Genomic DNA, 125,942 nt, shown 5'->3' on the forward strand with positions numbered 1-125,942 from the left:
CCTTAGATATCTTTCAACAGAAAGAAGGCTTCTCAGAAGCTGTATGTAATGTATATATACTATATATAGTAATATATATATAGTATGTTTTTGATTGAGAAAAAGGCAAATTCAATTATGGAACAAAAAACACTAAGATATACACTTGTGTACAGACTCTTAATGGTAGCAAAAAGGCAAACTCAAAATTGGTGTCGGAAATATAATTCAGTTGAACCTGAAGTGCCCATACTGGTGCAACGCCTACGAAAATGCGTGAAAAGCCGCAGGTAACTGCTAGTAATTAATAAATAAATTATATAATATTCTCTACTCTTATTCCATTGGTTTATATCCAATACTTGGTTCTATTGGTTTATAATATGTACATCTTCTTGATATTTATATTAAATATAAATACTCGCCTAAATTGGATCCAACTATGAGAAATCACACGTATGTAAAACTATTATAAATTAGATAGCTACCTTGGTTGAATTTCTGTGCCTTAAAAACAAACTTAAGAAACTTGTAAGAGATTACCAAATAATACCTGGCGGTTTTGGCACAAATAGCCCACATGGTCCTGGTCAGCTAACACTTCGTACATGAGGCTAGTGTCCGAGCTGGCACACACTCGTTGTACACAGATGTGCAGGTGACACACAGTGGCTGGCGCGGCAGAACTCACTGCCCTTGGTGGGCTCTACCCTGGCTTCTACCACAAACAGTGTCTGCAACAGACAACCAGCACATCGGTCATGTGATAAGCTATGAAACTATACATAAAGTAGGTATGGTGAGAAGTTTTTACTCTAGATGCCTGTGATGTTGAAACAACGCAAAAAGTCTTTTGGGCTTCTTCGTCACCGACTTGTTTTTGAATCTTTTCAGGACGGACATGGACTCTAGATTTCAGGAGTCAAGTCTGTGACACCGTCAAATTTCAGATGCTGTACTAAGAGGAAGGTGAAAAGTTGAACTCAACATTCGTAAAGTGATCGTGCCACCACTCATTTATGTACTGTTGTTTCCAGAGCACTTATAATAACCTTATTCCTAGCAAAACTTCTGTTATATACCTTATAATTGATAATGTCGAAGGGACACCTGTACGTGACGAAGGTCTGGAGAGATGAAGTGGTCGGTACTGTATGGAAAACTCTGTGTGTATAGTCGGTGTGCTGGGCGAGTCATCTGGTTGTAACTCCCACATCAGCGCGACTCGCTTCTCAGCGTTGACAACCTGACAACCACAAAACTTGTCAGAGATCCATCGTTGAAGATCAGAGTAAATTTTACTACCTTAAGATTACCTGCTAACACATAGATTATACTAACCTTTACTTTGCCGGGCTTTCATTAAAAATCAGGTGTATCACAGGTTTACTGGTATGTTATTCTACCACGCACTCTATTTAAAAGCGTTGCTTCAAAATAAAAATATACCCTTTTAGTGCCAAGTCAGTACAACCCAGCCTACACCTAGACATAAAAAAAACAGTAAATCTATCCGAGAATGTCACCGCTGTCCGTGGAAAGTGTGCAGAGGAACCCGAGGCAGTCAATTCCTTGCCGTGCACAAGAACTCGGCCTTTCGCAAACTTCAACTTGGCGAATTTTGGGTCTGGATTTAGGCCTGCATCTGTACAAAATCCAGAATTTCAAAGTTTATGGCCATAGACAACAAGTTTGTTCGCCAAGCAGGCTTTGGAGCGTTTGGAAGAGGACCCTAATTTTGGCCGAAAAATTATCTTCAGCGATGAAGCACATTTCTGAGATGAATGGCTATGTTAACAGACATAAGTGCCGTATATGGGACAACGCCAACCCACATGAGGTTCACCAGGTAGCGATGCATCCACAAAAAGTTACTGTTTGATGCGTGTTTTAGGCTGGCGGTGGTGATTAGTCCATATTTTTTTTAAAACAATATTGGTGAGGGGCCATCACTGCCAACGGCGAACGCTACAGAACGATGATAACGGATTTCTTTTGGCCGAAATTGAACGATATGAACGTTAAACGACATGTGGTTTCAGCACGACAGCTCTACGTGCCAACACAGCGAACGACACCAATGAACATTTTGCGCATGAACGATTTGAGGGTATGGTTATCTCTTGCAGAGGTAATGTGAATTGGTAACCAAGATTGTGCGATTTTGACGCCCCTAGACTTTTTTATGGGGTTTTCTGAAGTCGCAGGTCTATGCCGATAGGCCTCAATCAACCGATAAAACTTAAGATCAACATAACCCAATGCCATCGCTCAAATTCAAACAGGATTTATGCGGCAGAGTAATTAAAAAATTGGACCACTCGAATCCGTACCATTGTGAGAAACCGCGGTGGACATTTGAACGATGTCATATTCCATACATAATGGCATACATGGGCTTTTCATATGGAAAAATAAATTTCGTTAATAGATCATACATAGCGTGTTTTATTTTATCTCAACATCTACGCGCGCCCAAAATGAAAAACCCTTTAGAAACAATCATATTACCTTTATTTAATATTACATTATTTTATTTATATTAAGTTATAGAAACACATTATCAACACACATCTCTTCAACCTGTTGTTGTGTTTTCAATCAATTACAGAGCATTGGACATATAAATATGAATAGTGGTATGAATATTAGGATAAAAAAAAATCATGTGATATTACTAAAAAAAAACTATTTTAAAATTGTGCATATTACAAAACAGTACAGTTTTACTAACTAATTGTGACCAAACTCTATTCGTCTTATGAAATCTTCGAATTGACCAAAAATCATCACAAATAATGTATAAAAGAGCAGGAACTCAGCAAAATCAAGTCTAATTTACTGCGAGATGAATATACTGTGACAAGTGTAATCAAAATCTCGCCCCTACGTTGTGGCGGAACGTGAATCACTTGTACGTTTTAATGCTGCTATGCAGTGTCTATTACAGTTTAGTGTCAGTAATTCTGCCAGTTCATACATACTTGATTAAATCTATCAATTTTAAAAACATCTAGTTTTCTTTAACCGTTTGAGATATTTGAACTTTCTCTGTTTTTGTAATTACTGCCTATTTTCACAATAAAAACTCAAACTAACAGTAAAAATTTTCTATTTTGATACTTTTTCTAGTTAACTTAACTAACATCTCAAAAACATAATTATTTTTATTGATATGTTTTCTAACTTACATGAATAATTCAGAGATTGTATGATAAACGAATATAACACAATAATGTCACTCTCTTCTCTCTATAACCGTCCATTGTCTTTGTAATTATGAACGAGACGGTATCACATACAAAAATTCAACGAGTAAAATGTAATTATCAGGCATAGTTGGAGCCACTCTGTGACATGATATGTAAAAATGTCATAAAAAATAAGGTACAGCTTGAAAATGTCATATTTTTACACAATAAGTCGCCTTCAACAACATTAAGAGACAAGTGTTTGTAACTGACCAGGTGCTGGCCAGACACAGGATTGTGGGAGACCAGCTGGACAGGACACGTCGAGGTGGCGACCAGCTGCGGCTCCTGCAGTCTCAGTGGCTGAGGGCTCAGCCCCACCACCGAAATGTGGAATAAACTTGTGCAGGAAGGCAGTGTGTAAGCGCGACGTTGTCAAGAACGGTGGCTGGAACTGCAGCAGCAAACGGCTTCTCTTCTTCCGCCCAAGGACACCTCATCCCGATCTGGCGATATTGTGGCACTTCAGTATAAATATTGTGGCACTACAGTATAATATTGGTGGCACTACGGTATAATATTGTGGCAATACGGTATAATATTGTGGCAATACTGTATATAATATTGTGGCAATACGGTATAATATTGTGGCAATACGGATAATAATTGTGGCAATACGGTATAATATTGTGGGCAATACGGTATAATATTGTGGCACTACAGTATAATATTGTGACAATACAGTATAATATTGTGGCAATACAGTATAAAAGTTCAAACTTTTATCTTTGCTCATCGTAAATTTTGAATAAATGAACAATTTAAAAAAGAAAAAAAACAAAGTATACTGAAAATTATTGTGACTTTTTTTTAGTCTAATTATTGCAATATCATCATGACACAATTTTCATATGACGTAAGTTTAGCAAAAAACTCTTAGGTTATTCATCATAGCCCAAAAACATTTGTAGACCTAAAAAGAAAATGTTTCCCCAGACAACAAAAACTAATCCCTGTGAAAAGTAAATACTAATACCATTTAAACATGACCCCCATATTCATCATTTTGTCCACTTACTATTAAAATATGGATAAGAAAATATGGATACATGTTAAAAAAAAACAAATTTTTGAAGAAGATTTTTCGAGAGTGACTTTACAATTGTTTTGGGATGATGGGTGTTTGCTTGGTATTTTGTAGGAGAGGATACTTAAATTCCTAACAGTGTCTACACATATATATTAACTCTTCTACTAGTAACCCCAAACATTACTACTCAGTAATAAATACTTTAATAGCTTCTTCATATTTTGATTCAGGGAGATGGCTGGACTAGATGAGATCTCATCAAAAATTCTAAAATATTGTTCTGAAGAACTAACTAAGTGTAATAAACAAATCATTCCACAAAGGTTCATTTTCTAATGAATTAAAACTAGATAAAATCCATTCTAAATACAAAAAAAGGCCCAAAGAGTGACCTCACTGACTACAGACCAATTCCTCTTACTGTTTTTTTTTTTTTTTTTTTTCGAAAGATAATAGAAAAGTTTTGCTCTCTAAACTTTTATGCTAATTTGTACATACCATACTGACAGATACACAACATTGATTTGGAAGAGCCAAATCTACAGCAAACAGCATTGGTCAGCTTTACAGAAAAAAATTAACCAGTTTGAAGAAGCTTGAATTATTCAACTTGTTGGAATGTCAAAATTGTTATTTACATTTAGAAAGTTTGTTATCAGGCGTTTCTTCTTTTATTTGTTTATTTTATTCATTGTATGTTTACACAGTGTACTTGAGAAAGTTGCAATTACAACGAAATATTGTACAGTAAATTATTTTGGTTTTCTTTTAAAACTGCTCTAAGAGAATATTTATTAAAAAATATATACTTGTTTTATTACAGGCTGGCTAAAGACCACACAGCAAGTACAGGATAATAGTTACAAATCATCGTTAAAGCAAATGGTTATGAATATGTTACAATGTCAATATGTAGCTTGTATTTCAGATTAACAGTTACATACCACATGTTCTATAGGAGAGCCGTCTCGAGTGGGGGGTAGCTGAGCGAACACAATGATCGGCAACTCCAAGGTCTTGAAAGGAGCTGCGGCAGGGAGAGCAATGTCCAGCTGTCGGCTGGGAGCGTCGGACTCAGTCAGTTGCAGTGTCAGGCCCATCGTTGTGTGTGCAGTCGCAGCACTGAGTTCTAATCACAGAAAAGTAATGATTACTGAGTTCTAATCACAGAAAAGTAATGATTTACTGTGTTCTAATCACAGAAAAGTAATGATTACTGAGTTCTAAATCACAGAAAAGTAATGATTACTGAGTTTCTAATCACAGAAAAGTAATGATTACTGTGTTCTAATCACAGAAAAGTAATGATTACTGAGTTCTAATCACAGAAAAGTAATGATTACTGAGTTCTAATCACAGAAAAGTAATGATTACTGTGTTCTAATCACAGAAAAGTAATGATTACTGAGTTCTAATCACAGAAAAGTAATGATTACTGAGTTCTAATCACAGAAAAGTAATGATTACTGTGTTCTAATCACAGAAAAAGTAATGATTACTGAGTTCTAATCACAGAAAAGTAATGATTACTGTGTTCTAATCACAGAAAAGTAATGATTACTGAGTTCTAATCACAGAAAAGTAATGATTACTGAGGTCTAATCACAGAAAAGTATTGATTACTGCGTTCTAACACATTCTGACTAACAAATTTAAATTGCACCATAAAAAGGCTAAAATTTTAAACCAGACCTCAATTAATATAAATTTCCATAAATTATGTACAATGATTTGTGTTTACTCTTTCACGGTTCTTAATCTTGAACACCTAACTTCCGAGTAGCTTGAAACCATGCTCAATTATAATCACCCTCGTTCTTCAAATTACAAAATATTGGATGATGAAAATATTAGTTCTGATGATGAAAGTGACATCGGCAAATAAAGTGCAAATATTTCTTTGTCAGATTTGTTGTAACACTTTGTTTAGTAAATACGTTTATATATGTTATAATATTTCTGTTCACTACAAAACTGTGTATATTTTTTACAATTACAGTATCTTACTATCTCAAGTCATGTGAAAGTTACATCAAGTGAAACTTAGAAACAAAAACATTCACTATACACATTTTTCAATTTATTTACAAATAAAAAGACAATACTCTAGTACGTGCATATTTGTTATTATTTTACATTTTTCTCTGGTTTCTAACAAAATAATTTATATATAACGCTTATTACTTAGCATTTTAGCACATATTTTTGTTTAAATATTCAAAAAATATGCTGTGCAAAGACAAAAACCATTGTATCATTCTGGGAGTTTCTTATCAGTCGGAGGGTTGATGACAACAATGACAGATGTAGTACGTCTGACACTAACCTGGGATATGTGACGACTGCCCGTGTGTATGTTGATGACAAGTGTCTGAGCCAGTCCTGCCAACAGATCTTGCTCTCCCTTGATAAGTCTGGTAGTGATGGGCATATCCACCACCTGGTACTTGAGCCTCGGCTTGATACACTCCGACAAGAACTCTAACCCTGGCAGTCCCACACACAGCTGACTCAGCTTGTAACTCCCAGGCTCTTCAGTCTAGAACAACGTTCTCATCAATATCCCCGACAGATAATACAGAGAATTGAATCATAGCTATTTCCAAAAATATTTACATACGTGCAGTATTTAAAATAAGATAGAACTTCTTAAGAAAAACGTAAACAAAATGTAGCAACAAATCCACAATAAGTAATTATAAATCTAGTTACTATAGGTTTGATGGAATTAAATGATGTAACTGATTGGACATTAATTTACTATCAAATTTAAATTACATTATTACTATACTAGTTAAATATTTACATAACAAATATTATACACATAAATTTAAAGTGGCCTTAGAAATAAGTCTACATAGGCAGAAAAGCCTGTGCATAGGCTCGAGTTGCTTCCCTGGAGATTTTGGACGGATTGAATCTCGTGATTAATTATCATATTACATCAAACACATACACATGGGTGTGCGCATGCCAAAAAAACCGTATTTAGATATTACGGTGTTGAAATTCATTTAGTGTAAATACTATAATTAGTTTAAAGAAAAGATTTGAAGAGGTGAAAAAAATCACAGAGAGAATAACTTAATTCAAAATCATTACGATTTGGAAGGCACAAAGGTGACCACAGAATTGTTAATTTCCATCTGCCGACAAGTAACAGTGAAGATTCTCTTAACCTTTCCAGCGTTATTGACGCGGATCCGCAGAGGGCCACTACAAGCTCAAAACGTCATTGCCGTGGATCCGCGTTTTTGCATTCTTTATTTTCTTACTGCTATGTTAGTTGAATATTTTGCTGCTAGATGGTTTCTAGTAGTCATGCGACATACAGACGGGTGCCCCGCCTCGAATTCTGTTACATTGGGAGTGGCAGTTGCTTCTAATTGGCCAAACACTGTCTAGCGGGTGTGGCCCCGTGCCTTTCACAAAGTCATTGACGGGAGCTCCCGTCAAGGCATCTAGCCAGTTAGTTAGTGGGAAGCGTCCGGTACACGCAATATGTATTTTGGTTATCGCTAATTTTCTGTTGTGTCCTATTCTTTTTAAAGTAAATTATTCGTATTATATACAGCAGTTTCCAGTATTTATTTAGTGTTTTTTACCATTATTCGTGTGAATGGCGAATCCAGACGATTCAGAATTTGAAGATTCGGTAATTTTGAGCAATTACTTGGTCAACCCCAAACTTTTTCATATTTTACTACGGTCCATAAGGATGTTATTAGAAAGCAAGAAACATAATTCAAGCCCCGCAAGGCTGTCCTACAAGTTGCCGAGCGATAAGAAGGTTCAAAGTCCACGCGATAACAGTGGCTTGCGGGAGACGCGCGGAATGCCAGTTGTGACAGCTCGCCACCAAATAAACACTCTTTGTCTACTTTTGTATTTTTCTAATTTTATTGGTTTGTAATATAGTATATGTTTATCTATAAAACTGTGTTTCATTCCCATACTAACTGAATAAATAAAAAAATATTGGTGACAACTACACTGCTATTCTACGATATTCTCAAAAGTTAAAAATTAGCCTAGGAAATCCAAAAAGGGCTAAACAAATTTTATTCACCGTTAAATAAACTCTATTTTGACATACAGAAAGGAAAAAAAAATTAACTTTACACATTGGAAATTTTAAAAAATTGTAACTTTATCAAAGATCAGGTCTAATTTTTCATGACGCTTAAAGGGTTAATATGTAGCCAGCAAACTTTATAGTTACTAAAATGTATAATGAAGAAATAGTTACGGTAGTATTTTATGTCTGTTAACAATTTCTCCGCAAAAGCCTCTGTAATTTATTTTTAAAATTAATCTAATCACTATTTTATTGAATAAAGATGAGGTTCAATCTTTGGGGTTCTATACTCTGATAATACACTGTTATGTTGTGCTGTAGCTGTCCTACACTAATCAAAGTTCCAGGTATTTGTATAATCAGTCAGATAGATAGACAAAAAAATACTCAAATGGTCCAAGAATAAAAACACTGATAATGCAGTGAAAATAAAGGAAATAGAGGTGCAGATAAGCAATCTTTGCAATCAGAGAGCACAGATGTATCAATTATCTACAGATAAAGTTCAATGTCAATAAACCTAGGCAAGTCACTCTTATCTACTGTCTAAGGGCAATATTGTTGTTCTTATCTAATCTCTCTTCTAGAAATTAATGAAAAAGTAATACGAAAAATGTAAAAATCTTTGTTTTCTGGTGAAGAAATATAATAGCTTGCTACAGACAATTACATAAAATACAGAACTAGTAATTTATATAAAAAAGTTCCTCTAAAAATTGTTTTAAACACTTAAAACCAGGAGATAAACTCGTTCACGAGCATCAGAATCAGAATCAGAAACATCTTTATTCATATTAATACACATGGTGTACATAAGAATGGTGTTAATCCAATATAATACTATAATGATAACATTATTAACATTAACATCATTGTTAACAATAGTAACAGGTCACAATTCATTATATAATACAATAGTTTCATACTAAAATTATTAAAATTACAAATGAAAATTTAAAAATTAAAATTAAAGAAAAAAAATGTAATAAAACCGGTTTTATCCATGTTTTCACCATGGATTTCAAAAAATTCAGAAAACGAATACAGGGGAAGGTTAGTTAAATATTTTTTTTAGTTTAACATTGAATAAATTATTATTTTCCAGTAATTTTATGTAGTTTGGCAACAAGTTGAAGAATTTAGCTCCCATGTATTTTGGTTTTTTTACAAAAAAATTCCAAATTATGTCGGATGACTGCCATATTATTTCTATTTCTTGTATTATATGAGTGGTTTTCACCACATATTTCAATATCATTTATTCGATTTTTCACTGACAGTATAGTGTCATACATGTATGCACTATAGACAGTCATGATTTCTAATTGAGAAAAGTGGTTTTTTACGGATTCATTCCATTGTAAGCCGAGCATAATACGAATTGCCTTTTTTTGTACAGTTAGGATTGAATTTAAATTTCTAATTGAAGTTGATCCATATAGGGCAATACCAAAAACAATATGTGAATGAATATGAGAAAAGTATACTGACTTCAAAGTATTGTTTGTACATAATTTTGATATTCTTCGAAGAGCATAAAGGACCAGAACCCATTTTTGAAAGTACATTGTCTATGTGTTTATTCCATGACAATTAGCCATCCAATGTTAATCCCAGAAATTTTACCTCCTCGACTTTTGCTATAGAAATTTGATCCATCCGGAACTCACTTCCCACTTACTTGTTACTGCCAAGGTGACATCCAAGACTAATGTGGTATATAATATCCAAGAATAAATTATAGCCGATGATTATTTAATAAGACATTGACTCTTCGAATAAGTATGTTACCCCAGTTCAAAACTTATTTTCTATGGATGATGTAAGAGGGTTTCGGTGTAAAGTGAAGAACTTAGTAAACACTTAGTAGTGAAAATATATATTTTACTACGCAATATTGCCACTACATTCTTTTTTTTTGATAACTCAGAATAAAACAGTTTATGACTGTAATGTTTTCAAATTTAACACATTGGAGTCTGGCTCGCTATTTGCTGTTTTTATAACCCGGTCTGCATAAATTAATTGGTTTTCACATTTTGTTTTTAGAAAACTGTTAAATATTATGTAGAAGATATTATATTTTCTTTAAAGTTCTATCTTTCCTCTTTAAAATGATATGTAAAAATTTCAAAACTTACATTTTTTGAAGAAAAATAAAAACTCCCGCATGTCTTGTGTTACTTGAAAACTAATTTTTGAATAAATAAAACAAGTAATTTCAATTTTTTTAAGGCATTTACTATATACATATTTACAAATAATTATTTTAATTGCCAAAAAATTTCAAATGCTAAAAAAATGATTGTTGTCGTAGACAGACTGACGACGCGCCAGGCCACGTCAGTGGATAAACAAAAGCCTCAAGCGGGTATGACGTAGTAGCGCCTAGCGGAATTGTTCTAAACTAACCTTTAACGCTGGCTTTCTAATGCAGCAGACGGCACTCGAATATCACTCGAGCAACTCCGTATATCAATCGGCAAAGCTGTGCTCGAGTCACGCTCGAGCGCCGGCCGGGGGTTTAAACAATGGCGCTCGCGTCTGGCTCGAGCGTAGACTCGAATGTGTTAATATGATTATGCAGAATAAGTTTATAAAATATATCAAACTTTTTTTAGTGGTAAAATTATTTTTCAATTTTGTTCATAAAAACTGGGTAATAACAAAATATGTATTAAAATTTTTCACATGGTAAAAGAATTATTTTTATTACTAAAATATATGTTTTAATAAAAAATAGACTTATTGCCCTTCAATTCGGTTCCCATAAAAACTAATAAACGAACATTTTTTTTTGAACACCATCATATTTCCATTTTAGCCTGGTCTTTTCAGGTCACCTGTCCCGTCAAAAAAACAGTGAAATATTCATACCACAAAACCAGTTATTAGATTAAAATACAATGTCAATAATGATGAATTGAACCGTTTATTTCAGAAACCCGTCAACAGACATTTTTAACAAAAGCCATTTTATTACAGATTCTCATTTCCATTCTGTAAACACACATTTTAGTGCAGAAACACGTCAAGCGATATGCCCCTTACTGTGTTTGATTTCAAAATTAATATTGCGTTTTAGTGCAGAAACCCGTCAAGCGTGGTCACTTGACAGGTTTCTGCAGTAAATTTCATTTTCATGGTGTGGCAGCACTGGGACACGTCACTCTTTCAGCTCACCCTCTGTTATTGTTTACTTCTACAAAACAGTGGCATTCAGTCTTCAGTGGTTGTTCAACTTGATGTTTTGTTTAGAGTTAATGTTTTGTTTTATTAGTTTTTAAAAGATTTTGTGAGTTTTATTTCGTACTGTGTTTTTGTAGGCTATTAATAGGTCTTATTAAATAGTGGGACTTTAAAAATGCAAAGTGAAAGTTCTGATGATGAACCTGTGGTTAAAAGGAAACGTGGTGTTGTCAATGAAGACAAGTATAAACGTAATGTTATACGGAAAGCAAGAACAAAAGGCGATTGTTACACAAATTACAAAGGTAACGTTGTACCAGACAAATCTATTCCTGTAGAACTTATTTGCAAATGCCCACGAAAGTGTATTTCTTTTATTGATGCTGAAATAAAAAGTCAGGTTTGGGAATGTTTTTATTCTCTGAGTACTAAAAATGAACAAGACGTGTACTTACAAACACTAATAGAAGCTAAGGAAGTAAAGCGTAGAGTAAAAAAAACAAACTAATCCAAATTGTTTCCAATGCTGATTTAGAAGGAACTCCAGACTCACACACTAAAAATAAATCTTTTGTATATAATATCAAAATCAATGGTATTATAACACCAGTTTGTAAAAATATTTTTTTACAAATACACGGAGTTTCTCGTGATCGAGTAGCAAGGCTAACTAACCTGTTAGTTAAAAATGAAATACCAATCGATTTGAGAGGCAAAAAATCGTAGTGGAAACGCAATCGATGGCAAATTGTGTGTTGCTATCCATGAACACATTTCTCTATTTGAGGTCAGGGAAACTACTCACTATGGAACCAAGAAAAAGCAATATTTGGATGCAACGTTAAATGTGTCTAAAATGTATGAAATGTTTCAGACCACTCATCCAGATCTTAAGGATTCAGTTAAATATAGTTTTTATTACAAATATTTTAAAGAAAACTTTAACTTGTCATTTGGGCGGCCACAGGTCGATGTCTGTAGCCAGTGTGAAAACTACAAAGCAAAACTTCGAGATCAAGAGCTGAGCGACAATGTCAAGCGCAGCGTGATTGCAGAACAAATTGTTCATAAGCGCAGGGCAAAAAAGTTTTTCTTAAAACAACAGGAAATGTCGCAAAATAAGGACGATGATACAGTTGTCATTTGCATAGATTACATGCAGAACCTTCCTCTCCCTCATTTACCAGTTCAAGAGGTTTTCTATATGCGACAGCTGTGGGTTAATGTTTTCTGCGTTCACGACATGAAAACAAATAGAGCAAAAATGTATATGTACCATGAGGGGGAGGCTAATAAGTCGCCTGATGAGGTGTGTTCAATGTTACTACACTACCTTCAAATGGAAGTATTTCCACTTGGAAAGAAAAAATATTGTCCTTTTTAGCGATGGCCCCTCAGGTCAAAATAAAAACCACTGTGTGGTGCGGTTTTTAATGAACCTGTGTGATTCAGGGACTGGTTGAGACGATTTCACACTATTTTCCTGTGAGAGGCCACTCATTTTTAGCCTGTGATCGGGACTTTGGTAACATAAAACGGGTTGTGCGTAGAGCTGACCGAGTATACACGCCCGAGCCAATATGCTGAGATGATCCTTAAAGCAAGCAAAACTGGCCGTTTTTGATGTTATCCAAGTAAGAAGTGACATGATCTTTTCTTTTAGCAGTTGGTGGCCAAAACATTACAAAAAGACTGTTAGCTCTGACGAAACAAGTGGAAGAGGTGTTCCAAGAAATGAAAAAATACCTTTTAAGGTGTTCTACATACAAAGAATTCAACTACAACAAGGCGGAACGAGGAAAGGTTGTGGTCAAGGAGTTCATTGATGGCTTTACCTCCTCAACATTTACCTTCAAGAAGTACAACACTGTTCCCGAACTCCCAACGGAGCAAGCATATCCATTTGGAAAGGTACCCATTAACATAAAAAAAATCAATGACATTGTTAAACTGAGAAAGTACACATCTGGGTACGAAGCCTTTTACAACAGTATCGTACAGTGGCCTACATCAGAAGCTGAATGCAACGTAGATAGAGAGTATGACGATTAGATTAAATACATGTACTTTACACTAAGTAAAATAAATGTAGTTGATTGATGTGATTTATCTTCTTTCTATTACCATTCTGACCTAAAAACCCCTTTTTAAAATAAAAAACAAAACTTTATTGCAGAAACCCGTCAAGTGAAAAAATTTTATAATTTTTTAAAAATGTTATTACAAAATTTAAAACTTTACTAAAAACTGTATTTGTTTTAGAAAGGTATGAAGTATTATTTAAAAAAATGTGAAGCATATATCTATGATATTAGGCGAGATAAAAAAGTTTTTCTTCGTTTACCGAAAATCCTAAAAACTGCACTTGACGGGTTTCTGAAATAAACGGTTCAATTGTAAGATGTGTACATAAATAACTAATGTTTATTGTGACCCATTGGACTCTGTAGAAATCTAGATAAATGACCCACCTTAGCTCTAAGGGTAACTGTGTTCTTGCCCGGCACTGAGCACCACGTTTGCTGTTCTCAGAGAGTTTGTGTAGTCTGCTCGGGCAATTGTAACCACTTTAGTTGGCCGCAATTGGCTGTCCTGTCGCCTGTTGGTAAACGCACATTTATCAATTGGCGCACTCCTATTTTATATTTAAGTCAACATTCTCTATATTTATTCTTGTACAGTTAGTTACAGCTTATTAAACAGAAACAGAAACAAACAGAAACAGAAATCTTTATTTGCTATCATCAAGATAGAAACAGGCGTCATGTAGGCTACATTATATATAGAAAAGTCTATTTGCTTGCCAATTGCCATGGTCTCTCTCTCCAGGTTAAAAATTCATTTACACTGTAGAAGGGTCTATCTGCCAGCCAAGATTTCAATTTCCTCCTAAAAACTTCCAGCTCCAAGACCCTCAAGGATGCGGGTAAGGCATTGTAGAATTTTGCACCTGCGTAAGAAGGTTTTGATTCAAAGAGCTTCAAGCGATGGACCGGCAGGTTGAAGTCAGTTCCATGTCTGGTGCAGTGTGTGTGAACATCCTGATGTCGCTTATTTATTCCCAGGAGACAAGCTAGTGTTGTAGACTGGAAGATATATATATTTACAACGGTTAATAACTTCAGATGTTTAAAGACTGGCCGGCAACTATCTTGTATTTTCATTCCTTTTATGGTTCGGATGGCTCTCTTCTGTAAAATTAGAACTCGTTGTAAGTTATGTGCAGAGGTTCCACCCCATACCGAAACTCCATAGTATATGAGGCTCTCAAAAAGGGCATGGTAGGCTGTTAAAGCTGCCTCCTCTGTGCTGACAGATAATGTTCTTTTTAATGGCGAAGACAGTTGTGGACAGCCTTTAAACTGTGATTAAAACTAATTTTAAAAAAACTAACTAATCTACAGTAAACCTAAACAATGTAGTCAAACTGGCACTGAATTTCAACTTAGGGCAAGTACATAAATAAGCGATAAGTAAAAAAATTATGTATCTTCTCACAACAGCAATTGTTTTATACATTTTCAAATTGAATATTGTTATGAGAACCACAAGATTACCTGAAAGGTGCACAGGAAATGATCTCAAAATGTGGTTTTCATGGATAAATGATGATGCAACAAAGTATTTTATGCAATACTCATAGAGAAATAGACAAAAATTGCAACAGTTCACTTTTGGGTTTTCTTTAAGTAATAATTACTTTCATTGAACCAACAAACAACAAGGAAAGCGATGAAATAAATTATTTTAAACTCTAGCCTTATTGTATTTGTTGTATAAAAGTAATTAAAATATATTCAGTATTAATTAATCAATTAATTTAATACTATACTCCGACGCTCCTCTAAACTGGATATTAAAGCATTGTGAAAACTTTCAAAGAATGCCCATATCCGTGTATACGGACATTCACGTTAAAGATTCTACCCCAATAATTTATTTAGATATTATACATTTTTTTTGTATATAAACAATCAGAATGAACTAAATTACAAGAAAACAATAGTTATAGCAATTTTGTAAGAATAATTAAATTTTTAGATTAAAACTTTAGTGTACAACACTAAAAAGTAAACATGTAACTTTCTATAAAAAAAACAACATAAACTTTTACATATAGCGCAGCTATGACTAAAATCACTGACTATTTTTGGATCTCTTCAGATAAACAGGATTCCAGATTTCAAGGATTTCAGATGCTCCACGTAAGAGGAAGAGAGCTAAACTCAACATTCACATAATTTTACAGTTTTTAAAATATTAATCAAAACATTTTATGTTTGTATTTAGTTTAATTTTCTCTTTCAGTTGATATTATATTTTATAGTGGAATAATTTTTCAAAGTGCTTTTTCTCATTTGAAAAAAAATATATATAATATATATATATATCATCATCATCATCCGACGTTTTCCGTTATCACGGGTCGTCGTACACAGCCTCCTCCACTTTTGTTTGTCATTCCAGGTCTCCACTTCCTCCACCTGTATTTTCTGTAGTCCCCTTTTCTCCATGTCTTTCCACACTTGGTCCTCCCATCTTCCTCTCGGTCTTCTTCTTGGTCTTCTTCCTCTTTCCTCCTTCTCCAGTGCTATTCTAGGCATTCTATTATCTCCCATCCTCTTCACATGCCCCATCCACTGTATTCTTCTTCTTTCCATTGTCTCTTGCTGTGAAACTACCTTCAATCTTTCTCTGGTTATTTCGTTCCTTATTCTATCTCTTCTTGTAGTCTTCTCTATCCCCCTTAAAAATCTCATTTCTGCTGCTTGCAATCTGCTTAAATCATTTTTAGTCCACGTCCACGTCTCTGCTCCATATAATAAAATTGGTTGGAAATAAGATTTATACATCAATACTTTTGATTCTTTCCCAATGTTCCAACTCCACACAATCTTCTTCACCATATTGAAAAACTTTCCACTCTTCCGTATTCTGTTTCCTATCTCTTCTCTTATTGTGTCCCTAACTGTTATGATACTTCCTAAATAACAGAATTCCTTCACCTTTTCAAGTCTTTTTCCTTCAACTAACACTTCTTTGTTATTTCCTTCCCTTCTCTCTACTTTCATTACTTTTGAGGAATTTCCACAAAATGATCAGTTTCTTTTGTGGAAATATTTTTTAAGTGCTATTTTGTACACAAAAACTAGAAAAATGTTCAAAAACTTCTTTCATAAGTACCATTTGTGTTTTTTTTTTATATAATAAATTAGCAGTATATGCATGTTTTATGTGTTTTAATCACACAATTAATCTGAAAAGAAAGTAAAGAAAGATTAAGAACCTATCTAAAACAATTTTGATTTTGTGGGTGTTTTAGTAAAATGATACACAATCGCTGAATAGGCTTGGCATTGTTTAGCAGTACCTTGAGTAAAATCTCCGACATTTTTCTAACAAACCTCTTTTATTATGTTCCGGCACTAATAGGGTTAAACGAATATTGACCACCACAACATGGACAAAAATGTTAACCCTATGAGTGCCACGGGTATTTTCCGAAGGCATATGCCTCCTAAAATGCCACGCTGTTTTTTCGCATATTTGTAAGCTTTTGGGAAAAAAATTGTTGTAAAATAACTACCAAACAGATTTCCATCATTTTGTTGTTGTTTTTTTTTTTTCTTATTAAATGCAGAATATGATACATATCGTTACAAATAAAATTTTATTTATAAAAATATAAAAATTTCAGTATTTATTTTATACAAAAAGTTTTTTACTTTTGTATAAAAAGTTAGGTTTCGACCTAATTTGAGTGTATACAGTATTTTTTAAGATTTTTTTTTTATACCATGATAAAGGCCATATAATTCTAAATGAAACCCATGTGTAATATCTTATTCTAGAATTTTAAAAACATGGCATTATATATATTAAATAAATGCTGCCCGGTACTGACATTTTATAAACTGTACTTAATTTGTCAGAGTTTAGAAATTACTTAGTAATGATGTAGTTTTCCCAATAAATCTAATAAAACATCAATATAACTGAAATAAATATGGTTAGTAAACGTAGAAATAAATACTTGCTAACATATTTACATACAAGTTTACATTTACTAAATAATAATCCTAATAATATTTACACTGAAAATTAACATTTTTCGCTTGGACACAACTCAAATCACTACATTACTTTTGTAAAGAAATACAGTAAAAATACTGTATAAGTTACTATTTTATTTCTTATTTACTCAAATGCTTGGTTATCGGCACATAAACAACAAGAAAGGCCGTTACGCAACACGGTACTCAAATCCGCTACGTCGCGTGACTGGAAGACAGAATCATCGCACAAATACTTTGGTATTATCACAGCCCCACTATTTTTGGACGAGTTTTCCTTATCAGAGATCAAAATAAACTTCATTATACATTCCTTCTTCTATAATGAATCGAAAAATACTCGATTAGTCATACTTCTCATCTCCAAATAGACACACGAATGGCCTGACATTTTCGAATAATGAAATGTTGTTCTTAGAGTTTTTGATTTCATTGATTGTCATAATAACTTGTAAATTCCAAAATAGGTTAAATAAAGTCAGTTGTTTTTAATACTGACTCGTCCAAAAATAGTGGCTTCTTGATAAATACTCAAATAACATAAAGTTTCACAGATAAAATATTAGAGAAACAACATAAAACTTGTATTTATTGATAGTTTGGAACCTATTGAATACAGCTGTCTGGTTATTGTACCAAAATAATCTTGTACTATATAAAATATTCGAACTACGAAACGTCAAAATTGGCGACGCTATGGCACTTTATGCACTTTTCGGACTGTCAAAATTAGCGACGCTGTGGCACTCAGAGGGTTAATAATATTGTAATTAGCTTTTTATACAAACACAAAGTTTATATTATTTACTTAAATTAAAATACACTAACATTTAATCAGCTGATTGGTTACTCAATTTTATCAGCTGATTGGTTACTCAATTTAATCAGCTGATTGGTTACTCAATTTAATCAGCTGATTGGTTACTCAATTTAATCAGCTGATTGGTTACTCAATTTAATCAGCTGATTGGTTACTCAATTTAATCAGCTGATTGGTTACTCAATTTAATCAGCTGATTGGTTACTCAATTTAAGAATAACTGCATGAGTAGCATGTGTTTTAAGTAATCAGCTCTTTTAAACTTTCAAAATCTACTTTCCAAAATGAATTTTGGCTTCAGACAGACAAACTAGATAGACGTCAACTCATGATATCTTAATGATACATTATATCATTGTGAATGAATTTAGAATTAAGAATTCAAAAACAAAAATTGATATCAATAAATAATAAAAATGAAGATTCAGTAAGTTTAAGATACAACTTCGATACATCACCATTGAAAACATATATTTTATACTAATGGTTTTATATCGAGTTATAAAATCTTAAAAGAAAAGGCTTACATAGATGACACAAACAATGATAGAATACAGCATAATGATATGAACTCACCTTAAACATACCGTCTTGTGGAATTTGCTGGCAACATTAGCCTGAGCGAGGCTCCGGTCTTGTTTATAATCAAACCTTTCGACCAGAGGAGCCTTCAAAGATGTCATCTTCAGCTCTTCAAAATCTACCCTAAAAACAAAAAAATTCATAAGAAGTAGACCTGCAAAACTAATGATTTCAATAAACTTAAATTTAAAAATGTTTAGAGGTTTTTGAGTGGTACGCTGGTTTCAAGGCTGGCAGAACTTCAATTAAAGATGATCATCATTCAGGACAGCTTTCCACAAGCAAAACAGATGAAATTGTTGGAAAAATTGGTTGCATCTGCCTTTGACAGCAACGAAAACAGCGACGTGTTGATGTGTGGAGTGAACTCAAAGAGATATCTGAAAGTGACCCCACATTCATATCTAGGATCATAACGGTGATGAAAGTTGGTTTATAGTTATGATCCAGAAACAAAACAGCAGTCATCAGTACGGAAAAGTTAACAATCACCAAGATCGAAAAAAAGCTAGACAAGTAAGAAGTTGCAAACAAAAACAATACTTGTGGTTGTTTTTGACATTAAAAGGTATTGTCCATTGTGCGTACATGCCACCTGGTGTTACAATGAACTCTGATTATTATTATGGCGTTTTGAGGTGTTTGAGGGAAAATGTGCGTCGTAAAGGGGCTGATTTGTGGAAAGACAAAAAAATGGCTATTGCATCACGACAACCCTTCAGCTCATGCTTCCATGAAAAACAACACAGTTTTTGGCCAAAAACAACATGGATGTTTTACATCCTGCTTATTCGCCAGATTTAGCTCCTTGTTGGTTTTTCTCTCTTCCAAAAAATGGAAATGCATATGGAAGGTAACAGTTTTGAAGACGAAAAAAAACGCACGAAGTTCTCGACAGCTATCTGGAAAAGCTGTTTTTTTGACACTCTCCAATCATGGAAAAAAAAAATGCTGGGTTTGTTGTATCAACTCAAATGGTGCTTATTTCGAAGGGGATAACAGTCAATAAGATAAAAATTAGTAAACCTCTTGCGGGAATTTTCTAATACCACCCGGGGGTCGTATAGCACTATAGGTAGCGGTAGGCGTAGACTGATAACACCTCGTATATCACTATAGATGGTGGTAGGCGTAGACTGATAAACACCTCGTATATCACTATAGATGGCGGTAGGTGTAGACTGATAACACCTAGTATAGCACTATAGATGGTGGTACGCTTAGACTTATAACACCTAGTATAGCACTATAGATGAATGAATGAATGAATGAATGAATGAATGTTTATTCCATCAACTGTACATGAAATACACAAATGACAATAGTAAAGAACTAAACAGAATTGTTTTGAAAACAATAGTTTACTAATTATCTAGCTAAGATATTACTTAAATAATTAATAAGGAATAAGCCTGCATGGGCATTCAGCCTGTGCGCAGGCTTCAGTTGATCGTCCGCCACGATAACTTAACATGAATCTTAACTTGATATCTTTAATAGCATTTAATAAATAGAATGTGCTAGAATTTTTAACATAAAATTTATAATTTAAAATAAAATAAAAAGAACACGATTTAATATGAGAACTGGCTTGTTTACGTTTAGTAAAAAAGTAATTCAGTGTTAGTTTATCTATGATAATGCAACGGCGTCATATCATTGTGTTGGCCCAGGGGAGATCAAGTCAGCATGGTTCTATGTAATAATAGTGTAGTAGTGTGGTGTGTACTAATGTAGCGTTCTAGTATGAATGGTAATGGTAGTGTAGTGTAGTGTAGTAGCAGTAGTAGTATGGTTTAGTAGTAGTATGGTTTAGTAGTATAGTGGTCTAGTGGTCGGGTGTAATATTATAAAGTGCCTGAGGATGGGTGTTGCAGGTCAGGCCGCTCGGTAATCTGCAGATATAATGGACTCTGCTTGTGTGATACCTAATTGGAGTAGCCATTGTTTCACTCTATTTTTGAAAACAGGCAAGGAGGGTGATTCAAAGAGAGTGCAGCTATTATGATGAACACGAATATTTCTATATAGAATGTTAGATATATAAAAGGGGTTTGTTGTAGAATACTCTTTACGTAACTGTAAAGTAACAGTCCTAACATTATGCGCATATCTAGTATCATGATGGTGGGTAATTTCTGAAAAGATTGTGTTTAAATTAAGGTAAATGTAACGTCAGGAGAGTCTTTAAAAAAAGTTGGCGAATAGTAAGAATAGCAGATTCTCTAAATAGAGTGTCAGTAGAATAACGTTGACTTTTTGTTAAACCCTATTTTTAGTATGCGTTTTTGAGAAACAAAGAGGGGATATAGAATAGATGGTCTTGCCCCTCCCCAAGCAATTATTCCGAAAGAAAGAAGTGATTGAATGTAAGCATAGTAAGCTAACTTAATTTTCTTTTTCCATCAAAATTTCACTAATTTGTCTGAAAGCAAAAGCATATTTTTTAATATTTTTGTACTAACATATCTATATGGTGGGTCCAGGTCATCCGAAAATCAAAAATTACTCCAAGATATTTATAGTAATCCACCTTCTCTACTTCCTCGCAAGTGCACGTATTAATAAGATAGTTGTTACCACAACTATGAATAACCAAGTTTTGTAAATTATAATCTGTACTATTTCTTAGGGAAATCGGCATAAACTTTGTTTTTGTTATATTAAGAGAAAGGACATTTTGGTCAAACCAAGTTTTTAAAAGAGTAAGATCACTTGATGCTTTTGCCTGTACTTCTGGCCAAGACTTTCCTCTTAAAAAAAACAAGGGTGTCATCAGCAAATAAGAATAATTTACCATTTAAATTCAATTTTGATATATTGTTGATATAAATTAAAAATAAAATTGGACCAAGAGTGCTGCCCTGGACCACACCGTATTCCACAGGTAGTGGATCACTGTTTATACCACCAATAGACACACATTGTAACCTATCGGTGAGATAGCTCCGAAACCATGAGAGAGCAGTGCCCGCGAACCCCAACATTTTCAAGCTTCAATAGTAATTTGCTTCTGTCTACGGAATCAAAAGCCTTTTTTTAAATCCAGAAAAATTAACATTGAACGCGTTCCATCCGAAATGCTATCATTTATCTCTCTATTGATGTCAAAAAGAACGTTTGTGATGTTTTTGTCATTCCTAAACCCGTACTGAGAGTCACACAGTATTTCGTTTTCTTGATACGCTTAGACTGATAACACCTAGTATAGCACTATAGATGGTGGTACGCTTAGACTGATAACACCTAGTATAGCACTATAGATGGTGGTACGCTTAGACTGATATCACCTCGTATAGCACTATAGGTAGCGGTAGGCGTAGACTGATAACACCTTGTATATCACTATAGATGGCGGTAGGCCGTAGACTGATAACACCTTGTATATCACTATAGGTAGCGGTAGGCCAAGGTTACTATACAGAAGGTTGCCTCAGTCGCGTGCGCACACACTTGGCGCATCACGTCACATTCAGACCTCCCCCACCTACACTAGCCGCTGTCAAGTGCCGCTTAACATGTGTTCGCTCAGACGCTCTACGATTAACCAGTTTAATCTATTTATTATCATTATTAGTGACCACGTTTTGTAAAAGTTTGGGTGATTTAAGTGTGTGAGATGCCTGGGGAACGGTGTGCAGTAGCCGTTTGTAACAACAGCCGCGTTAAAACACGTAAGTTGTCAGAAGAAAGTAATAAGGTATTTTATCACAGATATCCTAAAGATCAGTCATTGTCAAAACAGTGGGCACATTTTTGTAAACGGGCGGATAAATATTTTAATCCTCTTACTTCTGTTATTTGTTCTTATCATTTTACAAGTGAGTGTTATGAACGTGATTTAAAAGCAGAACTTTTCAATTTAGCCCCTAAGAAATTATTAAAGCCAAATGCTGTGCCTACACTGTTTTCATGCTCTGAAACTGCTACAATGTGCAAGCATTCAACAAAATAAAATTATTTCTAGCGAACGAGACAAACGCATTAAGAGCAGGGATTCCAAAAAAGATTGTAGAATGTATTTTAAATAATGAATCTACTGAAAATGAAGCCAGTTTAGAAGCTCCGGATATGAATGAAACCCTGTTAAAAGAAAACAGTGAACTTAAAGAAAAAATCGCTTTGTTGCAAAGTAAAATTGATTTAGATTGTCGTGAAATAAAAAAACTTAAAAAAGACAACCATAATCTAAAAAGAAAAAACAATAAGCTTACAGCAGCAACCAATAAAGCCCATAAGGTGCTCAAATCAATTTTTAACAAAAAATCAAATTGATTTATTGCTTAGTATGAAAAAAACAAGTAGCTTGGACAAGTGATGAAATCTCGTTGGCTTTTACTCTAAGGTACCTTAGTAAGAGATGTTATTTTTTTATAAAAAGAAAGATGAAAATTCCCCTCCCAGGACTTTCAACGCTTCAACGTTGGGCTTCACGTTTTGTAATTGATCAGGGGCTGTTTGTTTCAGTGTTCAAATATCTCGAAGTAGCTAGCTCTTCATTTAAAGAGCACGAGCGTGTGATTATTTTGCAATTTGACGAAATAAAAGTCAAAAAAGTTATGGAGTACGACTCCAAGAACGACCAAATTGTGGGTCCGCACAGTCAAATGCAAGTTGTTTTCAGCTCGAGGACTTTTTGCAAACTGGAAGCAAATCCTTTACGTTAAGTTCGACACACAAGTTACTAAAGAGATTCTATCGACAATAATTATTAAATTAAAAGAAACAGGCTATACCGTAAAAGCTTGTGTAAGTGACATGGGAGGTGGAAATGTAGGATTGTGGAAACAGCTAGAAAATAACTACCCAAAAAGACATATTTTGTTCCTAACCCCTCCTCCAACGAAAAGGTATACTTATTTGCAGGACGCTCCTCATGTTTTGAAACTAATTCGCAACTGGTTTTTAGATACTGGTTTTGAACTTTTCTAATGATCAATTTGTTCCAAAAAGAGCCAGTTTATACAATTCTAAATATGGAAGAAAATGAGGATTTAAAAGTATGTCATAAACTAACGACAGCGCATTTAACTGTTCAAAAAGCTGAGCGTCAAAATGTGCGGAAAGCTAGTGAACTAATGTCTCACACAACGGCAACAGCCTTGAGACATTACTTAAGAAATGACGAAGTTGCACAGACCACAAGCAGTTTTCATTGAGCTTGTGAATAAATGGTTTGACTTGATGAACTCCTACAGTCCCCAACAATTTGGAGAGTCCTCTCAAAGAGCGTAATGGACAAGACTTGGTCAAACAAAATGAAATATTGGACGAAATGTTGAAAACGATGACAACAATGAGATGCTGTGGGAAAAAGTCCTTACAGTTGTTTCAAAAGGGGTGCATTATATCTATCATGTCTCTAAAAGAGTTGTTAAAAAGATTTCAAAACATCGTAACGACATTAAATACATTCTCACTCATAGGCTTAACCAAGACTGTTTAGAGAATCTATTCTCTCAGATTAGAACGAGGGGAGGACTAAACGATCATCCTACCCCATTAGATGCCATATACCGTCTACGGATGATCATTCTTGGTAAAACCCAAGGCTTATTACAGCAAAATACTAACACTAACAACGATGAAGACACGTCAGAAACAATCGTTAGTAAAGTATTGCGCGTAGCAGGAGTAAACGTGATCGAAACTACATGCCCTTGCTTCGATACAGGTCAATCTTCAATGGAGATGACACAAGATAAACTTCCATGTACACCAGGACCAAGCAACCACTCCGTTGATTGTAAGAATGATGCCTTGGAGTATCTTTCAGGGTGGGTGGCCAAGAAGCTAAAAACAAGTTACCCATATCTTACGACAGTTCAAGATGAAGAGAACGTAAAATTTCCTGAAATCGGCATGAATGATTCATGGATTAAACATTTATCATATGGAGGATTGACTCATCCATCACCAGAATGGCTCAAACAAGCAAAGTGGATGAATGAAGAATTTGAATCATTTCATAAAAAATACCTTTCCAAAGAACCAGGTGCGTATTACTAATATTTCATAGAAACAAGTAGGCTTTTGTAGTGTTCATTTCTTTCAATGCGCTGAGCGAAACTGTATTTATGAATAAAATAGGTTTGCTTCTTTGTAACTTATTTTTTAAATTGAAAAAATATTGAATAATACAATTTTTTGATGCTATGTTATTTGCAGGCGTAGTAATTTTGTTACATAAAATAAAGAGCTACAGCAATTTATAGTGTTATTTACATTTAAATTGAGATATTTCAAATGCTTTAGTTGTATGGCTTCATATGGACGGCTATATATTATTTTATTTATACTACTTAAAAGTAAAGAAAAATAAGAATATATTACAATTTTGTTTATGTAGGTATCAATTGTTGTTTCCAGTTTTATTGTTCATTATATAGATACATTCTAAATCATCTTTGATTTGGAGTATTGACATCAAATAAATGTATTACAGTAAGTTAAAGTATGCAAACTTCTTCACAGCTCCAGCTTTAATATTATTTCAATGTATATTTATATTCTAAATATTTCTCACCATTTTCAAGCTAGCAAATACAGATGCGTCTATTAGTATGCAATATAATTTAAATTCAACCGAAAACCCCGTTGAAATGTATTTTATAAAGTTCTGTCATAACTACAAAAGGTTTTTTTTTTCAGGCGTCGTAAAACGAATGACAATGTCAGTTATCCAGAAATACCCTTGTATTCCGGAAGAGGTCGCCAGAGTATTCATAAAACAAAGGACCATAATTAGAATAAAGTTTCTAAACGAAAAAATGACTCTTAAAAGAAAGAACCTAGTGAGTGAAGACAGGAAAACTTCAAAGAAATATAAAAAACTCACGACTTAAAAGTGTAAGTAGAAATTTTCTAATAAAACACGAGATTTTGATAATTATTGATTTATTTATCCGTTTGCTACGTACTTTTTATTACATGAAGTAGAAACCAATCATCTTAAAGGAATAAAACATTCTCAAAGTAAAACAAATTAATATGTGCATTAAAGTTGGTTTTGTTAATATTGAGGTCAATGTATCTTCATAAATACACCAATTAGGTCATGCAGTAGTACGTAATAGTAAAAAAAAGGATTTAAAGGATAATGTACCCCAAGAACAAATACAAAATATATCGGTAAAATAACTGGCTCAAGCGACCCAAACAATAGGCTTGAACAGAGAGAGCGCAGAAACAGGTCGGCGTGTGACGTCAGTGCCACGGTGGCTACTGTCTACACACGCCTTACCAGACTGAGACAACCTTCTGTATAGTAACCTTGGCGGTAGGCATAGACTGATAACACCTTGTATGTATATCACTATAGGTAGCGGTAGGCGTAGACTGATAACAACTTGTATATCACTATACTATAGGTAGCGGTAGGCGTAGACTGGTAACACCTTGTATATCACTATAGGTAGTGGTAGGCGTAGACTGATAACACCTTGTATATCACTATACTATAGGTAGCGGTAGGCGTAGACTGGTAACACCTTGTATATCACTATAGGTAGTGGTAGGCGTAGACTGATAACACCTTGTATATCACTATAGGTAGCGGTAGGCGTAGACTGATAACACCTTGTACATCACTATAGGTAGCGGTAGGTGTAGACTAATAACACCTTGTATATCACTATAGGTAGAGGTAGGCGTAGACTGATAACACCTTGTATATCACTATAGATGGCGGTAAGCGTAGACTGATATCACCTAGTATAGCACTATAGGTAGCGGTAGGCGTAGACTGATAACACCTAGTATAGCACTATAGGTAGCGGTAGGCGTAGACTGATATCACCTAGTATAGCACTATAGGTAGCGGTAGGCGTAGACTGATGATCACCTAGTATAGCACTATAGATGGCGGTAGGCGTAGACTGATATCATCTAGTATAGCACTATAGGTAGCGGTAGGGCGTAGACTGATAACACCTTGTATATCACTATAGATGGCGGTAGGCGTAGACTGATATCACCTAGTATAGCACTATAGATGATTCAAGATTCAAGGTTTTTATTGTCGTTAGGCAATCCATAGAAATGCAATTGACAAAGTCATAGCTAATTATCTACAATGATCATAGCATATAAACCTTAAAAAATACATATTAGGCACATATTTATCATGTAGGTGAATTGAATAAATATGAACAGTCAATAAATAAACTAAACTAAGTACATAAATTATTTACTAAAGTTAATGTAAGGTTTAAAAGTTGAATCTACACACAGTTAAAAATATCATAAATAAATGAATAAATAATTTAAAATCTTAGGCTACTAATATCACAGTTCAAAAAATCATTCACTGAATAAAAAAACATTTTGTTTAAACCACCTTTCTGTTATTTTTTTTTAAACTTTGCAGGGGTACAGTTCATGCCTTTGCAGGTAATTTGTTAAAAAGTTTAAGTTTCATTTTAATGTGACTTCTATTGGTTTTCTCTAATTTTATTTTGAGGCAATTCTAAAAAATAATTTGCTCTAGTTGGATATCTATGTACTTCCTGCCGTACTTTAAACAACTCAAGACTCTCTTTAACACTAATTAAACAGCAATATATATATAAATTATAAAGGGTCATTACTTCTAGTTCTTTAAAAATTTCTACACACGACGCCCTAGGTTCAACATTTTTTTATTATCCTAAGGGCTTTATTTTGCCATACAAAAACTTTTTCGGAATTACAAGAGTTACCCCATAGGGTTATGCCATAACGCAAATGAGATTGAAGAAATGCATAGTAGGCCATAATTAGCATATTTCTTGATACACCAGTTTTTTAACCTTCTCAAAAGATAGGTTACCCTTGCCAGTTTTTTACACAGTTCTTCAATGTGATAATCCCAGCTTAACCTACTATCTAGATACATTCCCAAAAGCTTTACAGGCTTAATGTCTTTATATATTGTGTGATTCAAAGAGAAAATTATGGTGGTACGCTTAGACTTATAACACCTAGTATAGCACTATAAATGGGCGGTACGCTTAGACTATCAGTAAGCATGTAATTTGACAGAGATCTATAAATCATTAACCTAAAGGCCTACTTTAAATCTCAATAACAAATAATGGTGGTACATAGCCTTATTAGTCCATTGATATACATTTTTTTCTTGCTGTTTTCTAATTCACTATTAAGTTTAATTACCGAGAAATGAACTTGTCAGTGTTTCCCTCCTTGGCTACTGGCTCGACAGCTATCTGCAGGTAACCGCAGGTGACATCCGCAGGCAGCAGGCTAGTGAGAGACACAACCGCTTCCACCGAGTCTTCTGTCTCCAGCACTCTCACCACCACACTGTCTATCGTGAACCCGTCCCCCAGTCTACACGTCCATGGAGGTTCTACGACAGTCACAAGTAATGGGATCACGACACAGCAAACACAAAAACGGAAATCATAACAAAGTATTTAAATTAAATTTAAATTAATTCAATGTAAATTTCTTTATTTATAGAGGCAGAGTTCGGATGGAACAGACATATATTAATAATACTTTCTTGAAGTACCTCAAACTAACATTAAATATTTTGGAATTAAGTGTAGACCAACAATACACTGTTGATGTTGACACTGATGTTTGGAAATTAAATTCCTCTACTAAATAAAATTATAAATCACACAATTATAGATTTTTAATAAGAAGATACGAAAGAGCACACCCTAAGCTACTTCTTTTAAAAGCTACATAACATTTAAACACATATCAATGATATCTGGTGAAACAACTTTTCAATATCTAGTTGATAAAATTCTGTCACCTTTACATTTAATAATCTAATTAAATTAACATTTATGAAAATTGTATTATTTAAACTAGATTTAAATTTGTTGACATGTGGCACAGCATGATTAATTGCTGCATTTATTAGACTTCATGAATGCTGCTGAAGCTTTACAACAACAACAAATTATTTGTATTTGTATTGTTCTCAACTTTACTGTAAGCCGTATTCGACTTATAGTACACTACTCTAGTATATTTGTGAGTATAGCTAAATAAATAAAGTTTTTTTTTATTTGAATAGTAAAATATTAATCAATTTGATTTTATAGTAAAAAGTAAAGGAATAATCACTGCATTAGTCCTAAATTCTAATACTTATTTACAACCTTTTTGTGCACCGTATAATTTATTTGCAAATTAGCAACATGCTGCAAAACATGTTATTGATTAATTACATTCGTAGTACATGGTACATCCAATATGATTTAAATGTTACTAATTACAATATCAGTTACATTACATTAATGACAACATCAAAACACCGATCTATAATTGTCCTAAGATTTCTTGTCCTGACTTAACCAGAAAGAAATTGCAAGGTTTAAGTGTTTTTTTTTTTTTAATCTTCTTTCCTTTTAATACTATCTGAATTTTTTCTGAAAGTCTTTTTAACCCTCCGAGTGGCAGTACTTTTTTCTCCAAGTGGCGGGACATTTTTACTGATTTTGTATGTTCGCAAAAGAAAATTTATATAAAATCCTGTATATTATATAAGTACGACATATCATACATCGATTTAAACTTCATAACACACAGAGTAGAATGGTAATAATATGAAACACTTACCTTGGATTGGTGTAAAAAACCAATGGGTTGAATTCCAAAAATAAAAATTCAAATTTTTTTGTTTTATATTAGGCTGAGTAAATGTTCCTAAACTTAATTTTTTTAACACAAATCCAAAATAGCCAATTTGTTTAAAATTTAATTCTGAACAAAAATATGTATCCGTTATATGTATTATTCCTAAAAACAACGCACTATTTGCTGATCGAAACTTTTATGTACAAGTTTTTTACTGCATTTTAGTCAGTATCAGAGCCAACCTCATTCCTCATCATTCATCCTGGTTTGAGAGGCCTCCAATAATGTTCCAGGTAAGGAAAACACTCCCTATGAACCCCAAAATTACAAGTTGGGCACCAGAAGTGACTTTTACCCCCTTTTTTGGTGTGTACACACACTCGAAAATCAGATGGAGTTGCTCAAAATGTATTGCAGCATTAAATGCTATTGACAGTGAATGTGAGGATGTCGATGAGGTTGATTGTAATCTGGCTCTAACGGAAGAACTAAAAAATATGAATTTAATGATAAAATCATTGAGTGCAGATCTTGATGAAGCCCAAAAGAAGATTATCCAGCTGAGAGAAGAAAAGACAATACTCCAAAATATAGTTTTACAAAAAGAAGAAGATTTTATAAGACTGAAAGAATCAATTACTAAGAAAAATTGTAAAAAAACAAATTAATGTAGAGCGAAGAGCAAGTTTACCATTAACAATGGGAGAATTTTATTCAACCTAAAGCAAATAAAAGGGAAATTAAACTTACAGCTTCCACCACTGAAATGGACTTTAGCTTGGTGTCAGCTAATAGATTTCAACCTCTTGCAACAAATAATGAAGAAAATGACACAAATAGTCAAAATTCAAAACAGGTTTGTAATAAAAAAATAAACAAAATACTTTTGTGCGCTGATAGTCATGGTAAGGATGTAGCCTGGCATTTAAACAAATTGCATCATTCTTCTAGCGCTATTGGTTTTTGTACGCCCTGGTGGTCGTTCCAAGCAAGTACTAAATATGGAAAATATTGAGTCTGAGATTCAGGGACCTAAAGACTTTTTAGTAATGATATGTGGAACAAACGATGTAGCGCGAAATGAATCACAAGAAGCCTTAAACTGCATTTCAGACACTCTCAGCAATGCAAGGAGAAAAATGTAGTTCTGGTAGATTTGCCTAATAGATATGATCTTGCAAACTGGTCATTGCGTCAATGAAGAAACAAGAAGGACCAACAGTGCCTTAAAGGATCTCATGTCAACACATAAAAATCTCAAAATTGTTGAAGCGAGCAGAGCTGAGAGGGAGATGCATACCCGGCAGGGCATGCATTTCAACACCACAGGAAAACAATGGTTTGGCTGAGCAGATCATTACAGCGATACAAGAGTTCAACCTGGAGCAAACCCATAGCATTAGCGGGAGGCAGACAACTCAGTCCAAGATTGAAAAACCTGACGACCCAGGAGGGAAACGGTCAACCACCCCCACCAGGAACCAGCCCATAGAGGACGACACCTGCACTGCCAGGAAAGAGTTTAGTTTTAGTTTTAGTGATAGCAATTTAATTGGTAACTCTAGTTGTTTGTTAATACACTTAAATATTCAGGGAATTAAAAGCAAACTGGATGAACTTAACTTATTGCTTGCAGATTTGGGAGAAAAAATCTGTATAATATGCTTGAATGAGCACTGGCTTTCAAAAGAAAATGTAAATTTATTGAATAATATTGAATTTTTCAAATTAGCTGATTTTTATGTTAGAGAAAACTGTACTAGAGGAGGTTCGGCAATCTTGGTCAGAGAAAACTCTGGAATAAACTTTAAGGTCCGAAATGATTTAAAAATGTACAATGACAACTATTACTTTGAATGCTCCATAATAGAACTTTTGGATTTAAAAACCCCAATAATTACAATATCTTTATACAGAACTCCGGATAACTGCACCCTTAATATTTTTCTTGAAAAACTTGGTGGTTTATTGAATAAATTCAAAAATTAAAAAAATGTCAATATTTTAATAGCTACAGACTGCAACATCAATGTATTAAATAAAAAGGAACCACAAACATTATATGAAATACTTAATTATAATGGCTTTAAAATAAATATTGTTGAGGTAACAAGACCAGCAAGTGGAACATGTCTAGATAACATAATAACAAACAATAGGTTTAAGATTGATAATTTTTTTAGTTACGAATGTTGGCCTCTCTGACCACAATGCTATTATAACATCTTTGCCCATATTTGAAAATAGAAGTAGGGATAAATATGTTATTCAGAGAAGATACACTAAAGAAGCTAGACATGACTTTATGATCAATGTTAAAAATACTGAATGGGAATTCAGCAATGCCAAAAAAGTGAATGAAAACTTTGATAGTTTCTTAAGAGAATTCCTATTCATGTTTAATTATTCTTTTCCACTTAAATCCATCAAAATTAGAGGGAAGATTAGAGCAAAGTGGATAACAAAAGGGTTACAAATTTCAAGTAGAAATAAGAGAAAACTCCACAAACAAGCACAAGTTTCAAATGATGAAGAAATTAAAACCCATTATAAAATATATAATACAATTTTTAAAAAGGTTGTTAGAGAAGCTAAGCGTAGAGCTAATGATTTATATATAGAACAATCTAACTGCAAGGGTAAAGCAGCCTGGCAAGTTATAAAACAGGAAATTGGTATAAACACAAAAGATCACGATGGAGTAAGAGAAATAGTGGTTAATGGGAAAGTAATTAGAGAACATAGTGAGATGGTTAATCATTTTAATGAATCTTATTTAAAGACTGTAGAACAATTGAATATAAAAAGCTCTCCGGTAAAAGCAGTGGGAAAATTACAAAAAGTTAACGTCTTTTCGTTTTAAACCTGCTTTCAAAGCGAAAGAAATTTATAAATTAATATCAACGTTGCCTAACAAGTGGTCTACTGGCTGGGACGAAATTCCCTCAATAATTGTTAAAGACTGTAAGGAATATCTTGTGAAGCCAATAACAAATTTGGTTAATCAATCATTAGGAAACAGGTGTTTTTCCAGACAAGCTTAAATATTCAGTAGTGAAACCCATTTACAAAAAAGGTGAGAAAACTCAAGTCAAAAACTATCGTCCGGTTTCATTGTTACCAGTGTTTTCCAAGCTATATGAGAAAGTAGTAAACCATCAATTATACAAATACCTAGAAAAAAATAGTCTGATTACTGGATGTCAACATGGCTTTAGAAAAAATTACTCAACTGACACGGCACTTACCAACCTTGCAGAGGAAGTTTACAGTGCTTTGGATGGATCACAGTCTACAGTGGCAGTGTGCTGTGATTTATCAAAGGCATTTGATTGTGTAGATCATGATATCTTAATGAAGAAATTAGAATTATATGGAGTGGAGGGCACATCTTTAAATTGGTTTAAGTCATATATTACAGGGAGAAAACAAAAAACAACTTTAGTATCAGACTATAAAAAGTATCATTCAGAGTATGAAAAATGTAGTGTCAGGAGTTCCGCAAGGATCGATCTTAGGACCATTACTATTTACATTGTATACAAATGATCTACCACAAGACATAGACACGAAATTAGTCTTATATGCTGATGACACCACAGCTATAATCAAGGAGAAAAACTTACATGTAATGAAATTATTAGTAGAACAAACTATAGTTTAAATTAGAAGAATGGTTTAAAGTTAATGGAATGATTCTGAATACTACAAAAACAAATATTATTCACTTCAAAAACAGACAGCAAAGAGAAGAAATGTTTACAGTCACAATAGATAAAGAACAAATAAATAGCTGCAAAAATGTAAAACTATTGGGAGTTTGTTTTGATGAGCATATGACATGGACAGGACAAATACAAAACTTATGTAAAAAACTCAATTCTATTTGTTTTAATATGAGCTGTGTTACACACATTACAAGTTTAAAAACAAAGATGACCCTATACTATGGCTATTTTTACTCAATTATGAAGTTTGGAATTACATTGTGGGGCTCAGTAGAGATAACAGAAAAAGTGTTAAAAATCCAAAAAAAGATTATAAGAATAATGACATTCTCATCCAGAAGAAGTTCTTGTAAAGAAAAATTTAAGAAACTGAAGATTCTTACTGTCCCTTGTGTGTACATGTATGAAGTACTGAGTCAAGTTCATGAAAACTTGAACTGGTTTTCTAAAGAAAAAACTATTCATCAACACAATACTAGAAATACCAATTTGTTAATATATCCTGTACACACCACAAGCCATATTTGAAAAAAGTTTGTATTATATGGGTATTAAACTTTACAACAAATTGCCTAACAATTTCAAACAAATGCCACAAGTTGAATTCTTAGATAGAATAAAAAGTATGTTTGTCAAAAAGGCTTATTACAAGATTTCCGAATTTCTAAATGACAAAAACATAATAATCTAGTTATGAAGATTAAGTGTTTTCTCCTAAAAAACTTAATTTAATATAATACAAAATTCAATAATTGATCTCCATTTTGTTGTTTGAATATTGTTATATTGTTACCAATTTTATTGTTTGATTTGTTAATGGTTTTATTAATTTTAATTGTTTTTACTTGTTAATTGTTTTAGTAATTTATTGTTTTATTCGTTAATTATTTAACTAATTTTATTGTTTTATTTGTTAATTAGTTTAATGAATGATTGTTATTACATTATGGTGTACTACAATTTTAATGTTATCTGACTCAGGAATGCTTTACAAAATAAATGTTTGACATAGGTTTTAATACTGTTAATTAGTTTATAGTTAATTTATTCATAGCTGAAAATGTTAATACTGTTATTTATAATAGAGCTTATTTATTTGTTAGCAAATCATTTTAGCTAGAATCTTGTTAAATCTATTAGTACTAACTAATGGGAGACCGAAAAAAGGGAAATTTCTGACTATGTCATCTGTCTTACCAGCATAGCTGGATCTTTGTAAGATGTAATATGACAATAAACATTCATTCATTCATTCATTCATTCATTCATTCATTCATTCATTCATTCATTCTGCACAAAGTCTGGTAAATAAGCAATCCCATGAAGAAGACCTACACTTGGTCCAGGAGGTAGTACAGTAGGTGGATGAACCGTTTGTAAGAGTTCCATTAGTACCAGCATATCTAAATACTATATCAAATTAAAGCTTAGAATCTGGTCTTTCTAACCATACCTAATATATAGCGTTTAAGTCGTGGCATAACATCGGAAATACCGGAACAAGAGAGGCTTGCGTTAATAGACGCTAGAGCGTCTTTGCCACTCGCGAACGAGATTTAATAGACGCTGCAGCGTCTTTCACCACTCGGAGGGTTAATACAATTCCAAACAATGAGATTCAAAAAAGGTAATAGTTTTTTCTCATTTAATATTTGTGAAATTTATAATTTCTTGTAATAAATAGCAATATATTACAAGATCAGCAAACAAATACTGAGAACTCTGTCAAGGGGATGAATAAAATTCACAACAAAGTCATATCACTCAGTATACCTTTTAGTTGGATATCAACTTTGGTTAGTGTTCAGTTACAAAAAAGTCACTGCAGTTAACGGTTTGGTAATTTTAAATGCTAAAATTATCGTTGCCATAACAATATTTCCCTCAAATGGACTTAGGATTAAAATTTGGATTGTTAACGTACCACAAGTCTGTTACTAAGTCAATCTATGGAGTTAAATTAACCCCTTTAGTGCCAGAGGTGAAAAAATCCATGTTAATAAAAGGGCAGAGTTATTTTTGTGTGACTATGCAAAGTGTCCAAGGATTTTGGACAAAAATGCGAGTTTCAAAAAACAATTCACCTAAAATTTATTTTTGATCATAAAAAGCTTCTTTTTATTTTTTTTAAATTAGATAAATTAATTATCAGAAACTATGTAACATTAAGATATTTAGATAATTTTTAACATTAAAAATACACTTTATAGAGTGACATTTCCATGGAAACAAAATGAAAATCCAGTTTGAGGTAAAGTAACTACTATAAGTAAAAAGAAAAAACTTCAACACTACAATACTACTACAACAATAATTCAATATTTCTTTGTTTTGAAATTGCAATACTTTCATGATAAAGAGCATTTCAAAACCATCTAAAATCAAGTGTAATAACCTGATATTGTACCATAAACAAAATTATAAAATTCCTATTAAAACGCAAGGTTTAGGAAAAAAGATTCACTTAAAATTTGTTTTACATTATAACAAGATTCTTTTCTTTTGAAAGTTACAGAATTGTGCATCAGAAAATATGTAACAGTTACATTTTTTATTATTTAAGAAATTAAAAATCACTTTAGACAGAGACATTTCCACGGAAACAAAATGAAAATCCAGTTTGAGGTAAAATAATTATTATAAGAAAACTTTATTTTGAAATTTCAATACTTTCATAATAAAGAGCATTTAAAACAACCTAACATTATGAGTAATAACCCAATATTGTATCATACACAAAATTATAAACAAATTAGTCAATCGCTAGAGGTTTGTTTTGCTTTAAAAACACAGGGTTCTGAAAAAACTCAGTTAAGTTTATTTTTCAACCATAAAAAATTTTTTTTATATTTTTTTTTATTTCAATACTATAATGATAAATACAATTTAATAACAATGCAAACTCATGTACATACAATAAAGAATAAAACATTACTTACTACAAGGAAATTCAAAACATAAACTCAACCTTACACAGTCAATTCCTTATGTGACTTTCATCACTTTTTTTATTAATTTGAATAACTAATATAACTTAAAAATACTTGCAATGAATAAAAAAACACTACACTATTAATCAAGACACAGCCATCCAACTGAGAAAGTGTGGTATTTTTAGTTGTGCAGTACAAAGTAGAAATAACAGTTGAAAAGGTTAGTTCAGTTCATGTATTGGCCTTTGGTATGATATCAGCCAGTATGGGATAAGTTATAGAGGTATTAGAAATGAAATAGAAACCGTCTCATTCTGAGACTCCACCATTTTTTCGCGTACGTACATACCATCTCAGAGTGAGGCTCTCTGCACTCAAGCATATTTTTTACATTGTCTTCTAGTGAGATCCCTTGTACTGAGCCGGGGCTAAGTTTGGACAATTTTTGTCTTTTACCTTTCCCACCTCGGCCACTTTTGTCAGTCGGTGGGGGAGTCACTCCGTCAAAGTATTGATTTTCTGCCTGGTTGGACTGATTGGTCGAGGTCAGGTGGTTGACCTTGACTAGACTACTGACCAGCTGTTTACCGGCAGCGGCTACTGTTCGGAGCGGTCGGACACGTTTCGGGAGAAGCTACTTGATTTTCTGGCTGTTCACTGCTCGTCCTGATCCCCATGGCTGGCTAACTCTACTACTTTCGGCAGGGTTCCCGTGAGTGCCGTCAGCGGGACTGGTGCGGCGAGTCTGCCCAAACAGCACTGAAACAAAAATTGAATGTCCGGGCCCTGCCAGCGCTACTGTACCGGCATCCAACTGGAGTGTCTGTATTCGTCTTGAACAAGGTTGGATCCAAAATGTTTTTCTTTCTTCTTGCACTGAACTTGAGAGGATTGGGTTGTATGGAGCGCTGCCAGATATTATATCTGGAGGAAGGCCAGTGTTAAGCTACCTAGTATGTATTTAGTTTAGGGACATGATCTGTAGGGGAGGATTTCACCTTTAATTCGGATTCGTGGAGGCAACTAAGCCCCCGCCTCTTTCAAAAATCGGCTTTAAATATTTTTTTTTAATTTTTCGGCTACAAACTTGAAACAAAATTATTATCAATATTGGAATTTTATTTATTTTTGTTATTTAGTTTTTAAGTTACGCAGTGCACCGTGGTGCTGCAGTAATTGTATTTTGTGTAAAAATGTTTGCCACCTAATTATATCATGTACTGGAAATTTTGTCTCTCTTTGTGTCTCTTCCCACTAGTGGCATGTGGTTTGTTTTTTTTTTATGTTTTGCTCCGAGTTTGGGAGGGGCGCGCTTCCGAGACCTCCTGTCTATTTTCGCTAACTCGGGACAGTACTAAAAGGGTCACTATAAATAATTAAATACTACACTTGTTTTAATGTTTAAATTGTTCAATGTTCTGTGATAAAGAACGTTTATGGTCTGTTAGCAATGAGAAGAGTGTTTTCAGCACCAAAAAAAATGATGCAGTGCCAAAGAAAGAGCCGACATCGATTTTCGTGTTAGTGTTCCATTTTCATCCGTGTCGGTGTGTGATGTGTGATTGTGTTTCTCGTACTTGTGACTCGTGCTCGGGACTTGCATTATCTGCAGTGGCAACGCCTGGACTAGACTCCAAGCAGCTTTTGGGTATGTTTGAACCCTTTTCTTTCCTTTCTTTTCTTCTGCCTGTTCTCAATTTTTATATGTACTAATACCTCCCCCACCTGACGAAGAGGATAGATTCCAATCCTCGAAAGTTGTGTTATACCTTTTGTAACCATAACGATGGCAAATGTCTGAAATCCTGTTATCCTGTCAAACCTTCCATCGTCAATAACAAACTTTAAATAAAGAACAAAAAATTAGTTCCATTCTCTGTTGATCTGCCCAGCAATTCTGTGACATTCATACATTAACATTGACTACCCTTACCTGACTTATGCTCCTCCAGCAGTCTATTCATTTCTTCAAAGTAAAACATTCTTGTGCTCATGTCTAGATGTGGAGTAGAAGAAATGGCGGCACATGTCTTGCAATATCTGACAACACAATGGCAAAAATTTTACTTTAAAATTTAAGGAACTCGTATGGATTAATGACTCCTACGTTTTAGTCTCTTCAAAAAATTAGAGAGCATTCTCTTTGCTAACCCATTGAAGCAGTAGTTATCTAAGCCTCTGCAGACCTGGTGGCAGCTATTAATTTTTCTGAAAATCCAAGAGTTTTGTTATACTGTTGATAGCAATGAAATAAACACAATGAATGAATAATGAACTGCCACATTTTTAAGAAAATAAAAAATATATTTAGATAATTATGTTTCATATTATTTTTTTAAATTGTATTATCATAGTGCTACATATGTAGTGATTAAGTAACAACTTCTAAAAATAATTAACAGACAATACTAATAATTTCTTTTTAACCCTTTAAGGACCAACCGTCTGATTTATCGCCGGCGGCGTACTATGCGAAAAGGACCAACCGTCTGATTTATCGCCGGCGGCGTACTATGCGAAAAGGACCAGCCGTCTGGTTTATCGCCGGCGGACTTTTCATATTTTTTAAGAGATATTTTAATCTTCTATATGGAATAAATATACTATTTTTCTATTCCCTGTATGTTTATAACTATGATATCAAATTATAAACGTCTTTGGAATCATCAGCTTGGTAAAAAAAAATATTTTACGGCCATGTTGCATCGTAATGTTGTCAGGGTTCTTTGGGATTATACCGACCACACCCAGACATGAATCGTTATTTGACATTTTGCTTCTACTGATTACTAGATTATTAAATGTCAAATAACGATTCATGTCTGGGTGTGGTCGGTATAATTCCAAAGTACCAAAAACACACACAAAACTTGTTTTTATTCTTGATCACACTCCGCCGCCACCCAAAATGTGAGTGCCTCCTGCCGAAGCCTGCGCTGATGTCAACGAAAGAAAAACATCCCTCGAGATAGTACCTATCAGTAAAATATTAAATTTTAGAGGGCCTGATCAGAAATATAAATTGAATTGCAATGGAAAGGCAATTATGTACCGTGCAAAAAACTTAAATAACTTAATCATGTGATGCCGCGCGGCCTGCCTGCCGTAATCGGGATTCTCGAGAAAGATAAGATAACAGCGACAACAATACCGATCACAATACCTGGAAACGCTTGTTGATTGATGGAATGTTAGTTCTGTTACTCAACTACATCGTTTTATAACGTTCTAAGTTCATTGAAAAATTTTTAAGCGTTGGGGGCATATAACGGAATCTGACCCCACTAACAATTAATTATTGATAATCGTTGTAAGTTTGTAATTTTGTAATTAAAGAGTTGTTTTTTCGTTCTATCATGTTTGTTTCTATAAATGTATATTTTTGTGTTTCTTCATACTGGTGTGGTCGGTATAATCCCAAAGTACCGAATAATATCCTTAGTAGCCTATAAGGTTTTGTATGTTAGGCTAATGCTGAAAAGTGTGTTTTAACCAGTGTTACAGAAAAATTTAATTCATTTACAAACATTTTTATTTTTTATTCCAGGGCTTTAAAATTTTGTACAGTTATAGAGAATTATATGTAGAACTAATAAATACCGTTTCCCACAGATAGTTTATTCTTATTTTTGGTAGTTATTGAAGATCAAACTCAATTTTTTTTAATTTTTTTTCTTTTTTTATTTGATAAACAGATAAATCAAATTGTTTTTTGCTATATAATGACTTAAATTTATTTTTTCACAATGAACAATTTAATTATACACATTTTAAGCCTAAAAACAAATCTGTACAGTAATTAGTTCTGAAGATATGATTTTTCTCTCAAACGCTTGAAAAATCGCACATTTTTAATGTGCACAGTTCTTGGAGCAAGGCCAGAAAAACGCAAAAATTTTCTTTGCACATGTAAAATTTTGGTCTGGTCCTAAAAGGGTTAAATATTATTAGAATATTTAAAACTACTAATTTTTATTTGGTATGGAACTCACTGAATTATTTCTTAAGCCAGAAAATGGACAAATTTCAGTTCTCGTAAAATTTTTCTTTTTTTGTTACAAACAAATTGACAAATTTGAGTAATCCTGGATACCCGGTGGTGATGATATCAAATATCCTGTACCTTTTACAGTCTTTGAGGTCCCTGTAGCACATCGCCAACTGTATATCCGCGTCTGGGCGGCCAGAGTGAGCCACCCGTCCTCGTCGTAGCTGTGCAGGGTGTTCCTGAGGAACACCGAGGCCGATGTGAGATCCCCCAGGCGACTGTAGAAGCTGGACAAGTCCCTGCCGATCTCGTGAGCACACCGCACTCTGCCGATGTGCTTGAACGTGCTGATTGCCAGCTCTGACAACTCCTGCAGCAGCACAACATCGTCAGCCTTGACTGACTCAGAGATTGTTCTGACAGAGATGAACACGTTAAACACTATATCCTAGCATAAATAACTACACTATACTACCCATTACTATCTCAGCAAAAATATGGTTCTCAGATGTATACATCGCAAGTAATATTGTGCATAGAATATATGTAGCATGTTGGGAAAGTAGGGCGTTTATTTTATCAGATATCGTAATACTGTAAATCCATACAAATTACAGTTTAATTCAGTTTTTATAAATCAGAGTTTACAATAAATACTTGTAGGTACTAAAATCATATAGGTTTTTGATGATCTTAACTACAAGTTTTTCCGAATGCAGATGGCCAAGCAGCTAAGACGTCAGACTTTGCATCTGAGTTGGATAGCGCAGGTTCAAATCGTAGCACCCTTTATCAGTACCTTGTACTGTATCGACTCTCCCTGTTATTCTGTTTTGATAAGATTCTCACACAGGTCAGTGGCCCATGAGGATAGACAGAATAAGGCTTAAAAGGGGAACAGCCTTTTTTAAAAAAATTCTTAATTGTATTTTTCTATCTATTGATGTATCTTTTTTACAATTTTAAAGAGCACAGCAAACCAGTTTCACCATATGAACATTGCATCCAAAATATAACTAATAGTATACATTTCTAACCATATAAAATAACTAACCATATAGCCAAGGATTTATGTGATGCAGTTTCAAAGTAGCTTACATTTTCCAAATTCTATGAACATCCTAGATCAAAGAATAATTATCTGTTAAGATATTATCATCTAAAATCATAACATAAATTGTTAGATAACACATACTAGTGGTATGTATCCATTATTCGAATTGGGGGTGTAACTCATAAGTTAAAGGTTGGGGGGTGAATCAATCTCATATTTTAAATATTTTGCATTAAAAATACATAACTTTTAACTGAATTTGATTTTTTATGTTTTTGTAACATTATGATTATTCTTATCACCAGATTAGCAACATGCATAAAGCTATGATAAGTTCCTATGTTGCGTTTTATAACACGAGCTAGTTAACACTTATTTTTTATTCGTATGACTTAAGGAAACAGGATTTTTCTGGACATTTACCATTGATACAAAAACTCAGTACCACTAAATTTCGAGATCTGCAATCTGATCTCTTCTTCAGGTGAATAACTAACAGTTGTAGGTGGTTGGTCAGTGAGTGCAGACTTACTGTGACCTGTATATTCTGCTGCTCAGTTTTAATAATTAGTGTTTTGTTTTTATTAAGTACGTGTTTTAGAATTAGTGAAGTTGACACACACACAACATGGTGGTTCCTGACTTAGGCGTGTCACAACGCTCTGGTATGATTTGTTTATTTCAACCTAGATTATAGTTGTGTGTTAAGTTAGTTATCCACCTGAGGAAGAGATCAGATTGCAGATCTCGAAACATAATGCTACTGATTTCTCGTATCACTGAACAATAACAAATATCTAGAAAAATCCTGTTTCCTTCACAATCCTTCCATTGTCAAAAATATACTTGAAACGTATATGACTGGTGGATCTGCCTGAGAAAACCTCCAAATTAGTTTCTAACTGTAATAGAAATCGCTAAAATGCAAGATATATCAACTAAGCAAAGCAACGGAAAATAAGAAATTTATGTACGATTCTACTTTTTAACCCTTCAACGCGTTTTGCCGTACTAGGTACGTCATGGAGTAGTCGGTTATTTTTGTAACTGTAACAGACAACTATCGAATGTTTTCAATGAAAAATGTATACCAATCGAAATGAGAAGATTCAAACTTTCGATTAATTGAGTCGATATCTCGAAAAATCGATCTTTAGAAAAAATATCTGAGAAATCAGCTGCATTCAACACGACGTCATTGCCGTGCAGCCGATCGTTTGTTAGCTTACGTTTGTTGTTGTTTACAGTCATTGTCAGTGTGATGGTTATGTTCTACTGACATATTTTTGTGTGTTTTATGTTCCTTTGTTTAGTTATTATTATTAGTTATGCTTATTATTAGTTTTACAAGCTAACTATATTGTTTTGAAGAATGAAATCCCGTTTTGACAGGAACAATTTATTGTGTTTAGGTTAGCTAGCTTTTAGGGAAATATTTTAACATATTTTAGGGAATTTATTTTAATTTTGTTTAATTTGGCTAATTTTAAACACTAACAACATAGAAGTATAATAAAATAATTATAAACTTAGGTAATTTGCTTACATTATTTATAAAACACAAAATCTCTAAAAAACCGCCAGAAAAATCAACGCAGGAGGGGGTATGACCATGAAAAAAAAAATAACGCGTTGAAGGGTTAAAATGTTATGGTCCTTCATCATACCAAAGTCCACATACCAAATATTGTTTCTTGAAGGCTTCCTTGGAGGAGAGTGCCTGACGCAGCCTGGTCGCTGCCAGAGTGGCAGGAGTGTCTCCGATACCGGCAGACAACAGTACGACTGTGTGCAGATGTTCACTGGTAGTCTCACAGCCTGGCATCAGTCCACACAACTCCCCTAGCTCCCCCAGCTGCACATAAAACACATCGTTCAGAACTGTTTTTTCCCCCCCCTCCTCTTGGAGCAGCCTACTGACATGCACTTAAGCCTCAAGGGCTTTTTGCGCACCCCAGAAACACACCATGAGACCCACCAGTCTACAATTTCAGCAGTTCCACAAACCGCCGAAAACAACCTATCAAGTCCTCCTGGGAAAATTCACCACCCCTGTCCAAACTACCAAAGATGGCATACCGCTCTCTTGCTATTGCAGGGCAATCAAAGAGCAGGTGCTCAGCAGTCTCCTCCTGCTCATTACACCTTCTACAGAGTGGATCCTCCTGAAGGATGCCGACTCTGTGAAGATGCTTCCTCAGGTGACCATGCCCCGTAATGAGACCAATAACCTGAGAAGACATTGATCTATTTAATGAGAGAAGGTCCAAAGGAGGAAGGTGACTGTAATACCATTCTACTCATTCTCAACCCCGGATGCAACCTCCACCTTCTCTCATGCTCCGCGCGATTCCATTTCACAACTGTTACTTTAATATCTCTATCAGACATCTCTGGATGGGCAAATTTAAACGCAAACAATCCCAGTTGTATTTCGCCATGGTAACAGTTTTCAGATGAAAGCAGATAGACGATTTACTCCACCATTTAGTGGATATTTCAGTTTAATGGCTATTTTAGCAGTTTAAGTGCAACGGATTGAATCTAGAAACAATAAAAACAAACTACAACATATCTATAAATATAAGTATAAAATATAACATAATAAACCATTGAGATTAATTAATTTGACAAAATTCTTAGGAATTTTTATCCAGGATGATTTGAAGTGGAGTGGATACATTAACAATTTGTGCTCTAGACTAAATAATGCTTTATTTGCTATTAGGCTTATTACAAGAACTGTGAAATCCAGTGATCTAGGCCATTTATCTTATGGTATTATAATTTGGGGACATCGTAGTTACAGCCACAAAATTTTCATTCTGCAAAAAAGAACAGTACATACTCTAGCCAATATTAATTTTAGACAGTCATGCCGCCCATTTTTCAAACCATTCAAAATTTTGAAATTGCCTACTCTCTAAATTTAAGAATTAGCTGTATTTCTAAAAAAAAGTAAACCTACTTTTATAAAACTCAATCATCAACATGATTGGAGTTCAAGAAACAAAATCAAGGCCAGTACCTTTCTCATCTCATTATAAAGGAATTAAACAATTTGCCTCCAAATTTGACTTTATAAGAAAATTTCAGAATTTTGAGAAAGCAACTTGAAAAAATTGCAAGAATTTTGTCCTGATTTCATAGTATAAAATTGTATTTTATTATTTAACGATCGCCGTTAATGTAATTTGTCAAAACTTTGTATTACTATAATTTTGTGTTAGATACTGAAAATGACTTGTCATATGTTTACAGTTGCATTGTAACATTCTTATGTAACAAATATATAAATAAAAATAATAATAAATAAATAAATAGATATTACCAAACTATGTTATAGAAGGAAGAGGATTGAGAAGAACAGAGCAGTATAGTACGACATCGTACAACACTTGCACCAAACATTTTCTCTAGGTGATACATTCATTAGTACCAAGTTTTTCTTTAGAGGTGAGTTATCTACTTCTGTTATACACAATCAATATTGACATAAACTGAATGTATTGCATGCATTTATAACAATGACAAAATATATTTTCCTAATTCTAAAGCTTATGATGCTTGTAAAAAAAAAATAAATAAGATTCCCACTGGAACTCTTTAAATCATTTTACTTCCAGTCTTACGATATCTTGAAAACAAAACTGTCTCATTATGTTACAAAAGGTACAAGAAAACTACGGATAATAAATGGGATACTACCATCTTTTCTTGTTAGTATCCCACTTTCGCCTGTGCTGATGTGATGTGTGATTGTGATTCTCGTACTCGTGACTTTTGCTCGGGACTAGCATTCTGTGCATTGACAACACCTGAATTGGACTCCAAGCAGCTTTTGGGTTATGTTTGAAGCCTTTTCTTTCCCATCTTTTTCTTCTTTCTGTTCTTTATTTTTGTATGTATACCTCCCCCACCTGACGAAGAGGATAGATTCCAATCCTCGAAACGTTGTGTTATACCTATTGTAACATATAACGATAGCTAATGTCCGAAATCCAGTTATCCTTTCAAACCTTACATTGTCAACAACAGACTTTAAAGAGTTAACTTATTATGTCGTATCTGGAAGTCTTTTAGTTGGCTACAGTTATTTTGAAGTAACAGTGACAATTAGTCAATACCGAGCATCTAGCGAAGTCAATTTATGACAAAACTCAAATCCTGCCTCTCCCTACACAGATAATTGTCAATTATACAAGAAGGTTGAAGTTCGGCGTGAAACTCTATCTCTACATTGGCATTGAAAATGGTAAACTTACGCCCATTAGTAGTTCCAATTTCTAAGTGTCAAGGAAGTGACCAAATCTTACTGGTAACTATGTTGGCAATACGAAAAATACAGATAAACAGAGTATATTCTGAAGGTTACTCATATGACCTCGAGTATACGCGACTCAGGAAAAGTTGACAAAATTGAGCAATCTGCCACTCACCTTATCCCTGGCGTACGCCCAAAGTGTGGCAGTGTAGAGAGAGTAGGCCTCCACCTGACTGGTATCGTTGAACCTCGCACAGGTGTCGAGCACCTCCACACAACACAGGAACACCCAGCTGGCCACTGCGCCCCGCTGGACTGTCCACCTCGAGTATACGCAACTCGTTGATACAATTCTGCAGGAATGGCTGACACCGCTGGGCTATCTGCCACACACCCAAACATGATATAGTTGATTTTTTTGCAACTAAATGGAGAAAGAGGACATAGTTGTTACAACTATTAGGTCTCTAAGTTCCACCACAAATGTCTTACTGTCGTCTGACGTAACATATTGGACTTTATTCCACTAGAACTGCCAGTGCCGAAGCTGAAATATCAGAGGCAACACTTAAGGAGCATTACCAGACCCTTGCCTACCATCAAGTAGCTCAGCTGATAGCTACGCAAACTAATGCAAACTTGGGCATTTTAAATGGATTTCATTATATTAGTCGTCTTCACTAGTAATGAGTCATTTTTATAGTTATATCAGTCATCTTAACTATGAAATTATTATAGAAGTGGTTGCACTGCTAACCATTGTTCTTAATGATGCGTGCAACACATTTACGCAGTGTGCCACTTACTTGCGCAACTCAGTAGCCTAATATAATAGCAGACAAAGCGAACACAAATAAGGCATTGCCTCTCCTTCTACTCACTGATTATTAAATTTACTTGTGTGGGGGTCCATGATAAAGCAAATCATTGAGATAAATCACACTGAAAATAATAAAAATATATATTTGGATACCAAAGTCAGGTTTAAACATGTATAGGAAAAGACTCAATTATTAACTGATTAACCCTCTCCCGCTCGCAAGGCATGAATCAGCACGGCCACCACATAGCCACTGCAGCTTAAACGGCACAGATCGGCACGCACTGCTTTACCCCGCTAAGCCGATAAGTGCTGCTCTCGAGTAGCAATATTTTGTACTACTACGGGTTGTTTGCTATCAGGAGACCATTTACTTTACTTTTACAGTAGATTTATTCCATTATTTTGCTATTTATATTAGTTGTGCGGAAACAATGGCGGGTTGTTGTCACGTACACTTCGTGACAGTGAAATCGATCTCGTTATTAGTAGTGATTGGGACGATTCAAGTAAGTGTAGTGATGTACCAGAGCCTTCAGAAGTGGTTGGTGGCATTGAGGATGTAGTTCGGAGTGATAACACGATCACAGTGGCAGGGGCAGTGACGGCGAGCCAGACAATGACCTTCACCAAGTAACTGCGCAACAACCTACGCCACCGGCGCCCAGCTGTCCATGTGCCCCCTCCCTGATCTCGTACAATCAACTTCATTGAACCAATATATAGTAAAATAATTCATATATATAATTATAGTTAATTACAATGACAGAACGTGTGTAAGTTGAGGCACCGCGTATTTTGACCGAGTGCGACCCGGCAGAGCGAATTAATTGAGGTTAGAAGCACAATGAGTGCCTGGAAACAATGCGAGCGGGAGAGGGTTAAAACAAAATTTAAGGTGTATTTGAAGTAATATGGGTAATTTTAGAACTAAATGTTCTCTACACACCGCACAAAGACAGGACTAAATTTGTTTAACTTTACGATATTGTTATTAGCTTGCTGTGAAGAGCCATGTTTAACCGTATTTAGCTTAAGAAAAAAATAAAAGAAGCTTTTAGTAGGTACTCTGAAAGGAGGTTTCAGTTTAACATATCTTGGCTAAAGATGACTGTCTACAATGAGACCAAAATATCTCAAGACTTTGTTAGCAATGTTTTCAGATGGTGCGAACTGGATAACTTAAGTGATCTTCATAATACTGGCTATGTAAGAACTAAGATTAAATCCAAACTAGTCGACCATTTATGACTGCAGTCTAATTGAAGTTCACGCACATGAATAAATACTCAACTTAAAACATGTTACAGTTATGGTGAACAATCTTTATTACATGTTAATGCTAATTGGTATGATTCAAAATTAAGCACACAGGTTAAGCTTTAATGAATATTTCTTGACTTTGACTTTCAATACTACAATACTAACCTCCCAGGGTTTACATGTAGAAAGCAGCATTGAACATTGTCTTGAAAATAGGTAACTTCGGAACTGTAATAAAGAAATGTCATTTTGTTGGATTTTCTTCCTCGCCTCTACGTCGAGAGTTTTTGACAATGATAAGCCAGGCCAACAGTCGACAGAAGCCTGGAATCCACTTAACCATTTAGGTGTATCTGTAATGCAGCAAAAACATTCCAAATTATGCAAACTTATCAATTTTATGTTGAACAACATCATTAAAACTCATTTGTATATATTCAAAATCTAGAAATGAATTCCAGTGACAGTAGCAACACAATGAGAGCACAATGCTAGCAACAGCTCAATTAGCACAGTGCCAAAGACAGCACAATGTCGGTGACAGCTCAATGGCGATGACTTTACAGTGCCATAGACAACACAATGTCGGCGATAGCTCAATGGTACTGACTTTACAGTGCCATAGACAACACAATGTCGACGATAGCTCAATGGTGCTGACTTTACAGTGCCAAAGGCAGCACAATGTTGGTGACAGCTCAATGGTGCTGACTTTACAGTGCCATAGACAACACAATGACGGTGACAGCTCAATGGCGCTGACTTTACAGTGCCATAGACAACACAATGACGGTGACAGCTCAATGGTGCTGACTTTACAGTGCCATAGACAACACAATGACGGTGACAGCTCAATGGTGCTGACTTTACAGTGCCAAAGGCAGCACAATGTTGGTGACAGCTCAATGGTGCTGACTTTACAGTGCCAAAGGCAGCACAATGTCGGTGACAGCTCAATAGTGCTGACTTTACAGTGCCATAGACAACACAATGTCGACGATAGCTCAATGGTGCTGACTTTACAGTGCCAAAGGCAGCACAATGTTGGTGACAGCTCAATGGTGCTGACTTTGCAGAGCCATAGACAACACAATGTCGACGATAGCTCAATGGCACTGACTTTACAGTGCCATAGACAACACAATGTCGGTGACAGCTCAATGGTGCTGACTTTACAGTGCCATAGACAACACAATGACGGTGACAGCTCAATGGCGCTGACTTTACAGTGCCATAGACAACACAATGACGGTGACAGCTCAATGGTGCTGACTTTACAGTGCCAAAGGCAGCACAATGTTGGTGACAGCTCAATGGTGCTGACTTTACAGTGCCAAAGGCAGCACAATGTCGGTGACAGCTCAATAGTGCTGACTTTACAGTGCCATAGACAACACAATGACGGTGACAGCTCAATGGTGCTGACTTTACAGTGCCAAAGGCAGCACAATGTTGGTGACAGCTCAATGGTGCTGACTTTACAGTGCCAAAGGCAGCACAATGTCGGTGACAGCTCAATGGTGCTGACTTTACAGTGCCATAGACAACACAATGACGGTGACAGCTCAATGGCGCTGACTTTACAGTGCCATAGACAACACAATGACGGTGACAGCTCAATGGTGCTGACTTTACAGTGCCATAGACAACACAATGACGGTGACAGCTCAATGGCGCTGACTTTACAGTGCCAAAGGCAGCACAATGTCGGTGACAGCTCAATGGCGCTGACTTTACAGTGCCAAAGGCAGCACAATGTTGGTGACAGCTCAATGGTGCTGACTTTACAGTGCCAAAGGCAGCACAATGTCGGTGACAGCTCAATGGTGCTGACTTTACAGTGCCATAGACAACACAATGACGGTGACAGCTCAATGGCGCTGACTTTACAGTGCCATAGACAACACAATGACGGTGACAGCTCAATGGTGCTGACTTTACAGTGCCATAGACAACACAATGACGGTGACAGCTCAATGGCGCTGACTTTACAGTGCCAAAGGCAGCACAATGTCGGTGACAGCTCAATGGCGCTGACTTTACAGTGCCAAAGGCAGCACAATGTTGGTGACAGCTCAATGGTGCTGACTTTACAGTGCCAAAGGCAGCACAATGTCGGTGACAGCTCAATGGTGCTGACTTTACAGTGCCAAAGGCAGCACAATGTCGGTGACAGCTCAATAGTGCTGACTTTACAGTGCCATAGACAACACAATGACGGTGACAGCTCAATGGTGCTGACTTTACAGTGCCAAAGGCAGCACAATGTTGGTGACAGCTCAATGGTGCTGACTTTACAGTGCCAAAGGCAGAGCAGCACAATGTCGGTGACAGCTCAATGGTGCTGACTTTACAGTGCCATAGACAACACAATGACGGTGACAGCTCAATGGCGCTGACTTTACAGTGCCATAGACAACACAATGACGGTGACAGCTCAATGGTGCTGACTTTACAGTGCCATAGACAACACAATGACGGTGACAGCTCAATGGCGCTGACTTTACAGTGCCAAAGGCAGCACAATGTCGGTGACAGCTCAATGGCGCTGACTTTACAGTGCCAAAGGCAGCACAATGTTGGTGACAGCTCAATGGTGCTGACTTTACAGTGCCAAAGGCAGCACAATGTCAGTGACAGCTCAATGGTGCTGACTTTACAGTGCCATAGACAACACAATGACGGTGACAGCTCAATGGCGCTGACTTTACAGTGCCATAGACAACACAATGACGGTGACAGCTCAATGGTGCTGACTTTACAGTGCCATAGACAACACAATGTCGGTGACAGCTCAATGGTGCTGACTTTACAGTGCCAAAGGCAGCACAATGTTGGTGACAGCTCAATAGTGCTGACTTTACAGTGCCATAGACAACACAATGACGGTGACAGCTCAATGGCGCTGACTTTACAGTGCCATAGACAACACAATGTCGGTGACAGCTCAATGGCGCTGACTTTACAGTGCCATAGACAACACAATGTCGGTGACAGCTCAATGGCGCTGACTTTACAGTGCCATAGACAACACAATGTCGGTGACAGCTTCAATGGTGATGACTTTGCAGAGCCATAGACAACACAATGTCGACGATAGCTCAATGGCACTGACTTTACAGTGCCATAGACAACACAATGTCGGTGACAGCTCAATGGCGCTGACTTTACAGTGCCATAGACAACACAATATCGGTGACAGCTCAATGGCGATGACTTTGCAGAGCCATAGACAACACAATGTCGACGATAGCTCAATGGTGCTGACTTTACAGTGCCAAAGGCAGCACAATGTTGGTGACAGCTCAATGGTGCTGACTTTGCAGAGCCATAGACAACACAATGTCGACGATAGCTCAATGGCACTGACTTTACAGTGCCATAGACAAACACAATGTCGGTGACAGCTCAATGGTGCTGACTTTTATAAAACAGTGCCATAGACAACACAATGACGGTGACAGCTCAATGGCGCTGACTTTACAGTGCCATAGACAACACAATGACGGTGAACAGCTCAATGGTGCTGACTTTACAGTGCCAAAGGCAGCACAATGTTGGTGACAGCTCAATGGTGCTGACTTTACAGTGCCAAAGGCAGCACAATGTCGGTGACAGCTCAATAGTGCTGACTTTACAGTGCCATAGACAACACAATGACGGTGACAGCTCAATGGTGCTGACTTTACAGTGCCAAAGGCAGCACAATGTTGGTGACAGCTCAATGGTGCTGACTTTACAGTGCCAAAGGCAGCACAATGTCGGTGACAGCTCAATGGTGCTGACTTTACAGTGCCATAGACAACACAATGACGGTGACAGCTCAATGGCGCTGACTTTACAGTGCCATAGACAACACAATGACGGTGACAGCTCAATGGTGCTGACTTTACAGTGCCATAGACAACACAATGACGGTGACAGCTCAATGGCGCTGACTTTACAGTGCCAAAGGCAGCACAATGTCGGTGACAGCTCAATGGCGCTGACTTTACAGTGCCAAAGGCAGCACAATGTTGGTGACAGCTCAATGGTGCTGACTTTACAGTGCCAAAGGCAGCACAATGTCGGTGACAGCTCAATGGTGCTGACTTTACAGTGCCATAGACAACACAATGACGGTGACAGCTCAATGGCGCTGACTTTACAGTGCCATAGACAACACAATGACGGTGACAGCTCAATGGTGCTGACTTTACAGTGCCATAGACAACACAATGACGGTGACAGCTCAATGGCGCTGACTTTACAGTGCCAAAGGCAGCACAATGTCGGTGACAGCTCAATGGCGCTGACTTTACAGTGCCAAAGGCAGCACAATGTTGGTGACAGCTCAATGGTGCTGACTTTACAGTGCCAAAGGCAGCACAATGTCGGTGACAGCTCAATGGTGCTGACTTTACAGTGCCAAAGGCAGCACAATGTCGGTGACAGCTCAATAGTGCTGACTTTACAGTGCCATAGACAACACAATGACGGTGACAGCTCAACAATGGTGCTGACTTTACAGTGCCAAAGGCAGCACAATGTTGGTGACAGCTCAATGGTGCTGACTTTACAGTGCCAAAGGCAGCACAATGTCGGTGACAGCTCAATGGTGCTGACTTTACAGTGCCATAGACAACACAATGACGGTGACAGCTCAATGGCGCTGACTTTACAGTGCCATAGACAACACAATGACGGTGACAGCTCAATGGTGCTGACTTTACAGTGCCATAGACAACACAATGACGGTGACAGCTCAATGGCGCTGACTTTACAGTGCCAAAGGCAGCACAATGTCGGTGACAGCTCAATGGCGCTGACTTTACAGTGCCAAAGGCAGCACAATGTTGGTGACAGCTCAATGGTGCTGACTTTACAGTGCCAAAGGCAGCACAATGTCGGTGACAGCTCAATGGTGCTGACTTTACAGTGCCATAGACAACACAATGACGGTGACAGCTCAATGGCGCTGACTTTACAGTGCCATAGACAACACAATGACGGTGACAGCTCAATGGTGCTGACTTTACAGTGCCATAGACAACACAATGTCGGTGACAGCTCAATGGTGCTGACTTTACAGTGCCAAAGGCAGCACAATGTTGGTGACAGCTCAATGGTGCTGACTTTACAGTGCCATAGACAACACAATGACGGTGACAGCTCAATGGCGCTGACTTTACAGTGCCATAGACAACACAATGTCGGTGACAGCTCAATGGCGCTGACTTTACAGTGCCATAGACAACACAATGTTGGTGACAGCTCAATGGTGATGACTTTGCAGAGCCATAGACAACACAATGTCGACGATAGCTCAATGGCACTGACTTTACAGTGCCATAGACAACACAATGTCGGTGACAGCTCAATGGCGCTGACTTTACAGTGCCATAGACAACACAATATCGGTGACAGCTCAATGGCGATGACTTTTGCAGAGCCATAGACAACACAATGTCGACGATAGCTCAATGGCGCTGACTTTACAGTGCCATAGGCAACACAATGTCGGTGACAGCTCAATGGCGATGACTTTACAGTGCCATATACAACACAATGTTGGTGATAGTTCAATGGCGATGACTTTACAGTGCCAAAGGCAGCACAATGTTTGGTGACAGCTCAATGGTGCTGACTTTACAGTGCCAAAGGCAGCACAATGTTGGTGACAGCTCAATGGTGCTGACTTTACAGTGCCAAAGGCAGCACAATGTCGGTGACAGCTCAATGGTGCTGACTTTACAGTGCCATAGACAACACAATGACGGTGACAGCTCAATGGCGCTGACTTTACAGTGCCATAGACAACACAATGACGGTGACAGCTCAATGGTGCTGACTTTACAGTGCCATAGACAACACAATGTCGGTGACAGCTCAATGGCGCTGACTTTACAGTGCCATAGACAACACAATATCGGTGACAGCTCAATGGCGATGACTTTGCAGAGCCATAGACAACACAATGTCGACGATAGCTCAATGGCGCTGACTTTACAGTGCCAAAGGCAGCACAATGTCGGTGACAGCTCAATAGTGCTGACTTTACAGTGCCATAGACAACACAATGACGGTGACAGCTCAATGGTGCTGACTTTACAGTGCCAAAGGCAGCACAATGTTGGTGACAGCTCAATGGTGCTGACTTTACAGTGCCAAAGGCAGCACAATGTCGGTGACAGCTCAATGGTGCTGACTTTACAGTGCCATAGACAACACAATGACGGTGACAGCTCAATGGCGCTGACTTTACAGTGCCATAGACAACACAATGACGGTGACAGCTCAATGGTGCTGACTTTACAGTGCCATAGACAACACAATGACGGTGACAGCTCAATGGCGCTGACTTTACAGTGCCAAAGGCAGCACAATGTCGGTGACAGCTCAATGGCGCTGACTTTACAGTGCCAAAGGCAGCACAATGTTGGTGACAGCTCAATGGTGCTGACTTTACAGTGCCAAAGGCAGCACAATGTCGGTGACAGCTCAATGGTGCTGACTTTACAGTGCCATAGACAACACAATGACGGTGACAGCTCAATGGCGCTGACTTTACAGTGCCATAGACAACACAATGACGGTGACAGCTCAATGGTGCTGACTTTACAGTGCCATAGACAACACAATGACGGTGACAGCTCAATGGTGCTGACTTTACAGTGCCATAGACAACACAATGTCGGTGACAGCTCAATGGTGCTGACTTTACAGTGCCAAAGGCAGCACAATGTTGGTGACAGCTCAATGGTGCTGACTTTACAGTGCCATAGACAACACAATGACGGTGACAGCTCAATGGCGCTGACTTTACAGTGCCATAGACAACACAATGTCGGTGACAGCTCAATGGCGCTGACTTTACAGTGCCATAGACAACACAATGTTGGTGACAGCTCAATGGTGATGACTTTGCTTGCAGAGCCATAGACAACACAATGTCGACGATAGCTCAATGGCACTGACTTTACAGTGCCATAGACAACACAATGTCGGTGACAGCTCAATGGCGCTGACTTTACAGTGCCATAGACAACACAATATCGGTGACAGCTCAATGGCGATGACTTTGCAGAGCCATAGACAACACAATGTCGACGATAGCTCAATGGCGCTGACTTTACAGTGCCATAGGCAACACAATGTCGGTGACAGCTCAATGGCGATGACTTTACAGTGCCATATACAACACAATGTTGGTGATAGTTCAATGGCGATGACTTTACAGTGCCATAGACAACACAATGTCGGTGATAGCTCAATGGCGCTGACTTTACAGTGCCAAAGACAACACAATGTCGGTGACAGCTCAATCGCGATGACTTTACAGTGCCATAGACAACACAATGTCGGTGCAGCTCAATGGCAATGACTTTACAGAGCCAGAGATAGCACAAAGCCGGTGACAGCTCAATGGCGCTGACTTTACAGTGCTATAGACAACACAAAGTCGGTGACAGCACAATGTCGGTGACAGCTCAATGGCGATGACTTTACAGTGCCAAAGACAGCAAAATTTTGGCAACAGCTTAATGGCAATCAATGACTTTACAATTCCAGAGACAGCAAAATTTCGGCAACAGCTCAATGGTGATGACTTTACAGTGTCAGAGACATCACAATGCCAGTGAAAACTCAATACCGGTGATACTTGCCAGTACATGCCAGTAACTGCTCAAAGATAACTAATATTTATGACATTTTCATGAAGTCTAATCACTTAAAACATTTGAAATATAGGAGTTAAACTTATATTACAGTGTTACACTTAACTCAAGTAACCTGTTTTCCAATTGGATGAGAGATAATTCATCACTTAAAAAGATAGATCAATTTGTAATAAAACACGGATTAAATTACTTTAAAACTAAGCCACAGTTACTGTATTAGATTTGAAAGCTTCATCAAAATTCTTGTATAAATTTTATAAAAATTAAACTTACTAAACAGAGAATTAGATAAGTAAATTGACACTTACCTCCTAAGTTGGAGTTTAACACAAACTGTGTAAAGAGAGCATCCAACTCATCGTATTGTACCAGAGCCTCCTCATACACCCCCAACATGTGCAGCACAAACGCCAATTCCTCCTGTAACACAAACTGTGTAAAGAGAGCATCCAACTCATCATATTGTACCAAAGCCTCCTCATACACCCCCAACATGTGCAGCACAAACGCCAATTCCTCCTACAACACAATCTGTGTAAAGAGAGCATCCAACTCATCGTATTGTACCAAAGCCTCCTCATACACCCCCAACATGTGCAGCACAAACGCCAATTCCTCCTACAACACAATCTGTGTAAAGAGAGCATCCAACTCATCGTATTGTACCAAAGCCTCCTCATACACCCCCAACATGTGCAGCACAAACGCCAACTCTTCCTGTAACACAAACTGTGTAAAGAGAGCATCCAACTCATCGTATTGTACCAGAGCCTCCTCATACACCCCCAACATGTGCAGCACAAACGCAAATTCTTCCTGTAACACAAACTGTGTAAAGAGAGCATCCAACTCATCGTATTGTACCAAAGCCTCCTCATACACCCCCAACATGTGCAGCACAAACGCCAATTCCTCCTGTACACAAACTGTGTAAAGAGAGCATCCAACTCATCGTATTGTACCAAAGCCTCCTCATACACCCCCAACATGTGCAGCACAAACGCCAATTCCTCCTGCAACACAAACTGTGTAAAGAGAGCATCCAACTCATTGTATTGTACCAGAGCCTCCTCATACACCCCCAACATGTGCAGCACAAACGCCAATTCCTCCTGTAACACAAACTGTGGAAAGAGAGCATCCAACTCATCGTATTGTACCAGAGCCTCCTCATACACCCTCAACATGTGCAGCACAAACGCCAATTCCTCCTGCAACACAAACTGTGTAAAGAGAGCATCCAACTCATTGTATTGTACCAGAGCCTCCTCATACACCCCCAACATGTGCAGCACAAACGCCAATTCCTCCTGCAACACAAACTGTGGAAAGAGAGCAACCAACTCATCGTATTGTACCAGAGCCTCCTCATACACCCCCAACATGTGCAGCACAAACGCCAATTCCTCCTGTAACACAAACTGTGGAAAGAGAGCATCCAACTCATCGTATTGTACCAGAGCCTCCTCATACACCCCCAACATGTGCAGCACAAACGCCAGTTCCTCCTGTAACACAAACTGTGTAAAGAGAGCATCCAACTCATCGTATTGTACCAAAGCCTCCTCATACACCCCCAACATGTGCAGCACAAACGCCAATTCCTCCTGCAAAACAAACTGTGTAAAGAGAGCATCCAACTCATTGTATTGTACCAGAGCCTCCTCATACACCCCAAACATGTGCAGCACAAACGCCAATTCCTCCTGTAACACAAACTGTGGAAAGAGAGCATCCAACTCATCGTATTGTACCAGAGCCTCCTCATACACCCCCAACATGTGCAGCACAAACGCCAATGTCTCCTGCAACAAAAACTGTGTAAAGAGAACATCCAACTCATCATATTGTACCAAAGCCTCCTCATACACCCCCAACATGTGCAGCACAAACACCAATTCCTCCTGTAACACAAACTGTGTAAAGAGAGCATCCAACTCATCGTATTGTACCAAAGTCTCCTCATACACCCCCAACATGTGCAGCACAAACGCCAATTCCTCCTGTAACACAAACTGTGTAAAGAGAGCATCCAACTCATCGTATTGTACCAAAGCCTCCTCATACACCCCCAACATGTGCAGCACAAACGCCAATTCCTCCTGTAACACAAACTGTGTAAAGAGAGCATCCAACTCATCGTATTGTACCAGAGCCTCCTCATACACCCCCAAAATGTGCAGCACAAACGCCAATTCCTCCTGCAACACAAACTGTGTAAAGAGAGCATCCAACTCATTGTATTGTACCAGAGCCTACTCATACACCCCCAACATGTGCAGCACAAACGCCAATTCCTCCTGCAACACAAACTGTGTAAAGAGAGCATCCAACTCATTGTATTGTACCAGAGCCTACTCATACACCCCCAAAATGTGCACCACAAACGCCAATTCCTCCTGCAACACAAACTGTGTAAAGAGAGCATCCAACTCATCGTATTGTACCAGAGCCTCCTCATACACCCCCAACATGTGCAGCACAAACGCCAATTCCTCCTGTAACACAAACTGTGGAAAGAGAGCATCCAACTCATCGTATTGTACCAGAGCCTCCTCATACACCCCCAAACATGTGCAGCAAAAACGCCGCCAATTCCTCCTGTAACACAAACTGTGTAAAGAGAGCATCCAACTCATCGTATTGTACCAGAGCCTCCTCATACACCCCCAACATGTGCAGCACAATCGCCAATTCCTCCTGTAAACACAAACTGTGTAAAGAGAGCATCCAACTCATCGTATTGTACCAGAGCCTCCTCATACACCCCCAACATGTGCAGCACAAACGCCAATTCCTCCTGTAACACAAACTGTGTAAAGAGAGCATCCAACTCATCGTATTGTACCAGAACCTCCTCATTCACCCCCAACATGTGCAACACAAACGCCAATTCCTCTTGTAACACAAACTGTGTAAAGAGAGCATCCAACTCATCGTATTGTACCAGAACGTCCTCATACACCCCCAACATGTGCAGCACAAACGCCAATTCCTCTTGTAACACAAACTGTGTAAAGAGAGCATCCAACTCATCGTATTGTACCAGAACCTCCTCATACACCCCCAACATGTGCAGCACAAACGCCAATTCCTCTTGTAACACAAACTGTGTAAAGAGAGCATCCAACTCATCGTATTGTACCAGAACCTCCTCATACACCCCCAACATGTGCAGCACAAACGCTAATTCCTCTTGTAACACAAACTGTGTAAAGAGAGCATCCAACTCATCGTATTGTACCAGAACCTCCTCATACACCCCCAACATGTGCAGCACAAACGCCAATTCCTCTTGTAACACAAACTGTGTAAAGAAAGCATCCAACTCATCGTATTGTACCAGAACCTCCTCATACACCCCCAACATGTGCAGCACAAACGCCAATTCCTCTTGTAACACAAACTGTGTAAAGAGAGCATCCAACTCATCGTAATGTACCAGAACCTCCTCATACACCCCCAACATGTGCAGCACAATCGCCAATTCCTCCTGTAACACAAACTGTGTAAAGAGAGCATTCAACTCATTGTATTGTACCAGAACCTCCTCATACACCCCCAACATGTGCAGCACAATCGCCAATTCCTCCTGTAACACAAACTGTGTAAAGAGAGCATCCAACTCATTGTATTGTACCAGAACCTCCTCATACACCCCCAACATGTGCAGCACAAACGCCAACTCCTCCTACGATACAAACTGTGTAAAGGAGACATCCATTCATCGTATTGTGTCTTACACTCATACTGCTCTCTCACACTATCTAATCTTTCTCTCTCTTTGAAAGTCGGATAGTTCATCCGTACTAGTGTGATGTGTGATTGTGTTTCTCGTACTCGTGACTTGTGCTCAGGACTTGCATTCTCTGCAGTGACAATGCCTGGATTATACTCCAAGCAGCTTTTGGGTATGTGTGATCCTTTTTCTTTCCCTTCTTTTCTTCTTTCCTTTCTTTCTTTTTGTGTGAACTAATACCTCCCGCATAAGATTCCAATCCTCGAAACGTTGTTATACCTTTTGTAACATATAGCATTGGCAAAAGTCCGAAATCCTATTTGTATTTAATGACACGGGTTAAGTGTAAGAAAGGAACTACTAGTCCTAAGTTCGCCTGTCATAATAAAGAGCTTAATCAATCAACCAACATATGCAGCACAAACGCTAATAACTCCTCCTGAAACACAAACTGTGTAAAGAGAGCTTCCAACTCATTGTATTGGACAGAGCCTTCTCATACACTCTCAGTATAAGCAGAGTAGTACACAAAGAGTTTATTTATGAATTTTGAAGAAAAAAAAATAAGCTGAATTTTAACATTTATTATGGGTTCATAATGGATAAAAAATATTAAAATTGAAGTGTTTTTCTCAATTCAACCGGAAGGACATGCCTACAATTTATTGTCTGCAATGTTAATTAAATGTTAATTAAAGAAATGCAGTCTTATCCATGCAAAATAAATTTAAGAAGCATAGTTTGTAAATATAACCTGTAAGAGAAAATATTGGCAAAAACTCCAGCCAGGTTGATTTCTCTTCTCACGCTGCTCTCGAATAATTTCTTCAAAGCGTAGGAGAGCTCTGTCGTACGCGATGAGGAGTAGGAGGCGGAAGTTAACAAGCAAACCTCGCCAGGACCCCGCTGACCTCGATTCTGACCTCAGGGGGTTTATCACAGATAAACACCTAAAACACACAAAATAATTTACCCACACTGGTCAATGACTACAATATTATACAACAACAACAAAAACTGTAAATAAATTTAAAATCAACTTTCTATGGAATAAAAAATATATTTTACTTAACTATTACTGCACTTAACAAATATTTTACAAAGGTACAACAAATATCAACAATATTCATAAAATATTACAGTTACAATAAAAAACATTTTGAGGTAGATAATTATATAGACTACTTACAGTTAAACATAACAAGGCTTCAGGATATACAGGGTGAGTTTTTTAAAGTGATCCAATAGCTAACTTTTTAATTACATGACTTAGCACCACACTTTAAATTTGGAACTTGCTCAATTTTAAGTTTCACTCAGGAATACACTTTCAAATTTTTTGAAGATGGCCGCCATTTTCCAATATGGTGGACCCCCTGTATTTTATGTTGTTTTTAGATTCTACTCTAAAAAATAAAACCTTTTTGTACTTGAGAGTTTTTCCATATCTCTAATGGTTCAGGAGCTACGTGGACTGGAAGTTTTCATAATCTTTTCCAATATGGCGCCCAACTTTAAAATCTTTTATGGAACACCCTGTATGTTATGTTGTTTTTAGATTCTACTCTACAAAATAAGACATTTTTGCTTCTGAAAGTTTTTCTATATCTCTAATGGTTCAGGAGCTACGTGGACTGAAAGTTTTCACCATCAGTCCGAAAAAATCCGAAAAAATCCGAAAACTTCCAGTCCACGTAGTTCCTGAACCATTAGAGATATAGAAAAACTTTCAGAAGCAAAAAGGTTTTATTTTTTAGAGTAGAATCTAAAAACAACATAAAATACAGGGTGTTCCATAAAAGATTTTAAAGTTGGCCACCATATTGGAAAATGGCGGCCATCTTCAAAACATTTGAAAGTGTATTCCTGAGTGAAACTTAAAATTGAGCAAGTTCCAAATTTAAAGTGTGGTGCTAGTTGTGTAATTAAAAAGTTAGCTATTGGATCACTTTAAAAAACTCACCCGGTATAACTAATACTTAGGTAACATAGTTCTACGGCATGATCTGTATGCAAAGTATTTTAAATTTTAAGAGGAAAAAAGACAATGATAACCCTTTCTAAAACGCTGAAGAAATACCCAGTATTTATATTTTTCAGTTGGGTTAAAATCTGATTCAGTGGCATAACTAGATGTCGGCTTTGGTGAGGATGAGTATGATTGAAGAGCACCCCACTACCGGGAGGTGTGGAATAAATATGATTAATCTAAATATAAACATTTCAAACCAGTTGGATTGCTGATGTACTTAAATTTCTTAGCGCTTTTCGGGTTTCTAACCCCTTCATCTCCCCCCAAGCAACGTCAGTGATTTGATTTGTAATGATTATTTCTAATTACTTTAATACTATTATTAAAGTCAACCAACGTCAGTTAGTGTAGAAAGTAATTTTGTTTTGACTTTGTTAACAAAAAAAAAGCCTTGTGTATATATTCGTCACACGCTAGGTATGAAAAAGTTTTTACAGATATATACGTCCAATGCATGTAAATTTAGCTGTAGCTAAAATTACTTATTTTTATAAACGATAAAATCTACACTATACATAAAAACCTGTAGTAAATACCTCTAATACGTATAAATAAAAGAAAGCACTTGGGAAAGTTCAAACTGAACTATTTATGAAGGAAACAGGATTTTCCGGACATTGACATTCTTCAGTGACACAAAAGACCAGTAACACACTGTATCACCGTATCGTAATAGTTTTGTATCACTGAAAAATGCCAATGTCCAGAAAAATCCCGTTTCCTTCACAATCCTTCTACCGTCAAATACAAACTTCAAACAAAGATTTGAACTATTTATTACCATAAGCTTTTAATTTGTGGATACATTTTTTAGCAAAACATAGGCTATGAGTTAAACATTTTTATTATAACTTTTTAGATGGAAAATATGACAAAATTTGAAAACATGTTCAGAGACATTCCTTCAGCTGTACCAACTGCAGGTACAGAAACAACAGTGTTGTCACTTTACTGTTCACTGATGTGATTAATTAATTCTATCATAAAGTTACTACATATACGGAACAGATAGCTTTACAACACAATTGTTTATGAGTTTTAGCAGATATAATTGCCTAACACTTGTCAGTTTCAAATTAGTGGTCTAGTGGATGAATCCGATTGGCTCTCAATATTGCTTGCAAATATATTAGTCCAACATAAGGAAGGATTAATTTAAAGGAACCAGGAATTTTTGAAAGACACCTAATCAATAAAAGAAGAACTAATTAATATTGATAGTACGTAATTACCTATCGGCGTGTTTAGAGCCGAAATCACTTCTTATTTTATCAAGAACAGTTGTTCTCGGAATGAGTTTATTGCTTTTTCGAAAGTCATACGTTTCTACTAGCACTATCATCCAATCAGTTATGTTATGTTGGCCCAAAGTTTTCATCCAAGCCTCGATGCCTTCCTTCCCTGAAGATTTATAGGTATCAATATCCTGTAACAAATTACAATGAGATGAATCAAGTGTAAGGTTAAAATAAAATAAATAAAAACGTTTGTTGCACAAATACATTCTTCTGTATCTATTGTATGGGGGAGGTAGAAAGACTACATTCTGTACATAACCTGTCAACAAACAAATAAACGCTAATATATGGGAGACACTTGGATCAGCCTATATCTGCAGTCTAAGAAGTGGACTTTTGGTTTTGGTTAAAGATCTTGTAAAAAGTACAGAATCCTTCCTTACATGCCGCATGTTTTATAAAAGACGTCTGTCTTGTACCACACCAAACCTCTCTTATTCAGTTTGGATAAACCTCTGATAGGTTTGCGCTCTATAAAGATGGCCAAAATAAACCTCCAAAGGAAACTGCTTGGACATACTCTGAGAAACCCGGACTTTTGGTAATCTGACTATACACCAGACGGATGATGACCTCCAATGGCACTGTAAATTTAATTCCCGGACACATACAATCTCTGAGAAACCCGGAACATTTTTGATAGTCTGACTATACACAGGATGGACGATGACCTCCAATGGCACTGTAAATTTAATTCCCAGACACATACAGTCTCTGAGAAACCCAGATCATTTTTGGTAATCTGACTATACACCGGATGGACAATGACCTCCAATGGCACTGTAATTTAATTCCTGGACACATACAATCTCTGAGAAACCCGGACAGTTTTGGTAATCTTACTGTACATTTGTCAATCGATGACCTCCAATGGCACTGTAAACTATATCCCCTTTCATCTCAAACTTCTCAGTTCTTCTACTATTCTGTTTAAATCCAGTGATATGTATCAATAACATAGAGAAATGGTTGGAATAGATAATGATAGAGTTTATTGTACACTTACAGATCAGTAAGTAAATTATTGTGATCTGTTTACATAAAAATGTCGAAAACAGTGGTGATAAGATAAGGACAATAAATAGCCAGCTGTTTTCAATCATGTAGAAGCAACCTCTCACTTGAATTTTCTGAACTCCTTACAACAACAGCATAAGACAGATGTGAATAAATGAGAGCACAGTATGCAGTGAACATCATGTCATTGTTTGTAAAAGAAAACAATCTGTGAAGAACAAATAATCCTGAGCCCAATTTTGCCACTACACTTTCTATGTAAGAATGATAATTCAGGTTTCTATCTAATAAGATCACTAAGAATTTTACAAACTGATCAGATTCAACAACATCTCCAATGTGTGCAGGCTCAATGTGTTGATTGATCAAGGTGGTCCTTTACAATCGATTAAGCTGGTTTTTTCTGTATTAACAAGAAGACCATTACTATTAAATCACTGAAGAATTTTGTTTGACTGAACGAAAGCATCCATCTCCATTACATTATGACATTTATCACTGAATATCAAGGAAGTCTCATCTGCGAACAGATATAATCCAGAACCTGTTACAGAGCTTCTAATATCATTTACAAAGATGATGAATGGTAAAGGTCCCAATATGGAGCCCTGGGGCACACCAGCTTGGACAAATTTAATGTCAGAGCAGCAATTCTTGAAACACAACCCTTACCGAACGGAACGCTGTCAGATTGACGACAACCAATCAAATAGGATTGAAACCATTCTCCAGCTACACCTCTCACACCAATCAGGTCAAGTTTTTCCAGAAGTCTCTGGAACCATGTCAAATGCTTTTCCCAGGTCAAAAAAAGATTCCTGAAGTAGATTCACCTCTATCTTTGGCAATCCTGGTAGTTAATGTGAAAATCACATTAACAGTCGATCTTTCCTTTACAAAACAGAATCGATTTTCAAATAAGAAGTCACTCTGATAAATAAACGACCATAACCTTTTTAATGCAACTTTTTCAAAAACCTTTGAAAATGTATATGTGATGGAAATTGGTCTGAAGTTATCAATTTCATTTATCTTTCCTCTTTTATAAAATGCTTCATAACAGAAAGTTTTATAGAATCATGAAACACGTTTATAAAACTTACCTAGAGCGTTAACTCTCTAGCCTTCACAAGAAAAATAATATATAATGCTTTATATATGTAGTTTACATTTTTTACGAAATTTAGAAAACGAGCTTGTAAACTATATTAATAACAGTGCACACTCCAGAATTTCATATTGCTCCACATTTCATATCAACAATTGTACAGTTACTATCATGAGAAACTCTGTTTCAATTCTAGATCTTAACTTGTTTCATAATGTGAAATAAAAGTATCCATTTAGATTCTAACTACCAGGCAAAATTTATTGGTGTAAAATACAAAACTGCAACCATTTTATTTAATTGATTAATTTTTCTCCTTTAATACGTACCGGACACTGCGTCCAATAAGTGTGGAATATAGGTTGATGAATTAGACGATAATCTCCATCTTTAGGCAATATGTCTTTACCAAAGGACACAAACGATGCTGGAACATGAACTGATTTGATTATGCGACCGTACGATCTCCTCCATTCTGTTGGCTCCTGAGGTAGAGACGACGACAACAAAGGTTCTAAGCTCTGGAACAGTTCTTTGTCACCTGAAACTAAAAATGTAATTAAGTTAAACTGGTTTTAATAAAGGATAAATAAGAATATATATTCTGTAATATTTTAGGTTGATTGCGAATAACTGATGATATTATGCTTTTTTAATTCAGATAAAAATTGTTCAATTATTTTGTTTACAATGAGGTTAAGAACTGTACTTTATGTTCAATTACAATGACAGTATTAAAAAAAATTATAATCACAGATAATTTTTTTTAGTTTGACCATACAGGCTACTGTTATATCAAAAAACATACATTTCTCATATGGACTTTAGTATCTAGTACTTACTGACAAATTTAAATATCCTAACTTACATGATTTACAAATTTTTAAGAAAGATCTGAACTGAATATAGAAACGCGTATTTTCTTAAAATAACACATAAACAGTATTTATTAATAGAAAAGAACATTTCCTTGATTGAGATGATGTGCCGCAATACCACAGGAAGTGCCTATATTGATTAATCCCCAGTCCGTAGTGTGAGTGACATGTGTTGTGTAGAGTTCTTAATACTGTGTAGTTACATCGCTGTGGTTCATTCACACCAGTTTGGACTTTGCGCTGTTGGCACATACCAGTCAGGTGTTGCTTGATTTTTTAACATTGACATTAATCTGTTGTCAAATTCACTTTAGTGTGCGGCAAGTTCATTACTACACTTTTTAGTTCTAATTATTTGGGTATGTTTAACCTCATGTCTAGGGTTTTTTGACACCTGAGGAAAAGGGCAGATTTCATTACTCAAAACAAAGTGTTCTATTTCCTGTAATATATAACGATGGTAAATATCTGAAATCTTATCACCACAAATAACTAACTTTAAACAAATAAGTAATATTACAGTTTAGCATGACATCATTGAATCGGTCAAAACTGATATGTATAAACTTAAAAATGAAAATTTTGGAATTACTATTGAATTGAAATTCAAATTTACATCTAATTTCCTAAGGATGAATTTAGGATCCTATTAACTCCTAGTGGAGAAGTAGCATTTCCAGAGACTGTACTGTTGCGGCTATCAAGTATAATACTACACAGGAATTTAGATATTTTAATGTATAACCTCTTCTATAGATTTCTGTTATTCTCTTCTATAGATTTCTTATATGCATCTCTTTGAGACCATTAAACAATGAAACTCCATCCTCACATGTATAGTAAAGTTTCAATAATTAATAAGTGTGCTTTCTGGAGTATCTTTGAACTTTATTAAATGATTTAGCATCATCGCAACTAATTATCTAATTACTTATGAACTTTCAAAATATCGATATCGCTCTCCAACACAGACTACAAACTTTACACATCAATCAAGTGGTTGAACTCCCATCACATTTTGCCGTAATTGGTTCTAAAAATATGAGGGCATTTTTAAGCCAACTTCATGAACTGGTATGCAAGCTAACACCCATGATATTTTACATCACAATACACTCCTCTGCTCTGTAAAATAAACAATACTTACTTACTTACTGCCGGGGCGTAACAAATCTCAGTCGATTCTTTGCCTCGTCTATGAGCCTCTTCCACGCCACCCTGTCTTCCACCAGATCCACAGACCCTCCACACCGGGTCACATCTTCGACCACTTGATCGCACCATCTTATCTTTGGCCTACCCAAAGGGCGCCTTCCTGCCGGTATCGCCTGGTAGACCTCTTTTAACCTTGTGCCCTCCTGTCTCCGATGTACATGTCCTAGCCAGCTAATTCTCTTTGCCTTCACCAAAGCCACAATATCAGGATTTTGGTATACATTGCGTAATTCTCTATTTTTTCTTATTCGCCACACCCCTTCATCACATATTGGTCCAAATATTTTTCGGAGAACTTTATTCTCAAAAACAATCAACCGCCCCTCATTTTTCTTCGTTAATGTCCATGTTTCACTTCCATACATTAGGACTGGTTGAATGATTGTTTTATAAATTCTTATTTTGGAGCATTGTGACAACAATCTTGATGTAAAGAGTTTTGTACACACCCCAAGACACCTATTTGCATTAGCTAATTTGCTTTGTATCTCTATATCCTCCATGTTTTTGCTGTTTATTGTTACACCCAAATATTTAAAACTTTCTACACAGCCAATCGAGTAGTTGTCAATGCTTAAGTTTGTTCTCACATTTCCAGCATGTCTTCCAAAATGAATAATTTTAGTTTTATCTTCATTTAGCTCTAAGCCTACTGTTTGACATTCTTTAATAAAACTTTTTGTTAGTGTGGAGAGGTCGTCCAAACTTTCTGACAAGATCACTACATCATCCGCAAATGCCATTACGTTCAGGTCCACTCCTAATTTAACCCCTCTTTGTAGTCTTTTAACTTTTTGTAATGCCTCTTCCACAGCCAGGTTGAAGAGAGTGGGAAAAATCCTATCTCCCTGTCTTACTCCAGTCTTGATAAGGAAGTTTTCCGACATTTCTCCATCTATTCTTATTTTGGCCTTTGAGTCACTTATACACATTTTTGACAGTCATCAGTTTTTGTGGGATTCCATGTTTTTCCATCTTCTTGAATAGAGCATTCCTATCTATGCTCTAAAATAAACAATAAGCTTTGCAAAAATAAATTGGAAAACTTCTGTATTACCCTTGCTCAAAAACTGAAGATCAGGACAATATTACATTCTTGAACATTGATTGAATGTGTTTGTGTGGAACATGCCAATTTCCACGATCTAACTCTCTTCACTAAGCCACTTCGGCTCTCATACTTCTCAAAATAACTGAGCCTAATGACTAAAAGGGTCCATCCTGTTACTATTGATGTGACCTGTATTTCTCCTCATAGCCTAACTCTGCCTAGGCTATTTCATACTAACATAAACTAATAACCTCTTGCAACAAACAAAACAAAACAAATTTATGCTCGTTTGACCTTTGTAGGTCACTAATTGAAATCACAAGTGTTGCAGATTGAGAAACTTGACCAACTCTGCATTTCCTGTCTTTTTATCAACAACTTCCAGCAATGACAAACTACTGATGCCAACAAGAGAAGAGAGTCTGTCTAGACGAAGCAAGAAGCGGTCTCTCTCTGAGGAGACCTTAAAGAAGAAAATAAAGTATTCTGGTGATCAGAAAACAAGGACGAAGAGTACACAGAAGTACTCAAGACGGGTTACGGGAGTCAAGCTTGGTATCTTGCATGCAAAACACCCTGAAAAATGCTTAAGCACGGAAGAAATGGAGGAAGTAAAGAAAGCCATCCTGAATGCCATTTTGAAAGCTGTGGATGACAGTGTGCAACCTGTCTTCTATGGAGTATACAGGAAACAAGGTTTCTGGTGTTGAACTGTCAGGACGAGGAGACAGCAGAATGGGTGGAAAGGAGTTTGGAGTTGGAAGGTGACGTGGCTGTAAAGGTTGTGCCAGAGGTAGAAATTCCTCGCACTCGAGTCCTTACAGCCTTCTTTCCCGGCAGTGTGACGTATACTACTGAAAAGATTCTGAAATTGCTCAAGGTTCAAAATGAAAACACGAAAGTAACACAGTGGAGAGTACTTAGGAGGATGGAAAAAGGTTCAGCTGTTATGTTAGCACTTGCCGTGGACTGTGTGACTGCCTCTCGATTAGAAACGGATGGCCCTTGGGCCTTTTACAAGTTTGGAAAGATAGAGCTACAATTGAAGTGAGCATTAAATTGTCAAAGTGGCAATCAGGTTAAAATAACAATCATTAGTATTCATGGAAGGAACTAAAATTTTTTTTTTCCAATATTTCAATAAGATTTTAGTTTGTTAAATATGTCTGTTCATTTGTTTCGATGTGTGCTCTAATGGAAAATCATTCAACCCTAGCTTATTTTACTTCCATAGCAAATTACTTCCCCTGTACTCATAATAACAATACCCCTATATCTAGGGCAGCTCAAGACTACAGGACATCTACTCTTGGTCTCTTAAATGTGCTTTTAGATCAATAAAAAAACACAACCCTGATTGACTGGGATCTGTGTGTAATTCAATGCACTACTAGGTGCATCTATATTTTAATAACAATTCAAGATTTGGAACCAGAACTAATTATATAACCTAATAGCGCAGGTTAGTAGATATTAGATCAAGGATTTTGACAATATGAGTGGTCATAGGCAGTAGCACTGTCTTCGATTGTAGAAAAATGTCCTATTGACTCGGCCAAAATATATAAATTTTGAGTTTGAGCTTAGCCAATCTCAGGATGCATGGCTGAGACTTGCATGTTTTCTTTTCAACTTATGACATCAAGGTTAGAGATGTTTCTCCATGGTCAATAAGTTAATTTATTCATCATTACTCGTTTTAGCTACTGGTTTTATGGTTATTTTTCAATATCACTTTAATTCCACATTTATAAAAGTATCTGTTGTATTTGCTGATTGAGCTTTTCTCTAACTGTTGAATGTTATAACTCTTTTTAGTATGTATTCTAATGTGTAGCCTATTTTTATAAAATACTAGCGGGCCCGGCGCGCTTTGCTGCGCATTTCAATAATTTTTTGCAAAAGTTGCCCGCGGCTTCGCACGCAATTTCCCGTTGAAAACAGTACACTATATTCACTTATTCTTTTTCTATCACATTCTAAACATTGCTGAGATAATTGATAGTCGTTCCATCGTGAGCCTCTTGGGCGTATTATGAAGGTATGTACCATATTCCTGCCTCTATCTAGCTGTTACCCACGGCTTCGCACGCAAATCTTAAGAACCGAAGTCCTTATATTACTTAGTAAATTTTTTTTTTTACTATAATAAATTTTAGATTAAATTAGTTATATCTCCGATGCCACGATTGAGCTTGCTTTGTTGTCTCGATCGAGAGAATATGTACACACGGAGTTTAGAGAACCATACTTCTGTCAAAAAAAACAACTAAGGTTGATTTTATAACATTCTTTATATTTGTAGCCAACGTAAGATAGTAATTATGATATCTGCATTACTCTTCTGATCAAGCATGAGCATGGTTTATATTAAATAAATATTGCAGTTAAAGGTGAATTTTTACGTCAAATTTGAATTGTATTATCTGGATAGTAAAGTCTATGTTTAACAGTGATTGCAAAAACAGTTTAAACAAAATTTGTCGTTTCTCTTAAGCTTACTCTATGCTTTAAAACTATAAGTGTAATATATGTTTACAAAGAACAGCTGATTAAAAATTTTAAAAGACGTTAACATATGTTTGCTGCAATGCATTTCTTATGGGTATTTCTGTAACCAGTGGGGCGGAATCCTGAATCGGGAAAGGGATGGGCATAGCTTATAAACCTTCTCCGTGGAAAAATACATATACGTACAAATTTTCATCATGATCGGTCCAATAGTTCACGATTCCATAAAGGACAAACATACAAACATTCATTTTTATATATATAGATATTTGATGTAATTATTTAATCATTTATTAAATAAATATCACTGGTAAATAAAGTACATACACCTGACGGTTTGTATGTACAATTTTTAATAATAATTGTATATTCAATATTTTCATTTCCTGTATAGTTGTTCTATTGTAATATTTCCTATTCATCATCCATGCTAAGAAACATTCAAATAAGAAATCATTGAAACTGTAAACAATTAATTGAAAAGTTTATGTAGGGGAGACCGGGGCACTATTGGACGTAATTTCATGTTTCACTTTATGCATTTTTCTAATTATGAAAACTGTTAGTTAAAAAATTTTAGTTTTTTGCCTTGTGTTTAGTTGGTCTTCTAGAACCCCACAACAAATTTTCTAGATAATTTGAGCACCCTTTTATGTGGATTATTTTTTTTTTATAAACCTCTACATTTTGTCCAAATTTGCCCCGTCGGGGCAGTTTTGGACAAAATGATTTTTTATTGGGGCACAATTGGACAGTGCTAAAAATTGGTTTAATTGGACATAAAAATAACTCATTTATAGGTTTCAAACATCATCTATATTTAAGTAAACATATATACAAACTTTATAACTGAAAAAAACAGAAGACACACGTAAAAAACTATTTGAAATTAAAAGTAGTCAAATTTTCCTTGAAAACAAAGCAGTTTGCTGCTCTGGATGTCCCACCAATTATATCTGGTTGTCGCAGCTTGAACTCGATGTCTTTGGTTTCGACAAAGCTGACTTCAACATTTTCTGGGAAGTAAAACTTGTAAGAGTTTTGGTTCTTTTTGAGAAATTTCACACTGAAACCATCAGTCACATGCTCCTCTATTTGGCCAATAAAGTGGTAGATGGCCTTCTTAGAAGCAAACTTTGTCAGTATGAAGTCATTTGTGGCATAGTTTTTATCAGGAAGGTAATCAAACAGTTCTTCTTCATCCTCAGAAAAGTCTTCAGGACTAAGGCCTCCATCGTCTAGTTTTATTTGTATCTCATCTTCGTTGCTAGATGAGTCATCTTGATACAGCTTTCTACAGGCCCCCTCAGTTTTTTTCTTCTTACTTTCCTTTTTTACTGCCCTCTCTTGTTTTCTTTTTTCCACCAACATTTTCTTATGTTCTTTTTCTTTTAACTCTGCTACAAGAGCATCTTTCTCTGGAGTATCAGTCAGAATTCGCGAACGACCTTTTTTTCGGCCTCGCCTTTCCTTTCCCTTAGGAACGTATTTGGGGTAAGGCATGACATCCTCTGGAGTAAGCGTCAATGTAGTAGGTCTTTTAACATTTACTGGTTGTGGCGTTGATGGGCCAGGTACATTCGGGTCAATAGTTGGCTTGTTTGATGATTGTGAGCCTTGTGGGTCGTCAGAGCTTTGGCTATTTTCCATCAACGGAAAGTCACATGACGTACCAGGCACTGGATTATGGTTGTTGGTTTCTTCTACTTGCGATGACATAACACGGTCAGTCACACTGGCACCCTTGAAATCATTGTCAGTGAACACACTGCGGCTGAGTGGATAGATTCCAGCTTTACGAAATCCACTTTTGATGTTAGATGCAGTGAAAGATTCAACAAATGGTTTAGCAGTAAGCTGAGCAATTTCTCGAATTGTAATCGTATGACCAGGATGTTGAGATAGCCAGAGATTGAATTCAGAACGTAAGCGCCTTTTAAACGGACTAAAAACTGCTACATCCAGCGGCTGACTTTTGTGCGTTGTGTGTGGATGGCTAGTGATCATATGTATGCCATGATCTCTGCTGTACATCACCACATCCAAGCCAATGTGGGACTCATGATTATCCAGGGTTAAAACCACGGGGTTTTCTTTAGAACATTTTGTGGCCTTTTGGATATGTTTAAGCGTCTCTAAAAAGAGAGCTGATGTCATCCAACCAGAATCAGAATAAAGAGCTTTGCTTCCTTCAGGTGCCCCAATCATGTAGGCAAAGTTTGGGCGTTTTCTGGGGAAAATGTAAATTGGTGGCAAGTAAGTCCCATCGGCGCATATGACGGCACAGAAAGTTATTTGCTCCCCCCTCTCTCCTGATACGACTTGGCCCACCTGTTTTGTTCCCCTTGCTGCAATCACTTTTGGCGCCTCCAGCACAGTACTTATTCCACTCTCGTCTAAATTTAAAATTCTTGACGGAGGAACTTCTACTTTTGCGAACAAAGCTTCTAGGTTGTCAAAATACGTTCCCACGTTGTGTTTATTAAAGCTAGTGTTCCTGGACAGACTAGTCTTTTCTGCTTGGCGAAGTGAAAGTCCTTGATGTCTCTTCATAAAATGGTTTAGCCATTCTTCTCCTGATAAGCCTGTAGTACGCCATTTAGCAGGTATGCGTTGATCGAGATTCAAAGCCAAGGCATATTTGAAGGCTAATTCCCTGGCCATCATGTAAGTTAGGCCATAGTTCATTCTGGACCTTTCAATGCAATAGTCTGCAATTTTTTGTTCTTGTTCAGGTGTAAATACTTGTCTTTGAGAGTTTTTAGTGTTATAAACAGGGGCCATATCTTCTATAGTAACCTCTTTTACTGGCTGGTGCTCATCTTCAACCTCTTGAAATAAAGTTACATTTTCATTGCCCACAGGCTCATTGACATGATCCTCATTGTTAAGCTCATCAACTCCATTACCATTGTTAGGCTCATTAGCTATAAGACTATTCTCATTGTTGACTTCCTTTTGCTTTACTTTGTTGAGTCTGAAATGTAGGGTCGACTTTTTAAGCCCATGGGCTTCGGCAGCTTCTCTAATGGATCGGTAGTTACCATTTCTATAGTCATTTAATGCCGCTACTATAGATTCTTCAGAAATATTAGCCCTGTCTGTTTTCTTTATATACTTCCTAACCATCTTTAACCTGGAAAAACAAAAAAACAGTATGTAGCAATGACAAAACATAAAATAATGTTTTGTCCAATTGTGCCCCATACTTTTGTCCAAAACTGCCCCGAGGTAGGTTAAGCAGTGGCGTAATACATACCCCCGCAACCCCCGCAATGCGGGGGGGCGCGGCGTGTCAAGGGGCGCCACACGAAGGAATGAAAAAAATAAAAAAAATTATACCGATTTTACCAAATTTCTTAAGGTTGAATATCACTATTTTCATTGTAATTCCTTATAATTTTTTTTGTATAAATGAGCTAGCGAGGAATATCGTAGGCCTATTATCATTTCTTGTTTTAGTTAAACGCCTTCAAAACTAAAGCAGGCAAACTATTTGCTGAACCGCCACGGAAGTGTATTTTAAGGCGCTTTAGGACCGTGTGTGAGCGTGGGGGTGTGCGTGCGTGTACTGCCTTGTTTCATGTTGCGACTTGAATACTCCCCTCCCTCCCTCCACACTACCAAGTACCAATTATTGTTAGGTAGTTCCTTCACAGTATACTGTGGTTCCTTGTCACTCAGTCATATATTCATTACTCGTTACGTTTACTGCATTTTCGAAAGTTGTGATTTATTCAGTAGCCTACAACTGTGGTGGCGGTGAAAAGTGTTTGCAAACTACACCTCTTACAGGAAACTTATATTATGGGACGATGTACTAGAAAACTAAATCAATAATTAAACAAAAATGTCTAAAAAACCTAGTGGTGCAGAATACCGAAAGCGGAAGAAGGAGGAGGAAGAAAAAGCAAAAAAACACCAAAAAATTGATCTATTTTTTAAATCTGACATATCTCTTAGTAAAAACAATGACAGTGTAAGGAAACAAATAACTTCCGGTTTAATTTGTGAGTGTAGTGAAATAAGTTCTGACCTACCTACCATCGAGACAGAAAATGGAACATCTACTCAGACCCCACCTGAATTCACAAATAACGAACCAGACGTGAGTCTAGACGTTAAGATAAATAATGATAGCTGTAGCTGTACCGTAGACATTGATAAAAACTGTGTTTTGCATATTGATACTAATGAAATCAGTCAACAACGTGGTGTTTTTAAAACTGACATTGGGCTCTACACTAATGACGGAGTATCCCTCTTAAAAGAAGAAGATAAAACTTTCATTTTGAATTCTGAACCATGTAGGCCCACAGGGCCTTTTCCTAAAGACTCGACAAACAATAGATCTTTTAGCAGTGATTTTTATTACAAAATTGCCAAAACGGGCCAAAAACTAGAACGGTTTTGGCTTTGTTATTCACCTTTATTAAATGGCGTATACTGTGAACCTTGTTGGTTGTTCGCTGACAGAACTGACCCTAAATTTAAAGATGCTTGGTGTAAAGGTCTAATAAATGATTGGCAAGGTTTAAGCAAAAAAATTAAAGAACATGAAACATCTCGTATACACTTAAATTCATGTTTAGCATATAGTACCGTAAAAAATAGCCAAGATGCAAAATCACTTATTCAAAAGTATGAACCTGAGTATTGTGAGATTCTCAAAAGACTTTTAGATGTAGTAATAACTATGGCTACTTGTAACTTAGCGTTCAGAGGGCATCGGAATGAAAATATTGAAACAGTGGACACTACTTCTGGAAACTTTTTGAATATTATAGATTTGTTGTCACGATACGATCCTCTTCTAAAAAGTCACTTAGAAAACGATCAAAGCAAAGTTAAGTATTTGTCTCCCAAAATCCAAAATGAAATGATCATGTTTGCGTCACAGCATGTTCTGGATGAAGTTGTAAGTGAAATCCAAGCAGCTCCTTTCTTCTCTCTGGTATTAGACACCACTCAAGACGTCTCAAAAACTGATCAACTATCGATAGTAATACGACATGTGGCAGTCCAAAACTACGAAAAACTTGAAATTAAAGAATCATTCTTAGGGTTCATAGCTCTTACAGGCCAAAATTCGGAAAAAATTACTAACGAGGTTTGTAATTTTTTGGAAGAAGAAAACAACATTAAAATTGAAAAGTGTAGAGGCCAGGGTTATGACGGGGCAGCCGTAATGAGTGGAAACTATTCTGGAATCCAATCTAGAATAAAGCAAAAGTCGCCAAATGCAGAGTACGTGCATTGTGCCTCGCATAATTTAAATTTGGTACTCAATGACTCAGTTACTGACATAACAGAAATGATTTTATTTTACGATTTGGTCAATCAAATTTACGTGTTTTTCGGCGAAAGCCTGCCAAGATGGCAAGCTTTGAGAGAGAAATCTATGGAGCAAAGGGGGTCTATACTTAGCAAGACACTCAAAAGATTGTGTCCGACCCGTTGGTCATCTAGGTACGATTGTTTACTGGCCATAAAGTGTAACTTTGTTTCTGTCTTAAGCTGTTTGACGAATATTATTCTGACTTCTAAAAAGAATAAAGAGGTTTTAGAGGCAACTGGACTCAAAAAACAAATGACGTGTTTTCAATTTGTATTGATGCTTACTTTCCAAAGTAAGGTTTTAGAGAGAATTAATATTACATCTAAAACACTACAAAAAGAGGATGTATCAATTGACGAAGCTACAGCCCTTCTTGGAAAGAGTATGACTGAACTAAAGAGAGCAAGAAATGAGTTTGAAGGTGTTGTTAAAGAAGCTGAAACGCTAGCCAGGGGATGGAATATTGAGTCTTCTCTGCCGACTAAACGATGTAAAAAAGTAAAAAACTTTTTTGACGAACTGACCAACGATGTTGAATTTTCTAATCCATTGCAAGAATTCAAAGTAAAAGTATTTTACAGGAGCTTGGATATAGTTATTGCTCAAATCTCCAGACGTTTTGAGAGCATGGTCAGGATTAACGATCAGTTCATCTTTTTAACTCCAAAGTACCTCACAGAGAAAAGTGATGATGAACTAATTTTTTCAGCCAGGAAGTTTTGTGAGAAGTATGAGGAAGATGTTTCACACGGGTTGGAGACACAAATAGTGTGTTTCAGAAACATTGTTTCGGATGAAATAAAAACAAGAGGATTGAAAAAAGTTAAGGATTTAGCCTCATATTTAATGATAGAAAACGTGACTTTGTCAAGCAGCCTTCCTGATGTCTGCACAGCGATGATGATGTTCTTGACTCTCCCAGTTACGTCAGCGTCAGCGGAAAGGTTCGTAATCACCAAAATATCATAAAAACCCGTACTAACTAAAATTAATTTTTGTGTTAAGAAGAGTTATTATACCCTTTAATTATATACTTGTATTATAACCTGAAAATGGCATATATGTTAACAACATAGTTTTTTAATCTTATATAAATTTTCAGGTCATTTTCTAAACTCAAGCTCATAAAGAATTATTTGAGAAACACTATGACCAATACCAGGCTGAGCGCTTTGGGAGTCTTGAGCATAGAACATGAACGGGCTCGTAGGATCAACTTGAAGATGTTAGCTGAAAAATATTTCAGTTTTAAGAAGAGGAGAGGGTTTAAATAAATGGAAATAATTAACATGTCTACAATTTTTTCTATTTTTATTTTAATGTTTGAGATAGTTTCATTAATAAATAATTATGATGAATAATTCATTTTAAAGTTTTCTTTTCCTTTTTGATCTTTTTACAAAATGTATAAAAATAAACATTGCACAGCACGGGACTATCAACTATTTACACAAATTTAAAGCCACTCTTAAAAAGTAAAGGTTTGTTTTCTATTACAATTTACCGTAAGTAGAGTGAACATCATGAGAATAAAGGTAGACCAGGGGAAGTAGGCTATAATTATAACGATGCGTGTAGGTCAGTAGGAGGAAGGGGGGGGGGGTGTTAGGAGCCGACAGGAGGGGCGCATTTCAGTACGCTGCGGGGGGGCGCGACTCTGTCTAGTTACGCCACTGAGGTTAAGATATAAAAATTGAAGATTACAGAAAGGAAGTGACATAACCTCAAAATGAATGAATTCATTGCATAGTCAGTTAAACTAACAATTTCAAAATAATAGACACAATTGTTTCAGGATAATACTTACTGTGAAAGAGATAAGTTTGTGAATATGCAAAATCACTTCATTTTGGGTAAAAAACATAAAATATGAACTCAATTTCTAAGAAGATGTGCCACAATAACCAAACTTTCCACAGTGAAATGTGACCGTCTCAGGCATACCAAAATGGGAAATTGAAGGGAGACAAAAATTTCCCTCTAGCTATAAAAGGCATTGTCCAATAGTGCCCCAGTCCAATAGTGCCCCGGTCTCCCCTACATTGGGTTTTACCCTTAAACAACATTGAATTTTCATTTATTGACATAATTGAACTTTTTACAGTTTTGAGTATAAGCCAAGATATTAAAAAAATCAGTGGCATATCTAGAGAATTATTTTGGACGGAGCTGATAAAGAGTGGTTTATGAGGTACAGAGGTACAAAAAGAGCGACTCTGGAATCTTTCCCTGTGGAATCGTTGAGATTTAAGACCTCATTAACCTTTTAAGGAGTAATCACGTCATATGATGTGGAACGAAACCTACGGTAAATGAGTATGGACTTTTACATATACCACGTACAAATAGAGTGCAAACTTTTTTTATAGTTAATTGTTGGAAATATGTCTAATAGAGTTTGTTTTAAGCCAAAAACACATTGTAAATTAGGTAGTAATAAAAATTATAATTTTTGTAACTTTTTTTTAATTTTTTACAACTTTTAAACACTTTATAAGATGACATTAGAAGTTTTGTGTGTGGTACTCAGCAAAACATGGATGAATGCACAATGCCACTTTGCAGTCTTTACATTCATATGACGTGTATTTCCTTTGCTTGGGTCTTATTTTAGTGTTGTTGCAGACAAAACATTGGTGCTGAATCTTCCTCTTCCGCTCTCCACTAAACGGCAAAGGCGTAGGAAAATGCCGCTCAACAAGGCTCATTGGGTTCATAAGCGGAACAATATTTCCTTGTTGTACATCCACGTCGGGTGTCACATGACCTTTTGTGACCGTGATTCAAACTCGTGATGACATCATCGAATGCACCCACCATCTTTGGAAACATAAATGAAAAATAATACTGAAATAAGCAGAACATAGACCCAAATGAATGATGTTTTTATATTAGTTTTTATCGGACTGAGATGAGTGCCTCCGGCCACAGTACGGGCAGCGGCAGTACTGCCCTACGCTGATGTCAACGAAAGAAAAATATCCCTCGAGGTAGTACCTATCGGTAAAATATCAAATTCTAGAGGGAATGATCAGGAATATAAATTAAAAAATGCAAATAAATTTATGTAAAGTTTAAAAATGTAATAAATCATGTAAAAACCCAATATTAATATATAAATGGACAGTAATTTAGAACACTTACCATTAAAAGGAAATAATTTAGTTTCGGTTCAAACGTAAACTCTTAACATCCCCAATTAAATATTCCGACACACATAATTCACTATGATCCGTTGAATTAGTGGATGGTTGATCCATGATTGACAAACACTCACTCGAACTACAGTACACAATATCTTGTGAAGCACTGGACCACAGCCCCGGAATGCTCAGATAACAGATACGCTATCAGTCCCGGCCACAGATAACATTGAAGTACACAGATATCGAGACACACCAGAACATTCAAATATTAAAAACTTAACTATTTATGAATATACCCCTAAAACCAAGCTATTTGTCATTTGCACCCCCTAAAACCATAGGCCGTATATTTTTTTCAGAAGGATGAGCAGACTACGTAAATAACATAAAATTCGTGATTTGCCGGGTCGGCCTTTAACCTCATAGAAACCAAATTTTTACGGGCAAACGGTCCAAACCCACTTACAAATATTTGTTAACCTCCCCAGGAATCGAACACGACCTCTCGGTTAAAGAACCGCAGCCTTACCCATATACTACAGTGAAAGTCCAACTGGCGAATTTTAGTGGTAAATCATTGAACATTCTCATAACATGAAATTTCTTCAATATTGAGTAGAGTCTAAACTATGAAATGTCCACTAACTCGTATAATATAAGTATTGAAATTATGGATTTCCCCTCATAAGTAGGTTGATGCACATTAAAAGAATGAATTAGAAAGATGTGAATTAAAAGAAGTTGGCTAAATATAATCAAACCTGACTCCTAGCCTAGCAAAAATTATTCTGCAGCACCTGGATGTGGTATAATTAACTGGCTAACCTTAAATAACATTTATTATTAATACTTACATGAAACATTGGGTTTTTTCTCCATTGTTGAGAATACTTGACAGTCTTCAGCTAATCCATTTTGAACTAATCCGATCCTCAAAGTCATGATGGCAATAAGGTATAAATGAAGCTAAACCATTATACATTATAATAACCAGTTTTAACCTCAAGCTTATCACTCCTTATGTTCAAAATCAATGTTCTTTTCACGAATAAATTGATTCCAAAATGATCACAAAAACGTATTTCCCTCTCGGGTCCGCAAATAAACGTTATTTTAAAAAGTGACAAAATAATACTTGACATAATCTACAACAAATCTAACATTTCCATTCAATGTAAGTTTTTCAGACTTTCAGAACACTTGCATACGCATAGCCCCACTACTTTCACTGTTTCATTTAGTCAGAGTCAGACGTCACAAACAAGTCACAACACTGTTTCCACTTAGCTGGCTCTTGACAGTTTTCCCTTCATAAGAATTGTAAGCAAAACCCAAAATTTTTCCTTTATCAATCGTAAAAATGTTATTTGTCCTTAAATGTTGTTTTTTTCTTTTTGTACTGTTATTGACTAGTTACTCTTATATTATGAGAAAATACTTATTATATTCTATTATTGTAACGGTAAACATCAAATTTACGGACTAGACGTCCAAGTCCGATCTCTAAATTTATTTTTAGTCCATTTAACAATTAATTGGACAATTTTAAGAGAAACGCACTTTTCTTGTTTTTAGCAGAAAAGTATATTTTTACTGTTTTTGTCGTTTAAATATGGGTAGAATTATTCCACCACACAAGAAGAGCATATTGTCCAAATACGGGAAGATTGGCTCATTTCATATTTAATATCTTATTACAATTTTCAATGCATTTTACATTTCATCGTGTTTGGCTTTACACAACCTCGCACTGTCGAGGAACGAAAAGCGTCCCTTGATATAAAACATGTCGAGTAACAGATCACGAATGCCTCCGGCCATTGTGAGCTTTGCTAGGCCTACTTAGATAATCAGATTAATTTTCTACAACTCTCATTGCTATATTATATTTATTCTTTACATTTTGTAATCATAGTGTCACTAGCAGTCTTCTTTGCCTCATTAATTTCTCGATTGTATTGTTTTGATTTTGATTACGATTTCGCTTCTGACATACTTCATGTAGACTTACAACATTTACCTTACTGGAGTCTTTTTTCTTACTAAACACTAAGCCACACACCAGGATGATCATAAATTATATTTTGCTCTAACAACGTACTGCAAAAATACATTATATCAAGATTACAATAAATGTTATCCAGATAGCCCATATTCCTAGTCGGTTTTTCATTAGTGCAAAACAAGTTAAAATACTTAAGTACATTAATTAAAAAGTTATTTACAATGGTCTTATGTAACTCACAAATATTTCCATTGAGTTCTCCTACTACGGTAAAGAATATGTGAGGCTTGGCCATTAAATTAAGTAAAATGTTTTCACTAACGGTATGTACTAAGTCAAGTACTTTTTGAACAGGACAACAAAGCAAACTCTTCTATGGCAGTAAAATCAGAAATCCCTTAGACCAGATTTATATTACACTGGTCGGAAGTGTACGATTTCTGAGAAAAGACTGCTATGGCGAGTGAAATATAACTGAATAGAACCAGAAATGTTTCTTTACCTGAAATAGAAGCCTATGGCAATTTTGTTTAACTTTTATACTTCTCAACAAACAACACTGAAATAACATGCATGTTAAACATTCCTTTTAAATCATTATTAGAGCTCAATTACATAACATCATAAATTCTTTCACTACGGACTTACTCCACCATGTTCTCTATAAAAGACCATGTAGAAACCTACTTCGGTAAAAAGCGTTAACTTTCGGTCTAAGATATTCCCAGTAATATAGTTGAATTTGTGTGTGAAGACTGGTTAACCATGCATAGTTTACAATAATAAATTATAAATACAGACAAGACAGAACTCAAAAAAACCGTCGAGTTGTATTGACGCTGTCTGGATAAAAACTGTAGTGCATCAATAAGAACTGATGCAAATACGACGAGATTAAATATCTCCAACCAGAAACACAGCGAACAATATCCAGTTACCATACGTCGTCTCTCATCGCCTCTATTGAATTCTTATACATTTGCTAACTTACAGTCAGACACGATTTATTTGCAACCTATTTATCAAGTCAATACCATAAAGAACTACAAAGGTGAAAGTTTAAACGTACTTATCAGTAAGAAAGCTAATCTACCAATCTCAGAAAACACCGCTCTCTTATAATTCTATCAATATGGCAACTGGAGGCTTCCGTCAAGTATGCAAGACTGGCTAGGTGGTTCCTCTGCACAACTCCGGTAACATTTCCGTCGTAAAATTGTAATTATCTACAACGATCCTTTCTGCTTGTGCCTAGGTTTTTGAGAGTTCAATTATTGGGACTGGCAGAACCGTGTTCAGAAAGAAATGCCAACTAAACACTCTACAATTATCTCTGATATTACACAACGACCTACAAGAAGGGAGCCACACTACTATGAATTCCAATTCATCGATCAACAATATTTAACGATTCCTTTACTGTTCAGGCTTGTCACCTTTGGAACGCTCTTCCCGATGATATTAGATGTATTCAGCACCGTTTCGGGACGGGGTTTAGGGGCTTTCTGCCGGGGGGGGGGGGCTGTGGGTGTAACCTGCTTGTTGCGGTCATGTGGTCAATCGGTGTGTTAGAGTGATGGAATTTGTCTTCTTGTTAATTTTGAATTTTGCTGGCATTTGTTACAATATATAAACTATTTCTTCTGCATTTTAAGTTTTCAATTCATTTGAATACAGTATATAGATTTTTACTTTGTATCCACTGCATGTTGTAGAAGTTAACCAATTTTGTTATTTTATATTTAAAGTATAAGTTAATAATTTACCGCAATTGTATCATACTGTTGTAAATTTACTGTATACGATATGAGGTTGAGTGGTAGAGAGGGCTTGATAACCCTAACTCCACCTCTTTAATAAAGGCATTTTTAATTTCATTCATTCCATAATATAATTGTATCGTCTTTGTCAAGGCTCTCGGTAAAGTGGTCCATAAGATTTTTTTTTCTTAGGTCGATAAGCTTATAAACGACTCATTGCATTTAGTTTTAAAAGAACCTTTTCGCTTGCTTCCGGAGTCACGGGCTGGGTAAGATTGGAAGTAGGGGCTGCCTCTTATCGAGATCCAAGAAGAAAGATTATAGAAACTAACCTCAGTCACGTCAGTAGGGCTAATGAACGTTTTTGGAATGCCTTTTAGTGTTTTAATTGTATGTTCAAGTATTTGTCCATGTTTCCGTTTTTAATTTATGACGACACCCAGTGCTGAAAATTTTAAATCATTTTAGCGTTGGTTTGACAATGATAGTATAACATCAAACGCGTAAGGGCCATATTGTTTTTGGATTGCTGACTAAAGGGATGTAAAACACTTTTTTTTTAACTATCAATCCTGAATTAAATACTTTTATCAGTTGCAGTTGGATTTTTGATGGTTGAATTGTGGTGGGAGGAAAATAATATTCAGACTAACCCTTACAAACGCCTAGTATAACTTTCAATGCTCTCACTTGCCATTGTTGTTTGAATATTTGTATTTCATGTGGGGTGGAATGATTTCGAAAAAATGTATGTCAAGAATATAGGAGTAACTCTGAGTGAAAAACTGGCGCTTTAGCGATTTATAATGCATATCAGGTAATAAAGTACATCGTTTTATCACTATATCGACCAGAGTTATCAACTTTCCACTCCCTATTAAGGTTTCTCGTTGTATTCTGATAAGACAAGCAGTTGAATACATAAATACTTGTTGGCCACCTGGGGGATATAAAGTTGGTTGGCGTTAGAATCGTATGGCAATATCATGATGTTCCCAATAAGGAATTGGCCAATGACCTTGGTCTGTAATTACTGCGTCTGTGACGGGATAGCAATGATGTCACTTAAAATATTTATAACCCATCTATCACGTCCTGAATTGTTTACCTATCGACGCCTGGGTTGCTACAGGACGAAATCGATCATCCTTGCAACAACACTGTCTATGACTTTAGCAGTGTTCTGGTTAGTTTTCTTCGTTTATTCTGAAGGAAACTCTCAGATTTTCTTGCGCGTCCACACACACACAATGTTATTGATCCTTAGCTTATTATTTTTTTGCTTAGATCTATAGCGTTGTGATTTGCTTTTACTTCCATGTTGTATTCTTGCTTTTTATTGTATTTATTGTAGAGTTACTAAGTGCATGTTAGTGATTGTACATTACAATACAAAATAGAAGACATAATTTCTTTTAAACAACCTGTGTAAAATTGGATTTGCCGTCAAATTGTAAATTCAAATAAATAAGTAAAATAAAATAAAAATCTAGTTGATATGTTTAAAACTTGTCTCACTGTTATCTTATAGCATTCAAACTACAAAGTATAATAGAAGGCCTTCTTTGTACCGTTTCGCGCCCCTTTTTTGTTTATTGTGTTCCATTTTGTTTAAGTGCTCTTTGCTTGTTCTGTGGTTTATACTCTATGGTGCTTTGTCTCAGTGTCTGCCTGTTTTCCAAAGTCCTGTTACCTGTTTAGAGTTTGACTTTTTCTAGTCTAGTCGACAACTACTTATTTTCTGTTTAGTTTTTGGGTTTTGGTGAAGGGTTGGAATTAGAAATTTCTTTAAAAAATTACCTTAAACGTAAGTAAAATGCACTATTTATTACTTTTTAATAAATACCATTGTACGTTATTCTTTAAACTTAACCGATGTTATTAAAACTAGTCAATGGCCTTATTGCGCCATAAACATTGATCTCTTTCTCTACTTTCAGGTTATAGGCCTTGGATGCAATTCCTTTTGTTGCAATTATGTAGGTCTAACTTAGACAGGTTGTAGAAAGATATTTTCAAATAAGAAAGAAAAATAATCGGTTAGTGCAGTAGCTAGTGCACTAGTCTATGCATAAAACTCATAGCCAGGGACCTAGACTAAATTTAAAGCTGTAAAATGTCATTAGCTTCAATATAATCTTCCTTCTTAGGCTAAGCCCACATAGTTTGTCATGACTATCATCTAAGTTTTTCTGTTCACACCCTTACAAAAATTGCTAAGCAATACTTATAGGCTTGGGTAAAGTTTATAATTGAGTAAGTTAAAAAGAGCCTAAGTTATGTCTGCTATGTTCACCACAAATTTCTTAGCCTAACCCTTTGCACTCGAGAGTAAAATTTTTGGTCACTACCAAAAACTCGGGCCTCTATTGAACAAGTACTGGTGAAAACCTCGGAGCCCTTTTTATCAATTTTGTGAAGGTTTTGTTAAAAAGTTGTAACTTTTTTATTTTAGCAGATAGTTATAATTTTGGTATTGTTTTATTTATCATAAAATTCTATATTGTAAACAAATATACATTTGTAATTACCTTATTTTTAATACTTTTTTTCACTTATAAAAAAAAAACTTTACAAAAATGTTTACAAAAGGGGTAGGGTCCAATAAGCGGACCCGGTTTTTTATATCGAAGAATATAATCATCGATACCTAATATTCGCATATCGAATCATAGACTATCAATCGATATAAAAGTAATAACAATCATATGTTTTAAATTAAAATGTGAATTTAATGATGTAACAAATAATAAATGAACATAACCAAAATCAGGGAAACTCATAACTTTAACTAAATGAAACAGAACGAAAACGTTTTTACTAAAGTTGTGTCCACCATTACCTTCTTTTTTGCATCTGAAGACGACCATGTTAGCTCCTCTGACAGTTACATTTGTTACCTTTCCACAAATATCACATAATGGATTCTTAGGTACTAACCCAACATTCTGAAGCTATAAAAAACATGTTTTATCGTCTTTTAAAGCAATTTCGTGAAGCTTCCTAAGATTGACAGCCATTTTTAATACACAATGTTACTTATGTGAAATTTAAAATATTACCTTAATTGTATTATTTGAAAGTGTTTACAGCTGTTCATATAGAGTATTTGAGTTAATTGTTAAAAATAATTAATCAGTATCGATTGATTATATCGATGGTTATGATTAAGTAATATCGTTTACCAATTTCGATATAAAAACCGGGTCCGCTTATTGGACCCTACCCTACAAAAGTTAACTTTTAGCTGTTACAACTAAAAAAAATTGGGGTAGGGTACGATAAGCGGACCCGGTTTTTTATATCGAAATTGGCAAATGATATTACTTAATCATAACCATCGATACTGATTCATTATTTTTAACGATTAATTAAATAATCTATATCAAAAGCTGTAAACATTCAAATAATACTCTTAATGTCATATTTCAATTTTATATAAGTAACATTTGATTATTAAAAATGACAGTCAATTTTAGAAAACTACACGACATTGCTTTGAAAGATGATAAGACATGTTTTTCATGACTTCAATATGTTGGACTCGTGCGGAAAAAACCCATTATGTGAAATTTGTGGGAAAGAAACAACTGTAACTGTGAGAGGAACAAATATGGTCGTCTTCAGTTTTCTTAATTTTGGTTATAATAATTTGTTTGATCACTGTGAATATGAGATTCGTATTTTAATTCAAAACATATGATTATTATTGAGAACTATAGATACTTTATATCGATTGATAGTCTAGGATTTGAGATGCGAATATTAGGTATCGATGATTACATTCTCCAATATAAAAAATCGGGTCCGCATATCGTACCCTACCCAAAAATTGCATTGACATTATATAAACTATTATTAACTTATTTCTAGGTTCCTTACATAGGCCTAATTGTAAACATGCCCATAAAAGTTCATAAACTTACCTCTATAAACAAAAATGTTGTAGGTAGTTTTGTAATTTCCGACAATTTCCCCAAATAGTGAGTTATTTGTCAAATGATTGAATATTTACTTTTTATGCCCGTAATACAGGTACTTTGGGATTATACCGACCACACCAGTATGAAGAACACAAAAATATAAATTTATAGAAACAAATATGATAGAACGAAAAAACAACTCTAATTACAAAATTACGAACTTACAACGATTGTCAATGGGGTCAGATTCCGTTATATGCCCCCAACGCTTAAACCTTTTTCAATGAACTTAGAACGTTATAAAACGATGTAGTTGAGTAACAGAACTAACATTCCATCAATCAACAAGCATTTCCAGGTATTGTGATCGGTATTGTTGTCGCTGTTATCTTACCTTTCTCGAGAATCCCGATTACGGCAGGCCGCGCGGCATCACATGATTAAGTTATTTAAGTTTTTTGCACGGTACATAATTGCCTTTCCATTGCAATTCAATTTATATTTCTGATCAGGCCCTCTAAAATTTAATATTTTACTGATAGGTACTATCTCGAGGGATGTTTTTCTTTCGTTGACATCAGCGCAGGCTTCGGCAGGAGGCACTCACATTTTGGGTGGCGGAGTGTGATCAAGAATAAAAACAAGTTTTGTGTGTGTTTTTGGTACTTTAGAATTATACCGACCACACCCAGACATGAATCGTTATTTGACATTTTGCTTCTACTGATTACTAGATTAGCGTAGAACAATATTTCGTCAATATAAAACAGGAATTGTCTTATCGCAACCCCCTCCCCATCCTAAGACAGAGGTCAAAGTCGAGCGGTCTAGTAGATAACGTGATTGCAGTGTCTCGCCGCCTGTTCAGCTGATGCGTCGCTTTGTTGTACTTCCGTGTTTTACCCCTACATTTCTCCAAACACAAAAACAAACATTACCAAACAAAAACTAAACTCTTTTAAGTCCAAAATGTCCAGTTTGTGGTGAGGAAATAAAAACTAGAATTAAAGGTGGAAATCAATTAGTGCTTTATTGCTAGGAAAGTCGAAACAAACATGACATTACAAAAAAAACACATTTGTCGGATTTCTGACAAGGAATTGGGTGCAATAAAACTGTAAGGAAAGTCTAATGAACTAAAAACTTACACAGACACTTACTAAAGACATAGCGCAGTGTATCAACTCTCCTTCCCAAACTGTCTTATTCAGTGGCACAACTTTTTATCCCTGCATATCCCATGGTTTTTTTTAATATTGGAGAGAAAGTGCTGAAAAAATTGACTGTAATTTTGCAATTTTCCAAGAGATTCTTAAATGTTGAACAGTTTTTATTGCGATCTTAAGTATGTAATTTATGTATGTTATGTATTTGAGTATGTTAAGGCTACATTGGTCTGACCACTGTGGGTGCTGATGACATGCACTCATTGGGTAACAAATCAGAACTAAACTTGGCTGGAATTACGCAGTAGTGTATCAAAACTTTCCTATTGTTTACTAGCTGCAGTAGCAATTATTCAAAACAGTATTCTTGCTGCTTATATGAATCGGGGGTGGGACTCAGAAAACTAAATAAGAAAGAACGAGAAACCAAAATTGCTAAACTCATGAAAATAGACAGGTTATTTCCACCTAATATTGAAGGATAATTTGAGGTCTAATAATAATCTATTTCTAAAATGGAGTACATCTCCTTTCTAACCTCTGTTTAGTACTGCATCTGAAATCTGATGCTCTCACATACTTATTCTTGGAATCTCGAGTCCTTTTGAAGAGATCCGAAACAAGTCGGTAATCAACTATTGCAGCTGAACTCAACATTCACATTGAATCAATCGTTTTCACCGTAGAAAAAAAACCATTGTTTTTTTTTATAGATTGTACACTATTTCTTGAACTTAGACTACTGACAAGACCTCATCATGCTGAAAAATTAAAATTCCGTTGTTGTTAATATTGAGATCTAATTCTTTAAAATGTTGTATTCTTGTTTCAGACAATTCTGCAATGAAAGACAATACCACAGGTAGGAAACATAAGCGTGCAAGGAGTTTGTCCAACTCCTCCCATTTCACAATTAGTGACGACGATAATCCAAAACAGAGCAAAGAGGGGAAAAACTTAGAGGAAAGGTATAAACACAGAAAACACTACAAACACGGCCATAAGCACCATAGACAACAAAATTCTGATTCATCAGAAAATGAAGAAGTAAACCCAAAGTACAAGATTTCAGAAAAAAGGCACAAAGACAACGATTTGGTTCCAGAAGTAAGAGTGAAAGAAGAACCACAGAGTGAGGATGAAAGAGACCGAAAGTACAAAAACAGGCACAGCGAACAGTCAAGGTGAGTTAAAATAGCTTAAATATTATATTGTATCACATTGTTAAAGTACGAGGAGTAATATTGTCTAGAGTTTCCACAAAAGAACTCCATATATTACATGTCAACCCTCCATATGGCAGTCATTTAACTCATTATTGGCAGACCATTTTTAAAATTTAATTATTTGTTTTGTAATAGTAGATATTTAACAAGTTTCAAAAATAGAAATACATATTAATATATACGAGGGGGTACCCAAAAAAAAACCGGAATTATTTTATAAAAATTATATATTATCAAATTTTTTACAATACGACCTTATCTCCTTCAAAATAATCTCCATTACAACTAATACACTTGTCCCAACGGTATTTCCATTGATCAAAACATTTTTTGTAGTCATCTTTAGAAATGGCTGCAAGCTCGAGGTTTCGTTTTTTTCTTAACCTCTTCAACGCTGTCAAATCGTTGACCTTTCAAGCCTCTTTTCAAGTGTGGAAATAAAAAAAGTCGCATGGAGCGAGGTCAGGCGAGTAAGGTGCGTTGGGCAGCGGAATCATGCCGTTTTTGGCTAAAAACTGCCTAACTGAGATGGCTGTGTGTGCCAGTGCGTTGTCGTGGTGGAAGAACCAGTCTCCAGTCTGCCACAAATCGGGTCTTTTCTGGCGAACTTTTCGCTGAACCGAGCTCCAAGTTAACCCACTATTCTCTGATTGTTCCTCAATTGTCTGTCGACGGTCGGTGAGCACAAGTTCACGGATTTTCTCAACATTTTCGTCCGTTCGAGAGGTTGATGGACGTCCAGAACGAGGTTTGTCTTCAATCGACATGTCGCCTTTTTTAAATCGAGCGAAACCACTCGTACACCTGAGTTTTCCCCATAGCATCATCTTTGTAAGCTGTATTCAACATTAAAATAGTTTCTGCAGCATTTTTACCGAGTAAAAATCAAAATTTCACAGCTGCACGTTGTTCACTTAAACTTGCCATGACAAAAAACGAAACAAGAACAAAACAGGGTTAGCGAAAACAGTCACTACGAACGAACAGAATGCACTAGGACAACAGAACTGGAGTCACTGAGCTCGCAATGGGTTGCGCGACACACGCCTAGCGGCAGGAATGTGTACTACACGCTGCCGGCTGCCAGCAATACAATTCCGGTTTTTTTGGGTACCCCCTCGTATATCACGTGTATAATTTTTTGCCAGAAAGAAATGGAGAACTTTACTATGTTAAAATAAATTATTTTCATAGAAAAAAAGTTACAAGGGGAGGGAGCTATGCATTGAATGAAATTGCACTAATTTATAGAAAAATAAAAAATCAAAGATTGCCATTAGCTTGAGAAACGTGTATAGTTTCTAAAATTATAATGTATATTGCTTTATGCTGAATAATATGAAGGTTGCAAATAAAAATTTGGGTTTGGACTCTTTGGATTTGGAATATTTCCAATAAGTAATTATTTTCACATTTAAAAAGTTCTATTTTGCAGAAATAGTGGGAAAAATATTCCAACATATATGTTCCTTTTATTTTTAATGGAACTATGTAACATTTTATACATTAATTTCAGAATTAACGATGACTCATCTAGAGGAAATGGATCACGACATCATAGAGAAGACTCAAGAAGGAGAGCAAAGTAAGTTTATAGAGAAGATGAATCAATCGAGTTTAATTAACTTTTGTTTAGACATTTTACTGCATTAGAAAAACTAACCCTTTAGGTAATCTATTTTTTTGCCAATTAAGACAATTTTTTATCCACTACAAATTTTTAAGTGTCCTATCAAGATAATATTGGAAAGTGGTTTTAAAATTAAGTATTGGAATTACTAAGCTTATATGTTAATTCACTGTACATCAGATAGACGTAATATCATTTAAAAATAATTCATATGTATTTAAGATTAAAAATCAAGTCAATCAAAAAAAAGAGGGCTATTCCAAAAGTAACCACCCTTTGGTTATTAAAAAACCACCTAATCAGATAAACATTTGATTATACGAGGGGGTACCCAAAAAAAAACCGGAATTATTTTATAAAAATTATATATTATCAAATTTTTTACAATACGACCTTATCTCCTTCAAAATAATCTCCATTACAACTAATACACTTGTCCCAACGGTATTTCCATTGATAAAAACATTTTTTGTAGTCATCTTTAGAAATGGCTGCAAGCTCGAGCTTCGTTTTTTTCTTAACCTCTTCAACGCTGTCAAATCGTTGACCTTTCAAGCCTCTTTTCATGTGTGGAAATAAAAAAAAGTCGCATGGAGCGAGGTCAGGCGAGTAAGGTGCGTGGGGCAGCGGAACCATGCCGTTTTTTGCTAAAAACTGCCTAACTGAGATGGCTGTGTGTGCCGGTGCGTTGTCGTGGTGGAAGAACAAATTTGGCAGCAACCCTTTTCAGTCCTAAATCTTCTGTTAAAATTCGCTGAACCGAGCTCCAAGTTAACCCACTACTCTCTGATAGTTCCTCAATTGTCTGTCGACGGTCGGTGAGCACAAGTTCACGAATTTTCTCAACATTTTCGTCCGTTCAAGAGGTTGATGGACGTCCAGAACGAGGTTTGTCTTCAATCGACATGTCGCCATTTTTAAATCGAGCGAACCACTCGTAGACCTGAGTTTTCCCCATAGCATCATCTTTGTAAGCTGTATTCAACATTAAAATAGTTTCTGCAGCATTTTTACCAAGTAAAAAACAAAATTTCACAGCTGCACGTTGTTCACTTAAACTTGCCATGACAAAAAACGAAACAAGAACAAAACAGGGTTAGCGAAAACAGTCACTACGAACGAACAGAATGCACTAGGACAACGGAACTGGGGTCACTGAGCTCGCAATGGGTTGCACGACACACGCCTAGCGGCAGGAATGTGTACTACACGCTGCCGGCTGTCAGCAATACAATTCCGGTTTTTTTGGGTACCCCCTCGTATACATTTGAATACTACATATTTCCTCCATTTTTCTACATTATTGCCATTAGAACTGAATCACTTATCCTATCTTTTGATTGATTTAGAAAAATCTTCTTTGAAAAATTTTGCTGCCTGCGCCTTTAGGTAGCCTTGAGTTCATCATCATTTTAGAAATGCTAAGAATCAAGTTTGGAAATTTTTGGGAAATTATCTGAAAGCGTGGAGCGTGAAATAATGTCAATCTTCTCTAACAATTTCTTTGATCTTGAGCTTGAAGATTTGAAATATCAACCTTCTATAAATATTTCGTTGATCTCGTTAAGAGCTAGATGCCGACTGACCACTACTACAAGTGCTGTAAGCAAACTGCGGTTACTTTTGGAAGAGCCCTAGTATTTTGGGATTATTTACAAAAATCTCTTCTGATAATTATAGTACTCTAGGTCAAATACTGCATCTCCTAGTTTTAGTTCCATAAACTAAGAAGCTTTTTGAAGAAATAGTTAGTTTTTGGACTTGATGTCTGTGTTCCTGTCAAACAATTGTCAGTCTTCACTTGCATAGTGTCCCTTCCGTTTAAAATCCAAAATCACCATAGACAGATTGTACTGAATAACTATTCTATTCAAACGATGATATTGAAGTGACACTAAATTATAACATTTATTAAAAAACCAATTGTCAATAGTGTGTATATCACTAAAAACATGTGATTTCATCAAATAAAAGATAAAAATAATGTGAAATACTAATTTATGTAATTTGCCATGTTTCAAATTAAAAAGCAGCACTTATCAAGCCTAGAAGTCAACAAATTATTGGTATATTTAAATATTAGTGCGGTGGTACAGTGAGTAGCACATCATACAAAACAATGATGAACACGAGAAAAAATCAAATCATCAAAAGTCATTTATAAAATCAATGTCTCGGAATCTAGCTCTATTTGTTGATTCCAATAGCAGTCAAGTTGCCGCTTTTTAACTTAAAACCTTTTATTACTGATTAATAATTTTTTACGGTGTTACAGTAACTCGGAGCCAAGGGGAAATGATCGAAGTAAAAGAAGACCTGTTAGGGAAGAAGTTCTCAGCAATGATGTAGAACCAGAATGGGGTAAAAAAGAGGTGAAAAATGAGAAAAAAGAACCAGCAAAGAATAATGCCAAACCGGATTTTGGCTTGTCCGGCAAGCTAACCGAAGACGCCAACACGTTCAACGGAGTGGTGATCAAGTACAGCGAACCACCTGAGGCTAGAAGACCGAAGCGACGGTGGAGACTGTATCCGTTCAAAGGTGAGACATCACTGCCCATCCTGCACATCCACCGGCAGAGCGCCTACCTCATGGGCAGGGACCGTAAGGTGGCAGACATCCCCATCGACCACCCTTCCTGTTCCAAGCAGCACGCCGCCCTGCAGTACCGGCTGGTGCCCTTCACGCGAGCTGACGGTTCCTCGGGTCGCCAGATCAAACTGTACGTCATCGACTTGGAATCGGCTAATGGTACCTTTTTGAATAACAACAAAATTGATCCAAAGAAATATTATGAACTCAAAGAAAGAGATGTGATCAAATTCGGATTCAGCTCGAGGGATTACGTGTTGTTGCACGAACACAGTAAAGATTCCGAAAACGATGATGATGTTAACGATGAATAGTATAGTTCATTGTAAATATTCGGGGATGTATATGTATCTATTAAAATTAATATTTATTTTAAATCAAATGTTTTATTTTATATAATTTTGATGTATATAGAAACTTAAAATCTTTGTACTATATTTCTGAAATAATTATATAATTTGTACGTACAATGTAATTGAATAATGATTTTTCTTCCACAACTTCCTATCAAGGTTTAAACATTCATAGAAATGTTGAAACAACTTTAATTTTAGCCAGACTAGTTGACATATTTCTAAAAATTATTGTTTGGAAATGTTTTGTTACATAAAATAGACTAGACTAGACAGTATGTAACAATAACCAACTAGTCCAAAATCCTTTAAGAAACTCAAGATTAAAAGATTTAACCAATTTGTTATTTTGTTTATTATTGATTTGAAAATTTATAACAGTACAATATTAATAGATTCGTAGAAAACCTACTAAATGATATCTTTATGTTCAAATGAAAAATATCAACATATATGTAAGGTAAGATACTCTATATTTCCAAATAGGAATTCTCCATTCTCTAAATTGTCTATCATCAGGCAAGCATCTGAACTTTACATACACTCATTGTCAGAACCAATCTATATAATCAGGCCACCATCTGACCTTTACATACACTCAGTGTCAGAACCAATCTATATAATCAGGCCACCATCTGACCTTTACATACACTCAATGTCAGAACCAATCTATATAATCAGGCCACCATCTGACCTTTACATACACTCAATGTCAGAACCAATCTATTTAATCAGGCCACCATCTGACCTTTACATACACTCAATGTCAGAACCAATCTATATAATCAGGCCACCTTCTGACCTTTACATACACTCAATGTCAGAACCAATCTATTTAATCAGGCCACCATCTGACCTTTACATACACTCAATGTCAGAACCAATCTATATAATCAGGCCACCTTCTGACCTTTACGTACACTCAATGTCAGAACTAATCTATATAATCAGGCCACCATCTGACCTTTACATACACTCAATGTCAGAACCAATCTATTTAATCAGGCCACCATCTGACCTTTACATACACTCAATGTCAGAACCAATCTATATAATCAGGCCACCATCTGACCTTTACATACACTCAATGTCAGAACCAATCTATATAATCAGGCCACCTTCTGACCTTTACATACACTCAATGTCAGAACCAATCTATTTAATCAGGCCACCATCTGACCTTTACATACACTCAATGTCAGAACTAATCTATATAATCAGGCCACCATCTGACCTTTACATACACTCATTGTCAGTGCCAATTGCATCAGAGGCTTGATTTTAAACGTAAAAAAGAACATTTACATTTGTACTGATAGAGAGCACAACATTTTTAATTAAATTGACAAAAAAAATTGTTATATAATTTTTTTCCAAAGCAAACTATATTATATCCTACACAATGTTACTCTAAAAGCTAAAAAATTTAGGAATTCACGGTAACTTTTATATTATATTTTTTCATATCATATTATTTCATATTAGGAATTAATTTCAATCATATTCTACAGCAATATGTGGAAATATCTCATACTGAGAAAAGCAATGTATTAACCCTCTCCCTCATAGATTAAGTAGTGTCGAAGTGCCCATAGCAAGACCTACTAATTGAACCACTCATGCAAAAAAAGTAGAACTTTGGTTTTTTACTTTAAAAAGTAGTTTAAGCTCAAGCTATGGTTTTAGTACTGTTTTCAAATCTTAGAAACACGTCTTTCAAATAAAGCACTACAATCCGTCAGATTTGTGGCAAACAATTGATGGCCTTTGGACCATGACAATGCACCTGCTCACACTTTATTTCTTGTTTGAGAATCTTTGCTAAAAAAACTCCATGTGACTTTTTTGTTTCAAAAAAATTAAGAGAACCTCAAAGTGCCATTGTTATACAAGCATAGATGACTTTAAAAACGCATCGCTGAAAGAGCTAAGGCTATCCCAAGTTTCAGAAGTGTTTCAAGGATTGGAATTTGAATGTAACATCATTAATGTAGACGAATAAATATTTTTCAAAAAATGAAAATTCCCGTTACTTTTTTAACATACCCCGTAAACTCAATGTTAGGAATGAGTGCATCAGTGGAGGTAAATTTGATATATTTTGATTTTTATCTGTTAACTTTGATTAAACACAAGTATTAACAAAGAGTGGTCATATCCAGAGGGCTTATTTTTACCTGCATGTGTGGGTGGATTAACACTTTGTATACCACATTTTTAACTAGTTTTCCTCAAACTTTGTAAAAAATATCCTTTTTGAGTTTGTTTAGCAACAAAATGGTGGTATTCAAGAAAAGAAAGTCTTGTGACTGTTGTAATAATTGCAGATTTTAGGAACCAGGAAAATGTTTTCTGGTTCCCTTAAAAGAAAAAAATTAAAACATCATTAAATAAAAGTCGTTATAATTGAAATGGGACCCAAGGAAATGGTAATTAATCCATACTATTATATAAAAATCTAATGGTGTCTATCTATGTGTTACACAATCGAGTAAAAAATAATGATATTGTTTGTATGATAATGTTTTTTTTAATATTGAAATTTTACTTGGTTATTCTTAGGGTCCCTGGTAAACACAAAGACCTATTCCTATTCCAAAAATCCTTTGAAGCAACACCTCACTGCTCTTGAAAACTTCCTTTTGGCTTAATCAGCAGATAGTAAATGTGTTATTGTAATCAACTGTTTTTTTTTTACATTAGATGTGACAACACGTGTGTTTAATTAATTTAGGAACCATTTTAAATTTCTTTACGCATAGTATTGAAAGCATAGAGAAAGCTTATAAGTAACAACACTTTTTATTTTAACATTCTCTGTAATCAATGAATAGCACCAGAGGTTATCCAGATAATAAAATAGGAAGTTTATTAAAAATATTCTTTTAACTGTACAACTTGGCAAATATTATTATGTATGCAGTGCTTAACCATTAGTGTAATGCAGATATAAACAAAGTTACTATCTAACTTTGCTTCAGATTTAAATACTGTTATAAGACACATTTTAGTTGTTTTTAACAAACTCAACTATGGCACAAGAAATAGTTTAGACCGGAATAAACTACAGTGGCCATAGGTATATACTTTTTCCCAAAATAGACTTTTCAGACATGCATACGTATTCTTGATTAGGGCATCAACACAAAATCAACTTCCACTTAAAAAAAGACAGATCTCCATTATTATTCATTACGATTACATCATGAATGCGTTAACTGAAAAGCTCAGAATTTAAATTTTAGGATTCCTCCACACTGGCCTAAAATATTTCAATTGTTACAGAAATCGTTTATCATGAAATATTGGAAAAAAATTTGAGTTATTTCACGGTGCTTATAAGAAATGTTTTATTCTCCAACTTGAGGGCCCTAAAACACTACTCTTTAAACTTATATTTAAAATGGATCGGAAGATTGGAATATTTTTCAGTAATTATCACCTAATTCAGGAGTGATTAAAAAATTGTGTATGAAGCTAGTTCATTAAAAGCTTGTAAAAAAGTTATAGGTTTCATATTCATAGAACAGAAGGCGATACTTAAAACTGATAATAACTTAGAACTTTAGAAGTTCGTTAAGCTCAACAAGCCAGAAGTAATAACACAACCAAATTAATCTGGGCTAACCTAAGAATACATTTTAGAATACCTCTACAAAATTCACCGTTACTGCCTTTAATCTAATTAAATATGAATTTTTTATATATACAGTAAACATACTTCCTGGCCTTTAAAATCTTATCTCTTTGTATTTTTCAAAACATATGTTTTTATTTAAATCTAAATTGTTTTTTATTATTAATTTACTTTTATTTCAGTTATGTGGGTCTGACGATGTGTTCTTTGAGCACGAAAGGCCTCACAAAATAAAAATTTTTTCATTTATTGGAGTGTTTGATTATATATTAAGCATAACCTAAGAATGTTAAGTAAAAAAATTGAAAGAAAAATATGTTTCACACAACTTTGCACGCTTTTTGTAAGCCTTGCCAGTGCATGAACAATGCCACAATCGAGAAAATCTGTCAAAAGTTTATGTTTATAGCCATAGTACACGTACATGTACATAATTATAAATTGGTCTAACATTCAAGCTTTAAGTTCAACCAGAAATTTATTTCAAAGACAAATAAACATCATAAGTTAATGCCTTCAAATAGTGTTTGGCTATTTAATATACGTAACAGTCTCGTAATTGCAGTTTATAATGTGCAGGGCTCTATGAAAACTTAGATTTTTTTTCAGCGCCACCTGGTGGTGAGTTATATCAATAGGCTTAGCATATAAACCTTCTACGTGGAAAAATACATATACATACAAATTTTCATAACGATCAGTCAAATAATTTCTGAGTCTATCAATGTCATATATACAAAAACCCTCTTTTATATATATATAGATTTTTTTACTGTGTACCGTTTTACTGGCACATGAGGGATTAGCTTTGAAATTTAAGTTTTGTGAAGGTTCAAAAAGGAAACAAAAATCTTCTGAAACTAATTAAGTTCAAACTAAAATAAAACTTCCTCTTGAAAATAATCACCGGATTTAAAATTAAAATAAAAACTTCTTGATGACTTTTAAGTTCAAACTTGCAATATATTCGTCACTCAAAAAAATGTAAAAAGTCTCACAGCTTGTCTTTTATTCAATTTTCAAAATTCAAAACTTTCACACTAATCTGATCTGGCAATTCTTCACTTTAATTTCTCTTCAAAATTCAATTTTATTCTGTTACTAATTTTTTTACTTTATTTTAAATATCAACAATATTTGTATTATAAAAATTTTTCAGTGTTAGAGAATATTAAAATTACTTCTTTTCAGTGTTAGAGAATTAAAATTTCCTTTTTCAGTGTTAGAGAATTAAATTGCTGAAAGCATCTGTAACAACCACAAAACTCTTTTAGTATTTTTTTACATAAAATTTTATATACATGTGCTCACTGCACCAACAAGTTTTATATTGCACAGATCAAAAGGACACAGATCCTAAATTCCCATTAAATTTAATTTTCACAATATTTCTTTCCCCAAGATTATTCAAAATAACTAAGAATGAATATTGACTGGACTCCAGTTAAAAGTTCACTTACCCGCAGGTTCGATGACGATTAGTAAGAAACAACTCTTAACACTTTCAAAGGCTTTATATCATTACCACTACTACAGATCAACTGAGACGGGAGGTACGGCACGTCTACCTCACCCCACCTCTCAATTTCGTTATCAAACTCTCCCATCTGCGATGCGCACCTTGCTTATAGAAGGCCTTTTTGTACTGTCCAGTCCTTATCATTCTTCTGGGCCTACTCCTTCCACTGGTAATCCAGTTACCCCAAAATTACTATTTAATACAATCGGTACAACTGTGCAGAACGACTTTTCAAAATATTTCTAGATATGAATTAATTGTACAATATGCTTCTTTGTTTAAAGTTTTTTTTTAACAATAGAGGTATTTGTTGGACATTTCCATTGCTAAGAAAGCATTAAAACTACATTTTGAGATCTGCAATCTGATCTCTTCATCAGGTGTTTGATTAACCTAACATATAACTACAATCTAAGTTAAACTAAACAAATCATATCAGAACATTGTAACACGCATAAGTCAGAAATCACTACAAATATGTTGTGTGTCAGTATAAACTTCATCCACATTACTCTAAAACATGGACTTCATAAAAACAAAAATTTATGGTTGCCTGTAAAGTCGGTTTTACGGGCGAAGATTTTACGTGACAACGTCTTTTTTCTCGGTAGAATATTTATTGATATGAATATTATTAAATTGCACAATAGGAACAAGGAATTGAATGAAAATAAGAATTGCACAAATTTTAACTATAGAAATATATTTTGTTTACTAAAACATTGTACATAATTTGAAATTAATTAAAATTTGTTATTGTAAATGGTAAAGTTGAATAAAACATTTACTAAAATTGGAATTTGAAATTCTTGCTAAACACAGTTAAATTCTAACTCCGCGCGTGGTGATTGGTCGGTTTAGTTTGTTTGTTTGGTCGCACTGTTATGACAGGTTAGAGGTTATAATTTGTTATTTTAAATGTTTGACTAGCAATACGCGCTGTTTCTTCTCAATCGACTGAATTACGATTGATTGCAGAGTGATTTAAACTAATAATTTACTTAACACTATCAACATTTGTCAATAGTATGACATAACCTATAAACTCAGTTTCTCAACTTTTGTGTCAATCTAACAATTAATCAATTAATCATAGTTTACGATAATGAAATATCAGTGTACAATTATTTACCTTTATTGTTGTAGTTGTTGTAAATGACGAATCTAAGCACTCCACATTTTCACGAATAAACATAGTTATCTGCTTTATCCCGTGCGGCGGACCCACTGAACGGGCATCGTAACGTTACCAGCCGGGCGTTACACTTTTTCATGAGTGACTCCGAGCCGCAACCTAATTTAAGACGTTGTCACGTCAAAAATGCTAATTATTCAAACTGAACTAAGGAACACAGGTCTCTATAGGTTCTCACTGAACAACCAACCACTGAAAACTGGTTTCACAGCGCTCCGCTATTATTTGTTTATTTTAATGTAAAGTGTTTTGTTAGGAAGAGATCGTATTGCAGATTCTGAACGCAATTTACTAATTTCTGGTATCTGTTTTAAAGTTAAAACTTCTATTTTAGATTTTCAACATGAGGAGCTCAGGTGATGTTGCATCTTACCACACAAAATAACCATTCGTCCAAGTGAGATGTTGCTTCCACATGACTCAGCTGCATTTACAGATTCGCATCCTTATAATCATTGTTACCATCTTTATCTAAACAGATGTAAATAATTTGTAATGTCAGACGTTGTATGTTTCCAATCAACTCTCAATATCATTTGCAGTGACAGAAAATCACAGCTAACTGATTTTGAATGGAATTAGTTTAATGAACGGAGCTGTCTTTGACAGTAGTATTGAGGAGAGAAGGAATGGTGCATACACACCGCAGGTTACTTGTCCACCCGTTATTTACTAGGTTATCAAACAGTTGTTTATTGATAACAATCAGTAACTTATTTAAATGCTCAATGTAAAATAAAATCCAATTATCTCTTTATTACAAATTACATTTATACAACTTTCTAAAATCTTTTAATTATCATTTTTTATTTGATAAATAACTTCAACCTGTTAGTACAAGTAATAATATGAGGACCTGTTTGGTTTTTAAGGTCAGGCTGCTTTCTTTTTTTTAAGCCTTGTTTTGCCTGACCTCATGAGCCACTCACTGGCTTGTGTAAGGATCTTGCCAAACAGAATAAGGAGAGTCAATACAGTACAAGGTTGATTGTACTGATAAAAGAGTGGTACATCACATACAGCATTTGAACCTGTGCTATCTCCAACTCAGATCCAAAGTCAAGGATCGCAGCAGACTGCATATCAAGCTGTAGATAGTTACCAACTATCTTTCAACACTTATCAGTTTGTGTGGTGGCTGATTAGTTAGAATGTTATATTTCCCAACACTTGTTAGAATGTTATATTTCCCAACACTTGTTATCAGTTTGTGTTGTAGCTCAGTAGTTGGATGTTATATTTCCCAACACTTGTTAGAATGTTATATTTCCCAACACTTGTTATCAGTTTGTGTTGTAGCTCAGTAGTTGGATGTTATATTTCCCAACACTTGTTAGAATGTTATATTTCCCAACACTTGTTATCAGTTTGTGTTGTAGCTCAGTAGTTGGATGTTATATTTTCCAACACTTGTTATCAGTTTGTCAGAAGTCAGAAGTCAGCATGCTTTATTCATGAACTTTAAGTACAGAATTTGCGTCATAAAATTAATAAAAAACAACATATACTATCAATAACAATAGTAAATAGAATGGTGAAAAATGTTTCTTCTAGAGGATCAAAATTCCTGTGATTGTCGCCATCCGTAAAACTCAGTCATGGAGTAAAATGGGTGGTCAAGAAGCCAGTTCTTCAGCAAGTGACGAAACTGTTGAATGCTTGCAGTCTTCAGCTCTGGAGGAAGGACATTCCACATTCTGGCACCTGCATAGCTGGGGTTTCTTCTCAGTCATTGTGCGATGGTGTGTAGGAAGGCTGTAATTGGCTGACTGTCTTGTGCTGTACTCATGAATCTGAGCTGCGGTTCTTATGGGGCTTAATGATTTTAGATGTGAGTATGTTACAACTTCCAAGATATACAGATATTACTACAGTCAGGATTTTTAGGTCTTTGTATTTGCTTCTGCAAGTTTCTCTTGACTGGAGATCTCCAAGTATTCTTATAGCACGTTTTTGGAGCAAGAGCACTCGTTCTAGATTACCCCTTGTAGTTGCTCCCCATACTTCAATACCATAGCGTAAATGGGTCTCGAACAGGCTGTAATAGGCGATCTTGGCTGTATCCACGTCACAGATGTTCTTAATCCTGCGAATTACAAACAGGCTTACACTTAGCTTGTTGCACAGGAGATCGATGTGGGGGGTCCAGGAGAGGCTTTTCATCAATTGTTACTCCCAAGTATTTGGCAAACAGTAACTTCTTCAAGGTCAGGTAACTTGCCTACAGCCTCTCTGTGCTTGCCTAAAAATAAGTTGCTTAGTTTTTGTCTCATTTACAACGAGGTCGTTCCTATGGCAATACTGAATTGCCATGTTAAGAGCAATATAAGAGGTCACTTCAAGATGTTTTGGATTATTGTTGCCCAAAAGCAATACAGTGTCATCTGCATACATTAGTGATCTGCAATAGTCTTTTAGATATCTTGGAAAGTCATTGGTAAATAAAATGAAAAGTACTGGACCCAGTACAGGACCCTTGAGGAACTCCCCGTGTGATGCTTTTTGGTTCAGATTTGATTTGTTGCATAATCCCCTTGCTATTATGCATAAGTTCAACCATTTGGCACCGCCCTGTCAGGTAACTGTGAAACCAGTTATAGGCAGTCCCTGTTACACCTATCGCACTAAGCTTAGCCATGAGGTGTTCGTGGCTGAGGCAATCGAAAGCCTTGCTATAATCTAGTAGAATAGCAGTGGTGGTGTTGCCATCTTCAAGTTCATCAATAAGGAATTCTACCAGACAGATTAGGGCGGTGGTTGTTGACTTTGCCTTTCAGAAATCCATGTTGCTGGGTTGTAAGGAGTTCATTTGTCGTTTAACATGGTCTATGAGTCTGGTTAGTGTCAGTTTTTCAATTATTTTAGAGAATGTTGGAACTAGAGAAATCGGTCGATAATTTGAGGCTTGGGTTGGGGATCCCTGTTTGAACAATGGGTAGACTTTGGCCATTTTTAGAGCAGATGGGAAGTTTCCAGACAAAAAAGATTTGTTTACTATGTCTACTATGGGGTCAATTAGCTCTTCTTTACAAGTTTTTAAAAGCTTTGCTGAGATTCCATCATAGCCTGATGAAGTTTTTGGTTTCAGGACTATCCATAACTCGAGACACCTCCTGTCTGGTTGTTTGGTAGAGGTCTAATACAGGAATATCTGGATTTTCAACTGGTTAGTAACATTGCTTGGCCAGTAGTTTGTCCATTATTATGGATTGTGTCATCAGCTATGTTGACAAAAAAAGTTGTTCATATAGTCTGCCATCTTTATTGGGTCAGATGAGAGTGTACCTTGTATGTCAAGTTCAGTCGGGAGGTTTATTTTTTCTTTAGGTTTTCTTTCCGAGTTGATTACCCTCCATAAAGCTTTTGTCTTATTATCAGCTTCGGCCACAGCGTTTTTTGTGGGCCTGTTGTCTAAGTAGTCTTAATCTCAAGTCATATTCCTTTTTTATCGCTGATGCATTTCTCTTATGCTCTTCACTACCTGTTTGCATTGTATTGGTCTTGGGCCTTAACCAGCATTCCTTTTTAGGTGAATTGTTGTAGGGTCATTTAACATTAATTTTACTTCGCTTTGGCATTGTTCTTGATTTAACCATCGGACAAGCCTCGTTCATTACATCAGTCAGTATCTGAAGAAATCTGTTGTAGGCATCGTTAAACCTCCAGAGAACTGTAGACTTCTGTCCAGTCTTGTTGGCCGAGACATGTTTTGAGCTTATAAAAGATTTCTGTTGTTTATGTGCCTACGCTCCATGGTAGAAGGTGCCTGGAGTTTTGTGCTGTTCAGCTTTAGTGTGCATAGTTGGCCTGTGTGATCGGAAATTCCTGTGTTAATGACATGAACATCAAGCTCCTCTTGTGGGAGGTTTGTGCAAACAACAGTCAATGGAGGTTCTTGAAGTTGGTGTAATCCTTGTGGGTGGTAAATCGAGTCTCTCCAATATCATGGCTTTTTAGGATGTCTTGCATTAGGATGTAGTCATGCTTTTTATCTAGTGAATCTATGTTAATGTCGCCATGAAGATGACACGATGCTTTTCGGACTGTATTTTTTGAAGGATCTGAGCTATGATTTCCAGGCCTTGAATCAAGTTTCTGTTTGTTCTGTACACACCTATAATGAAGGTGGTAATTTTTCCTATTTTGATTTTAATGACTGCCACTTCACACAATAGCTCAATGCACTGGTCATGAACATTTATTGCTTCAATTTTCTCCTGAAGCAACTCTTTTGCATAGATGGCAACACCTCCTTTTAAGAAAGTTGTCCTGCTGAATTCTGCTACTAATTTGTAGCCGATCAGTCTTGTGTGTTTAGCAGGACCTCTCTTTTTAGTCCATGTTCTGTTATGATGACTAAGTCAGGGTTTGTTGTGTCTAGAAGGGCATTCATCTTGTCAATTTTGTTAGAAAATTCGATCTACGTTCTGATGTAGCACGGTGAGAGTTTTGCTACTTGAAAGCCTATTGTTTATCTTTTGTAAAATTTTGTTTTGAATCGTTTCAATATGGGGTGAGTTTTGTCTAAAAAACTACTTTTTTCCACTAAAGGGGTTGTTTCGTTGAATTCAGAGCTATTGGCAAGATCGCCCTGCAGTAAGGTAGGCTTAAGTGTGGTGCAGGATTTCCCTCCAGTTTGTTATTAAGTCCTTGTAGAAGTCTATGTGCTTTATAAAAAACTCCTCATGACTTTCATTTTGTAATCTTTTAAAAGTATTCATTGGTGGGGTTTTGCTGAGCACAGAGCCTCTTTCAGGGATTTTATAGGCCTTATTGTCTGATGGAATAGAATTTTTAGGTTGATGATTTAGACTTAAACTCAGAGATTGTCTGTCTTTCCCAGTCTCAACTTCATCCAGTTTGTTGGTCGGAGTTTGTCTGTCTCTCCCAGTGTCATGTTTATCAAATTCATCATCACTTGCTATTATAGACAGTTTTTTTTGTCGGGGGTTTGACTGATTCCCCCAGTCAATTCTGTTGCCTGTGGAGTTGTCAAGAGGCTAGAGCTCCTTGTCAAAGCTGTTATAGACAGTTTTTTTGTTGGGGTTTGGCTGATTCCCCCTGTTGATTCTGTTGCCTGTGGAGTTGTCGAGAGGTTGAAAAATTCTAGTCTGAGCTGTTGTAGACAGTTTTTTTGTCGGGGTTTAACTGATTCCCCCAGTTTAATTCAGTAGGCTTTGGAGTTGTCGAGAGGCTGGAGTCTCCTGTCAATGATGTTTTTGGACCCTGGGTCCTCTGTCATTAGAGGTATCGTGATGGCTATGTTTTTTAAATTTCTATTAAGTTCTGTAACGGATTGCACCATCTGGTCCTGTTTCTCTTTAATGAGATCCAGATCTAGGAGGAGGGTAACATTTGTTGGAGGTGAGTTTATATGAATAGTTTGGGTTCCAACATCTACAGAGGTTTTTATAACATTAGTGTGGACTTTTTTCTGCTGAATGTTTTAAGTTTGGCAATTAATTTTTTCTTGCTCATTGATTTTAAGTGAGTAGTAGTTAGTGAGAATTTCAGATTGTTTAATGTCATGTTCCTCAAAAATTGTTTTGGACATCAATTTTATCTTGTTTAGACTTACTAAGTTGCTGTTCCAATTCTTCCATTTGACTTAGTAGAGTTTCAATTTTTTTGTTCATTATTTATTCTCCCTTGTAGTGAGTTTTCTTCAATTTTTGCTTCCATACAGAGTAAGTTAGTTTTGAGTACAGTTACTTGGCAATTCAAATTATTATTATTTCTCTTGAGATCAATATTTTCTTGTAATAAAAAAGATTCCGGCTTCGGCAGCTAGTGTCAGGGATGTTTTCTAAATCCTGTTCTTCCAATTTTCCATGGTCCTGCAGTTTTGTCTTCATTTTTTCTAACTTAAAATCTACAAGAGAGGAGTTCAAGATATCTGGAGAGCTATTTTGAATATTACTACTTCCAAGTCCTTGAATCGGACTACTAAGGATGTCACAATTTGATGAAGTTTTGAGTCATTAATTTCTACTGTAGGACACAGTTGTTGGTTACCTCTACACAGAGTGCATTTCCATAAGTCAATTTCGTCAGCACCCCATTTTTTCAAGTTCTTCTCAAGTATGTTCTGACATCCTGCATGATACCATTTTGACACATTGACCAGTGCATTTTATTCCTGAAAACCTAACACCAATGTCACAGGTGCCACACGGGTATTTTGGAGGCATTTTCCAGAAAAAGTATGAAAAATTGTGTAATTTAATATAGGCTTTCCAATTGTGGTTTAATTGTCAGAGTATAAATGAATGAATTACTGTATATTATTTGATTTAGATGTGCTAATCAAACTGCTTTGTCAGATAGTGAAAAAAAATAAGAGAAGTTTGTCAAAAACACATAGACCTAAAAACTCTTGATTAAATGGCAATCAAGTGCCGTGTCAATAGTATGAGTACAGCAGCTGGCTGTATTGCTGTAGGTCAGCGCTGACAATGCTGACAAGGTTGTCTGGGGTCACTGGTCTAGTTTACAGGTGGCCAAGCAGCTGTGTGCCAACGCTGTATGATGTGGAATATCACTGTTAGTTTGTGACTTGGCAGTGAAGTCACTGTTATTTAGTTATTTCATAGATGAGTAATACACGAATTATATTTCATATTATTTTAAATCTTAAAAAGCTTATAAGTTTGGAGTGAATAATATAGTTGTGTGAAGTGTTATGCTTGATTATTGAAAGTCTTTAACTTGGCTTTAATCTTGATAGTTTACTTGCTTGTTAGTGTTCAGTAGTTAATTAAAGTTTCTTGATAAAGTTCTGAAGCTTCCATGAAAGAAAATATTTGATTTTTTAACTTACATGAGATCCAAGGTAAGTATTGTGCACAAGTAAATAATATTTGTTGTATTATTACCACTTAAAATACACAGTTTTCTTGGAGTTCACTTTACTGTGACTGTAGTCAGTCAGCCATGTTTGTTGAAGCCAAGTTTGTGTTCTAGCTCAGTAGTTGGATGTTATATTTCCCAACACTTGTTAGAATGTTATATTTCCCAACACTTGTTATCAGTTTGTGTTGTAGCTCAGTAGTTGGATGTTATATTTCCCAACACTTGTTATCAGTTTGTGTTGTAGCTCAGTAGTTGGATGTTATATTTTCCAACACTTGTTATCAGTTTGTGTTCTAGCTCAGTAGTTGGATGTTATATTTTTCCAACACTTGTTATCAGTTTGTGTTGTAGCTCAGTAGTTGGATGTTATATTTCCCAACACTTGTTAGAATGTTATATTTCCCAACACTTGTTATCAGTTTGTGTTGTAGCTCAGTAGTTGGATGTTATATTTTCCCAACACTTGTTATCAGTTTGTGTTGTAGCTCAGTAGTTGGATGTTATATTTCCCAACACTTGTTAGAATGTTATATTTCCCAACACTTGTTATCAGTTTGTGTTGTAGCTCAGTAGTTGGATGTTATATTTTCCAACACTTGTTATCAGTTTGTGTTCTAGCTCAGTAGTTGGATGTTATATTTTCCAACACTTGTTATCAGTTTGTGTTGTAGCTCAGTAGTTGGATGTTATATTTCCCAACACTTGTTAGAATGTTATATTTCCCAACACTTGTTATCAGTTTGTGTTGTAGCTCAGTAGTTGGATGTTATATTTTCCAACACTTGTTATCAGTTTGTGTTCTAGCTCAGTAGTTGGATGTTATATTTTCCAACACTTGTTATCAGTTTGTGTTCTAGCTTAGTAGTTGGATGTTATATTTTCCAACACTTGTTATCAGTTTGTGTTCTAGCTCAGTAGTTGGATGTTATATTTTCCAACACTTGTTATCAGTTTGTGTTCTAGCTCAGTAGTTGGATGTTATATTTTCCAACACTTGTTATCAGTTTGTGTTTCTAGCTCAGTAGTTGGAATGTTATATTTTCCAACACTCGTTATTAGTATGTGTTGTAGCTCAGTAGTTGGAATGTTATATTTTCCAACACTTGCTACCAGTTTGTGTTGTGGCTGAGTAGTTGGAATGCCCAACACTTGTTATCGGTTTGTGTTGGTGGCTGAGTAGATGGAATGATATATTTTCCAACACTAGCTATCAGTTAGTGTTGTTGTCTAAGTAGTTGGGATGTTATATTTTCCAACACTTGCTATCAGTTTTTGTTGTGGCTCAGTATTTGGAATGTTATAATTCCCAACACTTGTTATCAGTTTGTGTTGTGGCTCAGTAGTTGGAATGTTATAATTCCCAACACTTGTTATCGGTTTGTGTTGTTGTCTAAGTAGTTGGAATGTTATATTTTCCAACACTTGCTATCAGTTTGTGTTGTGGCTGAGTAGTTGGAATGCCCAACACTTGTTATCGGTTTGTGTTGGTGGCTGAGGTTATGGAATGATATATTTTCCTTGGAATACAACATTTTCTAGTAAGAGTTGAAAGGTTTGATTCTAAATACAACACACCATTATGTAATGATTATTATAATCTGCATAATAGGCCAGTTTAAAAAACAACTAGGGGAAAAATACCCAACATAATTTCTTAAAAGTTATTATATTTCCATTTGAGCAAAATATAATTTTCACAAATCATAAGGCACTGAAATCATCATTGCTGTAAGTAACTACATATAATCTAAACTTTACCTTGTTCATTTTTAATAATGGCTCGGACAAAGTTTGTACTATTTTTTCTGCAATGGCAAAAGACTTGTCCTTGGCTAATTTGTACTTTATATTACAATAAATACTTAATTAGATTATTATAGATTAAGGATATTTCCAAACATGTTCTTTTAAGTAAAAAAAATGCAGGAAATGCATAAAATAAAACCTTTTCTGTTTTCATATAAAAGATCAGCCTTCTAAAGCTATTTATAAAACTATTTAAATCTTAACCTTCCATTTTATTTTGTTGCAGTTTTATTGAAAGTATTGCTATCACATTGAGATTCTTTTACAATATAAAAATACTGATTAAACTTAATACTAATGTAGAGCTAGTTTTATTTTATTTACATTAGTTGTATAATATAAATTCATTAAAACGAGTTCAACAATGTCATAAATAAAACGACTACATATTCGATCTACACAATGTCAATAAATGCAACTGACAATATACAAAACATACAAACCTCAATCATTTTTAGTCAACAAAATTTACAAGATAAATAACATTTATTCACAATATTTATATGCTATTTACAAAATAAAACTAAAACAGTGGATTGGAAACAATCTAGGCACCAGAGTTTCATTGCACTACAAGGAATATAAGTGGAACTGGACTACCTAAGGGTGTCCTCACTATTGATCGTGTTTTCACTGAAATTGTCCGCTGTAGACAGCTGTTTGATGACATTGGTGTAGGGGCTGACGGCCGGTGCAGGTAACAGCTTGTCCAGACTTGTCACTTCCTCATCGCTGCAGGTCTGGACCTGACCAGTCTGTGGCGGAGGCCTCGGCACTTCGTAACCCTCATCGTAGATCAACTCTAAGTACTTGGGAGTACCTCCAGTATCGACTGCATTTACTTCTTCCGTTTCATTTATCCATTCGTCTATAAAAAAATAATGGAACTTATAAATTTGAGATCCAAAATAACAAAGAACTTATTACTTACTAGCGAACACATGTAACCATATAACTAACCCCTTAATCGCCAAACACAAGATGTATCGTGCAGAACTAGTTTTGTGAACAAATACCACGCTACGACCTATTTACTTAAGAATGGTTGTTATTTTATGTTATTCTATGTTATATTTCACTGGAAACATGTAGAATACTGCTGTACAGTCAGTGCTGCTATCTTGCGGATTTTAGTAAAACTACTTGGGACACCATGTGCTTCGAATTGTACGAAAGTTTCGAAACGTTGCGTTCTACTTGTTGGTTTACGTAGGTTTGTGGGAGATATACTAAATAAAATTGGACCCTATTTTTTACTTTCCAATCTATAAAAATTGCGGTTTAAATTTTAAAATAAAAGAATTGTTGTTATTTTTTTATATATCTTCTGCCCTAACAAGGGGTCTCAATAATAAAAATCCATTACCAACCACTAATTGACATTTTAGATGTTTATTTACGTAACTGACAATTAATAATAAACCCGTAAATTACGTACTTAAAGATTTGTTAAAAACGTATTGAAGACGGAAAAAATTACTTGGCACTGGGTAGTATCACCTCTCAACTAAACTCGGCACTTTGATTGCGCTGCGCACCTGGCATAACAGTGGTGAGAGGGTGAACGTTTAACTGAACTTTAGTACGCTCTGTTAACTGATGCAAAATAACATCAAGTGGGCTAGTGAGCCTTGTGTGGAACTGTCTGTTGAGTAAATTTATAACAAAATTTATAATAATGATTTCCTGATTACTTTAAATGTTTGTGTCATTTTACTGCTTCCCTCAAGAATTCTGAATTCGTCCATTGCAAATTATTTGAAGTACTTTCCCGCACACATTTAGTTCATACAAATACCATGTAAATTGTGGGACAAAAAGCTTTAAACACACCAAAAATGAACTAAGTGTACAGTTTTGGACATAATTTATTTAAAGTTAACTAGCCATTTTATAAATAATCTCACCTTCACTTGATATAATTATAGAAATTATCATTGTTATCTGGCTCTTAAAATTAATCTTTATTGGTTTGGCCCAACATAACACAAAATGCTTTTTTGGCTAATTATGTGGACATAATTTTTCTTTTGCCACTGATGGTGGCTCCAGGCTGGCTAATCTTCAATGCACCCTTCCGCAACCTTCCTTTTATATGTGAATAACCAACACTATGAATCAAAGAGTTGTACAAGAATATATGTGTGCAGTGTAAAGGGCCTAGAAAACCTATGGCTAACAGAAGTTTGCTCGACTATACAGTTCATAAATGCCTATTAATAGTTTTTTTCTAATGTTCTGTCAAACATTATAGCCCTAACTTCAGTTATTGTCAATAAATAAACCGTGACATTATGTCTTTTTCCAATCCTATTTTTTGTTCATATAAATTTGTAATCCACGTGTGCTATATTTAACTAAGCTCATTAATTTTGTGAGTTGATTTTTAATCAAATCCATATTATTATTTGAAGAATAAATAATGTGAGTTAAAATGTAAGATGTTGACAACTCTCCTAACTTTTTTGGTTTTCCATTGTAGGTTTTCATTAAGTGCATAAAACATTACTGTTTTAAATCTGAATATAGTGTTAACAACCATCAACATTGTAGTAGTCCCAGCTGTAAGTTTGACTTTGACCTTGCTGTGACCTTTATTTCACTTTCAATAGAAATCGTTCACTGATACTGATTCCTTGTAGCACTGCATGATGGCAAATGTCCGAATAAATTTTAATCCAGTTACAGTACGTTCATTTTAGTTTTTTTTGGTCCTGAGGGAAAAGGACGGTTTGTCCTCATGCTTAGTCCTAAAAGGACCTTTGCGCCTCCTTTATTTATATTTGTGTCCTCAAAGTCCGAGGCTTTTGCAGAAGCCGATCAGATTTGAGGGCTCCTGTTCTCTGATGTCCTTGGGGCTGAGGAGATATGCTCCCAGGAATCTTTTCCGAGTTTCTAAGATGGCAGAACAATCTAACCAAATATGCTCTGCTGATTCCTCCTCTTCTCCACAGAATCTACATTCGTCAGTCTGGCTAAGGCCCACCCTCATAAGATGTTTGTTTAGGGGGTCATGTCCTGTCAACATCTTATTCTGATCCAAGAGAGCTGCTCACCCTTTAACGTAAGAAGAGATAAACATTTTGGATAGTCTTAATCCTTAGGCTCCACTCCTTTATAGAAGTATTAATATTAACCTCCATCGTAGCATTAATAATTAACCTCCATCGTAGCATTAATATTAACCTCCATCGTAGCATTAATATTAACCCTACATCGTCGCATTAATATTAACCTCCATCGTAGCATTAATATTAACCTCCATCGTAGCATTAATATTAACCTCCATCGTAGCATTAATATTAACCTCCATCGTAGCATTAATATTAACCTAGATCGGACACCAAGATTCTGGGATTGAAAAACTTAATGGATTAGCCACAAACCTTGCTTGAAACTAGTTTCTTGGCCCTGTTGAGCTCTGTGTAACTGGGCATTTGCCGTTTTCCTCTTCAGCTCCATCAAAACGTCCAGACAATAAATGAACATTGGCCTCTCTTCGGGATTGAAACTCCAACACCTCAGCATTAAGTCGTACCTGTGAAGTAATGTTTAAATTAGATCATAATCATAATCATTTATTGTCTGTGAGCAAAACACATACCTGCAATAGACAACGTCAATGATCATCAACATATTGATTGATGAGATACACAGGGATGCTACAGGTCAGGGAAGTCAGGGAAAAGTCAGGGAAAAAAAACAGGACTGGAAATCAGGGAAAAGTCAGGGAATCCGGTCTCAAGTCAGGGAAAAGTCAGGGAAAAAAAAAAACAGGACTGGAAATCAGGGAAAAGTCAGGGAATCCGGTCTCAAGTCAGGGAAAAGGCAGGGGAATTTCGACGTTGGTCAGGGAAAAAAAATATAAAATCCCTTTACACAAATAAACTTACTGCCGCCGCGCCGTATTTTACTTCTGTGTTGTAAAAGATCATTTAAGTCAATCTTTTTGTACGTATTAAACTGTGTTCACTTTATTTTTTGCTTTTTTATATTTGCCACCCTGTTAGCCTCAACACCGCTTTTCCACCCATTAATTGCCAAAAACCCTGGGGATTGCGTCGAAAAAAGTCAGGGAAAAATAAAAATTTGGTCTGGAAATCAGGGAAAAGTCAGGGAATTTCATTATTGGACTCCTGTAGCAACCCTGATACAGGAAAGTACAGTATTTAGATTAAAAATTAAGACATTTACAAAAAGTTATAAAAGATTTTAAAATTCACAAAGTTAACAATGAATAAAATTTACAAATGTACAGATCTAGGGCTAAAAAATTCATTTGTCATAAAAAGGATTTTAGCGTAACCAATTGTAACATTTTAACTTAAATAGTTTGAAATCTAGGAGTTTACTTTCATTGTGCAACTTGTTAAAATCCCACGTGGTTAGGCTAATCATAGTAAAAACGCAGCAATTGGTCAAATTAAACAAGTGAGTAAAACAACAACCAATCAACACTTTTTATTGCTATAAAATCACGGATCATTGACAAAGTCTCATTACATCTGTTACCGATAGCCAAGTCGGTTGAAATGTAAACATAAGCTGTAATACATAAAGAACACAGCCAATGGCATTGGGGAATTTAAAATGAAATGTTTTTGTAATTGGAAGAACTCGCCCATAAATTGTGCCATTTAATGGCTGTAAGAAACATTTATTTAAACGCAAAATAAGCCGTTTCACATAATTTGTATGATGATATGGTCGAGTCGCTTATTGGTCTAATTTCAGTTTTCGCATGTTTTAACACTCCCCGTGGGTACAGACTAGAGGGTACAGAGACAACTCACATCTGCTGGCAGCAGTTGGGGGGGCAGCCAAGTCTACCACCGTTTGCGTACGTAGTGCAGCACCTCCAGGTTGTTCCGAGCCGGGTACGGCTGCTGTCCCAAGGACATGATCTCCCACAGTAGCACACCGAACGCCCACAACGTCGCTCTGGCTGGTGAACACCCCGTCGACCAGGGACTCTGGGGCCATCCACCTGTCTCACACAAGGTAACAGTGAGTTGGAGGGAGCCGGGCTGGCATTGTAGTTATTGTATATATATATGGAGCCCAGATTGTTACAGATTAATCAAAGTAATTTTCGAATTAAAGACGTGTGTACAGGACAACGTCTGTCGGGTCTGCTAGTATATGTATATATATATATATATATATATATATATATACATATAATATTCTTTGTTTGAAGTTTGTTTATATATATAATTATATAATATATAAAATAATTGAATCGTAAAAAGTAAGGGCTCTGTGGTGTAATGGTAGCACATTCACCCGGCAAGTGAGAGATCCGGGTTCGAGTCCCGGCGGAGCAAGTACTTTTTGCGATTTAATGTTTATTGAAATATATATATATATATATATATATTATATATATATATATATATATATATATTATAAATCATTGGATATGTTATTAAATTCCATATAATATGGTAGTTGTTGAACAATTATTAAGCCCATAAGGTAAACCAAATGATGAAATGGTTGAATTAAAATTAAGACTAAATGACTTGTACAATGAGCTGTAAAAACACCATAACAATATATCAGTAAAACAGTAGCTGCAGAAATTACTAACAGCTGTTTCAATGAGACTATTTCATACCTGAGAGACGTTCCCAGATCTGCAATTATTTACATGTTTACCCTCTGTACGCATTAAGTACTGCCGATGCACCCGTAGCCATACCTATTTATCCGGCGCCGCTCAAACATAAAACGTAGCCATTAAAAGTCGCCTTTTAAGCTAAAATTATGTTTTTAGTACCATTTTAAAGGTATTTATTAATAAAATATTTTTATCAACTTATTTTGTCAAGTATCTTTTATTTTTTTTTCAATTTTAAAGTTGTGAAAATACAAAGTAAAATAATTTTAAAACAGCATACTTATAACATTGAATTATTTCGAAACTGCCTGATTCACAATCTACTTCGCTGCAACTAAAGTTACGACTTGATCTCGCCATATTCACGATGATACTACAGTACAATGGCAAACAACCACATGCAGAAACGTAAACAAGCAGAGAAAAATAAAAAAAAGAATAGGGAAATGTTCTGCTACTACCACCTAGTCAAAGTAGCTTCCAGTATCAGTTCAAGAGTGCAGCGCTTGTCTAGGAACTAACATATTGTGTAGTTATGAACGGCAGTCATTATCCTTTACAATATAAAATGTTTATCACACTTAAAAAACTGTATGTCTACAAAAATTCACATTACCTGACTGGTAGAAGCCCTTCGCCTTCTTTTCTGTAGTAATCATTTTTATAAATGTCTCTTGCCAGTCCGAAATCACCGATCTTGACGACCCGAGAACGAGGATCTGTTGAGGAGACTAGGCAGTTTCTACAGGCGAGGTCTCGGTGGACAAAGTGCATCTCCTCCAGGTAGCGGCAACCACGCGCCACGTCCACGGCACATCGACAACAAGTCCATCAGTGTAAGGCTGTTCTCCACGGCCTAACACACACAAATTGTGTAATGGTTCAATTCATAAACAAACATGTATAAATCATAAACATGATATTATGGCAGTGAATGTCAATCAGTTTTAAGGGGTAAGTAATTAACAGTGAGTAAAATACACACCGGCTGTGAAGTTACAGAACAGAGATTTTGAGAATTATCAGGTGAGTAATTAACAGTGAGTAAAATACACACCGGCTGTGAAGTTAGAGAACAGAGATTTGGAGAATTATTGAGTGAGTGATTAACAGTGAGTAAAATACACACCGGCTGTGAAGTTAGAGAACAGAGATTTGGAGAATTATTGAGTGAGTGATTAACAGTGAGTAAAATACACACCGGCTGTGAAGTTAGAGAACAGAGATTTGGAGTATTATCAGGTGAGTAATTAACAGTGAGTAAAATACACACCGGCTGTGAAGTTAGAGAACAGAGATTTGGAGAATTATTGAGTGAGTAATTAACAGTGAGTAAAAATACACACCGGCTGTGAAGTTAGAGAACAGAGATTTGGAGTATTATCGGATGAGTCTTTTAATCTTGAATTTCCTTTAAAAGTAAATATCTAAAATTAAACCACAATTTGAGATCACTCTTGATAAAATCGCTCTTCCTTGAAAATTAAAAATGTTTTAATTAATTGTCTGGCCTTCCATAAGGCAAAAACTAAGATTGAGTTGAATTTTTTGTGAACTTATTTAAACACTGAAATAACCAATAGGTCTATAAATTTATGTTATGAATTTAGTACAAGGCTCCATCCCATTAGTGCTAGTGCATGAGTAAGTTGAGAGTAGTGAAAAGGGTTTGGTCTTTATGTATGTCCATATACATGTGTTTTTGTAAACTCTACTATCTTATTTTAAAGTACAATTCTTGCAGATGAAATAAAAGTGTACAAAATATTATTTGTGGAACTGTTAATTTTGACATTGTTGAACAGTACAGAGTTATGGATGCGAAATGAGGAAATACTCACAACTAGAGGGCGATTAGAACGCAGATATGCAAGCAGATCTCCACCTTCCATCAGTTCCATAATGATGAAGTTGGGGTCATTGTCCAAGCAAACACCCAACAGCTGGAGAATGTTCTTGTGCTTGAAATTGCTCATCAGTTGGGCTTCTTTTAAAAATTCCAGTTTCATTTGTTGTGAAGCACCCTTTCGAAGTGTCTGAAATATATTCAAATAAATTTAACACTTAGTGATTTAGTTGTGTTCAGAAAATTTCTTCATTATAAATTTTAACACCCAGTAATGGTGAATATAGTCAACATAATAGTGCTATGGGTATTATGTGAATACTAGAATACAAAATGGTCGTTCTGCCGAACTAGACTTACAAATGCTACCTTTATTAACTACTCCACTGACTGTCGAGTCTGGTCTGGTATTTTATTTCTTTGGGCAAATATTTGAGACCTGAGGAATTAAACATTAATTTGTGGTGTGAAACAATGGAGACCACATTATGAGGAGTGTAGAAACAATGGAGAACATGTCATTATAAGGTGTGGTGAAGTCATAAAATGACAAAATTTGTTTTGGGAAGGATTAACTAATGTCTATGATGACATTAGTCTTGATCACTTGATCAAAACAAGTGGCCAGACTTTGGTTTGATGACATTAAAAAATCAGAGAAACATGTTAATTGTGATTTCCATTTATCCTCCAAAATCAAGAAATATCTTAGTATTTTTTTGCCACATTTGTTTCCAGAACTCCTCACCAATAACGGATGGTTAAGTGTACACATGGCAGAATTTTATACACTAAGTCTTGAAAAAATGAGTAATTAAATATGACAAGTGTTTAAATTTAGGTGCCAATTATATAAATAAACAATGGGTTTCTCTTTTAAATTATACATAGAAATGAATTGTTTCAGCACAAAAAAACTTGCTTTACAAACAATTCTTGTATTTTTATAATAACCTTTTATCCTTAGTTACTTTAGTAGGTCTTTAAAAATTTGACCGCGATATCCTTGTCATATACTAGTGTAGAGCCGCAGATGGGTAGTTGATTCAGATGGGTAAAATTGTATTTTAAAAAATCTTGACTTTGTTAAGCACAGAATTGAAATATTTTTGGTATTACAATTTATAAATTTGCAACTTAATATTTCCAGATGAAGATTGAAACTTCTACAAACCTTGACTGCAACTCTGGTTTCGATCGCTGGCGACTCCGCTACGCTCTTGGCCCGGCCCTCAAACACCTCTCCGAACGCTCCACTGCCCAGGAACTTTGTCAGAGTGATGTGGTCTCTGCGGATGTGCGGCAACAACGCTATCTCTCTGTCGGTGGGGATGAAGTCGGCGGCAGTATACAACGCGTTGGAGTTCTGGATGAAGTTCACCCCGTCGTGGGAGCTCCCGCAGATTCGCTAATTCAACATCCGTACTTCCAGTTCTTATTATGTTGGTGTTTATGGTTAACATTTGTTGCGTCTTCTTCTCTTTCTCTCTTTTTGTAACAACAGCTGAAAAATGTGTTTACTACAATTTTTATATAAGCCACTCTTTGAATTGGACAGAAGATAAAGGCTGGCCAAAATCAAATAAAGTATATCACAACAATGGTTCAGATTCAGAAGAAATATTAATAAATTAAGTTACATAAGGAAAAAAGTGGAAATTAGCTATCAATACTCCATTGTTAAATATATACATGTGTATGTATGTATTTATCAATATAAACAATGTGAAAGAATTATCTGTAGGAATCCCAATCATAAAATTAGGGAGAAGTGGAACAAACCCCATCAGTACATACTTCCTTCGGTCGATCGATATTAACTGGGTTCAACACGAACTACAGAAGTAGTAGCTTAATTACATCTAGATTATTGTGTTATTATTTAACTGTTTTGTACAAGAGCTATCCAGAAAGCAGATAACGTTTCGTCCTGTAGCCAGCCGCTAGGGGCTGGACTATCACGGTCATTTTGATGTCAGGGCGTTTCTCTGTTCAGTGGCAATCCAGCTGAGAGGTGAGAGGTTACTGTCGCTCTTTTGTGTTTTACAATAGCAGTTTAAAATGTGTATATAATTGAAAATCCCGTGAGTTGTGAAGTGCAGTCAGTAATACGGTTTTTATTCGCTAAGCACATTTTTTTTTTATTTTTTTTTTTTTTTATTTATTTTTTTTTTGTTATCTTAGGACAAGAAGCTTATAAATTGCACTTAGTTCTGTAAGAACCTTTGCGCTGCTTCCAGAGTGATAGGATATTCAGGATGGGTAAGGTTAGGGAGTAGGGGCCCGCCTCCTATCGAGATCCATGAGGAAGAATTAGGGCACTACATCTCAAAGTCATCCCGGAAGAAGGGGAGGACAGCTCTGAACCAGCCTCTCCAGTCAAAGTAGGCAGGGGGTGTGGCACACCCTTGTTGAGGTTAACAAGAGCCTCTGAGGTAAGGGAACAAACCCCACCGACTCCAACAGTCATCTTCCACAGTGGACTAGACCTATCGAATTGCCCATGAACCCCAGAATCTCAACATTTGCGGTTAGTGATGTGCCGCTACTGGACATCCATAAGGTTGCCCAGATTGAAGTGGCACATCGGTTTTTGCTGTGCCCAGTGGTGGGTTCAACTGGTAGGTATAAACCAGCCAGAAGTGATCCCTGCTGGGTAAGTTGTGCTAAGCACAATAAACCAATCAATCAATCAATCAATCAATCAAAATGCTTTATTTACAATTTCATCAAGAAAATGTAATGGCGTCAAAATACAGAATTGTCTTCATGCTTCTTGCTTTACAAAATTAGTAGGTTTGTGTCATGGTGAAGAATTCCTCCAATGTGTATAGCGGTCGTTCCACCAGCCAGTCCTGTAGTTGTCTCTTCAGTTGTTGGGTGTTCAGGTTCTTCAGTGATTCTGGTAGTGCATTATACAGTTTACGTCCGATGTACGACGGCTTCTTGCTGTACTGTGTAGTGTGGTGTAGTGGAAGTATGTAGTCTTTTGCTCGTCTCGTGTTGTAGTGGTGGATATTTCTCCCCTCGTCTGTAGTCCTGCTGGTGTGTGTGGGTAACAACAGTGTGGATATAGAGACTTATCACTGTTAGAATTCCTAGTGCTTTGAAAGATTCTCTACAACTCTCTGTTGGTTTTAGATCAGCAAGTGTTCTTATTGCTTTCTTTTGTAGGACTAGGATTCTATTTAGGTTTTGTTTGGTTGTTGCCACCCCACACTATCAAACCATACCTAATGTGGGATTCAATCAAGGCGTAGTAGGCTGCTTTTGCTATATCGAGTCCTCCAATCCACTTCATTCTTCTCACAACAAAAACTCCTGATGCCAGCTTCTTGCTCAAATTATTGACATGAGTAGTCCAGGAAAGATCAGAGTCTATGGTAACTCCCAGTAATTTGGCTTCTTTTTCTACCAAGAGATCAGGAATTTTTGGTATCTCGTCCAGTCGCCGCCTACTAAAGTTTATGCAGGTTGTCTTTTTTGGATTTATTACCAGGTCGTTTTGGAGACAGTAGTGAAGTGTTTCTTGCGTTGATGATATTATGTCAGAGTGGAGCTCTTCAGCAGTATTTGTGGTTAGAAGGAGAGTAGTGTCATCGGCATACATTACAGAGTTATAATTTATGGAATTTGGAAAATCATTGGTAAAAAGGACAAACAGAAAAGGGCCCAAAACTGAGCCTTGTGGTACTCCTCTATTTGAGGGTTGAAAGGTGGATTTGAAGGATGTCTTCTTACCATTTGTTGATGTTTGTAATTCTACAAGCTGTTGGCGTCCTTCTAGGTAACTCGCTATCCAGTTCCCCGACCCTCCCCTGACACCCAGAGTTGCCAGTTTAGTTAGAATGAGGTCGTGTCCCAAGCAGTCGAAAGCTTTGCTATAGTCAACCATAACAGCTGCTACAAGTTTGTTGTCCTCCAGCTGATCTGTGACAAATTCAACTAGGCTGACTAATGCACTTAGTGTTGATCTTCCTTTTAAGAAGCCGTGCTGATGTTTTGTTAGCAGCTCTTGGTTTTGCAGATGTTCAGTCATCCTTTTGATTGCAATTTTTTCTATTATTTTTGAAAATGTGGATATCAATGAAATTGGCCGATAGTTCTCTAATTTTGTAGTTGTTCCAGTCTTGTGTTTTGGGTAAATCTTCGATAATTTTAGTAATGATGGGAAGTGTCCTTGTTCAAATGATTTATTTATCACAGCAGCAAGGGGGGCAGCGAGTTGTTCAGCACAATGCTTGACAGCCTTGGATGGTACCTCATCCAAACCACATGATAATTTTGATTTGAGAGAGCTAATTATTTCTAAAACTTCTTTTTCATTAGTTGGAGCAAAGTTGAACACTTCGATGTATTGCCTAATGGGAGGGTTTTGAATTGACTGCGGGACATAATGCAGATCATTTCTGTTTTTTATCAGTGTATTTTCTGCTACTTCTGCAAAAAATTTATTTAGGTTTTCAGCAATCAACGAGGGATTGTTTTCAAATGTACCATTTATTTCCATTTGAAGAGGTGTTACACTTGGATTTTTAGCCTGCTTCTCTGAGTTTATTATGGTCCACAGTGCTTTTTGATTTATTGTCGGATTTATTTATGTATTCTGTTGCTGCAGTACGTTTAAGGTTTCTAAGCTTGAGGTCGTAGTCTTTTTTTTATTGCCAATTTATTTATTGCCAATTCTGTGAAGTTTATGGGAACGATGTGATTACGGAAGGTGGAGTGCATCAGTGGTCATTAGGTTTAAAAATGGCCGAATTAATGTGCATGATGAAGAATGAAGTGGACACCCAAACATTGTGACTGATGAAATTGTCTCTAGAATTGATGTGAAGATGAAAGAAAACTGTCGAGTCACAAAAACAGAACTCTCACTTAGTTTTTCTCAAATTTTAGGGAGTTTTGTTACACAACATTGTTATGCAGAAATTAGGTTGTCATAAATTTTGTGCAGGATGGGTTCCAAAAATCTTAATAGGAACTCATAAAAATCAATGTATGGCTACTTCATTGACGTTTTTTGACACTTACAGAATGATACACTGCGCGATTGAATCATTACAGGAGACGAGACTTGGGTAAAATATGTAAATTGCAAAACCAAAATACAGTCTATGGCATAGGCGCGCACACACACACCCCCAAAAACTGCAGTAGGGTGTGACTACCTGGTTGAATTCTATGGTAAAATTTTATAACACTGGAATTTCAAACTAGTTCACCACTTTGATGTGCCTAAATCTGTATGGTGACTATATTGAAAAATAATATTTTAGTGGCACTTTCAAAAGTACATAATACAACTTTTTTCTTGTACTTTGTTTTTTGTTTATATCAAAACATAATCTACTTTCTGGATAGCCCTTGTATATTGATATTTTAGTGTAGTATGCATTTTTAAACGATTTTATTCAGTGAGAATAAAGTTCTCCAATAAACATCAATAAGAATTAATGCCAATAAATATGCACTGGTTCAATGCATCCTGGAACATAATTTAGATCTTTTCGTCACTTTTTCATTCATTAACCTTAAATTGCCATTTATGTTCAACTTTGCACTGAGGCCTGAATCAAGCCAGATTGGTTTTCCCCTACACTATTTTTTACTACACTAAAAATAGTTTACCATTTTAAATCCATAAATTTTAATCATTTTATTGGCTTTCAATGATAAAATAATAAATTATTGTAGTTGTTTGTAACCTGTAAATAACAACCTAGTTAGTTTTAAATGGTTAATTTAATTTAAAGTACATCGTACTATACGGCTATTTCAGTTTTGTAATTTAATTCTTAATACATTTTGTATGATTACACTCATGTTTTCATACACATTCCTTTTGATTTATTTGCATATGTAGAACAAAACCATCATATGTAGAATAAACTATTATTATAGTAACAAAGCACAACTTCTTTTATTTAAAAAAATAAAAAAGCACTAAAAAAAAGTGAGATTTGACCCTTTGATTGTTTGCATAGCGTTGCTAATTTTGACAGTACAAAAGTACATAAAAAACCTGTTGGATGTTATTTTACAACAGCTTTTTTTTCCAAAAGCTTATAAATATGCACACAAAAAAACAGCCTGGCACTTTATGCATATGACTTGGGATAATGCCAGCGGCACTCAAAGGGTTAAAGCAAATATGCCTCTATTACACCATAACAGATGATCCAGAATCTATATTAACGGATAACAACTTACTGTAAAGTGGAATTCCTAAATATACTTGTTTGTAAACATACGTAATTGTGCGAAGCAAGTGACAACTTACTACACATGAGGCACATGAGTGTGAGGATGAGTGCCAGTACTGCGAGCGGAGTGAACACCCAGACCACCACACCCAGCTCCTGCTCTGGCAACAGGGCAGCCTGGTTGAGCGAGAACCACTCGCTCGGTTCACTGAACTCGCTCCACCCGTACACGTTCCGTGCGCGCACCCGAAACTGGTACCTTGTGTACGAACTCAGCTCCGCCATTATCCAATAGGGCTCTGGAAGTGAAAATAAAATGTATTTCATATCCACTATCAAAAATGCATACACAAAATTAGTCAAAACAAGTACTGAATGTTACTAGTAAATCTACTTTAATTTTTCAACTAAAATATAGTAATTTTCATCAGAGTATAGTTCTATGAGCGATTGTTCATTATAACTCTCAACGTTTAAAAAAAATACAAGGATGTAAAAAAACAAAACCCTTAACCCTAGAGGTGGCAGCTAAAAAATCTGTAGTGGCGCTATTTTTGCTCCATTTACAAGCACTTATTCTAAATTATCTCTACACTTTAAATACCTACTATGTTTTTATAATGATATTATTGGTTGTTTTATTTAGTAATTATGCAGAATAATAAAACGTACTGATAAATATAATTCATTGATAAACTAATATAAAGTTGTAAACTAATAATTCCATTTTAGCCAAAAGATTTAAAAATAGGTACTTTGGGATTATACCGACCACACCAGTATGAAGAACACAAAAATATAAATTTTACAGAAACAAACATGATAGAACGAAAAAACAACTCTTTTACAAAATTACAAACTTACAAGCATTTCCAGGTATTGTGATCGGTATTGTTGTCGCTGTTATCTTTATCTTTTCTCGAGAATCCCGATTACGGCAGGCCGCGCAGCATCACATGATTTTGCACGGTACATAATTGCCTTTCCATTACAATTCAATTTATATTTCTGATCAGCCCCTCTAGAATTTGATATTTTACTGATAGGTACTATCTCGAGGGATGTTTTTTCTTTCGTTGACATCAGCGCGGGGCTGCACCTGCTGCCGATGTCCCGCGCTGATGGCCGGAGGCACTCGCATTTTGGGTGGCGGAATGTGATCAAGAATAAAAACAAGTGTTGAGTGTTTTTTCAATAAAGAGTTTAGTTTTAGTTTGGTAATGTTTGTTTTTGTAGAATTTTTGTGTCTGGAGAAATGTAGGGGTAAAACACGGAAGTACAACAAAGCGACGCGACTCTGCAATCACGTTATCTACTAGGACCGCTCGACTTTGACCTCTGTCTGAGGATGGGGAGGGGTTTGCGATAAGACAATTCCTGTTTTATATTGACGAAATATTGTTTTACGCTAATCTAGTAATCAGTAGAAGCAAAATGTCAAATAACGATTCATGTCTGGGTGTGGTCGGTATAATCCCAAAGTACCTAAAAATATATCTAGTTTCAGAAAATAAATAGTTGTATAGGGTTCATACAAAAAATTTTTAAAGAAGCTATTTACACCAACTTGGTCTACTTCAAAACGGTTTAGGTTTAAAACAATTTTTTCATACGCTTACTGGCAAAACACCAACACTTACATACATTTTAAACAAAAATAAACAATGACACAATAATATTTTGTTAGTCACACAATCACACAACTATGTTTATCAATTCTTCATGTAATAAACCAAATTTAACTATTGAAATAAATGTTTTACCAAATGAAAATAAGGACACTATAGTTGTACACTCAGTTAGCAGACGAGAATGGCAACTACAAACAATCACAAATAACAGCTATTTAGACGGTAGAATAAGAACAAAAAAATTTTGTGCTGAGGAAACAACTCTTCATCTTTTCAATGGTACCTAAATATCGTCGCTAAACTTGATGTTAAATGTTATAACAATTGAATCATCTGTTAACATCATGACGTTCAATTTTTAACGAATGCCACTACAGCGTTTCAGTGCCGTTGTAAATTGAACTACTGCCATCTTCAAGGTTAAAAGTGTTATATAGTTGTGAAAAGTTGTATGATTGATTTCGTAGGTGGCAATGCTATTCTTCATGTTTCATATAATGACCACCACGTGGATTAGCAGTTGTAAGTTACATCAGTGATTTTTATGATTGTCTTGAGAAATGAAGGCGTCCTATCGCAAGATGACTGTGTATTATGGTAATTCATGTTTGTCCTTGCAGCAAGTGTATTGGTGTTGTAGAATGCTTAAAAGTGACAACATTAGTGTAGGATGCACAAAACATTTTGTAAGAAGAGTATCATACCAAGGACATCATCCAACAATTTTGAAAACCTTTTCCACACCAAAAGTGATTTATTTCTGGACAAAATGTAGACATATGAGGACATCTTTGATTCACTATCAACAATCATAAATAAAACGAACAAGCTAGGAATGACAGCATAAATGGTATCAAACATAAATGACAACAGTTTGTAACATCAAATAATCTAATATATGAATAAACCAATATATTATTTTGAAGTTAGTTGTATCACCAAAACTGTTTATATCTTAGTTATATTATTACCAAGAAAATTGTTTTTGTAAACACTAATCACTGCTGAATACGAATAAAAAATATTTTTCAATAAAAAAGAAAACTGTTCTTAAAGCCTACACTTGTGGAAGCCCATACATATTTTAACAGAAGAAACATACTGGATCCATTGTAGTAGAGGGCCCAGTCCAGATGCTCAACAGCTGAGCTCAAGTTGGCCTCTCTCTTCTCACGAACGCCTTCGTCAGTCCGTCCTTCGAGCCAGTAGAGGGTCACTTTTGCTCCATTTTCTCTGGCCGGCTCACTCCACACCACCTGGTTGATGTTTCCCCTCAACTGGTGCAGCACTGGAATCCCTGGTCGGGTTGGACGGTCACCTTCATCAACAGAATTGCTTAGTAAGCACCAACATTCCAATGTATTTAAAGTATATAACGAAGCACAAAATCTTTGAAAAAATTAATAGCTTTCAATACGGTACCTAAAAATATTTACTCACAAGGGATTACACAATTTCTATACAAACTACACTTTTTTCATTAAAAGTTGTATTATTATTATTGTCCATTTTAAAAATTTATATTTTTATATTTAATAACTATTCCTAACCATGAAGTATTTACTTGTTTAAATGGAATATTTTGTTTTTAAAATTATATAAAAGTTATAGCTCTCCAATGGAAACAGACATCACACAGTCGTGTACGAGTATAGTCTAAATACAACCTGGATTGTTGTACTAGGGAAAACCTTTGCAAGTTCCTTTTGAATGTAACTGCATTACTTTAAAATATCATTAAAAATCTTAATTACAAAAAATATTAATTTTTTACATATTTACAAAAAGAAAATACTATCGTAAATGCTAAGTCCGAAACTGTAATATAAGCAGCACATAAAACTATCAAGGGTTACATGATTTGCTCATTTTTTATAGTTTTAACGATTGATATTCTTATACACTCTTAATTGGCACTGACATTATTCCATTATATACTTAATAAAGATTGTTCCACAAACCGTACTTGTATTAAAATAACCAAACTGACATGTAATCAAAAGACCAAATTCTTATTAAATTACACAGAATATGGATTAAATTTGTATAAATAAAAATAGCCTATTTCATTTATAAGGCCAAACAGATGATGGCTGCAGAGAAGCTACTTTACATTAAGTGGCATTTGTTCTAGGGTACAATTGGTATATACATGAATATATATTCAAAATTTTATTCATGAAACCATAATGTATACACAATTTTGTGTACACACGTAACTTGATTGGTTCTCAATTTGCTTACCTAGAGTTTCAAAAGTAAATCGGTAATCAGAAGGCCAAATATAAGGCGAAGACAGGCTGGTGAACACTATCTTCATACGAAACGA

General features: G+C 35.7%; 3 protein-coding genes and 1 long non-coding RNA gene across 4 annotated transcripts; 1 reads left to right on the forward strand and 3 right to left on the reverse strand.

Annotated features, from left to right (window-relative positions):
• Positions 1 to 642: 642 nt before the first annotated feature.
• Positions 643 to 3,565, reverse strand: LOC124370898. The gene is made up of 3 exons (XR_006923219.1): positions 3,444 to 3,565; positions 1,062 to 1,225; positions 643 to 713 (listed from the first exon to the last, which is right to left on the reverse strand). It is a non-coding gene; the product is annotated as an uncharacterized LOC124370898 (long non-coding RNA).
• A 10,440-nt stretch (positions 3,566 to 14,005) lies between these two features.
• On the reverse strand, positions 14,006 to 79,896 carry LOC124370901 (trafficking protein particle complex subunit 10-like). Its single transcript, XM_046829205.1, is given in 15 exon segments — positions 14,006 to 14,126; positions 18,998 to 19,126; positions 28,157 to 28,352; positions 38,194 to 38,300; positions 40,384 to 40,433; positions 40,436 to 40,618; positions 42,984 to 43,157; positions 45,742 to 45,873; positions 45,875 to 45,949; positions 47,815 to 48,002; positions 55,619 to 55,730; positions 59,804 to 59,999; positions 62,314 to 62,507; positions 64,834 to 65,051; positions 79,498 to 79,896. Coding segments are annotated over 15 exon segments (2,163 nt in total). The 5' UTR covers positions 79,586 to 79,896.
• A 4,171-nt stretch (positions 79,897 to 84,067) lies between these two features.
• On the forward strand, positions 84,068 to 93,415 carry LOC124370899 (smad nuclear-interacting protein 1-like). The gene is made up of 4 exons (XM_046829203.1): positions 84,068 to 84,215; positions 88,330 to 88,681; positions 90,240 to 90,308; positions 92,629 to 93,415. The coding sequence occupies exons 2-4, from the start codon at positions 88,341 to 88,343 to the stop codon at positions 93,257 to 93,259; spliced, it is 1,041 nt and encodes a 346-aa protein (XP_046685159.1). The 5' UTR covers positions 84,068 to 84,215; positions 88,330 to 88,340; the 3' UTR covers positions 93,260 to 93,415.
• Positions 93,416 to 108,874: 15,459 nt separating this feature from the next.
• Positions 108,875 to 125,936, reverse strand: LOC124370900 (proto-oncogene tyrosine-protein kinase ROS-like). Its single transcript, XM_046829204.1, is given in 13 exon segments — positions 108,875 to 109,175; positions 111,694 to 111,845; positions 113,101 to 113,144; positions 113,146 to 113,238; positions 113,240 to 113,294; positions 114,547 to 114,740; positions 114,742 to 114,786; positions 115,772 to 115,966; positions 116,951 to 117,148; positions 117,150 to 117,280; positions 122,060 to 122,281; positions 124,716 to 124,931; positions 125,858 to 125,936. Coding segments are annotated over 13 exon segments (1,893 nt in total). The 5' UTR covers positions 125,934 to 125,936; the 3' UTR covers positions 108,875 to 108,903.
• Between the last annotated feature and the right edge of the window lie 6 nt (positions 125,937 to 125,942).

This window comes from Homalodisca vitripennis, unplaced genomic scaffold, assembly GCF_021130785.1.
Source record: "Homalodisca vitripennis isolate AUS2020 unplaced genomic scaffold, UT_GWSS_2.1 ScUCBcl_644;HRSCAF=3109, whole genome shotgun sequence".
Classification (NCBI taxonomy): Eukaryota; Metazoa; Arthropoda; class Insecta; order Hemiptera; family Cicadellidae; genus Homalodisca; species Homalodisca vitripennis.

What these genes read in the sequence shown, in the direction of transcription:
- LOC124370899 (XM_046829203.1), top strand. Translation starts at nt 88,341, where the DNA reads ATGAAAGACAATACCACAGGTAGGAAACATAAGCGTGCAAGGAGTTTG. An exon ending in AGGCACAGCGAACAGTCAAG is followed by an intron (nt 88,682 to 90,239) that starts GTGAGTTAAAAT and finishes CATTAATTTCAG; the next exon opens with AATTAACGATGACTCATCTA. An exon ending in GACTCAAGAAGGAGAGCAAA is followed by an intron (nt 90,309 to 92,628) that starts GTAAGTTTATAG and finishes ACGGTGTTACAG; the next exon opens with TAACTCGGAGCCAAGGGGAA.